The 143122-nt window shown below is 42.2% G+C and overlaps 7 protein-coding genes, 1 non-coding gene and 2 pseudogenes across 27 annotated transcripts; 7 read left to right on the forward strand and 3 right to left on the reverse strand.

The window, feature by feature from the left end:
- The first annotated feature begins 11732 nt into the window (after positions 1–11732).
- Positions 11733–20004, forward strand: LOC110500266 (serine-threonine kinase receptor-associated protein). The gene is made up of 9 exons (XM_021577541.2): positions 11733–12265; positions 12484–12619; positions 14219–14300; positions 14490–14562; positions 14648–14747; positions 15076–15213; positions 15493–15629; positions 17324–17473; positions 19259–20004. Exons 1-9 carry the CDS (start codon positions 12154–12156, stop codon positions 19324–19326), a joined length of 996 nt encoding a protein of 331 aa, XP_021433216.1. The 5' UTR covers positions 11733–12153; the 3' UTR covers positions 19327–20004.
- Positions 20005–20156: 152 nt separating this feature from the next.
- Positions 20157–42705, forward strand: LOC110500265 (lamina-associated polypeptide 2, isoforms beta/gamma). 12 transcript variants are annotated; one of them, XM_036957678.1, is made up of 14 exons: positions 20157–20424; positions 34483–34600; positions 34799–34948; positions 35349–35458; positions 36494–36619; positions 37103–37180; positions 37298–37447; positions 37722–37880; positions 39709–39804; positions 40027–40092; positions 40246–40452; positions 40739–40870; positions 41224–41327; positions 41567–42705. In XM_036957678.1, exons 5-14 carry the CDS (start codon positions 36596–36598, stop codon positions 41925–41927), a joined length of 1377 nt encoding a protein of 458 aa, XP_036813573.1. In that variant the 5' UTR covers positions 20157–20424; positions 34483–34600; positions 34799–34948; positions 35349–35458; positions 36494–36595; the 3' UTR covers positions 41928–42705. The 12 variants fall into 12 exon arrangements, with proteins under 12 accessions (XP_036813573.1, XP_021433206.2, XP_036813571.1 ...); XM_021577531.2 differs by having other exon boundaries at positions 20167–20822; XM_021577532.2 differs by having other exon boundaries at positions 20169–20822; positions 40742–40870.
- Positions 42706–49510: 6805 nt separating this feature from the next.
- On the forward strand, positions 49511–57377 carry LOC110500267 (phosphate carrier protein, mitochondrial). 3 transcript variants are annotated; one of them, XM_021577543.2, is made up of 8 exons: positions 49511–49636; positions 50044–50201; positions 51223–51347; positions 52806–52985; positions 53244–53425; positions 54076–54248; positions 54980–55090; positions 56931–57377. In XM_021577543.2, exons 2-8 carry the CDS (start codon positions 50060–50062, stop codon positions 57089–57091), a joined length of 1074 nt encoding a protein of 357 aa, XP_021433218.1. In that variant the 5' UTR covers positions 49511–49636; positions 50044–50059; the 3' UTR covers positions 57092–57377. The 3 variants fall into 3 exon arrangements, with proteins under 3 accessions (XP_021433218.1, XP_021433217.1, XP_036813574.1); XM_021577542.2 differs by lacking the exon at positions 51223–51347 and adding an exon at positions 52185–52315; XM_036957679.1 differs by lacking the exon at positions 51223–51347.
- On the forward strand, positions 53673–53905 carry LOC118943022. Its single transcript, XR_005038758.1, has one exon. It is a non-coding gene; the product is annotated as a small nucleolar RNA SNORA53 (small nucleolar RNA).
- A 2327-nt stretch (positions 57378–59704) lies between the features above and the next one.
- LOC110500268 (L-lactate dehydrogenase B chain) lies at positions 59705–74624 on the forward strand. Of its 2 annotated transcripts, none has more exons than XM_036957680.1 (8): positions 59705–59820; positions 71102–71241; positions 71484–71601; positions 71805–71978; positions 72248–72421; positions 73116–73233; positions 73623–73746; positions 73895–74624. In XM_036957680.1, the coding sequence occupies exons 2-8, from the start codon at positions 71113–71115 to the stop codon at positions 74060–74062; spliced, it is 1005 nt and encodes a 334-aa protein (XP_036813575.1). In that variant the 5' UTR covers positions 59705–59820; positions 71102–71112; the 3' UTR covers positions 74063–74624. The 2 variants fall into 2 exon arrangements, with proteins under 2 accessions (XP_036813575.1, XP_021433219.1); XM_021577544.2 differs by lacking the exon at positions 59705–59820 and adding an exon at positions 63437–63641.
- Positions 74625–83348: 8724 nt separating this feature from the next.
- Positions 83349–91853, forward strand: LOC110500270 (annotated as a pseudogene).
- A 369-nt stretch (positions 91854–92222) lies between these two features.
- On the reverse strand, positions 92223–93659 carry LOC110500269 (spexin prohormone 1-like). Its single transcript, XM_021577547.2, has 5 exons — positions 93526–93659; positions 93227–93365; positions 92898–92960; positions 92645–92731; positions 92223–92478 (listed from the first exon to the last, which is right to left on the reverse strand). Exons 1-5 carry the CDS (start codon positions 93529–93531, stop codon positions 92414–92416), a joined length of 360 nt encoding a protein of 119 aa, XP_021433222.1. The 5' UTR covers positions 93532–93659; the 3' UTR covers positions 92223–92413.
- A 4828-nt stretch (positions 93660–98487) lies between these two features.
- On the reverse strand, positions 98488–102056 carry LOC110500272 (vesicle transport protein GOT1B). Of its 2 annotated transcripts, none has more exons than XM_021577552.2 (5): positions 101870–102056; positions 101323–101414; positions 100795–100973; positions 100457–100538; positions 98488–99664 (listed from the first exon to the last, which is right to left on the reverse strand). In XM_021577552.2, exons 1-5 carry the CDS (start codon positions 101892–101894, stop codon positions 99626–99628), a joined length of 417 nt encoding a protein of 138 aa, XP_021433227.1. In that variant the 5' UTR covers positions 101895–102056; the 3' UTR covers positions 98488–99625. The 2 variants fall into 2 exon arrangements, with proteins under 2 accessions (XP_021433227.1, XP_036813580.1); XM_036957685.1 differs by lacking the exon at positions 101870–102056 and adding an exon at positions 101554–101708.
- A 71-nt stretch (positions 102057–102127) lies between these two features.
- On the forward strand, positions 102128–125197 carry LOC110500271 (ATP-dependent DNA helicase Q1). 5 transcript variants are annotated; one of them, XM_036957682.1, is made up of 15 exons: positions 102128–102454; positions 103571–103618; positions 106432–106496; positions 107013–107234; positions 114394–114573; positions 118130–118236; positions 118341–118539; positions 118808–118974; positions 119148–119229; positions 119339–119605; positions 119842–119980; positions 120107–120198; positions 120372–120588; positions 120901–121033; positions 124077–125197. In XM_036957682.1, exons 3-15 carry the CDS (start codon positions 106481–106483, stop codon positions 124749–124751), a joined length of 2496 nt encoding a protein of 831 aa, XP_036813577.1. In that variant the 5' UTR covers positions 102128–102454; positions 103571–103618; positions 106432–106480; the 3' UTR covers positions 124752–125197. The 5 variants fall into 5 exon arrangements, with proteins under 5 accessions (XP_036813577.1, XP_036813576.1, XP_036813579.1 ...); XM_021577549.2 differs by lacking the exon at positions 103571–103618 and adding an exon at positions 122046–122168 and having other exon boundaries at positions 102129–102454; positions 124077–124537; XM_036957681.1 differs by lacking the exon at positions 103571–103618.
- Positions 125198–134760: 9563 nt separating this feature from the next.
- On the reverse strand, positions 134761–135814 carry LOC110501066 (annotated as a pseudogene).
- Positions 135815–143122: the final 7308 nt, after the last annotated feature.

Below are 143122 nucleotides of genomic sequence, written 5' to 3' on the forward strand. Positions count from 1 at the left end.
ATTTTCTTCAAACAATATTGGGTTTAGGGACTCCCAGTGGTGATTTTAGCATGTCAATATTGGTGATAAATCCCAGCAAAGCCACTGCACAACACAACACTAAACAATACATGAATTGCACTATAACAGTGACCAACGGTGCACACAAACTGTTAGGGCCTACATAAAGCTGTCCCAACAGCAGAGCTTTCTTTTCAGCACCATGGAGTGAATCCTTACCACCGCTACGCCTGGCTATCAGCATTTTCTGGCAGCGAAACAGTTCATTCAGCCTCATTTACTGCCTTTTTAAAAACCATATCTGATATGGCTGACTTGTTTAAACAAATGTGTTGTCTACTGACAATTGAGATGTACAAACTATGGCATAAGAGAACGATGAGCGGATAAGAGGCAATCCGTCATTTCCAATAAGACCTTAATGAGCGAGCTAAGACGGTCGTAGTCAATATAACTATTTGTTCAGGGGAATAATTCAGAACATGGGCCGTTCTTACAGTATTCTCTCTGTACACAAGGTGAGGAACATAGGATAAATAAATGGGGCATATAAGCAGACAATGAAATCTCTTACAATATTCGATGATGACATTTCTCTAAAACAGGCCATAGGCTACATGTTCACCACCAAGTTAGAACAGTAGGCTAAATTATCAGGGGGAAAGGGACCACATTTTTAGGGTGAGGCACATTGATATCATGCATATTTTCCTGGCATATTTCATCATTTATGCAGCAGCATACAAGACATTTTTGGACTCACCATTGTGCTGTGCTCACTTGAACAGGAAGGTGGCTCTGCGGTCCTTCTCATGGGCAATTTTTTTCATTCAACTTTGTCATCAAAGTCTGGCATTCTCTGGATTTATGGTGCTTTCAAAACAACTGGGAACTAAAAAAGAAAAACGAGGTGGAATCATGATGACGTCAATGATCTTCAGGTCGTAGCTCTAGAAAGAGGCCCCAAGTTCCCTACTTGAATTCCGAGTTGTATGACCGTTCAAAACGTATAGTTCTCAGTTGTCTTGAAAGCAATGAAGTTTGAGATTTCCCAGTTTCCAGTTGTTTTGAACGCGGCAGAAGTCATGCTGAATTGACAGCATGGTCAATGTATTCAACCTTTTCTGGCCCATGGTGTTGCACGTGAATGTTTGTCCTTTTAACCTTGGAAAAGAGACCCTTAAACCCAGACTTGGACCACACACTCTCTCCACCAAATAGCAGGGGAAGAAAATAATTTATCTGCATATGACAAGGATTTGCCAGTAGATTGTCAACGTGATTCATGATGATGACTGCTTGTCTAGCTTGCTAGCTAAGATTTTGAAAGAATGATGTTGACATGATCAGTCCAATCAAGATAGATAAAACGTGATTTGACATCATTTTATCTGTGGCCAATGGCGAGCCTTCTTGGATTTGCACCTCTTATGTAAATATATGGCAGCACCCAAGGGGGCTAGAACTTCCTAGCTGTCCCTGTAGATTGTGCTGTGACGAAGTGTCCCCGTGAGTGACAGAACACTGAGCCAATCACGGCGCAACTAGAGAAGATTACCAACTCCTACGCTCTGTATTTTCCACTGCCTGCCCCTCCACCACAGAAAGCACTGAGTTAGGCTGAAACACCTGCATTTTGGAGCTGCCTTACTCAAGAAAGCAAAGAAGTTTGTATGAGGCTTTATTAACTACATTCTTTTTACATTGTTTGCAAACTGATATGTGACACGTATTAATGCCAAAATAACATGTAAAACAGGCAACAAAAAAATATATATATATAAAACTGTGCTGTGCCCTATCTTCCCTGAATGACAGGTCTCCATTGCCAGTGATATAGCTTAAAGCCACTTACAAACCATAGGCAGCCCAATTTCAAGAAGGGGATAATGATCTGATCATTGGCTGATTGCTCCCAACCCATAATAATCCCTACCCTGTTGACTACTTTGTCCATGATGAAAACAAGATATATCCATCTAGAGCCCTATTTCTACCTCTATGTCGCCACCTGAAAGACACTCAAGAAGCCCTCAATGGCAATGTCCATGCTAAAACAGTTTTTATTCATTCAGAGCATTGAACTATTAAATAACTGAAGACAAGATGGCCGACTGTTATTTTCAACGTAATATACTCACATTTGACGTCTTCATGTCATCCAGAAGCATGACAGACAGTGGATGAATATAAAATATTAAAGGGATAGTTCACCCAAATCACACACTGGTTTCCTTACCCTGTAAGCAGTCTACGGACAAGGTGCGTCCATACTTGCAAACATTTGAAAAAGTTTAAGTTTAAACTTTTTCATTCTCAAAATTCTCATCAGCTAATTAAAATCATTGATGTAGTTGCAGGTGATAAAACGTTACATGTTAGCTGTTGCCATTGCATAACCTGGAACATTTTGCCCTATGCTAACCTGACCAGGTGGCAGTGATTATTTCCTGTAACAAATTCTGCATCAGCCAATTACAAATGTTGATGTAGTTGGACATGATAAAACACTTTTCCATGAGAGCGTCCCATAACAGAAGTCAAATGGCACCATCTGATAATTAAAGATAGTAAAACACACATGAGATTTCAATTGGATGAATAGCCCACAGTGTGGCGAGCCCGACTGCTGGTAATTTTGCCGTTCGCGGCAAGTTCTAATTCATTCAAACAATCAATCAAATGTATTTATAAAGCCCTTTTTTACATCAGCAGATGTCTCAAAGTGCTGTACAGAAACCCAGCCTAAAACCCCAAACAGCAAGCAACGCAGATGTAGAAGCACAGTGGCTAGAAAAAACTCCCTAGAAAGGCAGGAACCTAGAAAGAAACCTAGAGAGGATCCAGGCTCTGTGGTGTGGCCAGTCCTCTTTTGGCTGTGCCGGGTGGAGATTATAAGAGTACATGGCCATTTATGGCCAGATTGTTCTTCAAGATGTTCAAATGTTCATAGATGAGCAGCAGGGTCAAATAATAATCACAGTGGTTGTAGAAGGTGCAATAGATCAGTAAATCAAGAGTAAATGTCAGTTGGCTTTTCATAGCCGATCATTCAGAGGTCGTGACAGCAGGTGCGGTAGAGAGAGAGAGTCGAAATAATCAAATAATTACACCAGATATAACAGACTGACCCTAGCTCCCCGGCACATACACTATTGCAGCAAAGATACTGGAGACTGAGACAAGTGGGTTGGGGGACACTGTGGCCCTGTCCGACGATACCCCCGGACAGGGCCAACCTGGCAGGATATAACCCAACCAACTTTGCCAAAGCACAGCTCCCACACCACTAGAGGGATATCAACAGACCAACGTACTACCCTGAGACAAGGCTGAGTAGAGCCTAGGATGATATCCTCCAGTGCACAAGCCCGAGGGAGTTTAAAAAAAATAGTCTGTGACTCAACCCACTCAACCCCTCCTAGAGACAGCATGGAAGAGCACTAGTAAGCCAGTGACTCAGCCTCTGTGAATCCCAGTGGAGAGAGGGGAGCCGGCCAGGCAGAGACAGCAAGGGCAGTTCGTCGCTCCAGTGCTTTGCCACTCACCTTCGCACCCTTGGGCCAGACTACAATCAATCATAGGACCTACTGAAGAGATGAGTCTTCAGTAAAGACTCAGAGTCTGCATCTCTTACATGGATAGGCAGATCATTCCATAAAAAATGAGCTCAACGGGAGAAAGCCCTGCCTCCAGCTGTTTGCTTAGAAATTCTAGGGACAATAAGGAGGCCTGCGTCTTATGACTGTAGCGTACGTGTAGGTATGTACAGCAGGACCAAATCGGAGAGATATGTAGGAGCAAGCACATGTAATGTTTTGTAGGTTAGCAGTAAAACCTTGAAATCAGCCCTAGCCTTAACAGGAAGCCTATGTAGAGAGGCTAGCACTGGAGTAATAAGAGCCAATTTTTTGGTTCTAGTCAGGAATTGAGCAGCCGAGTTAAGCACTAACTGAAGTTTATTTAGTGCATTATCCAGATAGCCGGAGAGTAGAGCATTGCAGTAGACTAATCTAGAAGTGACAAAAGCAAAAGCATTTTTGCCACATTTTTGGACAAACACTTTCAGATTTTTGCAATGTTACGAAGATGGAAAAAAGCTGTCCTTGAACTATTCTTGATATGTTCGTCCAAAGAGAGATCAGGGACCAGAGCAACGCCGAGGTCCTGAGGACCTTCAGTTTTATTTGAGACTGTACAACCGTCAATATTAATTGTCAGATTCAACAGCAGATCTCTGTTTCTTGGGACCTAGAAACTAGCATCTCTGTTTTGCCCGAGTTTAAAAGTAAAATATTTTCTGCCATCCACTTCCTTATGTCTGAAACACAGGCTTCCAGGGTAGGCAATTTTGGGGCTTCACCATGTGGTCCTAAAACGGAGCCTTGAGGAACACCAAAACGTACAATTGATTTGTCAGAGGACAAACAATCCACAGAGACAAACTGATATCTTTCCGACAGATAAGATCTAAACTAGGCCAGAACTTGTCAGTGTAGACCAATTTGGGTTTCTAATCTCTCCAAAAGAATGTGGTGATCGATAGTATCAAAAGCAGCCCTAAGCTCTAGGAGCACGAGGAGTGCAGAGCCTCGGTCTGACGTCATTAAAAGGTCATTTACCACCTTCACAAGTGCAGTCTCAGTGCTATGATAGGGTCTAAAACCAGACTGAAGCGTTTCATATACATTGTTTGTTTTCTGGAAGGCAGTGAGTTGCTGCGCAACAGATTTTTCTAAACATTCTGAGAGAATGGGAGATTCAATATAGGCTGATATTTAAATTTAAAAAATCTGGGTCAAGGTTTGGCTTTTTCAAGAGAGGCTTTATTATTGCCACTGTTAGTGTGTTTGGTACACAACCAGTGGATAAAGAGCCATTTATTATGTTCAACATAGGAGGGCCACGCACAGGAAGTAGCTCTTTCAGTAGTTTAGTTGGAATAGGGTCCAGTATGCAGCTTGACGGTTTAGAGGCCATGACTATTTTCATGAATGTGTCAAGAGATACAAAAAAAATGTAAACGTGCCAATCTCCATGTATCCTAGGTCCTGGCAGTTCTGTACAGACTCAGAACAATTGAGCTTTGGAGAGATACGCAGATTCAAAGTGGAGTCCATAATTTGCTTTCTAATGATCATGATCTTTTCATCAAAGAAGTTCATGAATTTATCACTGCTGAAGTGAAATATATCCTCTCTTGTTGAATGCTGCTTTATAGTTAGCTTTTCAACAGTATCTAATATAAATTTGGGATTGTTCTTAGCCTCGTTTTACACAGTAAATTCATCAGGCTTGAGCCATGTTCCAGTCAGGCCAATCACATCAAGATTATGATCAGTGAATAGTTCATTGACTATGACTGCTTTGGAAGTGAGGGATCTAACATTAAGTAGCCCTATTTTGAGATATCACAATCTCTTTCAATAATGACAGGAATGGAGGAGGCCTTTATTCCAGTGAGATTGCTAAGGCGAATACCACCATGTTTTGTTTTGCTCAACCTAGGTTGAGGCACAGACACTGTCTCAATGGGGATGGCTGAGCTGACTACACTGACTGTGCTAGTGGCAGACTCCACTAAACTGGCAGGTTGGCTAAAAGCGTGCTACTATACAACTACTACTATCTGTACTTACTGGTGGCACAGAGGCTGTTTCATCCTTTCCTACACTTAAAATTGCCCTTGCCTAACTATTGCATCTGAAGCTGTGCTTGCAACATGGCTATCCTCACCATAAGGTGATAGTTCTCTTGTATATTATGAGTACAGTGGCTGCAATTAGATTGCATAGTGTTAATGTTACTAAACTCAGCAAAAAGATAAACGTCCCTTTTTCAGGACCCTGTCTTTCAAAGATAATTCGTAAAAATCCAAATAACTTCACAGATCTTCATTGTAAAGGGTTTAAACACTGTTTCCCATGCTTGTTCAATGAACCATAAACAATTAATAAACATGCACCTTTGGAACGGTCATTAAGACCGTAAGTTCATACAGCTTACAGACGGTAGGCAATTAAGGTCACAATTATCAAAACTTAGGACACTAAATAGGCCTTTCTAATAAATTGCAATGTCCGTACTGTGAGATGCCTAAGACAGAGAGACAGGATGGACAGCTGATCGTCCTCGCAGTGGCAGACCACGTGTAACAACACCTGCCCAGGATCGGTACATCCGAACATCACGGGACAGGTACAGGACGCGGGACAGGTACCGGATGGCAACAACTGCCTGAGTTACACCAGGAATACACAATTCCTCCATCAGTGCTCATGCTGTCTGCAATTGGCTGTGAGAGGCTAGACTGAGGTCTTGTAGGCCTGTTGTAAGGCAGGTCCTCACCAGACATCACCGGCAACAACGTTGCCTATGGTCACAAACCCACACCGTTGCTGGACCAGACAGGACTGACAAAAAGTGCTCTTCACTGACGAGTCAGGGTTTTGTCTCACCAGGGGTGATGGTCTGGTTCACGTTTAACGTCGAAGGAATGAGCGTTACACCAAGGCCTGTACTCTGGAGCAGGATCGATTTGGAGGTGGAGGGTCCTTTGAAATGTGTTAGTGTGTTGCTAAGGAAAATTCAGCCAACTCATTGAAAATCAAGACTAATATAGCCTACATGTATCTTTCTTATAGTACTGCATCTTTCTTCAGCCTTGTAGACAATCACATTGCTGGCTAATAATCAAGTTTATCCACATTTTTTAAAAGTTACAACTTTATTCCCCCCCAAAATGTCCTCATCAATCTACACACAGTAACCCATAATGACAAAGCAAAAACAGATTTTTTAGAATTTTTGGCAAATGTATATATTTTTTTTAACTGATTAGTATTCAGACCCTTTGCTATGAGACTCAAAATTGAGCTCAGGTTCATCCTGTTTCTATGAATCATCCTTGAGATGTTTCTACAACTTGATTGGAGTCCACCTGTGGTAAATTCAATTTATTGGACATGATTTGGAAAGCACACACCTGTCTATATAATGTCCCACAGTTGACAGTGCATGTCTGAGCAAAAACCAAGCCATGAGGTCGAAGAAATTGTCCGTAGAGCGCCGAGACAGTATTGTAACGATGCACAGATCTGGGGAAAGGTGCCAAAACAATGTCTGCAGCGTTGGATGTCCCCAAGAACAAGGCCAAACTGAGCAATCGTGGGAGAAGGGCCTTGCTCAGGGAGGTGACCAAGAACCTCCTGGTCACTCTGAAAGAGCTCCAGAGTTCCTCTGTAGAGTTGGGAGAACCTTCTAGAAGGACAACCATCTCTGCAGCACTCCATCAATCAGCCCTTTATTGTAGAGTGGCCAGACGGAGGCGACTCAGTAAAAGGCACATGACAGCCCACTTGGAGTTTGCCAAAAGGCACCTAAAGGACTCTCAGACCATGAGAAACAAGATTCTCTGGTCTGATGAAACCAAGATTGAACTCTTTGGCCTGAATGCCAAGCGTCAAGTCTGGAGGAAACCTGGCACCATCCGTAAGGTAAAGCATAGTGGTGGCAGGAGACTAGTCAGGATCGAGGGAAATATGAACGGAGCAAAGTACAGAAAGATCCTTGATGAAGTGAACAGTTTTTTTCCTTCAAGAGATACTTCGGGATTTTGGTAATGAGTAATGGTAATGCCCTTTAACTGCGTGCAGTTTGAAGGAAGTTGCTAACTAGCGCAATCCTGAAGTATCCCTTTAACAACAACGCTTGACATGAGGGGGCCTCAAACCTTTTAAGTAGAAAAAGTCTAAACGTAAACTTTAAATGTTCGCAAGTATGTTCTCGGTATGTTAGTTTCCCTGGCACCATTTCCACATGGTAATGTTTTAGCATTTTTGGCACAAATCCCGTCCAAGTCATGTGACCAATATTAGCATTTTTTTACGCATCATGTCCAAATCATCCAAAACTAAATCCAATGTATTGTGAAGCTCAACAGTCACATATAGATGATTTGAACATGATGCGCAAGCAATTATAAAATCGGTCTCATGACTTGAATGGGAAAGCATGTCATACTTTGTCCATAGACTGGTTACAGGGAAGGAAACCCAATATGATATTTAGTCATTTGGGTGAATTATCCCTTTAATAGTTTTGGCTGTGAGGGATGAAAAAATTCATCGGCATCTGCAACAATTATTTGAATAATTCAATGGGTGTTTTGTGCACAAAGGTGATGATTAAAGTGTCTTATTAGAAATGTTCAAATTTGACTTCTCCATGTCTGGGAAGTGTCTTCCTGGGCCGGACAAAAGCTAAACTGCAATACCGAAAGTGTCCTCAACGCCAGCAAGACAAAGAGGCTGATCGGGAACTACAGGAAATGGAGGGGCGCACATGCCCCCATCCACATTCTTTGGAGCTACAGTGGAGAGGATCGAGAGCGTAATGTTCTTCGGTGTCCACATCACTAAGGAACGAATATGGTCCACACACACCCACACAGTTGTGAAGAGGGCACGACAGCGCCTCTTCCCCCTCAGGAGGCTGAAAAGATTTGGCATGGGCCCTCAGATCCTCAAAAGGTCCTACAGCTGCACCATTGAGAGCATCGTGACTGCCTGCATCACCGCTTGGTACAGCAACTGCAAAGCTCTACAGAGGGTGATGAGTACAGCCCAGTACATCACTGGGGCCAAGTTCCATGCAATCCTGGACCTCTATAACAGGCGATGTCAGATGAAGGCCCAAAAAATTGCCAAAGCCATATGTTCTCTCTACCAGCACATGGCAAGCGGTACCAGTGCACTGAAAACAACAGGACCATGAACAGCTTATACCCCCAAGCCACAAGACTTCTAAACAAGACTGCTAAATAGCTAATCAAATGGATACCCAGACTGCCTGCACTGACCCTTTTTGCACTAACTCTCTTGTACACACTGGACTACCCAAACACGCACACATTTCACACTCACCACATATGCTGTGGCTACTGTCTTATCTATCGTGTTGCCTAGTCACCTTACTTCTACATATATGTACATAGCTACCTCAATTAACTTGTACCCTTGCTCATCGACTCGGTACTGGTACTCCCTGTATATACCCATGTTATTTGTACTCTTATTCGCTGTGTATTTATTCCTCATGTCACTATTTAAAAAAAAAAAAAATTATAATCTTTAACACTGCATTGTTAGAAAAGGACCCGTAAGTAAGCATTTCACTGTTAGTCTACACCTGTTGTTTACGAAGCATGTGACAAATTAAATTAGATTATATTTGTCCTCTGGGTACAGTGAAAAGCAGTGGTGTAAAATGTTAGGGTGTCTGTACTTTACAATTTATATTTGACAACTTTTACTTCACTACATTCCTAAAGAAAACAATGTACTTTTTACTCCATACATTTTCCCTGACACCCAAAAGTACTGGTTACATTTTTAATGCTTAGCAGGAGAAGAAAATGGTCACACACTTATCAAGGGAACATCCCTGGTCATCCCTACAGACGGACTGACTAAACACACGCTTAGATTGTAAATGATGTCTGAGTGTTGGAGCATGCCCCTGGCTATCTGTAAATTAAAAAAACAAGAACATGATGCTGTCTGGTTTGCTTAATATAAGAAATTATTTATATTTTTGCTTTTACTTTTGATACTTAAGTATATTTAAAACCAAATACTTGAACTTTTACTCAAGTAGTATTTTACTGGGTGACTTGAATCATTTTCTATTAGGGTACAGTTGAAGTCGGAAGTTTACATACACTTAGCTTGGAGTCATTAAAACTTGTTTTTCAACCACTCCACACATTTCTTGTTAACAAATTATAGTTTTGGCAAGTCAGTTAGGAGGACATCTACTTTGTGCATGACACAAGTAATTCTTCCAACAATTGTTTACAGACAGATTATTTCACTTATAATTCAATGTATCACAATTCCAGTGGGTCAGAAGTTTACATACACTAAGTTACCTGTGCCTTTAAACCGCTTGGACAATTCCAGGAAATTATGTCATGGCTTTAGGAGCTTCTGATAGGCTAATTGACATAATTTGAGTCTATTGGATGTATTTCAAGGCCTACCTTCAAACTCTGTGCCTATTTGCTTGACATCATGGGACAACCAAAATAAATCAGCCAAGACCTCAGAAAAAAAGATTGTAGACCTCCACAAGCCTGGTTCATCCTTGAGAGCAATTTCCAAATGCCTAAAGGTAGCACATTCATCTTAACAAACAATAGTACGCAAGTATAAACACCATGGGACCATACTGCCGTCATACCGCTCAGGAAGGAGACGCGTTCTGTCTCTTAGAGAGGAACGTACTTTGATGCGAAAAGTGCAAATCAATCCCAGAACAACAGCAAAGGATATTGTGAAGATGCTGGAGAAAACCGGTACAAAAGTATCTATATCTACAGTAAAACGAGTCCTATATCGACATAATCTGAAAGGCCGCTCCGCAAGGAGGGGCCACTGCTCCAAAACCGACATTAAGAAGCCAGACTACGGTTTGCAACTGCACATGGGGACAAAGATCGTACTTTTTGGAGAAATGTCCTCTGGTCTGATTAAACAAAAATAAAACTGTTTGGCCATAATGACCATCTTTATGTTTGGAGGAAAAAGGGGGAGGCTTGTAAGCCTAAGAACACCATCCCAACCGTGAAGTACAGGGGTGGCAGCATCATGTTGTGGGGGTGCTTTGCTGCAGGACTTCACAAAATTTGCACTTCACAAAATAGATGGCATCCTGAGGGAGGAAAATTATGTGGATATATTGAAGCAACATCTCAAGACATCAGTCAGGAAGTTAAAGCTTGGTCGAAAATAGGTCTTCCAAATGGACAATGACCCCAAGCATACTTCCAAAGTTGTGGCAAAATGGCTTAAGGACAACAAAGTCAAGGTATTGGAGTGCCATCACAAAGCTCTGACCTCAATCTCATAGAACATTTGTGGGCAGAACTGAAAAAGCATGTGTGAGCAAGGAGGCCTACAAACCCAACTCAGTTACACCAGCTCTGTCAGGAGGAATGGGACAAAATTGACCCAATGTATTGTGGAAGGCTACCTGAAACGTTTGACCCAAGTTAAACAATTTAAAGGCAATGCTACCAAATACTAATTGAGTGTATGTAAACTTCTGACCCACTGTGAATGTGATGAAAGAAATAAAAGCTGAAATAAATAATTCTCTCTACTATTATTCTAACAGTTCACATTCTTAAAATAAAGTGGCCCTAAAACAGGGAATTTGTACTAGGATTAAATGTCAGGAATTGTGAAAAACAGTTTAGATGTATTTGGCTAAGGTGTATGTGAACTTCAGACATCAACTGTATCTTTACTTTTATTCAAGTTTAACGATTGGGTATTTTCTCCATCATTGGTGAAAAGTGTGCTTCTAGACCAGAACCCTGGTGGCCTTAATCCAGAGCCCTCTTTCTACATCTGTTTCATGTACCATCTGTGTGTGACAAAACCATCTAAAACAAGCCTTAATGTTATTTTCAACACCATAAAGCTCTAAGACCTTTCTTTGCACAAATTGTACCCCTCACACGCCTGATGCTCTAGATTTCCACAGGTCCCCCCCGAAAGTTCTGTAAATTGTACAATATTATAATATTCAATGTAGCACATTAAAAGTCTTGATGATAGATTATTTCATTGTACCACCAATGATTCTTAGTCTTGACCATTAATTTAGATCTGGGACTTTTATTTAGAAAAGACTATAGCTTTCATGATACCGGAAGTATTTCTATATTTACAATGTTTTTTAAATACCTAAGGTCGCTAACTGCACGTTGCTAGTTAGTTGCAATATTGTAGCTATTAGCGCGCTATTTCCTAGCTGGGAGAGAAGCCCTTTGCCTTCACAGAAACATCAATATCTTCGCTTAATTCCTTCTCTCTTTTTTCATAACATTTAGTTAACGGTGTTTGCGTTATCTTCAAACTATCTAGAATCGTTGGCTAGCTAATGTTTGTCAAGCTAACTTTGGTACCATTGGAAGCTAACGTTAGGCTATTCAGCACTAGCCAGAGTTTTAGCAATCTCATTCCATACATTAGCTAGCCAGTTGCAAGCTGGCATTTATATTCACTAACTAGCTCCATACTTTTGGCGATTTTATTTAGCATTTTGTATTGTTTACTAGCTCGTCTGTCTGAAACAAAGGTGAGCATGGCAATGAGACAGACACCACTCACCTGCTCTGGCCACACAAGACCTGTGGTGGATCTAGCCTTCAGTGGCATCACCCCATACGGGTATTTTCTCATCAGTGCCTGCAAGGGTAAGATTAGATAACCATAGATCATTGTTTAGAAAATATTGAATGTATAGTAGAGGTTAACAAAGTTATATTACCTAATTTTCTCAGGTGGGGGTCTGAATAGAGAGGGGAATTTAATAATGTATTTAGGAAATTATCATCGACTTTTTCACTTATGTATGTGCTACAGTTGGAGGTACTGTAGTTGTCTAACCACTTATGATTGTTCCTTCTTGTAGATGGCAAACCCATGTTGCGCCAGGGAGACACAGGGGACTGGATCGGAACGTTCCTGGGTCACAAGGGTGCTGTCTGGGGGGCCACTCTGAATAATGAAGCCACCAAGGCAGCCACTGCTGCTGCAGATTTTACTGCGTATGTATTTAGGCCTACAACATAGCCTGGCTATGATCATGTTATGACAACAATGTAGAGAGCAATGGTAATTGTGTCTTTTATGTAGGCTCTAAAGGAGACTATTCCTTTATCATGACTTTCAGTTCCATTACACATAAGAGTCATTTGACGAAGGCGTTTTGTTAAAAGCAACATGCTCAATCTGAACATTAACACGCGTCGCTTGCGGTACGGTTTTGGAAGAATAAGGACCTTATCTTTCATATCAACGAGAAATAATTTTCAAAATACAAAAGGTTAAATTGATACACCTTGATAGGGTTAGTGTTGCTACACGGCCATATCTCCATGTTACAGCACTTGCTTATGGGAAACCGATGGAGGACAAGCAGCGACCACCTTTACTAATTGTCTATCTAGCATTCTCACAATCACGGCCGGTTGTGATACAGCCTGAAATCAAACCAGGGTCTGTAGTGACGCCTCTATCACTAAGATGTAGTGTCTTAGACCGCTGTGCCACTCGGGAGCCCATGCCTTTGATGTCTAGCAAACAGGTTTAGCTTACCTTGTCAGACAGACCCAAAGTCAATTCTAGACAACATCGTTCGGGAACCAATAAAACAAGCACCTTCCCGTTGATGGGATGTGGTTGCAGCCTGGAGCAAAACAATATACCATTATTGTGTTTTTGTTTGAGCTGGTAGCTTACAAAGCTAACTGGCTTTTTGTCAGACTGGCATCACGTAATTTTGCGACTAATGTTGTCGTTCCATATCTCTGAAAGTGAGTGATTTGTTGGCAACTGACTTATTTTGAGCACATAGGCTTCATAAATCATAAAGGCAATGTTAACTGACTGATATTATCTCATAGAACAAAACATATAAGATCTCCTAAGCCTGTGTTAAACTCGGACCTTATTTTCGGCGTATATCCCAAAACACCATTATTTCCCCCATTTAATTTCCCCCGTAGGAATGGTGAACAAACCATAGGTAGAAAATGCCAACAAATTTCTGATTTTTAGGACTACAAGCTGGCGGGCTCTATAAGAGTTGGCTACGGCACATACAGTATAGAACCAGGCTATAACCATTTACTGTACTTCCGAACAGAATGAGTGGAAAGTCTTCAATTATTAATATTGTTCAATGAGAGATCTCCAAAGACTTCTGACATTAGCTTATTACTCTCCTAGCCTGGGTGCTAGTCTGTCTGCTTTAGCCAACTCCTTTGTCATTTCAACAACAGAGTTCGTGAAAGCAAAAGAATGTCTGGCAAGTGGTAATTAGGCTACTATATTATTTTTCTTGGCTGATGTAGACTGTTGGGTAGGAGCGTTGGGTCAGTAACTGAAAGGTTGCTGGATTGAATCCCCGAGCTGACAAGGTAATACAAATCTGTTGCTCTGCCCCTGAGCAAGGCAGTTAACCAACTGTTCCCTGGGTCGCCAATGACATGGATGTTAAGGCAGCCCCCCGCACCTCTCTTGATTCAGAAGGGTTGGGTTAAATACGGAAGACACATTTCAGTTGAATGCATTCAGTTGTACAACTGACTAGGTATCCCCCTTTCCCTTTTTATACTGATGATGACTATCTCTTTGCTCTTCAGGAAGGTGTGGGATGCCGTGACTGGAGATGAGGTGCTCACGCTGGCACACAAGCACATTGTCAAGTCAGTCAATTTTACTCAGGTACTACAGTTACTTGGAATTGATATGGGTTTTACTGAATGTGTCAAATGTATGAGATTGAGGACTTAAATTCTCCCTGTCATGACAGTGTAAACCTGTTTACATGTCTCGCGTATCTTTTTTGTTCTGGGGACTTTCATATATTGGATATTTCAGTCAACTTCTTCCGCCTCCATTTCTCTCTGACAGGATAGCAGTTGTCTGTTAACAGGAGGGAATGATAAGATAATACGCATCTACGACCTCAACAAACCGGAAGCAGGTTTGTACCAATGCAAGGCCTTGTTTAATTGTTTGTGTCAACGTTTGGTTGTGTTGAGATATGTATTGTGTTTTGTTTCCCTCAGAACCACAAGAGATTACAGGGCACACGTCTGCCATAAAGAAAGCCCTGTGGTGTAACAACGACACACAGATCCTCTCTGCCGCTGATGACAAAACCGTACGGTCAGTGCTCTTTGATCTACCTGGTTCTACATTTGTCATGGATATTATCATGATGCCAAAAGGATGATAGGATGACCACACACCTTATATATACTATCGGGAACATTTGGAAGCATTTGCAGTCATTTTTCCTTGCGGCAAAAAGTCTCTGCCCACTACGAACACAAGAGGGCAGTGTGTGATTATCACATTGAAAAGTCATAAACATACTATGGTCATAAGTCTGGCCATCACTCTGATTTTTGCTGTCATTTCTTGATGACTTTTCAATCAACCGAGTACTGTATCTATTGATCTAAAATATGTATTTCTATATTCCCTTGTGTAGACTGTGGGACAGGAATTCCACTGAGGTTGTGAAGCAGCTCTCCTTCGACATGTCAGTCAGCAGCATGGAGTACATCCCTGACGGAGAGGTTTTGGTCATCACCTATGGAAAGACCATCGCGTTCTACAATGCCCTCAGGTACAATACACAAAACCCAGGCATTGCCCTCAGGCATAGCTCGAGGTAGGCGTTGTCACTAACCACACATCTAGGATAAGATTTTCCCACCCCCAAACCTAGCCTAAACCATTAGGGGACTGATAAAATATCTGACCCTGAATCATAGGTTAGGGACTACTTCTACCTACTCCTCAGGGGCAGTCATAGTATACAGTATATGACATCTATTATAGTTTGATTTCTCTCATATTTGATTGTAATTGCTAGTGCTAAAGCTGTGTGTGTGTTTCTCCCTAGCCTTGACATGATCAAGACTGTGGATGCCCCTGCCTCCATTCACTCTGCCTCGCTGCATCCAGATAAGGACTTCTTTGTTGCCGGGGGAGATGACTTCAAGCTCTACAAATTTGACTACGGCACCAAGGAGGAGTTGGGTAAAGCAGCAGCTTAAACTACAATTAAAAAAAAAATCCCACCAATTTACAGTGCATTTGGCAAGTATTCAGACCCCTGGACTTTTCCCATATTTTGTAACGTTACAGCCTTATTCTAAAATTGATTAAATAGATTTTTCCCCTCATCAATCTACACACCATACCCCATAATGACAAAACAGAAACAGGTTTTAGTATTAAAAAAAAACATTTAAAAAACGGAAATAATACATTTACATAAGTATACCCTTTACTCAGTACTTTGCTGAAGCACCTTTGGCAGTGATTACAGCCTCGAGTCTTCTTGGGTATGACGCTACATGCTTGGCACACCTGTATTTGGGGAGTTTTTCTGATTCTTCTCTGCAGATCCTCTCAAGCTCTGTCAGGTTGGATGGGGAGCAATCGCTGCACAGCTATTTTCATGTCTCTCCAGAGATTTTCGATCGGGTTCAAGTCCGGGCTCTGGCTGGGCCACTCGAGGACATTGAGACTTGACCCAAAGCCACGCCTGCATTGTATTGGCTGTGTGCTTAGGGTTGTTGTCCTGTTGTATGGTGAACCTTCGGCTCAGTCTGAGATCCTGAGTGCTCTGGAGCAGGTTTTTTGTTCAAGGATCTCTCTGTACTTTGCTCCGTTCAACTTTCCCTCGATTCTGACTAGTCTCCCAGTCCCTGCCGCTGAGAAACATCCCCACAGCATGATGCTGCCACCACCATGCTTCACCGTAGGGATGGTGCCAAGTTTTCTCCAGGCGTGATTCTTGGCATTCAGGCCAAAGAGTTCAATCTTGGCTTCATCAGACCAGAGAATCCTGTTTCTCATGGTCTGAGAGTCCTTTAGGTGCCTTTTTGCAAACCCCAAGTGGGCTGTCATGTGCCTTTTACTGAGGAGTGGCTTCCGTCTGGCCACTCTACCATAAAGGGCTAATTGGTGGAGGGCTGGAGAGATGGTTGTCATCCTGGAAGGTTCTTCCATCTCCACAGAGGACCTCTGAAGCTCTGTCAGAGTGACCATCGGGTTCTTGGTCACATCCCTGACCAAGGCCAGCTCTATGAAGAGTCTTGGTGGTTCCAAACTTCTTCCATTTAAGAATGGAGGCCAATGTATTCTTTGGGACTTTCAATGCTGCAGAATCTATAGGTAATTCCTTCAACATCATGGCTTGGTTTTTGCTCTGACATGCACTGTCAACTGTGGGATCTTATATAAACAGGTGTGTATATTTTCAAACCATGTCCAATCATTTGAATTTACCACAGGTGGACTCCAAGTTGTATAAACATCTCATGGATGATCAATGGAGACAGGATGTACCTGAGCTCAATTTCGAGTGTCATAGCAAAGTTTTTTTTATTTTTATAAATTTGCAAAATGTTCTAAAAAACTGTTTTTGCTTTGTCATCATGGGGTATTGTGTGTAGATTGATGAGAAAAAAAATACGTCATCCATTTTCGAATAAGGCTGTAACGTAACAAAATGTGGAAAAAGTCAAGGGGTCTGAATACTTTCCGAATTACCTGTATATAAGAGAATGCTCACTAAATCCTAACCAACTCACTGACATCGACCGCATACTGTTGGGACAGGAGTGGCTCCCTCACATGTATGGTTTTATAACCTGTGTGTGGACATGTTTAGGGTTAGGGTCATGTTTAACACTGCTGTGGCTCTCTTTCCGCTCCTCCTGTAGAGTCATACAAGGGCCACTTTGGACCAGTCCACTGCGTGCGGTTCAGTCCAGACGGGGAGCTGTATGCCAGTGGCTCTGAGGATGGTACGCTCCGGCTGTGGCAGACTGCGGTCGGCAAAACCTATGGCCTGTGGAAGTGTGTCCTTCCTGGTGAGTTTTCATGCTTAATGCCAAATAATTAATAGGGGTTCCTAGGAGCTTTATCTGAAATGACTGGGTAGATATAAGCAATATGGCATGGTATTGGCAAGGTGATGACCGGTGCCTGGTTTCCTCCAGATGTGATGCTTGGCATTCAGGCCAAAGAGTTCAATCTTGGTTTCATCAGTCCAGAGAATCTTGTTTCTCATGTTCTGAGAGTCCTTTAGGTGCCTTTTGACCAACTCCAAGTGGGCTGTCATGTGCCTTTTACTGAGGAGTGGCTTCCGTCTGGCCACTCTACCATAAAGGGCTGATTGGAGGAGTGCTGCAGAGATGGTTGTCCTTCTGGTAGGTTCTCTCATCTCCACAGAGGACCTCTGGAGCTCTGTCAGAGTGACCATCGGGTTCTTGGTAACATCCCTGACCAAGGCCCTTCTCCCCCGATTGCTCGATTTGGCAGGGTCTTGGTGGTTCCAAACTTCTTCCGTTTAAGAATAATGGAGGCCACGATGTTCTTGGGGAGCTTCAATGCTGCAGGAATGTTTTGGTACCCTTCCCCAGATCTGTGCCTCGACACAATCCTGTCTTGGATCTCTACAGATAATCCTACAGACCTCATTGCTTGGTTTTTGCTCTTAAATGCACTGTCAACTGTGGGATCTTAAATAGACAGGTGTGTGTGCCTTTCCAAATCATTTCCAATCACTTGAATTTACCACAGGTGGTCTCCAAGTTGTAGAAACAGCTCAAGGATGATCAATGGAAACAGGATGCAGCTCAATTTCGAATCTCATAGCAAAGGGTCTGAATACTTATGTAAATAAGGTATTTCTGCCTCCTGAGTGGCACAGTGGTCTAATGCACTGCATCGCAGTGCTAGCTGTGCCACTAGAGATTCTTGGTTTGAGTCCAGTCTCAGTCGCAGCCGGCCGCAACCGGGAAACCAATGGGGAGGCGCACAATTGTCCCAGCATCGTCCGGGTAAGGGGAGGGTTTGGCCGGCAGGCATGTCCTTGTCCCATCGCGCACTAGCTACTCCTGTGGCAGGTCGGGCGCAGTGCACGCTGACACGGTCGCCGGGTCCTCTGACACATATGTACGGCTGGCTTCCGGGTTAAGTGGGCATTGTGTCAAGAAGCAGTGCGGCTTGCTTGGGTTGTGTTTCGGAGGACACATGGCTCTTGACCTTTGCCTCTCCCGAGTCCGTACGGGAGTTGCAGCGATGACACAAGACTGTAACTACCAATTGGATACCACTAAATTGGGGAGAAAAAGGGGTAAAAGTAACAACTGAAAAACCATATATATATATATATATATATATATATATATATTTTTTTTAAATACATTTTCTAAAGACCTGTTTTTGATTTGTTATTATGGGGTATTGTGTGTAGATTGAGGGGGGGGGGGTGAATTATTTAATACATTTTAGAATAAGTCTGTACGCAGGGGTGGGAAACTCAAGTCCTCAAAGGCCTGATTGGTGTCACACCTTTTCTCCATCCTTAGCAAACACAGCTGAATAATCAAATTGCGTTCTAAACTGAAGATCATGATTAGGTGATTATGGAGTCAGGTGTGTTAGCTGGTGCACAATTGTGACACCAATCAGGCCCTCGAGGACTGGAATTGCCCACCCTTGCACGTAACAAAGTGTGGAAAAAGTCAATGGGTCTGAATATTTCCGAATGCACTGTATCTTATCGGAAGGGGTGCTGACTTCGTTAAGACGCTTAAAACCGAAATGCAATCAACCATGCAAATGTCATTGAGTGTTATTTTCCTCAACAGAGGAGCTGGTGTCCGAGAACTCTGACACAATATACTGCACTCCTGCTGCTCCTGAGATCAAGGCCTGAGACAGGGGGGAGATGAAAGAAAGGAGAGCAGAAGGAGGTGAGGAGAAGAGCAGGGTGTTCCAGTCTCTTCAGAACACCAAGCCCCAGCAAGGACCTGAGCCCCTCCTCTTCACCAGGAACTGATCTGGAGTTGAGCTCTCGATTTACACACCTGTTCAGGCAGACCCAACACACACATGTACACACACAAAATGGGTTCTAGTGGTAATTAGAAGAACACACACAGAGATTGGGCTCCAGAGGAAAGTAGTAGACCTGTGAGCATCAGGCTCATCGCTGCCTGCTTTCTCTCTGCTCAGCTCAATCTGTCCCCCCTGATCTGTTTGTATGTTCAACACTGTGACCCCATGAGCAATTTTTGTTTTAAATGTATTGACTTCAGGGGCAATTTGGTTCTCTGGATTTTTTTCTTTCATTTTACAATATGGGAATACACACAGTTACATGGGGAGGGAAACTGATGCTATCTTTGAGAAATTATGTTAATTTTCTCAATGAAATGATCTTATTCAGTAAAAGTGGTGTATTGTCCATAGGTGTACCCTAAACTAGTATATGGGGTAATGTTCTCTAACAGGCCAGAGAGTAAAATTACTTAAGTTGTTTGCTTTGTATTTTTGTCCTTGGTTGCAACTTTGCAGTTATGTAATTAAATAAAGAGATACATACATCCATTCATTTTTTTTATGCACAAACAAAGCTTTTTGTGGCAGCAAGACAAGTTCTTATATCAATTAAAGGGTAGTGCTTTGCAGTGCATTGTCAAATGGTTTGACTCACATACGTTTAAAATGTAAATAGAGGGAAAATAGAAATATAAATGCATTTCGGTAGCTCATGAACGCCTAAACTGAGCACGTACTCTCTACCAATGGCAAAGCCCGATGTTACTGCTCTTGTCCAATAGTGTCCGCTTTCACAGGGCAGTGGGTCCATTCTCACCGCGTTTGTTCCTTCAATGTTGGCAGAGGGCCGGTGTCCTAGCAGATATTGGTATAATAGCCCAAGCACCTCAAAGGGTGAGGTTTGTCTTGTTTAGCGCGTCCACTTCTTAATTCTACTGTCAAGGAGAGTTCTACAAAAGAGGAACCAACACGAGTAAGCGAAGGTGCTAAGATTGTAACTGGAAGCTTGAAGTATCAAGTTTGTGTACACGGGTAATTTTGCAGATTTAATCCAACAAGAGGCGCTAGTTAGCTAACATAGCCAGCTAAATACTTCATTTTGTTGTTACCGAAACGGAGTTGCTTTTCATAGCGAGCAACATGCCGGAATATCTGGAGGACCCGTCTGTTCTCACCAAAGATAAACTCAAGAGCGAGCTTTTGGCCAACAATGTTGCTCTCCCAACCGGGGACCAGCGAAAGGACGTTTATGTGCGTCTGTATCTGAAAAACTTGACCGTGCAGAACAACAAGATCCTATCTACAGACGCCTTCTCCAGCGACGAGGAGTTGCTTGTCCCGGTAGTGTCAAACAAAAGTCGCTCGGGCAGGGTGAGTTGTAAGATTTCTTTCCCGCGCGCGAATATAGTAATTGTAACAATGTTTCCAGTGTGAATGTTACAAGTAAATGTAGGAAAGATGTTACTGTTTTTGAAAGGGTGTTTTAATCTCCCTTTTTTTTAAAAACCGATGTGATTTGGTATTCTAGGTCATTTCATTTTATTTAATTGTTTTACATGCATAAAATTAAAATATCGTTATTTTCAATTACAGCGTGTTCCATCACGTTTAAATATAAAAAACGAACACATTTTAGCTGTATTGTATTACAAATCAGTTTAAAGTTTCCCGCTTAAAATATCTGCCACTGCTGAATGCACCCTTATGGAAACCCGTTCTCGCCACTCGTGTTTTGTGTGGAAATATCCGTACTACTTAAAATGTCGAGATATGTAAGTAAACATGTCCATACTAAACAGAAATTGAGATATGTAAATCAAGGTTCGAGATACTAACTCGAAATTTAGATAGTAGAACATTAGAGTTCCTTCAGAAAGTATTCACACCCCTTGATTTAAGTCTCCCAAGAGTTTTGCACACCTGGATTGTACAAAATTTGCATTATTTTTATTATTTTTTGCATTATTGCATTATTTTTTTAATTCTTTAAGCTCTTTCAAGTTGGATGTTGATCATTGCTAGACAGCATTTTCAAGTCTTGCCATTAGATTTTAAAGTAAAAACTGTATTTCTGCTACTCAATGTCATATTTGGCCTCAAGGTGAAATTCCTGAGTGGTTTCCTTCCTCTGGCAACTGAGTTAGGAAAGATGCCTGTATCGTTGTGGTGACTGTGTGTATTGATACACCATCCAAATTTGAATGAATAAATTCATGCTCAAATGTCTGCTTTTATTTTTACCCATCTATCAATAGGTGACTTTTTTGTGAAGCGTTGAAAAACTTCCTTGGTCTTTTTGGTTGGATCTGTGTTTGAAATTGACTACTCGTCTGAGGAAACTTACAGATAATTGCATGTGTGGGGTGCAGAGAGGTAGTCATAAACTTTTTTTTAAACACTATTATTGAACAGGCCATGTACTTATTAAGTGCTTTTACTCCTGAACTTAAGTTTTGCCATAACAAAGGGGTTTAATACTTAATGACTCAAGACATTTCAGCTTTTCATTTTTTATTAATTTGTTAAAAATGTCTAAACAACGTCACTTTGACAGTATGGGTATTGTGCGGAGACCAGTGACACATCTCAATTTAATCAGTTTTAAATTCAGGCTCTAACACAACAATGTGGGAAAAGGCAAGGGCTGTGAGAACTTTCTGAAGACATTGTACCTGTCAATGTAATGTAGGACTAGATTGGCAGTTCTTAAAAACTCAACTCTACAGTGTGTTGTCAAGTATCAAGGAAACAGCTGTCACCTTCATGTGGAACAGTCTGGGTGTTTTTCCTAATCCACCAAGCCCCCCTTTCTTCTTTGGGGAAGTTGTGGGGCGACTTTAATGAACTGATATTTGTGAAGCATTTGTGAAAAACCGCTGTTCTTAGACTCTTACGGTTCGTGTACTGTATAGTAGGCCTACAAAATTGGAATGCGTTGTATGCGTGCTTTAAAGAAAAATGTATTCAGGTGCGTACACCTTGTTGCCCTGCATCAGTTGTGAATGACTGAATGAAAAGAACAGCTTGCTGTCACACAACTTCTGCAGTTCACACTAGTCTTTGTACATTGAGGTAAGGTTACGGTCACCTCACCTGTATTTGCTCAGTTTTAGGGGGGGAACCATTGACATTTGTTGAGAGGTGTGGACAGTGAGAATATCAATCACTTGTCTCCTGCCCACAAAAACACAAACTATATGATTCAGATTGTTTAATAGTCACATGTACAGGGTTGCAGGTGTGATTGCAGGGTACAGTGAAAATCTTAGGCTTTGAGCTCCAACATGCAGGACTAGTGAAGTAAAATAAATACAATTGTAATAGAAATAGCACTATAGACGTAACTGGCAGTAATGAATGAATGAGTAAATAAATGTCCATTGGGGTGGAGGCAGAGTAAAGAATGTTGAGGGGGTGGAGTGACCATGCGGTTAAACCATTTAATCTTCTCGGAGTTGTGTATGCAAAAGAATTTGAAGTTATTAAATGTCTCCATGTGGCCCTGTTGATGAGGATGGGTCCTTATCCAGCCTGGTTCCTGCTGAAGTCCACAATCGGCTCCTTTGTTTTGCTAACATTGAGGGAGAGGTTGTTTACCTGGCACCACGCCATCAGAGTGCCTACATCCTCCCTGTACGCTGTGTTGGTGATCAGGCCTACTACTGACATGTCTTGATGGAGTTGGAACTGTGTGAGGCCATGCAGTCATGGGTATACAGATAATACAGGAGGGGACTGAGGATGCACCCTTGTGGGGCCCCTGTATTGAGGATCGGTGTCGAGGAGATAATGTTGCCTACCTTCACCACTTGGGGGCGGCCCATCAGGAAGTCCAGGACCCAGTTGCATAGGGAGGAGTTCAGCCCCAGGGCTGTGTATTGAGCTTATAAGGCACAATCCACGGGAAGCTAGAAGTTCAATCAAATTATATTTTTACTTACTGTCCCGGTGGGCAGGGCGGTTGTTCATTATGAAGAGTGGAATTGGAGACTAAAGACAACAGACCCACGTTTGCAAAGTCTGTTTAATAATACTTTATTTTAGGAATGTCTTATTCTCCCTGTCATAATGACCAACCATCCTGCCACATGGCACAGTAAGTTGAAATTAAATTTAACTTCCCTCTGACTGTTTTTGTGCAACCCAATAAGCTAGGAAGCAACAATGGTGTATGCAAGTACACATGCGTTGCTAAAAGCAGCTAGTGTCACAAGTGGTGGAATCCACAGACGGGATGGAGCTGGACCGGAGAAGTTTTGTTTATGTTAGGGGAAACGTCTAGGTATGCAGAGAAGAGGAAAGGAACTTCAAGGAGTTTTGAGTGTGCTGGAAATGGCATTATAGAAGAGGTAATGGAATTGAAGGAAATCGAGGTTCCTGGTGTGGAGGATAGGGCTATTTTCCTATTGTGTTTCTCTATTGAGGAAATACTTTCTATGGAAGTCTGCACGCATTCCCTTATCACTGAACATATGTTTGGTTAACTGTGTGTGTGTAGGCTAGTACTTTTTCATTAGATTTAAATGCTATCGTAGCAGTGCTCTTCCTGGTGTTTTCATATAGTCACCTGACTCCCAAGCATGTCGGTCAGTGATTTACAGCTTACCATAAAGCAGTTGAGGTAGTCATCCACTGGCACACTCAGAACTTTACACACATTTTCACTCATAATAGCTATCAAAATAAACCTTTTGGGATAAAAGTGAAGAAAAACTGTTTTCCCACCAAAGGTTTAGTTCAACTAAGGTTGAATGGTTTATTGTCATTTGAAGTGAATTGTTTCACATGCAGCGGTCATCATAAGGACCACGGATATGAAAACCATCCATAACAGTGGTTAGTCATGTGCACATCATGATTCACAACCAAGCAGTTTGTTATAGTTTACCCCTAAAGCCACATAACATAGTCAGTTTCAATATTACTTCGCCAAGCCATGATTTCTGTCTGAATAGAAACAACTTAGTCAGACTGAGAGCATTATGGAAATCTAGGCGATCATGCGACTGGACTATGTTAAACCATATTGTTCTGCAATGCATTGACGCAATCTTCATTCCATGTAATTGAATCTTCTAGTGTACAAACCTTCTGCAAGCACAGGGATTGTCTGGGCCTTGGGGCTAGCCATGACCTCAGTGCCTTGATATCACTTTTAAAATGTGTGGTCAGAAAGCGGAAGATAAGTGCTGGAACAAACTGGAAGTCGGGTATTTTATTTTTCCCATTTCTTCCTTGGAATTCTGTGATTATATAATGTGCTCAGCTGGGCTGAGATCCAGCTCCAACTTTACTGAGGCCTACAGTAAGGAGTCTAGTATAAGCTAGTGGGAGACTGATAGCTGCTAAATCCCCCTGTGTGTCTGTCTGGGATTCTTTCCCTCTCTCTTTACTACTCCCACCAAGGGTTGCACATTTTGTGGAATATTCAGAGGTGGAAACTTAATGTGGGAATTAATGGAAATATATGCAAATTAATATTGATACCATTTAAATGTTTTTGTTGCATTGCATATATTTACCATATATGGAGACATAAACCTTTTACCTCATCATAAGTAGACATAATTAAAATGATTAAATCCTTCAAAAAAAAGAATGTAGTAATGAATTGAACTTTAATTAAATGAGTTGACTCTTCACATGGGATGATTTCACTGAACAACAACAGAAAGGGAATGTTGAATGATCCATTGCATCTCCCAGAAATATTTTCAACATACATCTGTAAAATTATAGTCTAGAAACTAAGGCTTTGGTTGTCTTCTCACTGGACCTCCTCAATGTCCACCTCTTGAACATCAGACTCTGAGGCCTCATCTTCACTGTCACTTTCCAACGCTGTTGAGGATGGCTTGTTGTCAGGCTCAAAAAGCCTCAAATTTGCCCAGACGGCCACCAATTTTTCAACCCTTGTATTGGTCAGCCTGTTGTGTGCTTTGGTGTGTGTGTTCCCAAACAAGGACCAGTTGCGCTCTGAGGCAACTGATTTTGGAGGGGGATGGAGCCAACAGGGTATAGAGCCTCAGATCCACAAAGTCCCTTCCACCAGATTGGTGATGAGATATGTTGGCACAACTGCCATATTGCATCTCTATCCCAAAGCCCTTGCTTGGAAGTGTACTTCGCCAGACTGCCAAGAACCTTGCCCATGGTAGTGATGACACCATAGACCTTGTTGATCTCATACTTGGGGTCCAACATGGATGCTGCGGCATGTACGGGCTTCAGGCAGAAGTCTTCACACCTTTTGATGCATTTCAAAACGGCAGTTTCCTCTGCATGGCGCAACAATGAAGTGGGCAGGGCAGTATGGATTTCTTATCTTACATCTGCAAGCAGAGTCTGAACATCAGACAGGATGGTATTGTCTCCCTCAATCCGTGCAATGGCTACTGCTATAGGTTTCAGGCGGCTTACCACACTCTCCCAAAATACATAATGGAGAAGGATCCTCTTGATGGGGCTGTCCATATCGGCAGACAGTGATATGGCCATTTCTTGGAGAGACTCCTTCCCCTCCACCCCAACGGGTGTTGCTGGGCAGCTTCAAAGTGGTGCTCTTATTCTTCTCACTTTGCTTGGTGAGGTAGATTGCTGCTATAACTCTGACGCTTCACATACTTAACCATTTCCTTGGCTCTCTGGTAGAGCGTATCCATTGTTTTCAGTGCCATGATGTCCTTTAGGAGCAAATTCAATGCATGAGCAACACAGCCAATGGGTATGATGTGAGGGTAGGACTCCCCCACTTTAGACCAAGCAGCCATCATGTTCACAGCATTGTCTATCACCTTCTGTGGTCCAAGGTCATTGCCTTCAGCTCATCTGCAATGTACAGACTGGTGTGTCTGTTGTCCCTTGTCTGTGCTCTTGTAGAATACTGGTTGAGGGGTGGAGATTATGTAGTTTATTATCATTATCATCCAGCAAATGAGTAGAGAAAGCATGTCAGTTGGAGTGGTGTATGCTGAGCAAAGAACATTCAGAAATCCCTTCCCATACACATTTCCTGTGAGCATCAGAGGTGAACCAGTTGTATACACAGCTCAAGTAAGACATTCCTCAGCATTTCTCTGACTACGTTCCTCCATTGAGTCCAGGAGGACCATAAGCTGTTGCTACCGATAAGGTGTCTGATTCATAATTTTCACCTCGAATAGAAGTAGAGGGACTTTTTGTCAGAGGGTGCTTGTTGTAAATGCTGAGGGAACTTTATGCACTTGTCCAGATGATTCTGCATTCTTGGTGCATTCTTCATGTGATTTGGCACAGTATTTGCAAATGTACACAGCTTCTTCTATTTTAGCTGCAGTGAAATGTCTCCACACATCAAATGGTGCCCGTGGCATTTTCCAGTAAAGATACAATTCAATGTACAGATAAATTAAGCAGTTAGATTAAACACCTTCTTTGTAAGATAAATGTAAAAAATATAAATATATATTTTCACTGTTATTTAACCAGGTAGGCTAGTTGAGAACAAGTGCTCATTTACAACTGCGACCTGGCCAAGATAAAGCAAAGCGGTTCGACACACAACAACAGTTACACATGAAATGAGCAATCATACAGTCAATAGCACAATAGAGAAAAAAAGTATATATACAGTGTGTGCAAATGAGGTAAGGCAATCAATGGGCCATAGTGGCGAAATAATAATTAGAATTTAGCAATTAAACACTGGAGTGATAGATGTGCAGAAGATGAATGTGCAAGTAGAGACTCGGGTGCAAAGGAGCAAAACAATAAATAACAGTATGGGGGTGAGGTAGTTGGATGGGCTATTTACAGGTGCAGTGATCTGTGAGCTGCTCAGACAGCTGGTGCTTAAAGTTAGTGAGGGAGATATGGATCTCCAGCTTCAGTGATTTTTGCAATTCGTTCCAGCGGAGAACTGGAAGGAAAGGCGGCCAAAAGAGGAATTGACTTTGGGGGTGACCAGTGAAATATACCTGCTGGAGCGCGTGCTACAGGTGGGTGCTGCTATGGTGACCAGTGAGCTGAGATAAGGCGGGGCGTTACCTAGCAAAGACTTATAGATGACCTGGAGCCAGTGGGTTCGGCGACGAATATGAAGCGAGGGCCAGCCAATGAGAGCGTACAGGTCGCAGTGGTGGGTAGTATATGGGGCTTTGGTGACAACGGATGGCACTGTGATAGACTAGATCCAATTTGCTGAGTAGCGTGTTGGAAGCTATTTTGTAAATGACATCGCCAAAGTCTAGGATCGGTAGGATAGTCAGTTTTACGAGGGTATGTTTGGCAGCGTGAGCGAAGGATGCTTTGTTGCAAAATAGGAAGCCGATTCTAGATTTAATTTTGGATTGGAAATGCTTAATGTGAGTCTGGAAGGAGAGTTTACAGTCTAATCAGACACCTAGAATATGTGGACAACTACAAATACCTAAGTCAGAATCGTCCAGAGTAGTGATGCTGGGCGGGCGGGCAGGTGCAGGCAGTGATCTGTTGAATAGTATGCATTTAGTTGCATTTAAGAGCAGTTGGAGGCCACGGAAGGAGAATTGTATGGTATTGAAGCTTGCCTGGAGGGTTGTTAACACAGTGTCCAAAGAAGTTCCAGAAGTATACAGAATGGTGTCGTCTGCGTAGAGGTGGATCAGAGAATCACCAGCAGCAAGAGCGACATCCTAGGTGTATACAGAGAAAAGAGTTGGCCCGAGAATTGAACCCTGTGGCACCCCCATAGACTGCCAGAGGTCCGGACAACAGGCTGGTGAACCAGCCAAGGCAGTCATTTGAGAAACCAAGGCTGTCAAGTCTTCCAATAAGAATGCGGTGATTGACAAAGTTGAAATCCTTGGCCAGGTCGATGAATACAGCTGTGCACAGTATTGTCTCTTGTCAATGGCGGTTATGATATCGTTTAGGACTTTGAGCGTGGCTGAGGTGCACCCATGACCAGCTTGGAAACCAGATTGCATAGCGGAGAAGGTACGGTGGGATTCGGTTATCGGTGATCTGTTTGGTAACTTGGCTTTCAAAGACCTTAGAAAGGCAGGGTAGGATAGATATAGCAGTTTGGGTCTAGAGCGTCTTCCCCTTTGAAGAGGGGGATGACCGCGGCAGCTTTCAAATCTTTGGGATGTCAAACGATACGAGAGGTTGAACAGGCTAATAGGGGTTGCAACAATTTTGTCTGATAATTTAGAAAGAGATGGTCCAGATTGTCTAGCCCTGCTGATTTGTAGGGGTCAGATTTTGCAGCTCTTTCAGCACATCAGCTATTTGGGTGAAGGAGAAATGGGGGAGGCTTGAGCAAGTTGCTGTGGCGGGTGCAGGGCTGGTGACCAGGGTCGGGGTGGCCAGGTGGGAAGCATGGCCGGTCATAGAAAAATGCTTATTGAAGTTATCAATTATTGTGGATTTATCGGTGGTGACAGTGTTTCCTAACCTCAGTGCAGTGTGCAGCTGGGAGCAGTTGCTCTTATTCTCCATGGACTTTACAGTGAAACATGTATGGAAACAGGCAAATTAACACTCCTCAGTTAGCAGGCTCATGCAAGCTAAAACCCACATGGTAGCAACAACTAACTAGCAGAAATTAACAAATTAGAAATGATTTGAACACACTTTGCTGTAGGCTACTATTTACTAGTTAAAAACATGTATGTCATATAAAATATTCACCCCACCCAGTATTGTAATCAAAATATACCAGAAAGCATGTAGTCCATGGCTCAGTGTAGTAGTGTGGGCTCAATAGCATCTCATTTGTGTGCAAGATCTTGCGAATCAGCTGCACATGTGATTGAAGAATGCACTGTGTATGCAGAGGGTTGCAATTCCATTTAATTGGGGATAGTTTAACCAAAATATGCCACAAGACCTAGAGTTGCCTTGTGCATCTCACAAAAGGTTCTCTGTTATAAGCTAATGTTTTTTGATGAATTTTAAGCCAAATTCCCAGGCTTAAAATGTCTTCAAAAATCAGGAAATCTACTGAAAGGTTTCCAACCCTTTGCAACCCTACTCCCACCCCATCAAATGTTCCTTGGCAGAGTTCAAATGGAATATGGCAAAAACCATAGGAATAGAGTTATAGAACTTCCTGATTCCTGTCACTTTTTTTTTGCTTGCATCATTATAAGTCAGTCAGCCAGAGTATTCCCAACTCTTACCACCTCTGCCATGCTCAGTTTAATGTGTAAGGAATTTGATTTGCTATCGGCTGGCAGTGCCAATTTTAGAGTTGTAATCCTGGTGGGGCAAACAAAACATGGGATGCATGCCTGCAAAGCCACTACACATAAACATAGCTGATATAGCAGATTTGTTCAAACAAATCTGGTTTCTACTTACAATTGAGATGTACAATCTACAACTGTTGACTGACAGTAACTGAAAGTACAATCAGTCCAATCAAAGCTACTGTAGAGAAGGTGAGTTGATGTCATGTCATTCTATCTGTGGCTAATGACCTTGAGTCTTCTTGGATGGGCACTTCTAATATAACTCTATGACAGCACCCAAGGGGTTTACCCTGCAACGCTCCACATTTTCTGCTGGCTTGCCCCACCACCACATAAAGTGCGGAGCTAGGCTGAAACGCCTGCATTTTGGAGCTGCCTTATTCAAGAAGAAAAAAATATACCATGTTTGTATGCGGCTTTATTAACTCAATGATATACAGTACTGGTCAAAAGTTTTAGAACACCTAAAATACTTTTTTCTACATAGTAGAATAATAGTGAAGATATCAAAACTATGAAATAACACATGGAATCTGGCATGTAGTAACCAATAAAGTGTAAAGCAAATCAAAATGTATTTAATGTTCGAGATTCTTCAAATAGCCACCCTTTGCCTTGACGACTTTGCACACGCTTGGCATTCTCTCAACCAGCTTCATGAGGTAGTCACCTGGAATGCATTTCAATTAACAGGTGTGCCTTAAGTTAATTTGTGGAATTTCTTAATGCGTTTGAGACAATCAAGTTGCGTTGTGACCAAGGTACAGAAGATGGCCCTATTTGGTAAAAGACCAAGTCCATATTATGGTAAGAACAGCTCAAATAAACAATGTGAAATGATAGTCCATTACTTTAAGACATAGTCAGTCAATAAGGAACATTTCAAGGACTTTCACAAAAAGTGCAGTCACGATAACTGGCACTCATGAGGACTGCCACAGGAATGGAAGACCCAGAGTTACCTCTGCTGCAGAGGATAAGTTCATTAGACTTCCCAGCCTCAGAATGTGCAGCCCAGATAAATGCTTCAGTGTTCAAGTAACACACATCTCAACATCAACTGTTCAGAGGAGACTGCGTGAATCAATCCTTCCTGATCAAATTGCTGCAATGAAACCACTACTAAAAGACACCGATAAGAAGAATAGACTTGCTTGGGTCAAGAAACACGAGCAATGGACATTAGATCGGTGGAAATTTGTCCTTTTGGTCTGGAGTCCAAATTTGAGATTTTTGGTTCCATCCGCTGTGTCTTCGAGACCTGGTGTGGGTGAATGGATGATCTCTGAATGTTAATTTCCCACTGTGAAGCGATACGCCATCCCATCTGGTTTGGGCTTAGTGGGAATATCATTCGTTTTTCAACAGGACAATGGCCTAACACACATCCAGGCTGTGTAAGGTCTATTTGACCAAGAAGGAGAGTGATAGAGTGCTGCATCAGATGACCTTGCCTCCACAATCCCCCGACTTCAACCCAATTGAGATGGTTTGGGATGAGGCAGACCGCAGTGTGAAGGGAAAGCACCCAACAAGTACGCCGCATATGTGGGAACTCCTTCAACACTGTTGGAAAACCATTCCAGGTGAAGCTGGTTGAGAGAATGCCAAGCGTGTGCTACGCTGTCAAGGCAAAGGGTGGCTATTTGGAAAATCTCATAACATTTTGGGTTATTTCATGATTCCTTTTGTGTTATTTCATAGTTTTTGTGTTCACACTGTAGAAAATAGTACAAATAAATTGAAACCCTTGAATGAGTAGCTGTTCTAAAACTTTTGACCGGTAGTGTATATGAAATATTCGTTCAAATCGACGCATGGCTTTTATTCCAGCTGTTAAGGAATATGAATCAGTAATGTATGCACAGAAAGTGATATGGTTGTTTTAGCTCTGTGGAAGAGGTGTCCTGGGGCTGGGCTAGGCAGTCCAATATGGTCGTGCACCCTAGGCCAAGGTGGAAAATACCCCCTTGCTGTGAACTACAATTGACTGCCGGTTGGCCGCTATACCTTGCCTGACTACTCAAACTGAATTCTTCCACTGCTCATTAGCTGTGTACTTCAGTCTGACACTGCCGTCATTGAAGTCGTTTGTGGTGACATCAAAATGAGAAGTGTTGTACAAAACGACGTAATCAGTGATCGGATCATCTCTAACCAATCAGAGTATCAAAGCTAATGGCGAATTTTGGAAACCGCCGCTTTACCTGCGTGTGTTCTGTGTCTGGCCCAACCCATCAGTTTCTGGGACTAAACAGAATGGCGTGAATGTTTGTCCTTTCTAGAAAAATACTTGTCGGCAGAGTGGAGAGATTCTCTAAAGGCCCCCCTTTCGACAAAAATTCTCTGCAGCCTGGTTGCAGGGGGTTGAAGCTGAGCTACGAACTACGAATCAGGTTTGAGGAGTTAACCTTGGTAAACTGGTACCACGAAAGTGGCTCACCTTTTTAGCCAGGTACATTTCTACAGCAACAACTCCTTCAGAACTAACCTGCTCCAGGGCAGGCTAACTCCATTTTATCCTGAAAGCAATGTCTGCACCACAAGTTGAGGACCAATGAAATCGGATACCCTTCCTCTAGCAAAGTTTGTCTCATCATCCCCTTCATTTGAGGACAAATTCAATATTTTATGAATTATACTGAACAGAAATATAAATGCCTCATGCAACAATGTCAACGGTTTCACTGAGTTACAGTTCATATAACGAAGTCAGTCAATTTAAATAAAATCATTAGTCCCTAATCTATGGATTTCACATGACTGGGCAGGGGTGCAGCCTTGGAGGGGCATAGGCCCACCCACTTGGCAGCCAGACCCAAACAATCAGAATTAGTTTTCCTTGACAAAAGGACTTTATTACTGAGAGCATTACTCCTCAGCACCAGACCCACCCCTCAGACGATCCTGCATGGGAGGAAACCGGATGTGGCGGTCCTGAGCTAGCGTGGTTAAACGTGGTCTGCGGTTGTGATGCCTGTTGGACGTAAATGCCAAATTCTCTAAAACGACACTGGAGGCAGCTTATGGTAGAGAAATGAACATTCAATTCTCTGGCAACAGCTCTGGTGGACCTTCCTGCAGTCAGCATGCCAATTGCAAGCTTCCTCAACTTGAGACATCTGTGGCATTGTGTTGTGTGACACAACTGCACATTTTAAAGTGGCCGTTTATTGTCCCCAGCACAACGTGCACCTTAGTAATGGTCATGCTGTTTAATCAGCTTCGAATCTTGGCAAAGGAGATGCTCAGTAACAGGGATGTAAACAAATTTGTGCACAAAATTTGAGCGAATAAGCTCTTTTTTTTGCTCATTTGAGGTACAAACACTTTACATGTTGCGTTTAATATTTATGTTCAGTGTCAAAAAAAAATCTTAAAAGAAAAATGTCTCGCATTACACATTCAGTAATGACAGTATTTGCTTTTCAAACTGTATATTTTCTCGCAATTGTATTTAGACATTTGCGAAAGGCAAACTGGCAGTCACAATCAACCATTGACATATATATATATATATATATATATATATATATATATATATATATATGGCAGTTCCCATTCATGTCAAGACTAGCAGCCATTGCTAGTGTACCCATGAGTTTAAGTCAAAACCCTTCTATGGATTATATGTCTATGCCCACAACGCAACAAGCTATTCCATAGAAGGAAAAGGGTGCTTGTGCATTGATAAGCACACCAAAGATGGCATTAACGATAAGTAATTAAATGCTTCGTAGTATACCGCTCTGTTTGATCTCTGGTTGTTTGCTTACCGCCTTTTGATGGTTGAGTCGTTCAGCCAGCGTGTAGCATGAACAACGCAATGTGTGGAGTATTGTTGTGTAGGTTACCTCTGAATGTTTAGACGAGGAAATCCCTTCATCCTCAGGACAAGGGCGGACACACTACATTGGTAGAGGCAATTGTATGTGTAATGTACACTGAGTGTACAAAACATTTTAAGAACACCTTCCCAATATTGAGTTGTTTTCTGAACAGCCTGAATTTGTTGGCATGGACCCGACAAGGTGTCAAACATTCCACAGCGTTGCTGGCCCATGTTGCCTCCAATTTTTTCCCACAGTTGTCTGGATGTCCTTTCGGTGGTGGACTGTTTCTTGACACAAACTGTTGAGCTTGAAAAACCCAGCAGCGTTGCAGTTCTTTACACAAACCGGTGCGCATGGCACCTACCACCAAACCCTGTTCAAAGGCACTCAAATCTTTAGTCTGTCCTTCGTTGACCTTTCTCCTCCCATTCATCCACTGATTTTGAAGTGACATCAATAAGGGATCATATCGTTCACCTTATCTTGCTGTCATGGAAAGAGCAGGTGTCCTTAATGTTTTGAACATTGTGTATATGATCCATGACTTGCATTAGGCAAACATCTTTCTGATTCATCTGAACGAGGACTTGTTTATTTACGAGTGGTGTTTATCAATCTCGCGGTGGTTTAGGTCAGGAGATGGCGTAAAACTAGCTCTGCTGATAATTAGTGTGTGATTAGAAACCTTTTTACGGGGTTTAACATCTGGTGTTGCTTGCAAAAGCAGCGCAGGGAGCTCTCGCTCTCTCTCTCTCGCTACAAAGAGGTTATCTGTGGATTTCAAATGTTAAACCCTGTAATGTTCAGTAGCAGAAAGGGGATTGCAGCAGAAATTGAAGTGCATTTAAAATAACTCAGAAATATAATTAATATAATGGGCATTCCCATTCAAGTCATGGTTCTGTGATTGGTGGTAGGCTAATTCTGTGACTATAGATCTCAACACTTTACACCAATCTGACCTCTGTGATCCCTCTTTCACAGAAAGCCACGAGGAAAACAGACAAGCCTCGGCCAGAGGACCTGGATGTGACTGAGCTGACCAGTGAGGGCCTGAAGGATGAGTTGCTCAAGTATGGAATCAACGTAGGACCCATCGTGGGTGAGTCAGTCCGTAAGAGTTGGGAATTAAGAGTTGTATTGAATTTATTTTAATAATGGACATTATTGTTGCAATCTTCATTTATTAATAAAGTTGTGTTGAATTCATTTGAATAATGTCTGAACTTTTGGCAGCCTCCACCCATAAGAGGGATTCATAAAGTTCTATTGAATTTATTTGAATGTCTTGTCATGGCAGCCTCAACCCGTAAGCTGTATGAGAGAAGGCTCCAGAAGCTATTGGACCAGGGTCCTCCTGAGACCGTGGCTTTACCGGTGGTCATCACTCAGGTCGACAGCAACCACAACGGCAACTCTGACTCAGACCGCTACAGCGACAAAGAAGAAGGTAAGAAATGGAACACTCAGTCGTCCTCTTTATTAGGGCGGCAGGGTAGCCTAGTGGTTAGAGCGTTGGACTAGTAACCGAAAGGTTGCAAGTTCGAATCCCTGAGCTGACAAGGTACAAATCTGTCGTTCTGCCCCTGAACAGGAAGTTAATCCACTGTTCCTAGGCCGTCATTGAAAATAAGAATTTGTTCTTAACTGACTTGCCTAGTTAAATAAAGGCAAAATAAGTTTATTACAGATTCAAATCAGATTCATCTTGGCAGTTTACACGTTAGATATTTTTTTTCCGGAGATACCTACTCTAAATTGGCCCTCTGGGATAATACGAATCATGGATTGATTGGTTGGTCAATAGACTGACTGACAGAGCACGACATTGCTGGACATTTTGTGTTTAGAGGTGACTACAGAACCAGAGCCTGTCCCAGTCCCCGTGGTGGAGAGACCTGTCAGAAGCAGAGGGAAGACCCCAGTCACCACCAGGACCCGCAGCAGCCAGCACAACCGGGTAAGTCCCTCTTTTTTAAATTTTAATATCTTTATTTAATCAGTGGACACAAGCATATCCTCACCCTAGGTAAACCTCATGGTTTGCATTCCTTCAAATCTCACAGTACAGAATGTGTTAAAATCTGAGTTAAATAGCATGCATATCTCAAGTTGTGATTTGGCCCCAAATGTTACACATTTGGCAATGATGAGTAGTCCCATTAGAGGCTATAGGATGTGCAGCGGCACAGCTGGGGTCGATTAAACCGGTCTCTAATAAATAATTTGAGAGAGAGGAAGTGTGTCCTTTATGAGTTGCCTATAGGGGTGTGAATCACGTGTGTGTGGAAAACAAAGCACCAAATGTCTTTCTGAAGGACCCTCTCTGTGTGTCTGTCTGCTGGGAGTTAGTGCAGCAGGCTTTGATTTCAGGACTGGCCACATGACTTGAATTAGCTTGTTTGTTTTTTTTCTTTGCCACTGGGTGCCTCTAGTCCACTATTATCGCTCGATCTGTCCCTGTTTCATTCTTTCCTCGCAAGAACATACTTAAAGTCCCTGCTTATTATTTGTACTTTTCTTTGCAAATCCTTTTCTTTAAGGTTCTTAAAAAATATATTTTTAAGCCGCTTTAATTTTCTCCTCTTTTCCTGATACTTTGGGAGGTGTTGGTGACATCTTGTCTCAAATCCTGAACGTCCCAGATGGTAACCTATTCAACTGAAGCTGCCGGTCTCATGTGGATATTGTAACCACATTAAAGGGATAGTTTGAGATTTATCTACTACCTCAAGTTAGCTGTTCCTGTACGTTTCCAGTCATGGGCTAACTCTAGTTAGCGTTGTCTCGCACCTCTTAACTTCCTTCATACTGGAAGTATAGACATCAGAATGGTATCCCAGAGTTCATCTGACTCTGGGGAAGTCGATGGGCTTCATTGGCAAAATCTCGAACTGTCCCTTTTAAAAGCAACTTTACTCACTGAAGTTGGCTTTGTAAGGTGTGTTCACGAAGAGGTGGAAGGCCGGGTGTTCTGAGACATTTGTGTGTTTAGATCTATGCTCCGGAGGAGGATGATGATGATGATCTTGAGGAAGAGCATCCTGTGTTGAACATAAAGAGACCATTGAGGAGATCATCTCATAGAGTCGACCAGATGGTCCCTGCAAGCGATGATATTGTAATATACACTGAGCCTATCCATCTCCTTGGGTTTGTGGTGCAATGGAGAAGTGTTTAACTTGATAATTAATCACCTTTTTTTGTGGATAGTGTTAGTCATGTTATATATTTAAGGTTTATTTGGAATTGTAAGCATTTGCAGCTAAAAGCTGAATTGCAGCATACAAAGGCCTAAATAAGTAAAAATTAGATGTTGTAAACAATTAGTTAAGAAGCATTAAGCTGTCTCACAAAGGCATAGGCTGTCATTCACTGGGTTCTCTACATCCACTATTAAATATTATATGTTTGGATTTATTTGGGAAGCTACTTTTGTGTGGGTGGGTGTGTCCTCCCTTTCACCACATCACCTGGTGCCACTGTCTTCCTCAGATATAGTGAACAATGAACACTAACACAGGTGGAAGGTCTCGCCTTAAGCCTAGGTGCATGATTACCTCAATTATTACGCAGCTTCCTCATTCTCCTCGTCCTGCTCCAGGATGTCTCTGAGCTATCAGCTGGTGAGGGAGTTCTTCACCCTCCAAGAGAGGCAAAGACCAAGGCACCTCTGCTTCTGGTGGGTTTGTGATCAATAGACATGGGTTTTTTGTCATGTCCTGAGTAAACTTTCCACTGATTCATTAGTCAGTCTTCCCTCTAATTTCCTTTCGCCTCTCTCCATGTCATGTTCCAGGAAGTCCTTAAGGAACCTAAGCCTATATTGGCAGAGAAGCCAAGCTCTACTCCCTTACTGCATGGCCTAGCCCATGCCCAGTCCACTAGGACTATCCATCAGGTTGTCCTAACAGCCAGGGCTGAGTCTCCATCACCCAGACTGACTCAGGTACCTGTGAGGTTCACTGTGGTTACTTGTCACTCACTGTCACTATGAATGGTTGTTGTGTTCATGGCTCGGATTGATATTGGAAGTTGTTTAATGGGTGTACATAGCTAATGTTCACATAGTCACTGTGGTGTCTCTTAGTCATAGTAAGATATGTGGGACTGTGCCATTTTGCATAGTTTTTTCTTAATGTTGAAGAGTCACTCACCCACCCACCTGACATTTTGGCTATTTAGTCTAGTACTCTAAAGTCTCTACTGTGTCTTACCATCAGTCTGTCCCTGACCAAGCCTTCCCCCTGAATGTGAATGCTGCTGCGCTCTGGTTCCCCAAAGCCAAACCCAGCGGGCCCCCAGTCAAGAACCCCAGCCACGGTGTCCCTGAGGGCCACAAACTCCCGGTGTCTAGAGAGCCCTCACTCCCTGGCAGACCTGTAGGAGGGTGCTTTCCTTGCCCTTTTCACTTATTCACTCACTGGGAGATAGAAATAGCCTTTTGGTCAATCACTGGACACTAAAAGTGATTTGTTCCATTTTAATGTATACATTTGTGTGTGAGCATACTTTCCTAACTTTGTTGGTTTTGATGTGCTTCTCACCTGTGCAACTTAACGTTAACAATGGAGACACAAGATGATGTAATCCTATATTCGAGAGAGCCAGCTTCTTCAGAATTGGGACGTCGGTCCCAAGATGGAATGGGTTCAAGTGAGGTGTGGCATTAGATTGAGTTTGAGGCTGTAACACTGCAGGTCAAAATACATTTAAAAGATATGTCAAACAAAAAGTGAATGATAAAAAATGTGGATCGAAACAATAATAATAATATATATACACATTTACAACTGTAGCAATGATAAATGACCGCTGGGTGGTGGGGGCAGGGGGAGAGTCCGTTTGGGAATGTCCATAGGGACCACAGGGTCGCCTGAGTGGTACAGTTGTCTAAGGCACTGCATCTCAAGTGAATTGAACTGTAATAATATATATAATATAATATAATAATATATATATTTATTTATTTACGCTGTAACAATTGTAAATGTCCATTGGGGGTGGGTGGTGGCAGGGTAATGTTTGTCTGGGGGGTTTAGGAAGCGGAGATTTTATCTTCTTGACCTTCCTGCCACACCTGGTATTTATTGTAGGTGTCCTGGTGGGCTGGCAGACGGCGGAAGTAGGGGGTCCAATCAAAAACACATTTTTGCCAATAGGTAAATGAATGTTAATTGTGTAGATACTATAGTCCAAACCTAATTTCTCTATCATAATCCGTTCAAATGGTCTTGCTGTTTTAACCTTTGTAAAATGGCCCAAATTAGGGTGACTAAATCAATGGAGGTCAGACAAAAAGGGGCGGCAACATGGAAAATAGCATCTTCTCGAATCCGGAGGACATAAAACAATATAGAGGTAAGATGTTTATCGATTTTGAGACGGGACAGAAGATTTCTCACAAAAACAAGCATGTCTCTGTGAAATGCATTTTAATTTTAATTGTTTTTTTACATTTTATTTAGCCCGTTCATGCTAATTTAGCTTTTTGCGATTTGCAGACTACCACCACAACATGTACAATCCTCAAATGTTCCTGCGAGAAAGCGGCACCGCTCTGTCAAGAGTTCGGTGCTTATCGGATGTATTAGGTTACGAAATCCAACTTTTTAGATATAATGTTAGACCCCACGGAATGATTCAGAACATGTATAATCTTATTTGTCTTGGTAAAATGAATTTAATAAAATAAGGGAAATGAAAGTTCATCACCAAACCGTGTTTTCGCCCACTCTGGGCAGAATTGGTGGACAACCTAGAGGAAGCCAAATGAGATGTGGCAATAGAGACAGCGGAAACGTGGGGGGACTGGTGGTAAAGGAACTATGGAAGGCTCACTGCTCCCTTCTATAGTTCTAGCTAGTCTCTAGTCTCGCTATTAAACTGGTAGAGCTACATGTCAATGTTTCGTTCCAATGGGCATACCTTGACGCCAGCCTGATTTACTGAGCATGGTTGGATGATTTGATCGATTTCGGGATGGGTTCGAAATAATGACATACCATGTGTAAATGGCGAGTGCAGCACAAAGCCAAACATCTCGACTGTTTCAACGCAGTGGACAAGTTTGACCTCTGGTGTAAGAAGAACTTCCTGGGAAAAAATGCTGCCACCAAGATCAAAGACCTTTTCATCCACTTCGAAAATCAATTCTCGTTTGTTTCTTGTGTGTTTATCTATTCCGAAAGCCATTCTCTTGTATTCTAGCTGTGTTGTGAGGAGGATGGTGGTCTTCCTCTCACTCTGACTACGAAAGCTCCCAGTCGTGAGCTAAACACCCTACTCAATACAGCTCTTTTAGAGGTTTGTGACATCTCTCACGTGCTATAGTACTTGGGACATCACTCTGTATTGAGTGTTTTTATCTGATTTTTGGATCTGTTCACAATTTGCTCAATGTTCTGATCACTGGCTATTTGTTTTGGTCTCACTCTCTTGCCATCAGTCTCTCTCCTGGGTCTGTATGGATTTCAACCAACCTCTTCTATAACTGATATTTCTAATCCATATCTGTGGTCATCACAGGATCCTGCACCAAGTATCCATGCTCCAGTAGGACAGAGCATAAGACCCCTGAAACAATTGCCTCTGGTGTGTATATGAACTTAATCACACTGTCCTCATAGGATACACACTACTGTAATATTGCTCACTGGATTTTAAATGCACCTGTGTAAGTGATGGCCAGACTCTTCTAGTATAAGATACTGATCCAGTGTGTTACTTACCCTATCCCTGTTAAAGGGGGTACCACAGAAAGTCCGCCCACTCCAAGTAGCCAACCCTTCCCCACTACCTCGTTTGTCTGGAAATGACCCCAATGCCTCCTTCACCGTCAGGCCTGTAAGCTACGTCTCACACACCCCCTCATCTCCATCGCTGAAAGAACAACTGGAATCCCTATCATCGCTCTCTGCCAAGTTTGACATGCTGTCCAATCGCTTTACTCGGGTATACAGTTTAAAGTATATTATCCAATAGTTGTCCTCAAGAGTTCTGGTCTCCTCACAATGGTTTGTTGTGGTGGCACCTGGAATTTGGAACTTAATTGTGTTGTTGAGGAGTGAAAGTGATCACACTGTTTTTCCTTAGACACGGTAGAGTTGTAAACATATGGGTGATGATTATGAATGGGGCTACTGTAGTGTGTGTGTGGTGTACAGCTGTGTGAAAGATGTGAGGGGAGGGAAAGAAGACTCTCGCTCTTACTAACACGCGCTCACCTCTCTTTGACCAGCAGGATCAGCGTAAGTCTAAAAATGACCTCGAACCTAAGTGGAAACAGCAGAAAAACACCCCCTTCCTGTCCTCTGTGACCCCAGTGAGGGGGCAGGACAGTGTCTCCTCGAGTATCTCTAAGGAGCCATGGGTACGAAAGTAATTCATTGCTATGCCTTATGCATGTATTACCTAGGGTCTGTGCTGGTTTGTTTGTCAAGGTGGTATTATTCACAAGACAAGGTAATGATGTTTGTCACAAGCCTTGGGTTTACCGGTGGTTTGGTCACATGGGGCATAGGACTGCAACAGGGCCATCTAGTGGTCTTTAGGAGTACGCCCTCTAGCCTATCCCAAAAAGAATACCCCTCTAGCCCTTATGTGAAGGTGGTGGTTTTGGCATTGACTTGGTAACACGCAAATAGAACAATGTCTCATCCTCACTCTAATCGCTCCGTGTTGGCCTCAACGTCTAAGGAATGTGTACTAAAATGTGTGTTGCAGGTGGAGAAGATAGCAGCTGGTGAGCAGACACCCAACAGGGTGGATGAGAAGGATATCCTGAAGGAGATGTTCCCCTACGAGACCAACACTCCAACAGGAATCAAGTAAGACTGCTTCACAGGAATGACAAGACTGTGGTCTTGACTGCCTTATTCTATTGGCATACATAAACTTCTTTAATACATCCTTGCTATATCTGGCAGACTCCCACCCAGTCTTGTCATTCCTGTAAAGCAGTGTCCTGTAACTAATTTAAGCGTTTGATTGTTATACTTGCCTGATGGCAACTCATGTGTGGAATGTCACAATGAATCTCAACTTTCTTCCTCTCTCGTCCTTCTAGCGCCACCTGTCGACGTCCCATCCGAGGGGCAGCCGGCAGGCCCCTAAAGTCTGGTGACCTGTGGACAGATGAGACCCTCCTGCGCTCTTCTCACTCTTCCTACACAGAGAGCCGCACCGCTACCGTCCACAGAGTCCCCACCCTGCCCCCCTCTACCAGGCTGTTAACGTCAGTGGCACCCCCTGCTGGAAAGGCCATAGCGCCACCCCATGGCCTGCCTGTCTGGCTGAAGCTGCTGCTCCTCGGCATTGTAGCTGGCTTCATATTCTTCATCTACCAGACCATGGAGACCAACGCTATGGCCCCCTTCGGAGGGTCCTCAGATTCCACGCAGACCAGTGGTCGTGAGGTCCGCAAGTGAAGCCTGGAAGACAGTGCTCTGGCAGTATAATGTTACTGCCACCACTTTCATCGTTCCTAGCTTCCTTGGCATTCTTGTTTTTGTTTTTTTCCCCTGTTTCCATCACTCATAATTGGTTAAATGGTCTGGTACGGGAGCCTAATTTGTATCGACGCCTGCTGAAGACGACAATGTCCAAAATGATATATTGAACATTGAAGATGACCACCACCTTCTCATTCTAAAATGACAATACTGTCTTCTGTTTGTTTCAGTCCGTCCTTTCCCCATCTGTGAGGCTGAGAGAAAGCCAGTCGCACCAATGATCTCCAGATAACGTACATACACCGAAACAGTGGCTTCCAAATGATGTGAACTTGCCTTATATGGTCTATGTTTTAGTTTTACATCTCTGCATGGTGTAATCGTATGATTGCATTTGCCGGAGTCTGTGAAAGAGAATTGCCTGTGTCTGTGTTTAACACGGTTTGCTTTTGTAATGCTGTCACCATAATCCAATGCAGTTAGATGTAATCTAATGCAGTTATTAGCAAAAAAAAAACAGTCAGGCAAAGACTGAAGGAATTTCAACCAATTGTATTCAGTTATTTCTTGATCGAACCATGTATACAGCGGGTATGTGTGTGTGAGACTGGGATTCTTAAAACTCATGCACACATATAGCTCGGTCTCTTTTTTTTATTTTTTTATTGTCTGTGGAGCCTAATTAGTCATGTATGATGTATTCATTGTAATAAATAATGTAATATCCTCTCAATAAAACTATAATATGTAAGGATAATGTCTATTGAGGATTTAAACTTTTTTTTTTTTTTTTACTAAACTTGAAACAATAATAGTAATAATGTGATTTTAAAGCACCATACAAAAAACCCAAGGACACTGTACAGCGAAGAGTAAAAACAAATTGAATATTAGCTGTGAGCAGCAATGAACAGGGTTCACAGCATGACAAAGGAAACCAGATCGGTTGGATTATAAAGCAAGCACTCTGTTTCTACATGAGACTCTTTATGTGCAATAAGGGAAAGGGTGGGATACCAGTCAGTTGTACAACTGAATGCCTTCAAATGAAATGTCTCTTCCGCATTTAACCCAACCTCTCTGAATCAGTGAAGGCATTACCAAGTTTATCTCTGAATACCACAAGAATGACGCAAGTTTAGTCTAGCGCTGTAGGATGGTTATCTTTGAGTGCAGCAGGTAATCATTCTTAATCATTAATAATGTATTGAGTTTATTTGCCAATTCTGGGGTCAATTTGACTAATGGTTTATGTTAAGGTAAGTAAAAAAAATTCAGCGTTTAGTGTAAGTATTTGTTTGTGTAAATGATTTAAGTCTGTTGGTACACTCCACATTAGTGTTACAAAATGCATCAATACACTCTCAGCTGTAACACTTTGACTGCGCAACCGGTAGGACTTCCAGTTTCTAAATTACCAAAATGCAATATCCACTTTTCATTATGTTCAGACCACATTCTAGGGCAACAATATGTGATTATACAGATATACTAATAATGATATTTCACATTGTGTGTCTGCATAATTGAAATCTAACATTAATTTGCATTAGACCAAGCCCACTGGATCAGTAGTTATTACTCTAGTATCCTATGGCGTCACTAGTGCCACCAATTGGTCTGGTGCAGCCATCTGGGGTTGCAGTGACTTTATATTCGCATCGCTTCTAAGGGATGTATACATGGAGGTTAACATACCATATTTCATTGCCCCAGTTCTTCTATCCCTGATGTGATATGCCATCTAGTGCTGTAGCCTGACCGACTCTGAATGCAGCAACTAATTAGACTGACCCAATGAGTCTAAATACAAAATCGGAGTGAATCTGACGTGTGGTTCATGAGGAAAAGATGATTGCAGATTTTGAGCATTAGCGTTACATATGCACAGAATGATTAGTTTCCTTGTTTTTTTTTTTTTTTAGATATTAATACCAAATTCGGTGTGGGTCATCTCATTTTTGGGACGTCCATGATAACGATGACAAGTTTCAGATTAAGTGATTTGACGGGTTTAAATGGACACGTAAAATCTGTGATTTGTCAACTGCCACCTTTTTACCAATCCTTTAGCTTTTCTCAAACCATTTACCATGGGCTTACGTTCCAAATTTGGTGCCATTTGGTCCCATGGTTCATAAGACACATAGGAGCAAGAATGTTTTGCATGTTAGCATATCTGCTGGTATAGTGTGGCCATCTTTAAATGCATCAATGTTATTTATCTCAAACTGTTTAGGGACTATTGTGATGAGTCGGAAGACCACATTTGGAGTGAATCTGCCTTTTAGTCCCTGAGAAGATTTTGTTTGGTTATTTAAAGTCTCACATAGTCACAGTTAATTATTAGATTCCTTTTTTATAATATATCAATGCCAAATGTAACATGGTTCATCATGGTAATGTCTTTGATGACCCTAAAAAGTTTCAAGTTGATAGGCCATTGTGGAGTGGATTTAAATGGACATAAGTCTGATTTCCTGATTTTATCAATTGCCATCTCTGAAGTGGGCCTACATACCGAATTTGGTGTTATTTGGACTGGAATTTTGTGTTATATGGTTCAAAGGTTTTCAAAAAAAATCCAAGATGGAGGAAAATATATCCTGACGGACCTTATGGGTCTTTGAGGTAAATTTGTTCAGTATGAAGAAAACGCCTACATACAAAGTTTCAAGTCTCTAGGTCAAACGGGGCGGCGGATATGAGGGCTTAAGTGAGACTGCTAATTTGAAATTATAATATAAATAAAAACGACTTATTTTAAGCTAGGGCTAAACTCTGGTGGTGCCAGAATAACAACCTATCCCTCAACGTAACCAAGACTAAGGAGATGATTGTGGACCACAGGAAAAGGAGGACAGAGCACCCCTCCATTCTCATCGACGGGGCTGTAGTGGAGCAGGTTGAGAGCTTCAAGTTCCTTGGTGTCCACATCACCAACAAACTAGAATGGTCCAAACACACCAAGACAGTCATGAAGAGGGCACGACAAAGACAATTCTCCCTCAGGAAACTAAAAGGATTTGGCATGGGTCCTGAGATCCTCAAAAGGTTCTACAGCTGCAACATCGAGACTGGTTGCATCACTGCCTACAGAGTGTAGTGCGTACGGCCCAGTACATCACTGGGGCTAAGCTGCCTGCCATTCAGGACCTCTACAGGAAGGTCTGTAGACCAGGACCTCTACAGGAAGAGGAAGGCCCTAAAAATGGTCAAAGACTCCAGCCACCCCAGTCATAGACACTTCTCTCTACTACCACATGGCAAGCGGTACCAGAGTGCCAAGTCTAAGACAAAAAGGCTTCTAACCAGTTTTTACCCCCAAGCCATACGACTCCTGAACAGGTAATCAAATGGCTACCCGGACTATTTGCATTGTGTGCCCCCCCAACCCCTCTTTTACGCTGCTGTTACTCTGTTTATCATATATGCATAGTCACTTTAACCACATCTACATGTACATACGACCTCAATCAGCCTGACTAACCGTTGTCTATATGTAGCCTCACTACTTTTATAGCCTCGCTACTGTATGTAGCCTCGCTACTGTTTTTATCAGTCTTTTTGCTGTTTTTGTTTATTTACTTACCAATTGTTCACTTAATACCTTTTTTGCAATTCTGAGGGGAAAGCCAGACTGAACAGGTGGAATTTTTGTCTGCTTTTGAAGGTGGTGATGGAGTCAGAGTTGTGGGTGGCTTGAGGGAAGAGAGTTCCAGAATTTGGGTGCAGCGGTACTGAATGCCCGGTCCCCCATTATTGTTTTAGGGATGGTGAGTAGTCCTGAGTCAGGGGAGCGGAGACAGCGGGAAGGCGTGTGTGTATGGAGGAGGTTGGAGAGGTATGAGGGGCCAGGCTATGTAGGGCCTTGTAGGTGAGGACTAAGATCTTGTAGGTAATGCAGAATTTGACTGGGAGCCAGTGATGCAAAGTGGGGGTAATGTGTTCTGAGGGTCTGGTGTGTGAGAGGACCCTGGCAGCGGAGCTCTGGACGTACTAGAGCCGCAGTAGTCCAGACTAGTGGTCTTCACGGGTCCACCCAAACCTGAAATTCTCACTTTTTCCTTGGGTCCAGGTCGGGTCCTGTTTGATTGTCATCAGGTCTGGGGTCCTCTACACTACATAATCCTCTACAGTGCATTCGGAAAGTATTCAGACCCCTTGACTTTTTCCACATTTTGTTACGTTACAGCCTTATTGTAAAATGTATTAAATTAATGTTTCTCATCATCAATCTACCCCATAATGACAAAGCAAAAACAGAAATACCTTATTTACAAATGTATTCGGACCCTTTAATATGAGACTTAAAATTGAGCTCAGTGGCATCCTGTTTACATTGATCATCCTTGAGATGTTTCTACAACTTGATTGGAGTCCACCTGTGGTAAATTCAATGTATTGGACATGATTTGGAAAGGCACACACCTGTCTATATAAGGTCCCACAGTTGACAGTGCATGTCAGAGCAAAAACCAAGCCGTGAGGTCGAAGGAACTGTCCGTAGAGCTCCGAGACAGGATTGTGTCGGGACACAGGTCTGGGGAAGGGTACAACAAAAATTTCTGCAGCATTGAAGGTTCCCAAGAACATAGTGACCACCATTATTCTTAAATGGAAGCAGTTTGAAACCACCAAGACTCTTCCAGAAGCTGGCCACCCGGCCAAACTGAGCAATCATGGGCGAAGGGCCTTGGTCAGGGAGATGACCAAGAACCCGATGGTCACTCTGACAGAGCTCCAGAGTGTATATGGGAGAACCTTCCAGAAGGACAACCATCTCTGCAGCACTCCTCCAATCTGGCTTTTAAGGTAGAGTGGCCAGACAGATGCCACTCCTCAGTAAAAGGCACATGATAGACCGCTTGGAGTTTGCCAAAAGGCACCTAAAGGACTCTCAGACCATGAGAAACAAGATTCTCTGGTCTGATGAAACCAAGATTGATCTCTTTGGCCTGAATGCCAAGCATCACGTCTGGAGGAAACGTGGCACCATCTGTAAGGTGAAGCATGGTGGTGGCAGCATCATGCTGTGGGAATGTTGTTCATCGGCGGCAGGGACTGGGAAACTAGTCAGGATCAAGGGACGGATGAACGGAGCCAACTACAGAGAGATCCTTGATGAAAACCTGCTCCAGGGCGCTCATGACCTCAGACTGGGGCAAAGGTTCCTGTTCCAACAGGACAATGACCATAAGTACACAGCCGAGACAATGTAAGAGTGGCTTCGGGACAAGTCTCTGAATGTCCTTGAATGGCCCAGCGATAGCCCGGACTTGAACCCGACCGAACATCTCTGGAGAGACTTGAAAATAGCTGTGCAGCGACGCTCTCCATCCAACCTGACAGAGCTTGAGAGGATCTGCAGAGAAGAATGGGAGAAACTCCCCAAATACAGGTGTGCCAAGCTTGTAGCGTCGTACCCAAGATAACTTGAGGCTGTAATCGCTGCCAAAGGTGCTTCAACAAAGTATTGAGTAAATGGTCAGAATACTTATGTAAATGTGATATTTCCATTTTTGTTTTTTTTACATTTGCATAAATGCCTTAACTTGTTTTTGCTTTGTCATTATGGGGTATTGTGTGTAGATTGATTAGGGGGGGGGACTATTTGATCCATTTTAGAATAAGGCTATAATGTTTTTTTTGTGTTTAAAGTCAAAGGGTCTGAGAACTTTCTGAATACACTGTATGTCACCACAGCTCTGCATAGGCTGTAAGATATGTATTTTACACCAATAAGATTAATTCATTTATAAAGGTCTGTTTGTCGTCGGGTTCGGTTTGTTTTTTCTCGGGTCCGTTCAGGTCCGGGTCCCCCTTTAAAAAAATGATCAGGTCCATTTGGGTCCAACGTTTTGGTCAAGACATGATGTAACAAGTGCTGGTGGAAGAAGGCAGATTTGGTGATGTATTTTATGTGGGGCTCAAAGGAGAGAGTGGGACCCAAGTTTCTAACCGCAGATGGAAGAGCCCTCGATGGACATTATGAAGTCTCCTACTTTCTTGAGGAGAGCTTTGGGAGCCACCAGAATTATCTGTTTTATTACTGTTGAGTTTGAGTAGATTGGATATCATCCAGTTCTCATATCTGTTATATTTGATCAGAGACGGGGAGAGAGATGAAAGGTGGGTTTGGTGTGGATGTAAATCTGGGGGTTATCCGCATAGCAGTGGATGTTGAGACCATAGCGGCGGATGATCTGGCTCAGGGGAAGCATGTAGATAATAAAAGTCAGAGGTTCGAGGACGGAGCCCTGAGGCACTCCTTGGACCAGCCTTTCCAAAATAGCTACAGTATTTTTCTTACAGCAGTACCTTCTAGCTGCAGAGGGGGAGCTGAGCCTGCCCTTACAAAAAAAGATTGACGTTTTGAAACTGCAGTCGACTGGTATTTTGGACGGAGTAATTGCAGAATAACTGCAGTTACACTGCAAAATTACTGGGGTAAAAAACACTGTTCTTTTGGATGCAGTATTTGCAACATATTGCCGTTATAATGCACTCTAACTGCAGTTATACTTCAGTGTACTGCAGTTATACTGCACTCTGACAGCAGTCTTTTTTTTGTAAGGGTGTCAATGAAAAAATACAGGCTCAACTGAATACCCTCTACTTAGCCCAGAGTAGAAATCAGGAATAGTTTCACCTATTGCACTCATACTCACCCTGATGCTAATTTTAACCCAGACACCAACACACAGTCAACCAGAAGCAGGATTGAGCTGACTGACCATTGCCAAAGGATTGTTAAATATAGATTGTAGTAGAGGCATGAAGGCATTTTCTGTGGTTTCTGCTCTCTGATTTGATATTTATTAAACTGGTCCAATCATTCAGAGGTCCACTTGATAAGAGCTTCGCATGCTACTCGGGAACAAGGACATTCTGACATTTCTGACTTAACTGGTTGAACGTGGCAACTACAACCATAGCAAATTGGAAATGTCAGAGTTTCCTAGTTCTGACTAGCACGTGAATGCCGCAAAAGTCAAGACTGCCCTGACACTGATGACCTGCAGGGATGAAGCCTGCCCTGCACTACATGCCTAGATTAATACAATGGACAAGAATAGACTGCCAAGGCATCGTAATCTACTTACTCAGACCTCTCTCTCTTTCTCTCTTTATTGCTCTCTCTCTCTGTATCGCTCTCTCTCTCTGCCCCCTCTCCCTCTCTCGCTCCCTCTCAAATCAATTCAAAGGACTTTATTGGCCTGGGAAACATGTTTACATCACCTCACTCCCTGTCTTTACCTGGCACACACAGCACTCCATCATGTATCAACTAAATTGGCAGGAATACAAATGTAAAAACCAGCAAAAATCATTTTAACCGTTTCTGAACACAAGAAAGCAATAAGCACAGCAAATGTGTTTAGTCTTCCATGTGGTTGGTGGCACTGCCACTTCTAAAACTCAATTTAAAGAGAATTCTAGCATTGTATTTCTATGATAGCACTGAAGGCCTAGGAAAGTCCTATTTCGTGATTGGACTCCGCATTTTGATTGATCGAACTGTCATTGCATATATCGTCCCTGATAGGACGAGACGCAGAAGGACTATCCCACTTTTTCCCGTGACGTAGGACGAAGGACAAAATGATTTATCGCGAGGTCGTTCGGCCCCTGTGACCGCCGGTTGAAGTACAGTGGAGGCTCCATTTTAAGACACGGAAAGAGTGAGTGCAGTACTACGAAATATCTAAAATAACAATCCGATTTCACAATGTTAGAGTAGAATAGATTCTGAAGGCTTGTCTTTACTGTAATGCTTTGTTTAGGACGTTTAGAATGTTTTATGTTGCTAGCTTGTCTTGCGCAACCGTTCCACCTTGGGAAAGCTAGCTAATCGGCTAGTAGTGAGCAAGCTAACGTACTTCAGCTAACTATAGGAATAGCTAGTTTACACCAACAATAACATGATCTAATACTGTTTGCCTTCCCATTCAATGTTGTCTGGATGTCAAATTATAACTACACCCCCTTCCTAGCCTGTTGTCAGTGTAAGCAGAGCTGTTTTACTGTTGGTCGTGTTTCTATAGCAAGGTAGTGATCTAGCCTGCTAACATTCGCTTTCATTCTACAGACCGGTTTTGGACACCATGTATCCGAACACACTAACGCAGTTGTCCCGGGCTAATCCCTTCAACGCCCCGCTATTCTCCCTCCAAGAAATCGAGGAGCCCAAACAGAGCCTCCCCGCAAATGGACAGAGCCGCAACCTCGCTGCCGCAGCAATTGCTGGTAAACCAAGGTTCTGCATGCTAACAAGTAACGTTACGGTTAGCAAGTAACGTTAGCTAGCTAGCGAGCAATTACGCAGTCAACTGAATCAACGATGAGACGAGATACCGATTTTTATTCAACATGTGTATTTTAATATATACGACTTGTGTGCTCGTCAAACGTTCACAGCTATTTAGCCACTGTTATTACATGTGTAATGTCAAAGACAGGCCTTGTCTATGGAGGACACGGAAGGGCAGATGTAAACTCTGAAATATGCCGCAGGTATTTGAACTGAATTCATGACCCCCAATCGCTGTTCAAAACTAAGGTGAGAGGCCACTGTCTCACGTGCAAAGTAGAAGTTAAGCCAATGTCTGTATTGCTTTCTAGCACACCAACCAGCTAATGATATGCGTCTGACCCCTAAACGGGGGCATTGGTTCTCAATTCGGATAAGTTTGACAAGTTTTGTCAAGATTTAGGATCACTTGAAATGCTATCCTTTTTGTAACGTAAAGCATGGCCTTCAACAACCCCTGTTATATTCTGACCATTGCAATAGTATTGCTGTTTTTCATTGTTGCCTTAAAATTTTCAATTGAATATTTTTGTTTGTTTTTACGGCTTAGCCGGCCAAGTTCTAAAGGTGACATTAGCAATTATTGAACCACCATATGTTTGTCAGGCTTTTGGTTAGTTTTAGAGCTTGCTGACCAGTGTCCTTTATTATAGCCTAAATACTGTGTGCTGGTTGGTTGATTAGTTATATAGCTAGTCTGCTCTGCTGTTACAGCGCCTGTTGCACAACAGTCTTCCCTCGCAGGGAGTAAATATTCTATGTGTGCATGGCTCTTTGCACCTGTGATATAGGCCTATGCAGACTACATAGGACAGGACACACACAATTAAGTTCCACTTGAATTTTGCCTTTAGCCTAGTGAAGATGCAGTTTGCTCTTACTTATTACCACTTTTCTAATGAACAACATCAACACTTAAGTCCCCATTTTGAAAGTATTGCCTGACTCTTTCTTCAGAGGGAGACAGCTGTGAGTTCGGCTCACGGAAGTATTTACTCCTCTGTGGGTTTGGTGGCATCATCAGCTGTGGCACCACACACGCAGCCCTAGTGCCCCTCGATCTGGTCAAATGCAGAATGCAGGTCTGTCTATCCCTGTGGCCTGGAGCCACTTAAAACCCAACACGCTGTGTTGTTTTTGTTGTCTGAAATGCAATTTGCATGGGAGAATGGATGTATCAAGCAGCCCGGTTTTGTGCAGTTGTGGTGGAATCTTTGTCATTGTTGTTCCTCACGTTTTATCCCACTTGATCACCTGATTTTTGTTTTCGAATAACCTACATCGCATGGTAAGTGTGTGATTCATAATCACCAGTGTTTTTGATTAATGAACCTCCCTGCCTGCTACATTCCCCTTCCCAATCCAAAGCTAAAGGACTTGTAGGTCACTGAGGTCAGGAGTGACGATGGGAAAATTTGTTCAGGATGTTCACCTTGCTGTTTATAACATGATCAAAGTGCAGCTATTTGCTAGAATGTGGCCTATAGCTTTATAAGTAGGTTCAAAGGCCCAAGTAATTTACACCTCAATGGAACTATTCCCAGCTTTAAATTGACTAAAGTACAAAAGATTCATATATTTATGTAAGCTATATGTATTATTTTAACTAACTATGCAGCTGATGCTTCAACACTCTTTTTATTTTTTTATTTTTTAGTAAACGTTCAAATTCAGGACGTAAACTGATTCAAATTCAAAAATGTTATCATAGACGAGTATTGAGATACATTGGAATGTCAGTTTACTTCCTGAATTTAAAAGGAATTGACCTAAATCCTGATTCACAAGTGTTTGAAATTTGATCTGGCTCATTCCCTGGTGTGTTCTAATGTAATGGTGGCATGTTTGTTGGTGATTATTGTCCTGTGTTGCATGTGTCGTGATTGCGTGTTGGGCACGTATTGTGTTTTTTGCTGCAGACTCTGCAGATGTGAGCTGTGAGTTTGGCTCAACAAAATACTATGCCCTGTGTGGGTTTGGGGGTATCCTGAGCTGCGGCCTCACACACACAGCTGTTGTACCCCTCGACCTTGTCAAGTGCCGCATCCAGGTTTGTGGTACCCCCTGTAGCTGTCTGCTGTGTGAAGGCCTCCGTAGCTCCTGTAAGGAAAGGTGCCCAATCCCAAATCTACCCCTACGACTTTAGTTTCAACTTTATTGTCCCAGAGGGATTGTTCAACAATTGTGGCTTTAAAATTAATCGAGACTTTGCAGTCCCAATGTACCCTTAATTCCTAAGCACTTGAATAAATGAGGGAAAAAATTGGGTGAAAAACTTGATTTGGGATTGGGCGGAAGATTGCTGTAGATTAGCAGACATCAGATAAATCACTAGCTATAAGTAGTAGTGTTCATCTGGATAAACCCCTAGTTCACAACCTGAAACCTAGCGAGTGTGTTTTTTTTATTTTTTTTTTTATTATTTTTTTATGAACATGGCCCAGAAACCTTAGATAAAATTACCTAGATTTCAGCTCATAGGGCTCTAGTCCCATTGTTCCTTTGACTCTCTGCTAATCAAAAAAATGTTTCTTCCTTAGGTGGACCCTGACAAGTACAAGAGCATTGGCAAAGGCTTCTCCCTCACATTGAAGGAGGATGGAGCCCGAGGGCTGGCAAAGGGCTGGGCCCCTACCTTCATCGGCTACTCCATGCAGGGTCTCTGCAAGTTTGGCTTCTATGAGATGTTCAAGATCTTCTACAGTGACATGCTTGGAGAGGTCAGTCAGGGGTAGGAACCAATGTGGGGAGAAACCAACACTGTTGGATTCCAGTGTTTACAGTATTTTAAAGGAACAGTTCACCCACCAAAAATAATTAATTGCATGCTAATTACCAGACGCTTTTATGCAATTACAGTACAGTGAGCACTTACATTTTTAGTATTTATATGTAATCCCTGTGGGACTTTTAACATGGCATTGGTTTTGCTAGCCCACACAGGACCACAACTGACTTCGCCCCCTCTCATCTAACAGGAGAACACCTACCTGTGGAGGACATCCCTGTACCTGGCTGCGTCTGCCAGTGCAGAGTTCTTTGCTGACATTGCCCTGGCCCCCATGGAGGCTTGCAAAGTGCGTATCCAGACCTGCCCCGGCTACGCCAACAACCTCAGACAGTGTGCTCCCAAGATGTTTGCAGAGGAGGGAGTATGGGCGTGAGTAGATATTGTGTTTGCGATGTTATTAGGTTTTTGTATTTGTTTTGGTGGCTGTGTAACCTGTAAAGGTATTCCATCCTTCTCAGGGACAGCTATGAGGTGTATGCTTTTGTTCCTACACTAGGTGAACAAACCTGCTTCAACTTGTGGCCTTTATTAGATTGTGTGTTTCATGGCTGGTATGAAACATAAACCTGCAAAAGTAATTCTTGCTCCCAATAGCTGATTTGAGAGGTTACCACCAAACACGCTCCTTAGATCCACCTCTGGAGGGCACTCCTGTGCTGATGCTGTTGTCTGAGTGCTGCAGCTCCAGCCTGGAGGCCCTCAGCAGCTTTTTGGCTGTACAGTTGGAGGTGCTTGAGTCATTGGCGTGTGAGAGCAGTCTACCTGCCTCCCAGCACCCCTGCTGCACTGGCAACCCTCAGTTCCACTGACGGGACCCTACCAGTAGAGCTATGCTGGGGGATGGACAATCCCATAGGCCCTAATGGTATTTTCCAGGTTTGCGCCTTGATAGTTTAACGTAGTTTGTTCTCATCTCCGTTTCCACTATTGTGTGGGGAAAATTGACTGTTGAAAGTCGGTGCCTTGTTAGTGACCACCATATTGACGAGAACTCTGATCTGTATGTACGGAACTTTCAGGTTCTACAAGGGTGTGGTTCCCCTGTGGATGCGGCAGATCCCCTACACCATGATGAAGTTTGCCTGCTTTGAGAGGACCGTGGAGCTGCTCTACAAACACGTGGTGCCCAAACCACGTGCTGACTGCACCAAGTCCGAACAGCTGATCGTCACCTTCACGGCCGGCTACATCGGTGAGTAGTAGTACCACAGGAAATAGGATGAAGGTGGGTCTAGGAGCTCACCTTGAGTCATGTTTGTGTTGTCCTCGTAATAACTAAGGTACATATTAACGTTTTGCTATGGTGTGCACTAATGAATACGACCCAGGTCTCTCTGGGTAAGTAGTTGCCATTGGTCACAGATCTAGGATCATGTTACGCTTCCACAATTTGGTTAGGATTTGGATTTGTCACGTGCGCCGAATACAACAGGTGTTGACCTTAGTGAAATGCTTACCTACAAACCCTAACCAACAATGTAGTTTTAAAAATAATAAGAAATAAAAGGTAACAAATACTTAGAGCAGCAGTAAAATAACAATGCCCCCACACTTTCACTCTACCGGTACCCCCTGTATATAGCCTCGCTATTGTTATTTTACTGCTGCTCTTTAAGTATTTGTTACTTTTTATTTCTTATTCTTCTTTTTTAAGCGTAATATGATCCTAGATCTGTGACCAATGGCAACTACTTACCCAGAGAGACCTGGGTCGTATTCATTAGTGCACACCATAGCAAAATGTTGTGCAACGGAAAATGAAAACAAGTGTTACTTATTGGACATGTACAGGTAGTTGTCCCTCCCTGTTTCAATCAGTTTTCTTCCATTTGGTGACGGACAAAGACGACCCTGGCTTCTGTTTGATGGTATATAGTGGTCCTATATCGCAGTGTGTGCTGATGATTTGTCTGTCCCCTGCAGCTGGTGTGTTCTGTGCCATCGTGTCCCACCCAGCGGACTCAGTGGTGTCTGTACTGAACAAGGAGAGTGGCAGCACCGCCGTCCAAGTGCTCAAGAAGCTGGGACCTAAAGGTGAGTGGACAACCGTAGGGCTTGTCTCATTTAGGAAACACATCCTTCCTCAAAGTTGTCACCGATGTGATTTGGTACCTCGGGGTACTTTATCCAATCAAACCCTCTCAGGTTACTGGGCGAGAATAGGTGGGTCTAAATAAATATTTAATGGCCCAATTCTAACAACACGCTCCATAGATCCATATCTGGAGGGTGCTCCTGTGTGCTGGTGCTGTTCAAATCAAATGTATTTATATAGCCCTTCGTACATCAGCTGTTATCTGAAAGTGCTGTACAGAAACCCAGCCTAAAACCCCAAACAGCAAGCAATGCAGGTGTTGAAGCACGTTGGCTAGGAAAAACTCCCTAGAAAGGCCAAAACCTAGGAAGAATCCTAGAGGAACCAGGCTATTTGGGGTGGCCAGTCCTCTTCTGGCTGTCCCGGGTGGAGATTATAACAGAACATGGCCAAGATGTTCAAATGTTCATAAATGACCAGCATGGTCAAATAATAGGTCTGAGACAGGTAGCACGTCCGGTGAACAGGTCAGGATTCCATAGCCGCAGGCAGGACAGTTGAAACTGGAGCAGCAGCACGGCCAGGTGGACTGGGGACAGCAAGGAGTCATCATGTCCGGTAGTCCTGAGGCATGGTCCTAGGGCTCAGGTCCTCCGAGAGAAAGAGAGAATTAGAGAAAGCATACTTAAAGTCACACAGGACACCGGATAAGACAGGAGAAGTACTCAATATATAATAAACTACTGCAGCATAAATACTGGAGGCTGAGACGGGTGGGGTCAGGAGACCCTGTGGCCCCATCCGATGATACCCCCGGACAGGGCCAAACAGGAAGGATATAACCCCACCCACTTTGCCAAAGCACAGCCCCCACACCACTAGAGGGATATCTTCAACCACCAACTTACCATCCTGAGACAAGGCCGAGTATAGCCCACAAAGATCTTCGCCACGGCACAACCCAAGGGGGGGCGCCAACCCAGACAGGAAGATCACATCAGTGACTCAACCCGCTCAGGTGACGCACCCCTCCTAGGGACGGCATGAAAGAGAACCAGTAAGCCAGTGACTCAGCCCCTGTAATAGGGTAAGAGGCAGAGAATCCCAGTGGAAAGAGGGGAACCGGCCAGACAGAGAAAGCCAGGGCGGTTCGTTGCTCCAGAGCCTTTCCGTTCACCTTCATACTCCTGGGCCAGACTACACTCAGTCATATGACCCACTGAAGAGATGAGTCTTCAGAAAATACTTAAAGGTTGAGACCGAGTTTGCGTCTCTCACATGGGTAGGCAGACCATTCCATAAAAATTGAGCTCTATAGGAGAAGACCCTGCCTCCGGCTGTTTGCTTAGAAATTCTAGGGACGATTAGGAGGCCTGCATCTTGTGACCGTAGCGTACGTGTAGGTATGTACGGCAGGACCAAATCAGAGAGATAGGTAGGAGCAAGCCCATGTAATGATCTGTAGGTTAGCAGTAAAACCTTAATCAGCCCTTGACTTGACAGGAAGCTGTGGTCTCTCTTGAGTGCTGCAGCTCCAGCCTGGAGGCCCTCAGCAGCTTTCTGGCTGTACAATTGGAGGTGCTTGAGTCATTGGTGTGTGAGAGCAGTCTACCTGTCCCCCAACCAGGCTGGGGGTGGCTAACACTTGTTTTAGTCCCTTTGGATAGAGTCCTGTAACATTCCATGTACAGTCCTTCTACTGAATATGGCCTTTTTAAATATTGCATGTATGACTGCCTAACATTGAGTGTTTGGCCCACTCAAAGAAACTAAAAAGCAGATGTAATTTATTTATACACTTCTAGCAAACACCTCCCTTCCATTCTCTCCCCCTTTAAGGTGTTTGGAAGGGCCTGGTTGCCCGTATCATCATGATCGGTACTCTGACCGCTCTGCAGTGGTTCATCTACGACTCCGTGAAGGTCTACTTCCGCCTGCCCCGTCCCCCTCCCCCCGAGATGCCAGAGTCCCTCAAGAAGAAGCTGGGGCTCACTGAGTAAAAAAAACAACATCTCCAGGACCCCCTCTCGACTCACCTCACCCCCCTGGCTGCAGCACACAGCTCTGTTTTCTATATTTATGTTCCTAAAGCAGCTCCTCTTCTCCAGGGCTGTTCCTCCCATGTATATTTAAGAGAAAGAGAGACTGGAAGGGAGGGATCCATGTTTGTCCCCCCTCTGCACTGAGGTACAGGAGAATATACGTACTGTAGAAACATAGTCTGGTTTTATCATGTCATTAGTAATGTGGAAATGATAAAAAATTAAAATGTTTCCCTCTAAAACATGTTCAGTTTTAATTTCTTGAAGTTTTCCACTGAAAATAATTTTGGTATTGGGTTTAAGTGGTATATTGGTATGCTATACATTTTAAGCTGCCTCCCTTCCAGCATTGGGGATCGCCCTGTCGATTTCTATGGTCACAAGCACTGTTTGACAAACTGTACACACCACTCTTGTTGCTCATGGGAATTTTGCTGGTTTAAAGCTTCCTTAAAATTCTACACATTTTGTCATAGGGTGTAAAGAAAATGTTGCCGTTTTAAAGAATTTTCATGCAATTATATACATTTTGCCATGTCCATGTGATTTGAGTAACTAAAAAATTACAACTATCTGTGGGCAAAAACAAACAGCTGACATGGTCTTGTTGATCTGGGCATTTCTGACAAGTTATAAATAGCTTTCTACGGTATGCAATGAATTACACTTACAAGAGGAAATGATGCTGCACTAACCAATGGAGAAATTGCACCTTGTGCATTCCTATACAACTTTCAGGAGTTCCTTTCAAAAAATATATTATAAAAAATGTAACCATGTAAATCTCTTTAGGACAAGGGGACGTATCAGTATATTTGCCTGTATTTACCCCCCCCCAAAAAAAATGAGATGCTAATGTGGCTATCATAAAGTACTACAAATGCCACGATGATCTGGACGAAATTGCCGAATCACGGAAAAGGTAAGAATCTCTGGATGTGCTATGTTAGCTAGGCTCGACATTTATTCTCTACATTTTTTAAATTAACAATTCTGAGTACTGTCTGGTGCAAGTTCTAAATTGACACAACTGTTGGCAAAAGTGTCATCTAGAGATGACTTGCAGGAATTTGTAGTCTTGCATGATGTCTACTTTGATGCTGATTAGGATTTTGGGATCAGAGTAAAGAAAGCTGAACAGATTGCTAAAAGTCACATTGTCCAGGAGAGATTTACATGGTTATGAAAACCTCACTCCAGGGTAAGCCTACATGAAACACAGCCCTTATATTGAGTGTTTCTAAAAATCCCATTGGGGGAAAAATGATTGGTGGAAAAACAATTGGAACCATTTCCCTGTTTTACTGCTAGGTTTTGTGGATATGACACCCTCTGTGGAGCTCTATACCCATAGAAATGAGTGCAGGATTTGTTTCTGTTCTCTAAAACACTAGAGGGAGCTATATACCATGTACAGCCTGTGTCAGAACAGATGACCAGAATATTGATTGCATTTGTATTACTTTGATATACAAAAAAAAATATTTAGTGATGCTCATTTCTGATGACTGTCCCTGGATAGAGGATGACCCCATTTATTAAAAATGCATCCTGTCAGAACATCAAAATTGCCTCTGCGTCATTCTGCTTTGTGAAATGGAAGCGTGAGCATTGATAGTATGTGATTTGGATGCAGGGCTAGGAGGCGAGCAGAACTACTTGAGGCTCGCGGGTATCTAATGGACTAGTATATCAAGCATGCGTCCCATCAACAGCCTCCCAATGTTAATCGGACCGCATTGTGTTCAGTAACCATGTCATTATAATCCATTTGGCTGCTTTTAATAATGGGTTTTTCACATTTCCGTTCCCTGAAAGCGGAAGACAGAATGGAAGCGATGATTCCAGGAAATGAGATGTGTTCGTGAAACCTGGAGCTCAGGTCTGCGGAATGTTGAGATTGAGGGGGGGTCATGGGAAATGGATTCCCATTTCTTTGTGGCCCCTTGGTGACCATTGAGTGCTTTCAAATAGTAATGACTCAGACGTACTCTGCTGCTACTGCTGTTAGAAAAAAAAGTGATTATTTTAAAAAGGGGGGATGTTGGTGAGCATGGAATATATTCCCCCAAATGTGTAAAATTCTGAAATTGCTTTACAGATGTTGATATCATGGTATGATTAATTCAGTCAGTAATTTAGTAATTTCTTAACTATTACTTGTGGTGTTATGTAGCCTAATGCATCATATGTATACACTTTTCCTTTAATCAATTAGTACTTGTAATGTACTTCCCAGGACTAACTACCACCTCAAGCAAGTTAACATTCCAGAGATGCTCAGTACCGCTATAGATAACTATCCTTATAAGTTGTATTCGTCATATGTACCGGATACACAATAAAAAAATTAAATATAAGAACAAAGTAATGGCTCAGTAAAATAGAATAAACACAACATTTCCTCAAGTTAACATCGTCCTGGGGTGTAAACTCTAAAAGGATAGCTGCTGAGGGGACAAGCTCGGTTTGCTATTTTTACCCTGGTCCCTAATATATCTATGTGGACTACTGAGGTGACGACAGCTGCAGCCCATCAGTGGCAGTTCTCCCAATAATCCCCAGAGAGACAGGCCTGCCAATGTTTTTCCACTTCTATCTTCAATGTTATTTTAGTATTACAACTGAAGACCCAATGCGGAACTGAAGACTACTATGGTTGAGAGAAGTCCTGAAAAGCTTCAAAGGTATAGTACTATGGAAACACAAGATATTGGAAATGATGATATCGGAACTATTTTATATCAGGCACTTATTGCAGTCTCTTCATTGTTTGATTGCACCACAGTGGATTGCACCCACAGTGGATTGCACCCACAGCACAGGAAACAGTTAATATGAATATCCTTCCTCCTCTGTGTGTGCGCATGTGTGAATGTTTGTGCTGTCATGCAGAAGTGTGTGTGTGTCTACTCCATTGTGTCTCTGCCCTTGTGCTGGTCTTGGAGAGGTCACTGAAACAGTAGCCAGTGTTCCTGTGTCACGAGCTGGGCCGAGTTAGGGGGTGGGCTGCGCCTGAGTCTTGTGTATCCGAAATGGTACCCCTATAACTTATGTAGTGAACAACCTCCGGCCAACCTCATGGGCCTCTGTCATGTGTAGTATAAAGCAGTAGCTAACTTACTATGTAGGGAACGTGAGGTAAAACACATGCATCATGTGACTAGTGTTTCTCATTGATCATGGCACTTGGTGATATAGTTGTGTGAAACACATTCAGGGATTGTGGCCAAGAGAGGTAAATTATCCAATGTGTGAATGCAAAATAATTGTCCTTCATTACATTGAGAACATCTATATTTACCATACACAGTCAGACTAAGGGAAATCTAATCTGGTTACGGTGCCCATCTTTTGTGTTTTGAAGGTTAAGTTTTGACTCATGTGTCCTTTAATAGAAGGAACAATGGCTATCATTGGGCAGATTGGATTATACTGATCCCTGGGGCACCGGTCTATGGCCCGTTACGTGAACAGGCAAAAGCGGTGAAGGAGGAGCGCCCTTCTCAAATCTAACAGTAATCTGAGCTGCTCGGTCATGTTGTCAACAACGCAGCATGGTGCATCGTCCAGAAGCATTCATCTATTTTCTGTAAAATATGTTAGACTTCTCAAACTAGTTTTCATTGGGAAGGCAGATAAAGCATTTTTAACATACAGAGGTTGGCCTTTTCTGTCATATTACCCGCTCCCATCAAATTCATTACACATATTTTAGGGGATAAATTGAAATAGAATCTCAAGTGCTTCACATTACAACCAGATTTGCTACCGCTCATGACCTTGTTAATGGTTGGACTGGATTGTGTGTCATTGTGTCCTGTAGTCACATGTACCCACCGTGTGTGTGATGATAAGGACATCTGACAGGGAGAGAGGGAGTGAGAGAGAAGAGGTGGGAGAGAGGGAGATGTAAAGATAGAGACAAGGGAGGTGGGAGGGGGACAAAAAAAAGACAGACAGAGAGAGAGGAATAGAGGGAGGGAGAGAGCTTGCTGCACCACACTAAACGCCCCCTGCTTGCATGTTCACCAAACAATGCCATTGCTGCAGCTGACTGGATGTCCTTAACAGGATCAGTGTCCTCACACCCCATTGGCTGAGAATATAGGAGTGACTTAAACCCCATTGGGTGCTGCGGCTTCATGTGTGAGATTCATAGGATTGCAGCAACATCAGGAGAGGGAGGGAGAATAGCCATCTAATACAGTATGTGATACATGAGTTTACCCCTCTATTAAATTAATCTGTTGGAGAACAGTGGAATAGATATAGCAGAGTGGAATGGAACACCGTGAAATGGAACACCAAAACCTTAGGCTAGTACAGTAGAAATGTAGTAGTTTTACCATAGGTCTATGTTAACCTCTACGGGATCGGTGCCCCCCCCCCCGCGAGACGGTTGTGCTAAAGTACGGTTGTGCTAACGTGCTAATGTTGTAAGTAAAAAGAACATTTCCCAGGACATAGACGTCTTATATGGGCAGAAAGCTTAAATTCTTGTTAATCTAACTGCACTGTCCAATTTACAGTAGCTATTACAGTGAAAGAAATACCATGTTATTGTTTGAGAAGACTGCACAACAACAAAAAGTTTTATCACGGCAACTGGTTTGATACATTCACTTCTGAAGGTAAATAATGTACTTACATTCAGTAATCTTGCTCTGATTTGTCATCCTGAGGGTCCCAGAGATAAAATGTAGCATAGTTTTGTTTGATAAAATAAATGTCTATATTCAAATGTAGGAACTGGGTTCTACAGTTTGAATCCCTGCTGTGTCTGCCCCCTCTAGATGTGTGAAGGTTAGTGTCTATCCTGTAGGGAAGCTAATTATCCATAATTTATGACATCCCTGGGAGTATGTAAACTACATTTTTTGGATTACCATATCATTTTTGTATGTTCTCTATAGTTATGTACTTGAAAATATATGAACTGATCAATTCGGCACATTTGGGCAGACTTGATACAACATTTTGAACAGTAATGCAATGGTTCATTGGATCAGTCTAAAACTTTTTACACACAATGCTACCATCTAGTGGCCAAAATCTAAATTGCACCTATACTCCTAAGTGATATAATGGCCTTTCTCTTGCATTTCAAAGATGATGGAAAAAATATAAAATAGAAAACGCATGTTTTTTTCTTTGTATTATCTTTTCCCAGATCTAATGTGTTATATTATCCTACATTCATTTCACATTTCCACAAACTTCAAAGTATTTCCTTTCAATTGGTATCAAGAATATGCATGTCCTTGCTAAAGGTCCTGAGCTACAGGCAGTTAGATTTGGGTATGTCATTTTAGGCAAAAATTGAAAAAAGGGTCCGATCCTTAAACGTCATCATAAAAATGCACAACATGATTTAAATAAATGTTTTCCTCCACCTACATAATCCCTCCAAAAACTGGGAACACTAAAACATGACAAAGGGGAGGACAAACAATGTGAGCACTGAGCCAAAGTAAACATCCTAGCGGCAGGGCGTTGTCTGTACAGGAAACAGGCAGTGTCTATCGTCTGTCCACTGTCTGGTTTTATTGACATCATCACCCCTCTCTCTCCAGTTGACCGAGTGACTATTGGACCTGTTGCAGTAGTTACAATAAGAGACCCTTAGACCCTTGCAATATTACATCATCGTACTATACCCTTTACACATCACACTGCGAGGGAATGACAAAGGTTGACTGTATGTTACTGTAAAAAAAAGTTTGTAACCTGGCGGCCTTAACATTTTTAAGTACAATTTGGATTTCGTGTTGAGTTAACCCAATCTAAAGTTACTTCAACCTAGTTAAGTAAGTGGAACTGACAAGTTGGATTTAATAACTTGTTGAGTGAACTTGATACTTTTAGTCAAATCAATGTGCTTCAACTGATGTTTTTAGTTGTCTAACAAAGCTATTCAAGTTGTTTTGACAAATTACCAAGTGGAGAGGACAAGTATTTGATAGTCAGAAAAACATAACTTTTAGTTGTTTTAATTTACTAATGTTTGTAACCTGGCTGCCTTCAAATGTCAAGTTGTGTCAACTTCCTATATAGTTGAAACAACTACTTAGAAGTGACTAAATCTTTCGAATTATTTAATAGAGATTTCAGAAAAGAACGTTACGCTCTCATCTGTCTCTTGCTCAGATGTGAGTTTTTTCACCAGCATAGTCTACACGTCCTCTCTCCTCATCCTTGCCTTCTCAAAACCCATTGGATGAAAAAGCCAGAGGTGCCGCTCCTCTGACCTTCTCCTCCAATGGGTTTTGAGGAGGCGAGGAGAGAGGACGCGAGGAGGATACAATTGATATTCTTTCCGTGTCAAACTCAGCCAGTGGTGAAGCCCTACTTTGCATCCTCCTCTTTGGCTAAAAACCCGTTAAACCCCGAACTCCATAAGTGAAGTCATCACGTCCTCTCACTACCTGACTGTCGACGCTGCTTCAATTGCCTGCCTCTTAGGACCAAAAAGGGATATAACCGATCTTTAAAATATATGCAAAAGGTATGTATGTAGCTACCGCCGGTGTTTGCTTTGACTTTGAGTGAATTGCTATCATAGTTTTCGATTATGTGTCATGTGACGCACGACTGACTCATCACTTCGGTGTATGCTCAAAAATGCACGTAGGCCTACACACACTTTTTGGATACGTTTTGTAGCTTGCAACCTGGTTGCAATAGCCTGAATAATGTTCTTGATATTCCTACATGGTTTGGTATTTGACATTTAGAATAGACGATGTAGGCTACGCGAAGCCTAATGCGTGCTGTGTAGCGTGCTGTGTTTTAGCGAGGTGGCTTAGCTCCCTTTAATAGCGGTTGTCGTTAAAGGGGTGGATGTCGCTAATTTGACAGGAAACTTACTTTTTCCTCGTTGAGCTTCGTGAGCGACTCCGTCTTGAACGTGACAAAGTTCTTGTATTACGGAATGTCATTTGAAGACGTGGTTAATGATTGACTGACGACATGAATATTGGTTTGAACTGTGCAGATTGTTAATGGACTGTGACAACCTCCACCTCGTTTGTCTAATGTTATAGATGTTCTGCCACCTTGCAGCCGACCAGTGTAAAACACAAAAAAGCATCCGGCCATTAAAGACGATAGGACTATTGCCTCAATGTGATTACAAAAGGGTATTAAACATTGGCCTACAAGGATATAGCTACGGTTGTTTTAGGGAATTATAATTTACCTATTGTGATATCAGTTATTGCATGTCCGACATCTTGAAGCTTCAATATTTTTAACATGATCAAGCCTATTAATATTAATAGGCCTCTGTAGGGCGAGTCCACGACAGCAAGGCCCAAACATATATATTTTTGGTATCTCAGACTGGTCAGGCAATTCTCACGTAAAAACTTAATTGGGAGGAAGAATGTTTGATATTCTTTTTACATTTGTATCATAAACCACTTGAGAAGATCATGAGGCCAATTTAGGCCATTTTTCCCCCCCATACATGCCTCTTGAAAGACCCTATGATACAGACATCTTGGTGTCATTATACATTTACATTTGAGTAATTTAGCAGACACTTATCCAGAGCAACTAAGTCAGTAATGACTGCTTACATTTTTCCGTAGCTACACGCGCACCATGCTCTACCAACTGAGCCACACGGAACCCATTATGGTTCTTAGTGTGCTCTAAAATGTGGATGTCTAGATTCTGAAATACATTTTGTCACATTATCTCAAGTACCCTTCTTGATTTTGTTCATATTGTTTAAAACGATGTACTGTACAAGTACATGACATTTCCAGAGTGGGTGCTCTTCAACTTTTAAGTAATGATAAATGTTATGAGCACCACCAACACTGGGAATGGGCAAATTGATTTAAAGGGAACTCCCTCTGCTTGTGATTTGCTGAATGTGCACTCCTAAAAGAGGTCTGGGATTGTTTAAAGGAGAAGTTTACTCTATTTGAACCAAATCCTTATTTTTGATGTAAGTGGCATGTTATAGACTTTTGTTGTTGCTATTTCACTGTTTTTTAAAAACTTACCCCAACAGCGATATCCTTCCTCATGCTTGTTCAGCAGTAGTTGTAGGGGCACAGAAAACATGAACAAAGGCTCCAAAAACACCCCAATACGTCCTTTAAAAAACATCAACAAACTATCGCCTTGTTCACTGGCTAGTTGGAACTAGGAAACAAAAAAATGTCTGACTTACTAACTGGTTGAACCTGGCACATGATAACTACAACCAGTTGTGCAGAACGATTAATTTCTTGGCGCACCCATCCCATTACCGGGATCATTTTCGTCAACATCCGCTGAATTGCAGAGGGCCAAATTCAAATGAAATTACAAAAAAAGATTACATTTTCATGAAATCACAAGTGCAATATAGCAAAACACAGCTTAGCTTGTTGTTAATCCACCTGGCGTGTCAGATTTTAAAAAAAAAGCTTTACAGCAAAAGCTATCCAAGCATTTATGTTAGGACATCTCTCTCAGCAGACAAAACATTACAAACAGCTAGCAGCAAAGTAGATTGGTCACAAAAGTCAGAAAAGCAATCAAATGAATCGCTTACATTTGATGATCTTCGGATGTTTGCACTCACGAGACTCCCAGTTACACAATAAATGTTACTTTTGTTCTATGAAGATTATTTTTTATATCCAAAATACCTCCATTTGGTTGGCACGTTTTGTTCAGAAATCCACAGGCTCGAGTGGTCACGACGGGGCAGACGAAAATTCCAAATAGTATCCGTAAAGTTTGTAGAAACATATCAAATGTTTATAACCAATCCTCAGGTTGTTTTTACAATAAATAATCGATAATATTTCAACCCGGACTGTAGCTATTTCAATAGGAGAGAGAGAGAAAATGTCTGCTCCAAGCTATTGCACATGCAAAACTCTGCTGGTACCCAGCCATCCACTGACGCGATGTGATCGTTCTCGCTAATTTTTCAGAATAAAAGCCTGAAACTATGTCTAAAGACTGTTCACACCATGTGGAAGCCATAGAGAAAGGAATATGGTTGATATACATATAAATGGAGGGAAGGTATGCAATGGAACAGGGAGATTCGTTTCTCTTAGGCACTTCCTTGTTGGATTTTCCTCAGGTTTTCGCCTGCAATATCAGTTCTGTTATACTCACAGACAAAATTTTGACAGTTTTGGAAACTTCAGTGTTTTCTATCCTAATCTGACAATTATATGCATATTCTAGATTCTGGGCCTGAGAAATAGGCAGTTTCATTTGGGTATGTTTTTCATCCAAACATAAAAATACTGCCCCGTACACTCAACAGGTTAACTAATATTTTTGTTAGTTTTTAAACAACTAATTGAAGTGGTTCAATTTGAATTCCATGTAGTTTTTCTGTGAGCTCAATGTGCATATTGCACAGTTTCTCTAGAGATAAATCAGATCCAGTGTGAACTGTGCGACGTAGTAGGGAGTTGTAGTTTCCAACAAGGCCAATATTCTACATAGTTTAATGCAGAAAATTTAAATAGCATTTAAAAAATAAATAAAAAAATGTTTACATTACATACAATTTACAATAACATCAAATTGATCAGAAATACAGTGCAGACATTGTTAATGTTGTAAATGACTATTGTAGCTGGAACATTTTTTATTTTTTAAATGGAATATCTACATAGGCGTACAGAGGTCCATTATCAGCAACCATCACTCCTGTGTTCCAATGGCACGTTGTTTTAGCTAATCCAAGTTTATCATTTTAAAAGGCCAATTGATCATTAGAAAACCCTTTTGCAATATGTTAGCACAGCTGGAAACTGTTCTGAGTTAAAGAAGCAGTAAAACTGGCCTTTAGACTAGTTGAGTATCTGGAGCGTCAGCATTTGTGGCTTCCATTACAGGCACAAAATGGCCAGAAACAAAAACCTTTCTTCTGAAACTCGTCAGTCTATTCTTGTTCTGAGAAATGAAGGCTATTCCATCTCATACAACGCTGTGTACTACTCCCTTCACAGAACAGCCCTTCTGGCTCTAACAGAATAGAAAGACGTCGACAGTGAAGAGGCGACTCCGGGTTGCAGGAATGTGTTCTGTGTTCTTTTGCCCATCTTAATCTTTTATTTTTATTGGCCAGTCTGAGATATGGCTTTTTCTTTGCAACTTTGCCCATCTCAGACTGGCCAATAAAAATAAAATATTAAGATGGGCAAAAGAACAGACACTGGACCTCTGCCTAGAAGGCCAGCATCCTGGAGTCGCCTCTATTTAAAATCGTTTAACCATTTTTTAACTAGGCAAGTCAGTTAAGAACAAATTGTTATTTACAATGACAACCTAGGAACAGTGGGTTAACTGCCTTGATCAGGGGCAGAATGATAGATTTTTTAAAAACTTGTCAGCTTGGGGATTTGATCTAGCAACCTTTCGCTTACTGGCCCAACGCTCTAACCACTAGGCTACCTGTCGCCCCAGGTAAAAGCCTCTTCACGGTTGACTTTGAGACTGGTGTTTTATGAATACTATTTAATGAAGCTGCCAGTTGAGGACTTGAGGTGTCTGTTTCTCAAACTAGACACTCTAATCTACTTGTCCTCTTGCTCAGTTGTGCACCCGGGCCCCCCATTCCTCTTTCTATTCTGGTTAGAGCCAGTATGCGCTGTTCTGTGAAGGGAGTAGTACACAATCAGTTTCCTTGGCAGTTTCTCACATGGAAATAGCCATAATTTCTCAGAACAAGAATAGACTGACGAGTTTCAGAAGAAAGGTCTTTGTTTCTGGCCTTTTTGAGCCTTTTTGAACCCACAAATGCTGATGCTCCAGATTCTCAACTAGTCTAAAGGCCAGTTGTATTGATTATTTTATCAGAACAACAGTTTTCAGCTGTGCTAACATAGTTGCAATAGTTTTTTTTTTAAAGTTTATTTTTATTTTTATTTTTTACCCCTTTTTCTCCCCAATTTCATGGTATCCAATTGTTTTAGTAGCTACTATCTTGTCTCATCGCTACAACTCCCGTACGGGCTCGGGAGAGACGAAGGTTGAAAGTCATGCATCCTCCGATACACAACCCAACCAAGCCGCACTGCTTCTTAACACAGCGCGCATCCAACCCGGAAGCCAGCCGCACCAATGTGTCGGAGAAAACACTGTGCACCTGGCAACCTTGGTTAGTGCGCACTGCACCCGGCCCGCCACTGGAGTCGCTGGTGCGCGATGAGACAAGGACATCCCTACCGGCCAAGCCCTCCCTAACCCGGACAACGCTAGGCCAATTGTTCATCGCCCCACGGACCTCCCGGTCGCGGCCGGTTACCTGGGCGCAAACCCAGAGTCTCTGATGGCACAGCTGGCGCTGCAGTACAGCGCCCTTAACCACTGTGTCACCCGGGAGGCCCGCAATAGGTTTTTCTAATGATCAATTAGCCTTTTTAAAATGATAAACTTAGATTATCTAAAACAACGTGCCATTGGAACACTGGAGTGATGTTTGCTATGCCGTTAATCCATCTCTGCTACTTTTAGTTATGATCCAATTTGTAAATATTACCAACAAAGTGAATGTGAAAATGGATTCAAAATGGTTGCCCTCTGCTGGTGACTTGCAGGATGTGCGACGATGCGAGCAAAAGGAGGTCTGCGATTGCCTACTATGCCAATTTCTCTGTATACAATGGGTCTTAACTTTAAAACTAGCAGAGATCCCACTCCGGAACTTTGATATACCGGTAGAGTATATATTATGTTCAAAAATATATTACAACTTTTGCCAAATATGTTTATTAATGTCAAAAGTGTTATTGAAATAAACATACTACTAATTACAGAGTAAGAGAGAAGGCTTTGTAGTATCTGTAGGTACTACATTTTGCTTTGTCACACCTACAGATGGAACATTATGGAGTCTTAAAATGTCACAGATTTTGCAGATTCAATTAATTACATATTAAAGCATAATTGAGAAATATGTCATATATATATATATAATATATATATATATATATATATATAGTTCTCCTTGTGAAGAATCACCCTAAAATATCCTTCCTTTTACAGAAGATTAAAATATATTAAGACATTTATCACTGTTTTAATATTTGAGAATCGCAATAACATTACTATTACCAATCACATCCGGCTGTGTTAGAACAGGTGTCTTCAGCTGAAATTCTATTCAGGTCAAATTGTAACAACACTGTTGCATGACCTTTGTCACTGTTCTGTCTCTGGACTCTAGTATCCTTTTTAGCTTCTGATGGAGGATTAAAGCCACTGTTGGTAAACAACACAAATCAAAAGTTATTCGTCATATGCTTTGTAAACAACCGGTGTAGAGTAAAAGGGAAATGCTTACTTAGTCTACACCTGTTGTTTAACACGCATGTGACAAATTAACTTTTGAATTGTTTGCCAACTGTTGTAACTGCCTCTCGCTTGGACATGCAATAGTCTAGATATTTGCGATTTATGTCTGCGATTACACCTCAGCAGCAGATGGAGGGGGCAGTGGGTTTTGTGGATTATGATTTTGAGTCGGGCCTATAGATGAGGATTAGGGTGACCTCAAAGGTGCGTGTTTATCGGACCCTTTTTTTGGGGGGGGGGGGTTACTGTGTATTCTCTGGTCCAGGAGAACCTCAAGGGGACCTCCTGGTTGGATAAGGACAAAGTAGCTAAATCTGGGCCTGTGGAAGTAGGATGTCTCCCTGCTGCCTTTGATCTGTGGTAGGCCTTGCATTGGCCTGCTCTGCTTTATCCTAGCCTGGCATGATCACTACTTGGTGGTGCCTGTATCTGGCGGCAAGGAACCTTGCCAGACAAAGCAAGTATCCTGTTTGATCAATATTGTTAGTTTGATAACCAGGCAATGTCCGGTCATTGTGATTGCCTTAGGAAATCACCCTGGCCTAGCTGTTGCTTTATATTGTTCCGTATGTCTAGCCAGAATATTCTAGTAAAATGACGAAAGGACATAATTATTGTCCTTGGGATTTGATGGTTAACTTATTACTCGTGTGTTTCCTTGGTAGGGACTGCTCAGTAAGGAAGGTTGTAATGGTAGGATGTCCAGGCTTTTGATTCCAAAGATCCTCTCCTATAAGTGTTTGAAGCTGTATTCTACTGTTGGTCTGCGGTTGGTTGCCTGCCAAAGCAGCAGGACTGAAGTTGACCAATGGTTTGAAGCAATGCCAGTTTACTAGTCTTAAATTGGGCTACAGTATATCAAGCAATATTCACTAACTGCACTGTAGTAGCTATGGAAAACAATCGGAGGACATTTTAGAAACGTGACCTTAAACCCACTATACACTATGCAAAATGGTTTCCAAATGGTTACGAAATGCGTGTCTAAACAAGACCTTTGGCCCCTGGCCTCAAACACTAGGGACAGGCCTAGTTTAGGATACTGTTTAGTGTAGGCTATTTCAATTACTTTCAAGGACATTTTGTAGCAAGTATTTGGATATGTTTTCTTTGAAAATAGGCTACAAGTAGTTGAATATTCAGAATGCATTTTCAAATATTGAAATACTTCATGCGTTTGAACCCAGGTCTGTTTGGTCCTAGGTGTATTTGAAATAATGTATTAGGAAGTTAGTAGTTTAGGCTATATATCAGAAGTTTATTTGAAAATACTTTCAAAAGTAGCTGATTTTGACAATACATTTTAAAAAATAACTTAAATATGCATTTATTTGAACCCACGTTTGACTAGGATATTGGTTTTGACTCCGTCTGGAGTAAATCAATTAAATACAGCGGTGTTTGTTTGATTGGCTTAAGAAATGCATTCCTTGGGCTAGATTCCCAGACAGATTAAGCCTATGACTGGACTAAAAGAGCGTGCTCAATGTTGAGGCAAGAGCATGATTACCTCACACAAATTTCACACACTTTAATCTTGGACCAGGTTTCTCTTTGAATATGTATTTTCTCTCAAGTACACTCACCTTAATTAACTAGACTAAAGGCTAAACTCTCTCCTTCCTTCTCTCCCTCCTCCAGCGTTGTGAATCATGTCGTCTGTGATGCAGAAGTTGATCACCCCCATGGCCAGCGGCCCTGCTGAGCCCCCCAGGAACAAAGTGACCGTGGTTGGGGTGGGCATGGTGGGCATGGCCTGTGCCGTCAGCATCCTCCTCAGGGTAAGATGTCGTACTGTTACTTTACAACTGCATTACTACCCTTACTATTGTGTTTATTAGTACTTTACCTCTGAATTACTACTACTATTCTGACACCAACAAATAGTTACCACTCAGTTATTACGTGGGCTGGTTGTAGTTGTGGATTTTACCATATCATTTCTAAGTAAATACCAGGTATTCGTGGCCAAACTATCCTTCTGGCCCTTCTTTCCACCCCTACCACCTCCTCCTTCCTGTAGGACTTGGCTGATGAGCTGGCTCTGGTTGACGTGATGGAGGATAAGCTGAAGGGAGAGATGATGGACCTGCAGCACGGCAGCCTCTTCCTAAAGACATCTAAGATAGTCGCCGACAAAGGTAAGAGAATCCCCCTTGTGTGTGTGCCACTGGAGTGGTTCAGAGCAATGAATGTATTTTGCCATTGAAAATGTAATGCAGCTTGTTTTGAAACCAGTTTAAGGTTGATTGCATTTCATTGATTGCCATTTAGATGTTTTTTCCCCCCTGCTAAATGGGAAAAGTCTACGTAATTCAATTGCTCTTTCCCAATCTCTGTCCAGACTATGCCGTGACTGCAAACTCCCGCATCGTGGTTGTGACCGCTGGCGTGCGTCAGCAGGAGGGAGAGAGCAGGCTCAACCTGGTCCAGAGGAACGTCAACATCTTCAAACACATCATCCCCCAGATCGTCAAACACTCCCCCAACTGCACCCTTATCGTGGTGTCCAACCCAGGTACACACACACTGACAATTTTAATCTTGGACACAAGGTAAATTGTTTCCATCATTATCCCATAGATTGCATTGGCCAACCCAGTTCCAACATTCCACCCTTACCAACTGCTACAGTATCACACCACTCCACAATTCAAGATAAGAGGGCACTGTGACAACAGTGGGTGGCAGGGATGGGCAGTCAGTCATTAATGTTGTCAAGGGTGTGTGTGTGTGTGTGTGTTTGACCATATCCCTAACTCTATCCCTGTGTCTCCCTACCCCTAGTGGATGTGCTGACCTATGTGACATGGAAGTTGAGTGGCCTGCCCAAACACCGTGTCATCGGCAGCGGCACCAACCTGGACTCCGCCCGCTTCCGTTTTCTGATGGCTGAGCGCCTGGGCATCCATGCCACCAGCTTCAACGGATGGGTGCTGGGAGAACACGGCGATACCAGCGGTGGGTAGGGATGATGGTGATTGGTCCTGGTAGAGCACGGCGATACCAGCGGTGGGTAGGGATGATGGTGATTGGTCCTGGTAGAGCACGGCGATACCAGCGGTGGGTAGGGATGATGGTGATTGGTCCTGCTAGAGCACGGCGATACCAGCGGTGGGTAGAGATGATGGTGATTGGTCCTGGTAGAGCACGGCGATACCAGCGGTGGGTAGGGATGATGGTGATTGGTCCTGGTAGAGCACGGCGATACCAGCGGTGGGTAGGGATGATGGTGATTGGTCCTGCTAGAGCACGGCAATACCAGCGGTGGGTAGGGATGATGGTGATTGGTCCTGGTAGAGCACGGCGATACCAGCGGTGGGTAGGGATGATGGTGATTGGTCCTGGTAGAGCACGGAGACACCAGCGGTGGGTAGGGATGATGATGATGTCAGTGGAGTGCATACTTTAGTGGGAATCTGAGCGCATGTGTGAACTTCTTGTCACACCTAGTAAGCCACACCCATTTGGCAGCTTTAACAGCTTTTAAAACAAAAGTACTTGTTTTGGCATTGTTACATCACTCTGCACATCCACATCCATCTCTGTCAGAAATAATGAGTGAGTTGACTCTGCGTGTGTTTAAAAAAAAAAAACAAGAAGGAAATCCTGATTATTTTCTGGGTAAAATAATAAATATCTCTGTATGTGTTAGTCCCTGTGTGGAGCGGTGTCAGCGTAGCTGGAGTCAACCTGCAGAAGCTGAACCCAGAGTTTGGCCTTGACGGAGACAAGGAGGACTGGAAGGCCACCCATAAGGAAGTGGTTGACAGGTAAATACCCCAGACCTATCCCCAGCTCCATCCAGAGTCTAAATATGTACCTCTGACTCACCTAGCACTCGTAGTACAGCTAGAGTTTCCACCGTACTGCTCACCACCTTCTGATTCATTCATATCTACTGGAGCTGTCAAGGTGTAAGGGCTAAAATAAGGATGAGATCAGGCTGGGCTAATTTTTGGTATCATTAATATAACGAGTTCTACTGACATTGTATACTAGAATAAGTATCAAAGCCCGCCCTCACATTTTTATTTTGCATTAACCTTTTATTTGAGTTAACGTTCATGCAGGTTCACCTGATGAGAGTTTTACCTGTTCAAGATGTCAACAGTTGGACGTAGATGCTGACTGACAGTGATTGTTTTGTGTGCTCCTCCAGTGCCTATGAGGTGATCAAGCTGAAGGGGTATACCAACTGGGCCATCGGCCTGAGTGTGGCTGATCTCACTGAGAGCATCATCAAGAACATGAGCAGGATCCACCCTGTCTCCACCATGGTCAAGGTGACGGGAGAACACACACACATGCGTGCAGACACATGCACAGTTACACATTATGTGCATGTAAACACACACACAAAGAGCGAGAGAGTGAAGCTAACACACACATTTCTTTGTGATGATGACTGACAGCTGTGTTTTGATTCCCCAGGACATGTATGGTATTGGCGAGGAGGTGTTCCTGTCCCTGCCATGCGTGCTGAACAGCAACGGAGTGGGCAGCGTGATCAACATGACCCTGACCGACGCTGAGGTGGGCCAGCTGAAGAAAAGTGCAGACACACTCTGGGGCATCCAGAAGGACCTCAAGGACGTCTAGAGACGCACAGCTACCCTTTCTCCCTCCGTTCCCGATGCAGGCAATCCCAGACCTAGTTCCACCCGTCCTCCGATCTACTGTGTCCATCTCCCTTTCATCTTAATCTACTGGTATACATTCTGCCTTTCACCTCCCCCCCTTTCCTTTTGTAGGATGAGGTTACTGTGTTGTTTCCGTGCTAGGTGCTGTGTGAACCAGTATGACTATGTACCCTCATTGGATTCATGTGTTGCAGCTGTTGTACTACGATCAAAAAGTGTTGGCTTTATCCTCCATTTGCACTTTCTTGAAGCACTGTTCTGTTCACTTCCTGTCGGGAGCGCAGGAACAAAGACCCTATAACTGGGTCTCCTCCTGTCGGGGAGCAGTGGTGTTGGTTATTGTGCGAGATGTTCAGTCTGACATTGATTGCCAGAAAGAAACAAAGGGAGGGGCAGAGGTGGAATCAATCGAAACGGCCTACTTTAGTAGTTTTTATTTTATTTTTTACATACTGTAACACCCATGTTTGTGTAATGAATGACAACAACCAATGAGTAACTCAATAAATACTTTAACCTTATGACGCATGTTATTGTGTCCAATGACATAAATGTTCCTCAATAAACTAGGCTACACAATGCCTTCCTGCTGTTAGATATTGCTACTAAGTAATTTGACATTTAAAAAAAATGAGTGACGTGTAGAAGGAAATCCAGATCCCTTGTCATACTTTTATTCACATAAACCATCAAATTAATTTGGACAATACTGACATTTTCAGTAAAGAACATGCCGTACTGTTGGCTACTTAACATCACTTTTCTTCCCCAGCCAACAAATTAAGGCCCTGTCCACTGTTTAGTGGTTGCTGAAATGAGTCTAGCTGATTCAAGACAATTCCACTCCATTACCAAAAGTATGTGGACACCCCTTCAAATTAGTGGCTTTGGCTATATCAGCCACACCTGTCAAAAAAAGCTGTCTGTCCTCGGTTGCAATACTCACTACTGAGTTCCAAACTGCCTCTGGAGGCAACGTCAGCACAATAACTGTTCGTCGGGAGCTTAATGAAATGGGTTTCCATGGCCGAGCAGCAAGCCTAAGAGCCCATGCTCAATGCCAAGTGTCGGCTGGAGTGATGTAAAGCTCGCCGCCATTGGACTCTGGAGCAGTGCAAATGTGTTTTCTGGAGTGATGAATCACGCTTCACCATCTGGCAGTCCGAAGGACAAATCTGGGCATGACGGATGCCAGGAGAACGCTACCTGCCCGACTGCATAATGCCAACTAAAGTTTGGTGGTGGAAAAATAATGGTCTGGGATGGTTTTCATGGTTTGGGCTAGGCCCCTTAGTTCCGGTGAAGGGAAATCTTAATGCTACAGCATTCTAGACAATTCTGTGCTTCCAACTTTGTGGGGCAACAGTTTTAGGAAGGCCTTTCCTTCTTTCAGCATGACAATGCCTCCGTGCACAAAGTGAGGTCCATACAGAAATTATTTGTTGAGATCAGTGTGGAAGAACTTTACTGGCTTGCACAGAGCCCTGACCTCAACTCCATAGGACACCTTTGGGATGAATTGGAATGACGACTGCGATCCAGGCCTAATCGCCCAACATCAGTGCCTGACCTCACTAATGCTCTTGTGGCTGAATGGAAGCAATTCCCTGCAGCAATGTTCCAACATCTAGTGAGTGGAAAGCCTTCCCAGAAGAGTGGAGGCTGGTATAGCAGCAAAGGAGGGACCAAATACATATTAATGCCCATGATTTTGGAATGAGATGTTCGACGAGCAGGTATCCACATACTTTTGGTCATGTAGTGTGCTTTTAGCGATTGAGTGTATTTTCCTTATTGTGATTACAAGGTGTAATAATTACATCACACAAGACATGTACAAAAATTGTATTCAGCAGACTTGTATTTCCCAAACCCACCTTATAAGTAGACAATATGACACAAACTCTTTACCTCATGAGTGAATGGTTATAAGGATGCTGCTATAACTGCTATAGCAAAAGCAATTGACCATCTCCATTGTTTAAACATTGGTTCCTTCTTGTGAAGGAACCAATTTAGGCAGGAATTTCTAGTTCTCTGAAGTAGAGTAGAATAGGCAACAGTTTGCTTGTACTGGATCTTATGAGGTTGGCCTTGGATGGGTTAAATTTGTCGCGCTTTCCAAATCGGAGACCAAACGGGTTGAAGTTGAATTTGCTGGTCCGAGTTAAGCGATGTTTGCAGATAATTTGTTGCTGGTCTTCATCACCTTCTTTCAAAAGGTAACAAAGGTTCGCATCGTCAGGTAAATTCGGACTGATGACCTTACTTCTCATCACAACAGAGTGCCCCTCTTGTGCCTTAGCAGGTGTATGTCCTGAGAAAAGAGAGAGCATCACATTTTATTTTATTAATTTTGGATATTAAAAAGTTTGTCTCAGGACATTATGAGAAGAAAATGAACCTATAAGAAATCAAAAAGTCATTAGAATATATCAAAGCAAGAAATTACCTGGAATATCCGTCCACCCAAATCTTGGAGTTGGAGTCCCCCATGTTCCATACTGGCGAATTATCGCACAAACCAGGAAAAATGCCAGCATTCTCATTCTGTCAAAATCCAAGTGATCACACTTCGCATCCAACCAATGCAGCAAGAAACAATGTGTGGTCATCTACACTAAGCTGTCTTTCTTTGATGCATGACGTGTATTCTCTGCCTTTTATATTTCCGTCTGTATGCACCGGATTGTTAGGAGCGAGATGACAGCGGATGAGTCGCGTTCGTGGCGCTGTCCACTGTTTAGTGGTGCTGAAATGAATAATTCATTACCTTCTAGGAAATGTTGACAATCCGTGCCAAGGGATGACTTTTCTCTGAAAATTTGACTGTCAGGTGTGGTCATTGTTGAATTGATGCTGTTTGCTAGAGTGCATGAGAGGTTTGAGGGATATGGGAAGATTTTGGGCAGCAGACACTAGCCAAATATCAATTATGCGTTTGCTTGACATCCATATGAATTACTTCACCCATGATTGATTCTTGTAATGTTGGGCCATCAGAAGTGGATGCATTCTATTTGACCAACATTCAACCCCATGCTTAAAACACAACTCATTCAGGACGCATGGGGGTGCCAAGTGTTTGCATAGCCAACACAACATATGGGGACTATTTCTGGGAATGAAACCCAGATTATTTAATGACAAATTATGCCATATACCACCAATATGCCTACCTATAGGCTAAACCACCTATAGGCTAGGCAATATTGAGAAATAGGACTATGGGGGTGCCAAGCAAAAATTAAAGCAGGAAGCACCAGTGATTCGGTCTATAAAAAAGTGGTCAGATGAAGCAGATGCTAAACTACAGGACTGTTTTGCTAGCACAGATTGGAATATATTCCGGGATTCTTCCGATGGCATTGAGGAGTATACCACATCAGTCACTGGCTTTATCAATAAATGCATTTAGGACGTTGTCCTCACAGTGACTGTACGTACATACCCCAACCTGAAGCCATGGATTACAGGCAACATTCACACTGAGCTAAAGGGTAGAGCTGCCACTTTCAAGGAGAGGGACTCTAACCTGGAAGCTTATAATAAATCCCGCTATGCCTTCTGACGAACCATCAAACAGGCAAAGCGTACTCCGACGCTCGTCGGATGTAGCAGGTCTTGCAAACTATTACAGACTACAAAAGGGAAGCACAGCCGAGAGCTGCCCAGTGACACGAGCCTACCAGACGAGCTAAATCACTTTTATGCTCACTTTGAGGCAAGTAAACACTGAAACATGCATGAGAGCATCAGATGTTCCAGGCGACTGTATGAACAAGCTCACCGCAGCCGATGTGAGTAAGACCTTTAAACAGGTCAACATTCACAAGGCCGCTGGGCCAGATGGTTTACCAGGACATGTACTCCGAGCATGCGCTGCCAACTGGCAAGTGTCTTCACTGACATTTTCAACCTTTCCCTGTCTGAGTTTCAAGCAGACCACCATAGTCCCTGTTCCCAAGAACACTAAGGTAACCTGCCTAAATGACGACCGACCCGAAGCACTAAAGTCTGTAGCCATGAAATGCTTTGAAAAGCTGATCATTGCTCACACCAGTATCCCAGAAACCCTAGACCCACTCCAATTTGCATACCGCACCAACAGATCCACAGATCATGCAATCTCTATTACATGCCACACTGCCTTTCCCATCTGGACAAAAGGAACACCTATGTGAGAATGCTATTCATTGACTACAGCCCACAGTTCAACACCATAGTGCCCTCAAAGCTCATCACTAAGCTAAGGACCTTGGGACTAAACACCTCCCTCTGCAACTATACTATATCCTGGACTTCCTGATGGGCTGCCCCCAAGTGGTAAGGGTAGGTAACAACACATCCGCCACGCTGATCCTCCACACAGGGATCCCTCAGGGGTGCGTGCTCAGTCCCCTCCTGTACTCCCTGTTCCCTCATGACTGCACGGCCAGGTACGACTCCAACACTATCGTTAAGTTTGCTGATGACACAAAAGCCTGATCATCGACAACGATGAGACAGTCTATAGGGAGGAGGTCAGAGACCTGACCGTGTGGTGCAAGGACAACAACCTCTCCCTCAATGTGATCAAGACAAAGGAGATGATTGTGGACAACAGGAAAGGAGGACCGAGCACGCCCCCATTCTCATCGACGGGGCTGTAGTGGAGAAGGTTGAGAGCTTCAAGTTCCTTGGTGTCCACATCACCAACAAACTAACATGGTCCAAGCACACCAAGACAGTAGTGAAGAGGGCACGACAAAAGCTATTCCCCCTCAGGAGACTGAAAAGATTTGGCATGGGTCCTCAGATCCTCAAAAGAATTTACAGCTGCACCATCGAGAGCATGGTTGCATCACTGCCTGGTATGGCAGCTGCTCGGCCTCCGACCGCAAGGCACTACAGAGGGTAGTGTGTACGGCCCAGTACATCACCGGGGCCAAGCTTCCATCCTGGACCTCTATACCAGGCGTTGTCAGAGGAAGGCCCTAAAAATTGTCAAAGACTGTTCTCTCTGCTACCGCACAGCAAGCGGTACCGGAGCGCCAAGTCTAGGTCCAAGAGGCTTCTAAACAGCTTCTACACCCAAACCATAAGACTCCTGAACAGCTAATCAAATGGCTACCCAGACTATTTGCATTTCCCCCCCTTACGCTGCTGCTACTCTCTGTTATTATCTTTGCATAGCCACTTTAATTACTCTACCTACATGTAGAATTATCTCAATTACCTCAACACCGGTGCCCCCCGCACATTAACACTGTACTGGTACCGCCCTTGATTATCAACAACGACGAGATGGCCTACAGGGAGGAGGTGAGGGCCCTCGGAATGTGGTGTCAGGAAAATAACCTCACACTCAATGTCAACAAAACAAAGGAGATGATTGTGGACTTCAGGAAACAGCAGAGGGAGCACCCCCCTATCCACATCGATGGGACAGTAGTGGAGAGGGTAGTAAGTTTTAAGTTCCTCAGCGTACACATCACGGACAAACTGAATTGGTCCACCCACACAGACAGCGTCGTGAAGAAGGCGCAGCAGCGCCTCTTCAACCTCAGGACGCTGAAGAAATTTGGCTTGTCACCAAAAGCACTCACAAACTTCTACAGATGCACAATCGAGAGCATCCTGTCGGGCTGTATCACCGCCTGGTACGGCAACTGCTCCGCCCACAACCATAAGGCTCTCCAGAGGGTAGTGAGATCTGCACAACGCATCACCGGGGGCAAACTACCTGCCCTCCAGGACACCTACACCACCCGATGTCACAGGAAGGCGATAAAGATCATCAAGGACAACAACCACCCGAGCCACTGCCTGTTTACCCCGCTATCATCCAGAAGGCGAGGTCAGTACAGGTGCATCAAAGCAGGGACCGAAAGACTGAAAAACAGCTTCTATCTCAAGGCCATCAGACTGTTAAACAGCCACCACTAACATTGAGTGGCTGCTGCCAACACACTGACTCAACTCCAGCCACTTTAATAATGGAAATTGATGTAAAATATATCACTAGCCACTTTAAACAATGCTACTTAATATAATGTTTACATACCCTACATTACTCATCTCATATGTACATATATATATACTGTACTCTATCTCATCTACTGCATCTTTATGTAATACATGTATCACTAGCCACTTTAAACTATGCCACTTTGTTTACATACCCTACATTACTCATCTCATATGTATACGTATATACTGTACTCGATACCATCTACTGCATCTTGCCTATACCATTCTGTACCATCGCTCATTCATATATCTGTATGTACATATTCTTTATCCCTTTACACTTGTGTGTATAAGGTAGTAGTCTTGGAATTGTTAGGTTAGATTACTCGTTGGTTATTACTGCATTGTCGGAACTAGAAGCACAAGCATTTCGCTACACTCGCATTAACATCTGCTAACCATGTGTGTGTGACAAATACATTTGATTTGATTTGATTTGTACATGGCCCCACTATTGTTATTTACTGCTGCTCTTTTATTATTTGTTATTGTTTGGGATTTTCGTAAAACCGCATTGTTGGTTAAGGGCTTGTAAGTAAGCATTTCACTGTAAGGTCAAAGACCTGTTTGATTTGATTTGATTTGATGTTGGTTCGCTTGAAAAGGCTACATGGACTGAACATGGATTAAGAGCGAGGTCAGGTTTCAATGTGTTGATACACTGCCCAGCCCTAACACTTGGCTGCCACTGAACGAGGAGAAGCAAAGTTCAAGCAAACATTGCGTCACATAATTATGCGTGATCAGCAGCAGAAAGTAACTGTAGTCTACCTGGGTTTTGTTTTTGTCGCAATGACAGTTTTTTTCCCTAACATAAACTATTGTTTCAAAACAAAAGTGTAATTTGTGTCATTATTTAGGCTTTTGTAATTAATGTCGAGGTCCCTTAATTGCAGACATATGATATGCATGATAATAAAACTCCAGGAGTCCTAATATAGTCTACATTGCTTGAAAAAGGAACCGTAGCCCTATAAATAGTAGGGTCAAATTCATAATATAAATAATAAACATTAGCATTTTTATGTAAAAAATACAATATGAATGAGTATTTTTTTTATATCATGAATTTGGCGTACTGTTTAAGGCTAGGGAAAACACAAAATAATGACTGTAAAACTTTGATTTATAAAGGATGTAGGATCTTCATTTGATCACTCTTTTGTTGCTGAGAATTGTCCTGCACAGTAGGAAATGCAAACCTGTGGTGTATTTGAGTTTTAAAAATGCTTTTAAAGTTTGTTATTTCCAGTAACCAAAAACATATCAACCCCCATAAAAATTGGCTCAACCCCCATAAAAATTGGCTCAACCCCCATAAACTGGCTCAAATTAAGATCCTATATCTGTATATTTTCCACCTTTGCTCACTATTGGCTTTGTCAAAACATTACTCTTGATGTCTGTGTGTGTGGACTTCAGTCCCGTGCATGCAGCCAGGGAATGTTGACTTTCTGTTCAAAGACGAGGGTCAGATTCAATCACAAAAAGTAGGCTGCCTGGACAGTGGACTTCTTGGAGTGACGAAATGGGACCATGGGATGTGTGTTGAGTCCAACTGAACTCCAGTGGCATATTTGGATGTGAGAAGATCCAATACTTATTTTCCACCATAATTTGCAAATAAATTCATTAAAAATCCTACAATGTGATTTTCAGGATTTTTTTCCCTCATTTTGTCTGTAATAGTTAAGGTGTACATATGATGAAAATTACAGGTCTCTCTCATCTTTTTAAGTGGGAGAACTTGCACAATTGGTGGCTGACTAAATACTTTTTTGCCCCACTGTAGCATCATTCTTGTTGTTTTATTGTGTTAATTTTACATTTTTTTACTTTCGTTAATTTAGTAAATGTTTTCTTAACTCTATTTTTTTTCAACTGCATTGTTGGTTAAGTGCTTGTAAGTACGCATTTCGCAGTATGGTCTACATCTTTTGTATTTGGTGCATGTGACAAATACAGTTTTAATGTAACTACATTTTGCAATAGCTTGGTGGTAGTTGAACTGAATTCAAATCTTGGTAGTGTTTTTTTTTTCATGTAGCGATTTAGCTAACTACTGGAGCTACACACTACTTTTATTTGCAAAAAGGAAATAAAATAGGGGTGTTTATGTATTTAATAGGCTAAATGACACATTCTGTTAACATATGACCCCAAAGTGATCTGTTCTTGCAATTTGTAGTCTGTGACATTTCAGACATAGACATGATAATGTTTCACAAAGTAGTTTGGACGTAGTGAAAGGCTTTTTCAAAGTTAATTTAGTTAAGTAAAGTATATGGTTCTTTGTCTAGCTTAAATTCTTCCAGAGTGAAGTAATTGGTAGCTTGGTAAACTATATTTTAAGAGTAACTTCCCCAACACTGCTTATCATGTATATGTATTTGGCATCAGGGAAACGTCTTATGCACCTATCATGTTGTGCAAACGTAATACAGGGGTTTCTGATTGTTGATGGTCCTCTTCACAAATATTTGACTGTAACTTATCTTTTATGCAGCATTTTCAAGTTTCAAGTTTGTTATTTATATCATGGTCTTTGTTTTTGTTAATTCCAGACTATTAATTGTGCAAAATACACAATATCATGCAGAACTATATCTTAATATGTGGACACACCCCTTATGTGTGTCATAACAAGTCACAAGTTAGAAAGTTTGTGGGATCCACACAGTGATCCAGACCAAGGCCAAGATAACAGTGGATGAATGGGGGGAGAACTTATTCATGATGGGTTCGTTTTACGAACACAATTTCAAGACCCAGGTGGAGCAGTGTGAGACCCCAAAACCCAGCCATCAAGAAAGCTATGTGGGCCTTTATTGACAACGGCTGCCTGGTACTCTACTACAGATGTATTATATTATCTTATTTTCTATTCTATTCTATAGGTGGGACATGCAAGTGGAGAATACACAATCCTGTAGTAGTACTTTCTGTCCAGAAGAGGGCAGACATACACTTCTACAGAAGTAGGCCGACACTGTTAACGCCAATGGAGTTAGTTAGAGATGATGAATCCCCAAGTTGGCAGACAAAACACCATCTCCAGGATCAGAGACAAACAAATACATCAGCAGCTTCAGAAACTATTATTTAGTGGTATTTCAGCTTTGCCCCATGTGTTTGATACTGTGATTGTGGGACTCGTGTTGGTTGGTACTGTCTTCTAGAACCACATATATCTTTCCCTTATGTTGGGATTGTGCTGTATGTTTTAGGTTGACTTTGGGCGCTGGCTGATCGAGGGCAGTCCCTATGTGGTCCTATTTGACACGGGGTCAGCAGCCTGGAACCTGGACCGATGGAAGGGGGATCTGTGGGACACCTGGGGTTATCGGTATGCCCGCCCATGACAGTGAGGCAAACGTTTTTGGATCCATGGTTGCCTGGTTCTTTAAGAGGTAATTTGTCAGCTTGTTAAGGATGCTGTGAAAAATACTCTGAAAGAGGTTTAAAGATTGCTGTATGGGTTTATTTTTGAAGTCACGGATATCTGCTCGATGTGAATACTTTAATGTCAGATACCTTTAAAAATAAATGATACAGTAGCCTACTTCTTTTTACTCAAAACATATTCACCCTCTTGGGTAATATGAGATGATAGAGCTAATCATCAGTAATTCGTTGCTTTCATTCCTAGTTAACCGACCAGCTTGGAGACTCGCCCAATGTCCTCGACCATTTCCACGAGTGACAGGCAGGGGGAGGACTTATTCTCTGTCGCTTGCGGAAGATTCCCTTGGCAACCATCTTCACAACCCATGCCACTCTGTTGGGACAATACCTCTGTGCCGGAAATGTGGACTTCTACAACAAATTGGACAAGGTAAAGAGGCCACACACGCACACACACAAACCTATAAACGTTTGTTATTTAAATTCCTCACAAATGTTTTCAGCTTTAACAATGTTGGGGTAATAATACATTAAGCGTTGTTTGAGTTAGTTTGAGTTTTGTTTTTTCCAGTATCTCTCCAGTGCGTCAGTGAGCTATAGGTCTGTGGCTTTGTTATTCAAATGCCTCAGAAAATGTTTTGCTCGTCACAGAGTCAGGTGTTTTTGTTAGATTTAGAGTTTCTCCCAGTGTCTCCCCTGTGTGTCAGTGAGCTATGGGTCTGTGTTGTGTTTGCGCTGGTTGTATGGTACTGTAATTGGCCCTCAGGCTAAGTGTAAAAAGGTCATTGTGGACCTAAAGGTCATTCACTGAGCAGGCTGGGTAATTGACAGCAGCTTCTCATTATGGGGAGGAACAGGAAGCCTCCTCCTCGCTGGCAGACAGGTTACTCAAGGGAGATCCTACTTCAAACATTTGTCAAACTCAAAATGAACCCCATAGCCCCAATAATAGTTAGTGTAGAACATTTGAAAGAGTTTTAATCACAGGTTTCATTCAGTATTTAACTGATATTTACTTAGAATGTACATGACAATTGGTAAATACACAATAGTTATCTCTTAATAATGACATATTACTGACTCTTGTGTTGATTTCTGATGTGCCCCTGTCAGCTCAACATAGACGAGGAGGCTGGTGAGGGGCAGGTCTACCATCGCTACTGTCTGGAGAGAGCTGCTGTCCACAGATATGGTGATGCCGAACGGATTGAACATCAAGAAGTTCTCAGCCATGCACGAGTTCCCAGAACTTTCACTCCACCAACCAGGGTCCGATTCAGGAATATATCAGGGGACACTTCTATGGGTAATAATTAAGTCCTTATTATGTTTTCAAGTTTGTTATCCAATATACTGCTAACTACAGTACCAGTCAAAAGTTTAGACACACCTACTCATTCAAGGGTTTTTCTTTATTTCTACTTTTTTCTACATTGTAGAATAAAAGTGAAGACATCAAAACTATGGAATAACACATATGGAATCATGTAGTAACCAAAAAAGTGTTAAACATATCAAAATATATATTTTATTCAATGCTATTTTAAAGTGGCCACCCTTTGCCTTGATGATAGCTTGCACACTCTTGGCATTTTCTCAACCAGCTTCACCTGTAATGCTTTTCCAGCAGTCTTGAAGGAGTTCCCACATATGCTGAGCACTTGTTGGCTGCTTTTCCTTCACTCTGCCATCAACTAAGTAATGATGGACTGTCATTTCTCTTTGCTTATTTGAGTTGTTCTTGCCATAATATGGACTTGGTCTTTTAGCAAATAGGGCTGTCTTCTGTATACCACCCCTACCTTGTCACAACCCAACTGATTGGCTCAAACGCATTAAGATGGAAAGAAATTCCACAAATTAACGTTTAACACCTGTTAATTGAAATGCATTCCGAATGACTACCTCATGAAGCTGGCTGAGAGAATGCCAAGAGTGTGCAAAGCTGTCATCAAGGCAAATGCTGGCTACTTTGTAGAATCTCAAATATAAAATAATATTTTGATTTGTTTAACACTTTTTTGGTTACTACATGATCCCATATGTGTTCTGTCATAGTTTTGATGTCTGCACTATTATTCTGCAAAGTAGAAAATAGTCAAAATAATGGGCCTCTAATCCATACTGCACTTCTACTGGTCTCTCTCAAAACAAAATTACAGTTTAATCCTTACTTCTTCATCTCATTTATGCTTTTTTCCTTCTCTCCCAGGTGCACAAGAATGACGTCACAGTGGTGGTTTTCTTCATCATGCCAGCCAAGACCAACAACTTTAACGTGGAGATGCTGAAGGGACAGGCGGTATGCAAACAGCTCTGGTACGTCTCTGCAACCCACAATGGTACACCTCATGGAGTTCTGCAAAATGTCTGCAATGTTGGCACCAATCATTGAATAAGAATAACATTTGAATTTGAATTCTTCTTAGAATTTTGCCTTGGAACTCGAGTTGCCAACATGGTTCCTATTAACATGTTCAATCTCAAACAGTTTGCTCATTATCTACTGTATGTATCTCTCTCTGACAGGGACACTGTGAAAGATACTGTACGTTTGGCAAGAGGCTTTACGAGGCTTTGTTAAAGTAAGTTAATTAAAAACAATTTAAAAAATATAGTCTCTCTTCCACCAGTGTATTCGCCAGACCTGTACTGTATGTCATATCAGTGTAACACCCCTCTATTTGACAACCCTACCATTTAGCCAGGAAATCCTTAGCAGGCTTTTGTTATGACTGAACTAAGGCTGCACTTCAAATCAAATCAAATCAAATGTTATTTGTCACATGCGCCGAATGCAACGAGTGTAGACCTTACCCTGAAACGCTTACTTTACAAGCCCTTAACCAACAGTGCAGTTCAAGAAGAGTTAAGAAAATATTTACCAAAGAAATTAAAATAAAAAATAATAAAAAGTAACACAATAAAATAACAATAACTACCAATAGTCTATATACAGGGGTGCCAGTCAGTGAGAAGGGGTACAGCTTAGTTGAGGTAATTTGTACATGTAGGTAGGGGTGAAGTAACTATACATAGATAATAAACAGCTAGTAGCAGCAGTGTATAAAACAAATGGTTGGGGGGGGGGTCAATTCATAGGGATGGTGTGCGACCTTTGGGTCTTCCACGTTACCAAAGTGTGGAACGAGCTTCCGTGTTAATGAAGGGCTTGTCAATGCGGGTTCTAATGTGATTACTTGAGTGTTGCTTTTCTGACCTGCTGATGACCTCATGATGTCTTCAGAGGAGACATCCCTGTATTGGACACCATCCTGGACCGAGACGACTTCACCGTCACGAAGAGAGCCATCTCTGCCACACAGGTAGGAGTTGAAGAGACAGATCATGTATGAAATATACTGCGGTAAAGGTTATAGAATAGAATAGTTGTAAGAAGTGCATTATACACAGTAATAAAGCCATTAAGTGTTAGGTTGTTGAGAATGCTGACAGTCACCAAATTGTAGATTGGGTCAGGTCTACACTATGATTAAAAGACTGGCGTATAGACATTTGTATGATGAACATCAAATAAAACAGAGTTGGGGTGTGAGACCAGAGTGGTAGAAAGACAGAGAAAACTGGACAACAAGGTAATAAAGTGATGTATCGTCCAGAGAATCCCCACACGTTGTACCCTGCTGTTTCCTGAATGGAGTAACTAAATATTGACGCGGTAGAATGGGCCGATAGGATCAATGTGAGCTATGACCCTGTAAGGTGATCAATTCAGAATGGGACTGGGGGACACCTGGTGCTAAAACCATGAATGAATGGACCCTGCAGTTATACAGCCCAGCGTGAATCATTGAACCTCCATAACACCAGGCCATGGGCCAATAGATTGGATGGTGTTGCAGTGTTTAATAGCAAAGTGCCAATAACCATGGCGTTGTCACATAGATTTATTCATGTCACACGTGTTCAGGCGTTAAAAGGATGACACAGGTGTTTGATTGGTGGACAGATGGTGGCCGTTGCTGTTTCCGTTGGCCCTGAGATGGACCAGTGCAGAATTACTTGTCTGTCTGCACTTTTGCTGCATTCACACAGTGGTTAGGGTGACAAATGGCTTTGCATGTCTGCTAAGTTCTTACGCCTCAGAGCTGACGTGAGATGTAGCAGCCTGTTCACTTGTGACATGTTTTTCACATTACTGTCTCTTCAGCAACTCTTTTACAAGCAAATTAATATCTTCTGGGAGAAAGGCTTGTGTTTCTTTTGAGGGTAATCCCAAGAGAAGAGAATAATTAAATATCATTAGGCCAATGGATAGATATTCTTCTTCAGATCCATATTCCTGATGTCTACCCGTAAAGGTTATTAGTCATGGATCAGTGACTTATAGATGTTGATACGCGCCGTGTTTACTGCTCAAGGCACGTGCACACTGATGACGCAGTCACAGCACATGCACTTGCATGCACGTACACACACACACACACACACACACACACACACACACACACACACACACACACACACACACACACACACACACACACACACACACACACACACACACACACACACACACACACACACACACACACACACACACACTGTACTCTGTCTGTCTCTCTCTCTCTGCAGAGACACACCCTTCCTCCAGTGACCACTCACAGCGTGCGGGATGACACCTCTGACCCCATCCTGGCCAACGTGAGACGCATCGGCCTCCTCAGCGCTCGCACTGACCGAGTCAAGGTCTGCAGGATGTTCGTTCGATGTCCGTGTTTGTTTTATGATAATGTTTTGCCTCGTTTATTGTGTTAAACCAGTTGAAGAATTGTCTGGAGAAGGTCTGGCAGCCGAGACATTGACAATATAGAAAGTATCATAAAGGCTCATGCGTGCTTATGATAAGCAATACCTGTTGCTTTTATGTAAGGTACTATCAAAGTGTTTTTTTTTCTTCCATTAGAGCAGTGGTTCCCAAACTGTTGGTCGGGATGACATTGGTATGGAAAAACGCTTTCATTGTAAACTTAAAAGACTAAAATCAAATAGAAAGTATGTGGAAAAGATAATTGACTTACACATTTTTCTAAAATAACTTATAATTGTTGAGAATTTACAATCAATTAAATAAAAGCTAGACAATTAGGCCCCCATTGACTTTGTTATAATGTTTGAGCATTGAACAAACCATTAGCCATGGCAAACTGTATAGAATTTCAGGAAATTGGCTTTAAAACGGCAACATTTTCTTTTAGCTCCATGGCAGGGTGTGTGGAATTGCAAGAGATCAGCTTTGAAATTTCCTCTCCGCTGCCACGAGAATATGTTTGACTTATTCTTTAGTCTGTGTATGTCTTTTCACCGCACAACACTTATGGTGGGTTGCAGCTCAAAAGACTGTTCAATTGGTGGGTCACGAACCAAAAAGTTAGGGAACCCCTGCATTAGAGTATACAGTATATGCCATTTAGCAGACACTTTTATCCTTAGTTACTTACAGTCATGCGTGCATAGATTTGACATATGTTTGGTCCTGGAAATCGAACCCACTATCCTAGTGTTGCCAGCGCCATGCTCTACTAACTGAGCTACAGAGGACCCTTGGAGCATACAGTATAGCCAGTGTAGTGTTGATCTATATTTTATTCTAAATGGTACTAACAGACATGTTTCCTGATAGTATCAGATAGTGTTCCACCCAGAGTTCCTGTCCCCCACCAGTCTCCAGCTTCCTATGGACAATGGGGAGTTTGTATGAGGCTGTCGCCTGGGGGTCTTCCCTTCTTACTACGAGCTCTGGGGATACACACCAGGTGACCTGTCACACTTACACAGCCTGCAAACATAAACTCCATCACTTTGGTTTTCTCTGGCTAATGTTTATGTCTGTGTTTTTGTGTATTCCTTCATGTGTGTGGAGTGTTGTATGATGTGTGGGTGCACTATTATGTTGTAGTTGTTATTGTTCCCCAGCTGAGCGTACTGTGATGGGGGATACCCAGTGTGACCACCAACCTGTCTGGCTTCGGCTGCTTTTTGGAGGAACATGCGGTATGTACAGAACATGCGTACACACACCTCTTCAGTTTCATAACCAAATCAGTGCATAGTTTGATTGACCTCTTATGGAAGAGCTCTGATATATTTGGGGAGTTCCCCGAAAACCCAGAAGAACGGAGTGACTCTCTTTTTATAGCCCCTACTTCAAGTCAGCAGTTTAGAATAGAATAAATACTCTGTTTATAATAGAATGGAATACATTATTCCTGCGTCTCACTGGTACCGTACCTGTCCCGCTCCTCTCAGGAATCTACATAGTGGACCGGGAGTTTAGTAAATGACAAGACATCCTTTGGTATTTGTCCAATCTGTTACTACTGTTTTCTGAGCACTTCCTTTTTTACATTTACATTTTTATTTTATTTGATTTATTTCACCTTTATTTAACCAGGTAGGCTAGTTGAGAACAAGTTCTCATTTGCAACTGCGACCTGGCTAAGATAAAGCATAGCAGTGTGAACAGACAACAACACAGAGTTACACATGGAGTAAACAATAAACAATAAGCAAGTCAATAACAGTAGAAAAAAAAAAGAATCTATATACATTGTGTGCAAAAGGCATGAGGAGGTAGGCAAGAAATAGGCCATAGGAGTGAATAATTACAATTTAGCAGATTAACACTGGAGTGATAAATGATCAGATGAACATGTGCAGGTAGAGATACTGGTGTGCAAAAGAGCAGAAAAGTAAATGAAATATAAACAGTATGGGGATGAGGTAGGTAAATTGGGTGGGCTATATACCGATGGACTATGTACAGTTGCAGCGATCGGTTAGTTGCTCAGATAGCAGATGTTTAAAGTTGGTGAGGGAGATAAAAGTCTCCAACTTCAGAGATTTTTGAAATTCGTTCCAGTCGCAGGCAGCAGAGAACTGGAAGGAAAAGCGGCCAAATGAGGTTTTGGCTTTAGGGATGATCAGTGAGATACACCTGCTGGAGCGCGTGCTACGGGTAGGTGTTGCCATCGTGACCAGTGAACTGAGATAAGGCGGAGCTTTACCTAGCATATACTTGTAGATGACCTGGAGCCAGTGGGTCTGGCGGCGAACATGTAGCGAGGGCCAGCCGACTAGAGCATACAGGTCGCAGTGGTGGGTGGTATAAGGTGCTTTAGTAACAAAACGGATGGCACTGTGATAAACTGCATCCAGTTTGCTGAGTAGAGTATTGGAAGCTATTTTGTAGATGACATCGCCGAAGTCGAGGATCGGTAGGATAGTCAGTTTTACTAGGGTAAGTTTGGCGGTGTGAGTGAAGGAGGCTTTGTTGCGAAATAGAAAGCCGACTCTAGATTTGATTTTGGATTAGAGATGTTTGATATGAGTCTGGAAGGAGAGTTTGCAGTCTAGCCAGACACCTAGGTACTTATAGATGTCCACATATTCTAGGTCGGAACCATCCAGGGTGGTGATGCTAGTCGGGCGTGCGGGTGCAGGCAGCGAACGGTTGAAAAGCATGCATTTGGTTTTACTAGCGTTTAAGAGCAGTTGGAGGCCACGGAAGGAGTGTTGTATGGCATTGAAGCTCGTTTGGAGGTTTGATAGCACAGTGTCCAAAGAAGGGCCAGAAGTATACAGAATGGTGTCGTCTGCGTAGAGGTGGATCAGGGAATCGCCCGCAGCAAGAGCAACATCATTGATATATACAGAGAAAAGAGTCGGCCCGAGAATTGAACTCTGTGGTACCTCCATAGAGACTGCCAGAGGACCAGACAACGTGCCCTCCGATTTGACACACTGAACTCTGTCTGTAAAGTAGTTGGTGAACCAGGCAAGGCAGTCATTAGAAAAATCGAGGCTACTGAGTCTGTCGATAAGAATATGGTGATTGACAGAGTCGAAAGCCTTGGCCAGGTCGATGAAGACGGCTGCACAGTACTGTATTTTATCGATGGCGGTTATGATATCGTTTAGTACCTTGAGCGTGGCTGAGGTGCACCCGTGACCGGCTCGGAAACCGCATTGCACAGCGGAGAAGGTTCCTTCTTGAGTAAAACAACCTCTCCCTGTTTCTCTCTCTCTCTGCTCATGTGTTCACGGTTTGTATGTTGCATGTATTGTACAGGTGCAGTTGCGCTGTGGTTTGTCCAGAGACATGAATCATTTGTCTCTCTCTCTCTCTTTCTCTCTCTCTCTCTCTCTCTGTGCCCCCCTCCCCCTCGGCGTCAGTGCACTCTAACCCCCACCACAGTGATGAGGAGGATGATGATGAAGAGCCATATGATGAAGATGAGGAGGCAGAGCGGGACAGGTAGAACATCAAAGCCCCCTTCACTCTGGGTGTCACCCCCGAGGGCAAGAAGACACACCCAGGAGAGACTGCCAACCGAGAGATCTCTCGCTACTACCCTGGGATGGCCAACCCTGGTCCTTGAGAGCTGCAGTATGTGCAGGTTTTTGTTCCAGCCCAGAACGTACAATATTGGATCTGTTGTAAGGACACTGAGCCTTAAACAGCTGTTACACATACCACCTTTGCATATTTTCTAAGAGAAAATAGCTATTCTTTTGATGATCAAGTCCCCTCACACCCATAGGAAATGAGACATGAATCGTTTAATCAATAATTATATATCAGGAATTGCATTGAGAGGTCTCTCTCTCTATAGCCTGGGATGGCCAACCCTAGTCCTGAGTACATTACTTCTATGATCAGATACCCTTAGACAAATGTTGCTATGAATTCAAAATAATTTTATTAAACATTTTCTTTAAATAATACATTCAAACATTTTCAGTGTAGCCGTACTTAAGAGTCCAGTGTTTTTCTCACGTTGCATTAAATAGTCTACATCCAACAACAAGAGATTAACAGATGCAATAGATTAGAATGTTGTCAACAATAATAAATACATGATAAAATGCATCAGAAGTACTCTCTTTTCCATGCCGGCAAGTCTTGAAAGTACAGCTGTTCAGGATTTTCTTCTCCTGAAACGAAAAAAGATAAGTGCAATTAACTTTATGGCAATTTCAAACCTATAGCTTGGATGTAGTTAAGGGAACCCGATGCCTGAATTAGCGCTTATTGAGGTGCGCTTCCTGGCTTGGATGTGTCCTTAACCCTTACCGTAGGCTGCAATATGACCCAACTCACCATCCTCCCTGGCTTGCTGCAGGAAATTGAGCAGGACTGTGGCTGCCTGGTTCACACTGAGTTTCTCTGTGTTTTGACTCCGAGTCTCTGAAAAGAGGATGCCATACAGAGTAATGACAGGTAAAAGATGATGGTAAAATCTCAAATCACCTTATTCCCCATACAGTGCACTACTTTACAGAGCCATACAGGAGCAGAGCCATACAAAGTAAGAATATGTGCATACTGCCAAATTCAAGTGTATTGTATTTACCTAAATGTAATGTGTCATATACGTCTCCCTCTTTCCTGTCCTCGCTGATAAACCGCCGTCCCTCTGTAATAACATACAGAGTTATGAAATACAATATATTTTAGTTGCATTCATAAATAAACATACATAATTAGGAAATAATAGGACAACTTCAGATTTAAATGATGTTAATCCCTTTACATTAAAGATCATTATAGCCACAAAAACAGCTTATAAATGCATAGTATTTCCAATTATTCTCTGTGGAGGACATAAATGCAGAAACACATTTGAAAGGTATGTCAAAGGAATGCAAAGTATGATTAGGCTAATATAGGTAGAAGACATACGGGTGCCCTTGAGGTACAGCATTGCCTGAGGTGACCAATTTCTCCTCTGGAAACTGCCCTTCGGTGCGCTCCACGAATGGGAGACGAGCGTTACCAGAAGTAAAAGAGCAAGTGCATAAGCTGTAATAGTCCTCACACCCTGAAACAGTCAAAAGTAGAGTTATGCCATATGAACAAGCAGACAATGTAAAACAAACATGCGTTCAAAATGAATGACAAGGTAATCATTTGCATGTGCCATGCTCATCTCCATTCATAAAAACGCAAAAGATCAAAATGTACCTCAACAGGCAACTTACCTTCATTGCGACGGAGGATATTAGATCCCTGTAATGCCAGTAGAGATCCGTTTCAAGTGGAAAAGGGCAGAAGTTGTGTGCCTTGGCAAATGTTACCCCTGTATTTATATTGGACTGGTGAGGGAGACCTCGTAGCCCACAGCGCAACGCGTTATGGATGTCAACAGCAATAGGTCATGTCAATTTGATGAAAGAGAGGTGGACTCCAAGCGCAGAGAGGGAATGCAGAGAGGAACCAATCAAATCAATCACTCACATTTTAATGTACACAATACACATTTTATGTATACAATTAGCTGCCAAAGGCAATCATAGATCTACAGTGCCTTCATAGTATTCACACCCCTTGAATTTTTACACATTTATTGTGTTACAAAAGTGGGATTACAATGGATTTAATTGTCATTTTTTGTTAATGATCTACACAAAATACCCTGTAAAGGCAAAGTTGAAAACAATTCAAAAGGTTGTTAAAAAGTCATGAAAAATTAAACAGTAATACAGTATATCTCCATTACGTAGTTATTCGACCCACCGAGTCAATACGTGTTAGTAATTACAGCTGTGAGTCTTTCTGGGTCTCTAAAAGCTTTCAATACCTGGATTGTACAATATTTGCATGTTAACATCTAAATTCTTCAAGCTCTGTCAAGTTGGTTGTTGATCTTTGTTAGACAGCCATTTTCAAGTCTTGCCATACATTTTCAAGACGATTTAAGTCAAAACTGTAGGAACATTAGATGTCGTCTTGGTAAGCAACTCCAGTGTATATTTGGCCTTGTGTTTTAGGTTATTTTCCTGCTGAAAGGTGAATTTGTCTCACAGTGTCTGTTGGAAAGCAGACTGAACCAGGTTTTCCTTTAGGATTTTGCTGGTGTTTAGCTATATTACATATATTTTTGTCCTAAAAAAATCCCTAGTCCTTGCCGATGACAAGCATACCCACAACATTCAGCCACCACCGTGCTTGAAAATGTGAATAGTGGTACTCAGTGAGTTAGGAAGGACGCCTTAATCTTTGAAGTGATTGGGTATATTGATACACCATTCAAAGTGTAATGAATAACTTCACCATGCTCAAAGGGATATTCAATGTCTGCTTTTATGAGAAAAGAAATTCCATCTACCAATAGGTGCCCTTCTTAGAGAAACCTTCCTGGTCTTTGTGGTTGAATATGTGTTTTAAATTGCCTTGATGACAGCTTTGCACATGCTTGGCATTCTCTCAACCAGCTTCATGAAGTAGTCACCTGGAATGCATTTCAATTAACAGGTGTCCCTTGTTAAAAGATCATTTGTGGAATTTCTTTCCTTCTTAATGTGTTTGAGCCAATCAGTTGTGTTGTGACAAGGTAGGGGTGGTATACAGAAGAAGATAGCCATTGTGACGTAGAAGTCCATCACTGGCCGCGGGCAGCATTTGGTACTTTAACGCACGCACACATTCATCACTCCTCCCTGCTCCATTATCAGATAAGTTAACAATGTGGGTCGACACACAATCTATCTTAGTACATACATTTCACACTTAATTCAGCAACTTAAGGGATAAAGAAATAATGTGGTCATATCTAATATAAGCAATATTTATTATACTTATCAATGTTATGGATGAGCGTGTTTGTTTGTTTGTTTGTTTGTTTGTTCTGTTCCTCTCTCTCCATCTCTGTAGCTTCCGGGTATGCTGGATAAGGACCCGAGCTAAGGGAATGGGATGACTTTGTAGTGCCTGTCCCGAATGGCTCATTAATGTAAATGGGCATATTGAAAGACACTATATCAGTAGTGATGTAATTTTGTAAATGTTATATTGGGATATTATTTCATAAAAAACGTGTTGCAATGTATATACTTTAGTATGCTTAGTGAATGGAAAATGTAGGTTTTAATAGGTAATTGCTTAATTAATTAGTGTTAATTGTTCTGAGGGGAGGGGCTAGTCCTTCAAAAGGAGCCTCTCTTTCAGTTCATGAAGAGGCATTTTGGATTGAGCTGTGGATGGGGGCAGCATTTTTTTTTTTTTTTTTTTTAGCTGTCCCATAAGGTATACGTTTGATGGAAGTACAGTTGTTTTTGTTCTGGAATCACCATGTAAATGAACACCCTTGCACAGAAGAACTTTTGCACCTCCGCCATCTTTTTATTTTGATAGAGGTTAGGTTTTCCAGTTTAGCCTTCTGGCCCACTCTACGTGACAGCCCTATTTGGTAAAAGACGAAGTCCATATTATGGAAAGCGCTATGATGAAACCACAGGAAAGGAAGACCCAGAGTTACCTCTGCTGCAGAGGATAAGTTCGTTAGAGTTAACTGCACCTCAGATTGCAACCCAAATAAATGATTCATGGAGTTCAACTAACAGACACATCTCAACATCGACTGTTCATGCCTTCATGGTCAAATTGCTGCGAAGAAACCACTACTAAAGGACACCACTAAGAAGAAGAGACTTGCTTGGGCCAATGAACACGCACAATGGACATTAGACCGGTGAAAATCTGTCCTTTGGTTTGATGAGTCAAAATTTGAAATTTTTGGTTCCAACCGCCATGTCTTTGTGAGATTTTTGGTTCCCACTGTGAATCATGGAAGAGGAGGTGTGGGGGTGCTTTGTTGGTTACACTCTGTGATTTATTTAGAATTGAAGGCACACTTAACCAGCATGGTTACAACAACATTCTGCAGCGATACGCCATCCCATCTGGTTTGCGCTTAGTAGGACTATCATTTGTTTTTTCAACAGTAGAATGACCCAAAACACACCTCCAGGCTGTGTAAGGGCTATTTGACCAAGAAGGACAGTGATGGAGTGCTGCATCAGATGACCTGGCCTCCACAATAACCCAACCTCAACCCAAGTGAGATGGTTTGGGATGAGTTTGACTGCAGAGGGAAGGAAATGCAGCCAACAAGTGCTCAGCATATGTGGGAACTCCTTCAAAACTGTTGGAAAAGCTGGTGGCTAATTGAAGTGTGGCTAATTTGAAGAATCTCAAATATAAAATATAATATATAAAATAAGTTAACACTTTTTTGGTTACTACATGATTCCATATGTGTTATTTAATCGTTTTGATTTCTTCACTATTATTCTACAATGTAGAATATTAAAAATAAAGAAAAACCCTTGAATGAGTAGGTGTGTCCTAACTTTTGACTGGTACTGTAATTCAACTTTGACATTATGGGGTATTGTATGTAGTCCAGTGACAAAAAAAACATCTAAATTTAATAACTTTTAAATTCAGGCTGTAACACAACATTTGGAAAAAGTCAAGGGGTGTGACTATTTTCTAAAGGCACTGTTTAAGGTCATATTTTATCAAAATTAAAGAAAGAAGCCATTTCATGCAAAATGCTGAGACACTATCAGTATTCTTACTGTTGTAAAAAATGAAAGTAATTGCTTTGGAAATATTGATATGTTTACTTCTTGTGCAGTGAAGCGGTTCATGGATAGATGCCTGGTCGTTTTTATGAATGAACAGCTGACAGTCTCCCAATGAATGTAGGAGTGTTTGATTGGGATAGACTCAGGGAAGCTGGAGGTGATGGGTTCCCTGGGATTCTCATTGACATTACCATCAATTGTTATATCTAGCCTAATGCTGGTAAACAATCCAAAACTAAACTAAACAATTGCAGAAAAGTTTAGCAGTAGGCCTAGCATATGCCTACAGTGAAATGTGTATTGAGACAAAGAATACATTCTTCCAAAAGTTATTCATACATTAAAAATGAACAAAATGATAGTAGGACCATCTGGACCTGTGATAGTTAAATACAACAGTACAAAGAAAAGCTCTACAATCTTACAACTTGTGTGGATAAATGTTGGGATAAATAGGCCTGCCATTATAATGTGTTCCATTTTCATTTTTTGGGGTCCCGAATGGCGCTGTGGCCTAAAGGCACTGCATCTCAATGCTAGAGGCATCACAACAGACACTCCTGGTTCGAATCCAGGCCATGATTGGGAGTCCCATAGGGCGGCGCACAATTGGCCCACTGTCGTCCAGGTCTGCCCGGTGTTGGCCGTTATTGAAAAATAAGAATTGGTTCATAACGGACTTGCCAAGTTAAGTAAAGGTTAAATAAAAAAGTCCATTCATGTGAGTAGTGATGTCATGTTTTTGACCCTGTGAGACTATTACCATAGTGTATACAAGTGCCTTGTTTGGCCTATGCCATTGTGTAGATTGATGAGGGAAAAAAACTATTTAATACATTTTAGAATTATACTGTAGCGTAACAAAATGTGAAAAAAGTCAAGGGGTTTTTAGAACAAAAATATGAATACAAAATGCAACAATTTTACTGAGTTACAAGTCATATAAGGAAATCAGCCAATTGAAATAAATAAATTAGGCCCTAATCTATGGATTTCACATGACTGGGCCCACCCACTGGGGAGCCAGCCCCAGTCAATCAGAATGAGTTTTTCCCCACAAAAGGGCTTTATTGGAGACAGAAATACTCAGTTTCATCAGGTTCAGGTGGCTGGTCTCAGATGATCCCGCAGGTGAAGAAGCCGGACGGGGAGGTCCTAGGCTGGCGTGGTCGGAGTAGAGTTTGGGTTGGTCTGCGGTTGTGAGGCCGGTTGGACGTACTGCCAAATTCATTAAAACGACTTTGGCGGCTTATGGTAGGGAAATTCAATTATCTGGCAACAGCTCTGGTGGACATTCCTGCAGTCAGCATACCAATTGCACACTCCCTCAAAACTTGAGACATCTGTGATATTGTGTTGTGTGACAAAACTGCACATTTTAAAGTGGTCTTTTATTGTCCCCAGCACAAGGTGCACCTGTGTAATGATCATGCTGTTTAATTAGTTTCTTGATATGCGACATCGGTCAGGTGGGTGGATTATCTTGGCAAATTATAAATATTGACTAACAGGGATGTAAACAAATGTGTGCACATAATTTGAGAGAATTAAGATTTGTGCTCGTATGGAACATTTCTGTGATCTTTTATTTCAGCTCATGAAACATGGGACCAACACTTAAGATGTTGCATTTATGTTTTTGTTCAGTATATTTGCAATTTGTCACAATCAAAACACAATGAATGACAGACAACGGCACAAGGCAAGTTCTTTTAAAAGTGTAATTACAAAAGTGTCAGACAAAACATTGTCAAACCATTGTCATTTCACATGTAACCATTCCATTCAGTTCCTCCATTCCTATAGTTTAGATTGATACAATTCCAACTCAAATGTTGCTCTTTAAAAAAATCTAAACAAAATCTACAGAAGTTCTCATCCAGTCATACACAGAAATTACAGAAAAATAAGGGGAAAATATGCAACTGCCAGATCTGGTACTCATAACAGGTGTGAGAGAAAAGGAAAGTATTTTCTTCCACAGGACTCAAGTTGTAGTCCAGAAAGCACAGGCACCATAAGTAAGACCAGGAGTCTTTCCAATACCTGACCAGGAAACCACCTATAACTATGGCTTCGAGCTTTCCTTGGTCCTATTGTCAGGAAACCCTAACATGGTCTAAGATCTGTTTGTGCCATCTTGCTAACCCCTAGTTAATTTTTGGCAAGACAGCACAGCATTAGGAAAACCCCCTGGCCACATCTACATTGTAATAATAGGACTAGCTCTCCTCCTCCACACCTCTTCTGAGATTGTCCAGAGGCTATCTTCAGAGGCGATGACAGGGTGAGTTTGTCTGTACATTCAATAGTAGAGTAAGAGAGCCAAAATGCTTCTCTTCAGTCCATTAGAGGGACTCTCCTCCTCGTGGGGAGTTCTCCAGTAGAGGAGAGCAGCATTCAACAACGACATGTAAAACATTCTGGGGTAGCCATTGTAACCAACTCCAGATTCATTAGTAACTGTCGCCCGTAGCAACCAGGACTGGTACCCTTGAATGGTACGGACCTTAAAACTGCAGAATCAAGATACAAAAAAGCAGACAGTTTTCCCTTTAAATGGGAAGAGGTCTTCATATACAAAGTCTCATGAAAATGACCTAACTGTTGGAAGTAAGCAATTGACCAATGGGGGTTAAGTGGCTTTATGAGAACTACTGTATCATAAATATAATAGAGATTTATTTTCTTCATAAACAAAAAGTCACTGTTATACCATGGTGTTGCTCTCTCCCACTTTGTCCACAAACTGAAAGAGAGAGAGAAAATAAACAAATATAAGTCAACAGTCTACCGTCCCATTTGCAAAGTAGAGCAAAATAGATGACATATACAAGCTTCACTAAAACGTTTAGTGCATAGTTGTACACGGGAAATGAAATGTTTGCTTGACGTGACTGAGTAGACTATACAAAACAGTGTGAAGGATAAATGCTGTTGCTGGTGTCCTAGTATAAATTACTTCCAATACCAATGGTTCCCTACTCTGGTCAGCCATAAGGCAACATTACAATATAACATACATTATAAACAGATGTGGATCATGCTCACATGCAAGGGAAAATCTGCAGTGACTGACCAAGACTGCGGATTGTCCTCAGAGTTAATTACGAAGGCTTTAAAGAGAGAGACACATTCTCCTCAAAACAAGTGACTCCACAAACATACACCTCTGAACACACACACACACACACACACACACACACACACACACACACACACACACACACACACAAACACACAAACACACGCTCTTATATGAGAAGATTGAGTGACACTGTATGAGACCCTACAGCCTTCCAGAACCACTGTCAGAAACAAAGTGGACCCTGTGTTGTCTTTAGTGCAACTACCTCAGCCCACACAGCACCCACTGCATTGTAGCTCCTGTTCCCATACTCTTACTCACCCAGTGGTGTAGTGGAGGGTAAACGCAAGTAAACACAGTTTACCCACCGGGAAAAAATACATTGAAACTATAGGAGCGTTACTTTTTCGCCACGACCGGCGATCAGAATTTACCCAACATCACTGTACTCACCCCACTGATGAATGGGAGGTTTAGCAGGGAGCCCAGGATGGGTATCCTTCTGATGAAGCCTACTGCCACTGGGAAGAAACCCCTGGAGAAGATAAAGAGAAAGACAGAGAGAGGGGGCAGAGAAAGAGAGTTAGTTGATAACAGCAAGCACATGATGATGGACTACGGCTCTTTACACACAGCAAGCCCTTGCATTAAATGGGGGCTGCACTCAACAGGGGGTGGGGGCGAGACACAGTTGACAGGATAAAACAAAGTTTGGCTTGATTCCCTCCAGACTAGATCTTATTCTAAAGATAAGCTTAACAAACTGAGCCTGGTGCCTGTACTGTACCCACCTGAATAAAAGGAAGAAGCCATAGACCTCCAGGACCACTCCCACAATGGGCCAGCCTATAAGAACGATCAACACTCCACCCAGGAAGAAGCTGGTGGCCTTCATCTTGTGTTTCTGGAAGAAGAAGCGGAACGTCCTCTCCAGACCGATCACAAATGACAGGCCAGCCACAAACAAGATCTAAAGAGAGAGATAGAAGGGACAGGGAACGGACAATGTCAATGTTTGTTGACAATGACAGAGTACTTCACAATTACTACTCTATAAGGTGGTGATTGTTCTCAGTTGAGAGAGAGAGAGAGAGAGAGAGAGAGAGAGGCACACACTGATAGAGGGTGAACTGTTAACCCTCATGCAAGGAGCTCTGACTGCAGCTGTGTGTTTCTCAGTGTCACTCAGAGATAATGGAATTGCAGATCACACCAACATCCAATAAATATAGCAATACATAAGCCTCGTGTATGTAGCTGCAGAAGGTAGGCAAACATCCTGAATATGAACTGGAGATGGTGATGATGAAATCACTCACATTTCCTATTGCAAGGAGGGCTTTGTCAAAAAACAGGATCATTCCAAAGAAGAGGAAAAACACACCGAAGCCTGTAAGTCCCATTCCGATCTCTGCAAGAAAGAGGAATCACATTATTTCAAGTATCCAAGCACACTAACGTTAATACGTTTCAAATCACAGGAGGATGCTGGGGGGAGGACGGCTCATTATAATGGCCGGAACACAGCGAATGGATGGCATCCAACATACCATTCCACGAGCCTGTCCTCCCCAATTAGGTGCCACCAACCTCATGTGGTTTCAATTTACGTCCTCGCTCCCTTGCCAGCCATCTGGCTCAGAATGAATGTCATTAATTCGCTAGCTAACGTTAGCTGTCAATGGTCACTCTATCTAGCAAAACATACTATTTAGCTAGCTAGCTATTTCTATTTCACATAAAATAATAGCCTAGCTTAATTTAGCTAGTAATGTAGCTGAGAGAGGCTAGCTTGCTAACGTTAGCTAGAGCTGGAACAAGTTGGCCAGCAGCAACAGCCGTTAGATAAAATAGAAATCGCCTTACTCTGTGAGTCCGTTAGAGAGATCATTTTGTCAATGAATCAACAGCTTGTAAAATTTACAAGTTGACACTGTTAATTGTACTGTACTAAAATACAAGTTCAAGTACTATTACAACAGCTGCCACTGTAGCACTAGCCACGTCTTCCGGAAACACGCCTTCTTGGTTACGTTAGAAAGATTATTCTTCCGGACAAAACCAGGGGGGCATTCAACATTCTTAAAGGTTCTATCAAAACGTTGGTGAAAAGATTAAGGAGAGCACTTCTCTGCTGAATATAACTAGGTAGTTGTTGGAAGATATCTGCCCTGCCTACATACACTTGTCCATTTTCCGGATGGAAAATGTTTTCTAGGTTCTATTGTATTGTAAAATAAAGGTTAAATAAAATAAAACATTGATTCAGCATGGATTGCAGTTGGTTTGTTGAATGTACCCCATACGTGGAGATAGTGAAAGCAACCGCAATTTGATTGGTCTCCACAACATTATTTTTTTCACCGGCGGGAGCTGTCAAGCAACCATCACGAAAAAAGCAAGCAAATGAACAGTGCAAACTCAAGAAGTGGGGAGAGTGAATGGTCAACGGTGAGTGTTGCTTTGCGTTGCTTTGTCATATCAATTCTACTTTCCATAATTTCGTTACATATGTAGCTGTCAAAAAGTTGAAGTATAATTTGCTAGCTGGTCGGCTAGGTTGGCTAACATTAACGTTAGCTGTTTGGAGCAGGTGGCTGATTCCCGATGGAGGCTTGTTATCGTACTGCTAGGGTGGTTGATTATTGGTAATCTATTAGCTATCTAACTATCATTGGCTAGCTAGCTATCTAATGTGACGAAGACAATTATAAGACAAAGAGTAAAGCCACATGGAGGAAGAGGACGGGTGGGGGCTTTCCCGGTTCACACACATGTCCGTTTACTCTACACAATTCATGTTTACATTCCGGCCTGCTTGTCAAAGCTCAAGGAAACAGCTTGTTCATGTATGGATAGATTATACGTATATTCTATGCATGGTATATCAGACCATATACCACGGGTATGACAAAACATTTAGTTTTACTACTCTAATTACATTGGTAACTAGTTTATAGTAGCAATACGGCTCCTGGGGGGTTTGTGATATATGGCCAATATACCAGGGCTACTCCACGTTGCGTCGTGACGTGGTAAGAACATACCTTAGTCATGCTTAAGAACAGCCTTTAGCCGTGGTATATTAGCCATATACCACACCTTTTCGGGCCTAATTGCTTAAATGAAGCACAGTATATTTGCACGCTAGAATTCAATGGCAATAGTTCATTATTACATGTTCTATGTTTGAGCTGCTTTTGAAAGCAATAGTCGAATTGAAAACATTATTATTGGCATTGTTGAATTCGATTTTCATAATGGAAAGCTAGGACTGATGGCTTGGTTAGCTAAACTAGCAGGTCTGTTTGTTTGGTAACCATAGCAACTACTGTAGCTATCTAGTAAGTTTGCTAGCTGCTTCAGTGAATGTTGAACACATTTCTAGAGGCAAATGTGTTAAATTATAGCCATGTTATAAAAGGGATATTCAACCCGGGACTCGTTATACTTTCTGAAGGCACTGTAAATAACATGTAAAGCATTGCTTACAATCTGTATCCCTTAACATTGCATATGTAAGGGATAATCAACGAGGGTCTGTCTATGCGTTCTCTGTCCCTTCAGAAAGGATTAACACCCCTGGACTTTTTCCACATTTTGTTGTGTTACAAGGTGAGATTAAAATGGATTTTAATTGTCATTTTCTGTCAAATATCTACACAAAATACTGTAATATCTACTGTAGGGTCTTCTAAAGACCCCAAACATTCATTATGTTGTTATTCATTTGCTTACGTGCCATTGTACTTATGCTTACTGTATAGCTGAATATTGAGGCCTTTGTCTGTGTCTAGCTCTCTGCCAAAACTCGCATCCCCGCGTTGGTGAGAAAAGGGACTGAGGGTGATAGCCAGGCAGAGACAGCGTCTGTTTTTCTTTGAAACAAGGGCAGATTTGCATACTGCAGAGACAGGATCTTAGACACCTTGTGTTAAGAATAACTTGTTATTTTACCTGCACATGCAGGGTTTGACATAGGAGATCATACCATAAGGTGTGATCTCGGGTATATAATATTTATTTTGTTTGGGGCAGAACTCAGGAGAGACATCAGTTGTATGTCTGATGTTTGATCTTTGACTTCTGTCTACAGCGGTATTTTAATTAAAATTGTTATGATTTATAAGTGCACATTTTGAGTGTTCCTTATTTGTAAATAACGGAGCCCAGAAAAGTGGAACCAACACTACACAAAAAAAATCTAACATTTGTAATCACCTTTGGCAGCAATTACAGCGGTCTTTCTCGGTAAGTCTCCAGCTTGTACACCTGTATTGTACAATATTTGCACATTTATTATTTTTTACATTTCTTCAAGCCCTGTCAAGTTGATTGTTGATCATTGGTAGACAGCCTTTTTGCAGCCTTGCCATAGATTTGCAAGCCATTTTGTCAAAATGGTAACTAGGCCACTCAGGAACATTCAATGTTGTCTTAGTAAGCAACTTCAGTGTATATTTGGCCTTGTGTTTTAAGTTATTGTCCCGATGAAAGGTGAATTTGTCTCCCAATGTCAGTTGGAAAGCAGACTGAACCAGGCTTTCCTTTAGGATTCTGCCTGTGCTTAGCTCTATTCTGTTTCTTTTATCTTTAAAAACTCCCTAGTCCTTGCCGATGACATGCATACCCATAACATTCAGCCAACACCATGCTTGAAAATATGGAGTTCTACTCAAGATGTGGTGTGTTGGATTTGCCCCAAACATAACACTTTGTATTCAGGACATAAAGTTAATTTCTTTGCCACATTCTATGCAATTTTACTTTAGTGCCTTATTGCAAACAGGATGCATGTTTTGGAATATATTTTATTCTGTACAAGCTTCCTTCTTTTCACTCTGACATTTAGGTCAGTGTTGTGGATTAACTACAGTGATGTTGATCCAACCTCAGTTTTCTCATATCAAAACCATTAAACTCTGTAACTGTTTTAAAGTCACCATTGGCCTCATGTAGGACTGGGCGATATGGCCTAAAAATCATATCTCCATTTTTTTCATTCTAACTTATGGGCGATTCTCGTTTAAAAAAAATAAAAAATAAAAAGTTTTCTCTAAGGGTTGTTGTACTATTAAAGGTCAAATACACAGCATTTCAAACAGTCAGCAATAATGGCCATGAATTCAGGGCTTGTGACATTATACCTAGGCTAAATATAAGCCTTTCCTCAACCATAAAAACCACTAATAATTGAATGAATTTATCAAAATCTTTGTATTAAAAATTTAGCCAACTTGGATCTATTTGCTAGCTAACAGAGTTGAACAGTTGTATTGTTATGAACACAACCTTCTCTCTGTCTCCAACTGTTTGAAAAGCATGTTTGTATGTCCACTTTTGTCCACTGTGTTTTATGCTTATTGCACATTTATAAATCAGACTAGACAGCTAGTATAATAACAACCTTTGGCTAAAATGATGCTAGCAGTACGTGGTACCCCAATGCCGCGTATGACAAACTGAGCAATAATTTTCCAGAATCAATGTTCATTGATACTCTCGTTTTAGTAGTCTGCTCTGCGCGCAATTTGAGCAGTTGAAAACTTTTCTAATGATAAACGTTTTAACTTCTCCTCTATTACAGTAAAATAATGTCTCAATGTGTTTTGGTTTCCATATGTCTTATTCTGCTGGACCAAACCTCAAATGCAAATAGTGAGACTGCTTGTCGGAGAGGAAGATGTGACCTCTCATCTTTGTGTAGAGGAAGAGAAGAGACGAAGCGAGAGGTTTGACTTTCGCTAAAATCTGTCAAAAAATACAGCCATTGTGTTTCTATGGGCTTATTTTGGACCTAATCTTGTCTACTGCCTCTCCACTTTTGGGACAATGACTCCCATTGTTAGGGTGGAGAAGTGTATCTCATCATTATATACAGATCTGTGGTGTAAATGGGAAGGTGCACAGAGGAACGAAGGAGATGAGACCATCTACTAATAGGTGCCCTTCTTTGAGAGGCATTGGAAAACGTCCCTGGTCTTTGGGGTTGAATCTGTTTTTGAAATTCACTCCTCGACTGCAGGGACCTTACCGATAATTGTTTGTGTGAGGTACAGAGATGATCTAGTCATTCAAAAGATCATGTTAAACACTATTATTGCACACAGTGAGTCCATGCAACTTATTATGTGACTTGATAAACACATTTTTACTTCTGAACTTATTTAGGCTTGCCATTGTAAAGAGTTTGAATACTTATTGACAAGACATTTCAGCTTTTAATTTGTAAACATTTCTAAAAATGTAATTCCACTTTGACATTATCTGGTATTGTGTGTAGGCCAGTGACACACAATCTCATTTTAATCATTTTTAAATTCAGGCTGCCTGTAACACAACAATTTAAGGGGTGGGAATTCTTTCTGAAGACACTATCTTGCTAGCTACATTGCATAACACTGACATTTCCCCCCCTTATTCAACAGAGTGATAAGTCTGCAAGGTGGTTGATTGGATTGTACATTTACCTTGGAAATGGACAGTGCCAATGGTAAGTGACTGTGATCTCACATTTCTATTCCCCTTCCTCAAAAGTATGGTACAAACCCCATAGAGAAACAGACAGAGCTGAGCTTGGATCTCATCATCCAAAGTATTGGATATGTTATTGTTTTTGAGAGTCCACAGGGACAGGTGCTACTCTATCCTCCCCCAGACGGTGTAGTGGTGACTGTAAGAGACTGATGTGTCTGACACCATTAGCGCCCTACCTGTGAAACAGGTCGTTAGTGACTTGGAGGTGTCAGCCTTGACAGTCTCCTTTTGTAGGATCGCATGACATTGGTTCCAGAGGAAAGCTAACCAGGGCAGATTGTGGCAAACTTTGAAATGGATTGATATTAGGCCCTGGCCAACAAATATTTATGGTGTTTATCTACAAGGATTTAGCACAGCATTTGAAAGAGAAGTGCGCTTGCTGTTTTCCATTTCTGATTCACGGTAAGAAATATACAAAATCTTTGTTAAATAATTGTTTTTATATTTTTGTTCATATTCTCCTCCTAAGATGTGCAGACAGAGCTGGACTCTGTGGAGGCAGAGCTGGAGGTGGTGGAGCTGCAGATAGCTGAGCTGCTGGAGAAGCAGGCTAGCCTGACCTCCAGGAGGAAACGGCTGCTCCGCAAGCTGGAGGAGGCATGTGACTCCGCCCAGCCCTCTGTATCCTCCTCAGACTCTGGATCTGGACCTGCAATGACCAAGCAGGAGCTGCTGCGCTATGAGAATGATGGTACAGTAGAGGTTACAATGTATAGGATGTGGCACATGCGTACAATATACACTGAGTGTACAAAACATTAAGAACACCTTCCTAATATTGAGTTGCACTTTTGCGCTCAGAACAGCCTCAAATTGTCAGGGCATGGACTCTTTAATGTGTCTAAAGCATTCAACAGGGATGCTGGCGAATGTTGTCAAGTTTTCGGAATGTCCTTTGGTTGGTGGACCATTCTTGATACACACGGGAAACTGTTGAGTGTGAAAAACCCAGCAGCGTTGCAGTTCTTGACACACTCAAACTGGTGTGCCTGGCATCTACTAACATTCACCCTCCTGAATGGCACACATGCAGAATCCATGCCTCAATTGGCTCTAGGTTTAACAATTCTTCTTTAATCTGTCACCTCCCCTTCATCTACACTGTTTGAAGTGGATTTAAGGGATGATAGCGTTTACCTGGATTCACCTGGTCAGTCTGTTAGGGATGCAAATGTTCTGTATATAATGAGATCTGTATATAATGACGAGATACTTGTTTTTCCCGCCCTAACAATGGGAGTCGTCCCAAGGCGGGAAGGCAGGGACAAGTTTAGGCCCAAAATAATCCCATATCAATTATGGACAGATTCTGTCGAGAGTGAAACCTCTTGCTTTCGTCGCCTCTTCCTCTCTGATACTATGCATGCGTACAAGGACCGGACATTTTTCATTAAAAGCCTAATGGAAACATGCAACAATAACAAGCCTATTGTCTTACAGTCAAAAGGCAATTTAACATGCAACTCCTGTAACGAAGCAGCTAATAAAACCACATTTTCAAACATTTGCCCAAATGCAAATAGAGGAAAACATCGTTCTAAAGTACGCACCTAATGCGAAGGAAAGTAAAACGTTAAGGTTTCAAACAATTATCTGCCTCACGCTCACATTGCAAAGTGGTGGGTGACACGCTGATAGTCAATGGTTGGCATGCTATAGCCTACAGTATGCATCCGAATGGGAGGCGCGCTTTACGAGTTGATTGAGAAATAAAAATAGCTCCATTTTAATGGTGGCCACCAAAATTAACACGCGATTGCATTTAGAATTATCTGTTGCGTAATGACTGGGCTTACAAAAGCAGGTTTCACTCCAGTAGCCTACAGTCTTTTTGAGGTGCAACTCTTTCTGACAGGTGGTAGGCTATTCTGCTCCTCAAACTAGGCTCTGTATGCTGTGCACGTGTGATAAATAAAATGCATAATGACTAACGAAAATATACATGTGGCAATTCTAATTCCACCAAATTATGCACCAGCTACTCTATCTGGGGTCCAGAAACATTAAGGCAGTTATATACAATTTAAAATATTACATTACATTTCATAACACTTTAGTCAATACATTTAGTGTGTTCCCTCAGGCCTCTACGCCACTCCTATATTTACAATACAACATCCATGTGTTTTATTGTGTGTCTGCCTGTCTCTTTACAGTCCCTGCTATTCCATAAGGTGTATTTTATCTGATTCAACTGCTTGCATCAGCATCAGCCATGGCTCTATGTAGTACTGTGCGTATGACCAAAAGTATGTGGACACCTGCTCGTCGAACATCTCATTCCAAAATCATGGGTATTGATATGGAGTTGGTTCCCCTTTTGCTGACATACCAGCCTCCACTCTTCTGGGAAGGCTTTCCACCAGATGTTTGAACATTGCTGCGGGGACTTGCTTCCATTTAGCCACGAGCATTAATGAGGGGGGGGTTCCGTTCTGTGAACTTGTGGCCTACCTCTACGTGGCTGAGCCGTTGTTGCTCCTAGACGTTTCCACTTCACAATAACAGCACTTACAGTTGACAGGGCAGAAATTTGACCAACTGATTTGTTGGAAAACTGCCATCCTATGATAATGCCACATTGAAAGTCACTGAGCTCTTCAGTAAGGCCATTCTACTGCCAATGTTTTGTTATGGAGATTGCATGGCTGTGTGCTCGATTTTATACACCTGTCAGCAACAGGTGTGGCTGACAGCCGAATCCACTAATTTGAAGGGGTGTTCACTGAATTTTAAATATTGTTAATCCTCAGTTATACTAGAGACATGAGGGGTGCATAGTCTAGGGTTTTACACCAGAAGTTAATGGTTATCTGTAGGAGGAATGTATATGGTGGATGCAATTATTAAGCTTAGAATGTACAGAGTGCAGGGAAGATGATCACGTGTTGGCAGGCACTGATAAGGGTAGAGAGCTGTGGATTTGTGAGGAAGGGGGTTGAGGTCAGGTCAGGTCACATTATGGGAGAAGGAACAGTTTATTGCCCGTATCACTTAACTTCATGCCTAGCAATAAAGACGATGTAATGTTTAGAGAGAAGGAGGAGACTTCACCTAAATTGGGTTACATATATTTTATTACTGGAGGAAATATGTTTTTGTCTTATGTACAGTTGAAGTCGGAAGTTCACATACACTTAGGTTGGAGTCATTAACTCGTTTTTCAACCACTCCACAAATTTCTTGTTAACAAACTATAGTTTTGGCAAGTCGGTTAGGACATCTACTTTGTGCATGACACAAGTGTTTTTTCCAACATTTGTTTAACAGACAGATTATTTCATGTATAATTCACTATCACAATTCCAGTGGGTCAGAAATATACATACACAAAGTTGACTGTGCCTTTTAACAGCTTGGAAAATTCCAGAAAATTATGTCATGGCTTTAGAAGCATCTGATAGGCTAATTGACATAATTTGAGTCAATTGGAGGTGTACCTGTGGATGTATTTCAAGGCCTACCTTCAAACTCAGTGCCTCTTTGCTTGACATCATGGGGGGACATCATTGACATCATGGGGAAATCAGCCAAGAAAAAATAATTGTAGACCTCCACAGTCTAGTTCACATATGTCAGAGTCAAGGCCCGCGGGCCACATCCGGCCCGCAAGAAGGTTTTTTACGGCCCCTGGGATGATCTTGATTTATTATTAGAACCGGCCCGCAGCAAGCCGGCAGCCCGCAGATCTTTTACACGCACCAATACTACATTTCCCACAATGCAAAGGTGACGCACCGAGCAGTAGGCTGCTTCATTTCAATATTTATTGGCACAGCAGTCGTCAGCATCACAGTAAAATTAACTTTCAGATACCCATCAAAAATGGCAAAACGGAAGGTGGATACTGAGAACCGGGGGTTTCAAACAAGGTGGGAGTCGGAGTATATGTTCACGAAGGTAGCTGGAAAACCTGTGTGTCTTCTGTGTGGAGAAAGTGTGGCGGTACTGAAAGAGTATAATCTGAGACGACATTATGAAACGAAACACGCGGACACACACGCGGACGCAACTGTCAAGGCCAGTTTTATTTTGGCAGAAGAGATCGCTAAATCAGCCCGGCCATTTACGGAGGGGGATTTCATCAAAAACTGCATGATTAAAGTTTGTGACGAAGTTTGCCCAGAAAAAAGGCAACTCTTTTTAAATGTGAGTCTGAGCAGAAACACCATTGCCGAGAGAGTAGACCAGTTGTCCATCAATCTAAAAGAGCAGCTTGTGAAAAAGGGAAAAGATTTTATTGCATATTCCTTGGCTGTGGATGAGAGCACCGACATTTCTGACATTGCCCAGTTGTCAATTTTCATCCGCGGAGTGGACTCCAACCTAAGCGTGACAGAGGAGTTTTTGGCTTTACGTCCTATGCATGGCACAACTACGGGGCATGATTTGTATGAAGAGGTGTCAAGATGTGTAAATGAGATGGAGCTGCCTTGGGAAAAACTCGTGGGTTTGACAACGGACGGAGCACCTGCGATGTGTGGACACAGGAGCGGACTGGTGGCGAAGATACGGGAAAAGATGCAAGAGGAAAACGCGACAGGTGAGCTGACAGCTTATCATTGTATCATACACCAGGAAGCGTTGTGCGGTAAAGCCTTGAAAATGGAGCATGTAATGAGCATCATCACGCGCACAGTTAACTTTATCAGAGCCAAAGGTTTGAATCACCGCCAGTTCAAGGCATTTCTGACGGAGTTAGAAACGGAGCATGGTGATTTGCCTTATCACACAGAGGTGCGATGGCTAAGCCAGGGAAAGGTGCTTCAAAGATGTTTCGAGCTTCGTGAGGAGATTTGTCTGTTCTTGGACAGCAAAGGGAAAGACACAACACAACTCCGAGACGAAATGTTTCTGTGTGAAATGGCTTTTCTGTGTGACATTACGAGTCATCTGAATGCAATAAACTTGCAGCTGCAGGGTCGGGATCGTGTCATCTCTGATATGTACAGTACAGTGAAGGCATTTAAAACCAAACTGACTCTGTGGGAGACGCAGATGCGGAAAGAAAATTTGAGCCACTTTCCCAGCTGCCAGACCATGAAAGAGAAGCTCTCTACCAGTGCGTTCCCGAGCACACAGTTGGCTGATAAAATAGGTATGCTTGCCGCTGACTTTCGACGCCGATTTGCTGACTTTGAAGCACAAAAAAGCAGGTTGGAACTGCTCGGTAACCCATTTGCTGTTGACGTGGAAAGCTCACCACCAAACCTCCAAATGGAGTTGATTGACCTCCAATGCAATGATGCACTGAGGGCAAAATATGCGGCAGTGGGTGCTGCGGAGTTCGCCCGTTTCCTCCCCGGCACAATGCCCCAGCTGCGCATCCAGGCTGCTCAAACGTTGTCTATGTTTGGCAGCACATACCTGTGTGAACAACTGTTTTCTTTGATGAACCTGAACAAAACATCACACAGAAGTCGACTTACTGCTGAACACCTCCACTCAATTCTGAGGATTTCTTCAGCTCAGAGCCTTACCCCGAACATTGATGAACTTGTGGAAAAGATGGGACACCACCAAGTATCACCCTCAACCTCAAACAAGTGAACATTACTGTGCAATCACATATTTAGAGTTTTTACTCAGTTCAAGTTTAAAAGTTAAAATGTAATATTTGTTTTCACTGCATGTTACTTCTCCTTAAACAAAGTGTTGTTTTTGATTAATAGATTTTTGCACTTTATTTTTTTGTATTTCAATCCAATTATATTTTAAAAATATTTCAGTTGAGTGGATGATAGAAAATTGCTATTATTGTTTTTTCTTTGAAGTAAATTTAGCCCACTTTTGCTAAAATAGAAAATATAGTCTACTGATGGTGCCTTGAATACCGGTTTCTTTCATTTAATGTTCATGTTATGGGGATATTTATATAAAGGAAATTTGTCTTTTGTGTCTGTTGAAAATTAAAGATTACTGACAGAGCCATAAGAAAATATTGCTTTATTTATCTGATCATATTGTAATATATTTGTTAGGTTTTCAGTAGGTTCAATTAGGTTCACTAGACTATATGCGTCATTTAAAATTTTTTCAATGAACATTCGAACAGTCCGGCCCTCGTCTTGTAGCTGATTTTTTTATTTGGCCCTCCGTCCATTTGACTTTGACACCCCTGGTCTAGTTCGTCCTTGGGAGCAATTTCCAAACGCCTGAAGATACCACGTTCATCTGTACAAACAATAGTACGCAAGTATAAACACCATGGGACCACGCAGCCGTCATACTGCTCAGGAAGGAGATGCGTTCTGTCTCCTGGAGATTAACTTACTTTCGTGCGAAAAGTGGAAATCAATCCCAGAACAACACAGCAAAGGACCTTGTGAAGAAGCTGGAGGAAACGGGTACAAAAGTATCTATATCCACAGTAAAACGAGTCCTATATCGACATAACTTGAAAGGCCGCTCAGCAAGGAAGAAGCCACTGCTCTAAAACCACCATTTAAAAAAGCCAGACTAGGGTCTCTGGTCTGATGAAACAAAAACAGAACTGTTAGGCCATAATGGCCATTGTTATGTTTGGAGGAAAAAGGGGGAGGCTTGCAAGCCAAAGAACACCATCCCAACCGTGAAGCATGGGGGTGGCAGCATCATGTTGTGGGGGTACTGCAGGAGGGACTGGTGCACTTTACAAAATAGATGGCATCATGATTAAGGAAAAATGTATGTGGATATATTAAAGCCACATCTCAAGACATCAGTTAAAGCTTGGTCAAAAATGTGTCTTCCAAATGGACAATAACCCCAAGCACACTTCCAAAGTTGTGGCAAAATGGCTTAAGGACAACAAAGTCAAGGTATTGGAGTGGCCATCAGAAAGCCCTGACCTCAAACCGATAGAACATTTGTGGGCAGAACTGAAAGTGTGTGCGAGCAAGGAGGCCAACAAACCTGACTTAGTTACACCAGCTTTGTCAGGAGGAATGGGTAAAAATATCACCCAACTTATTGTGGGAACCTTGTGGAAGGCTACCTGAAACGTTTGACCCAAGTTAAACAATTTTAAAGGCAATGCTACCAAATACTAATTGAGTGCATGTAAACTTCTGACACACTGGGAATGTGATGAAATAAATAAAAGCTGAAATAAATCATTCACTCTACTATTGTTCTGACATTTCACATTCTTAAAATAAAGTGGTGATCCTAACTGACCTAAGACAAGACATTTTTACTAGGATTAATTGTCAGGAATTGTGAAACTGCGTTTACATACACCGTAGCCAAAATTTTTCAAATTCCGACATCAACTGTATATATGTGTGTGTGTGTGTGTGTGTGTGTGTTTAGTTAAATGAATTAAGAAGCACAACCACACTGCTGTGTGCGTAGTATGTTCCAGACCTGGGTTCAAATACTATTTTAAAAATCTACTACTTTCACATACATTTCTAAGTAGGTATTAAGATATTTATTTTTTGATAAGACAAGTAGTTGAATATTGGTATGTATTTGACAATACTCATACATTTGACTCAAATACACTCCCATTAATTTAAATCAGGAAAATATTTTCAAATATAAGGCTATTTTGGAAATTAAAATACTTCCAATAGAAGTAGTTGATTCCGGCCACATTTCTTTGAAAATACACAACTACATAGAAAATATATATTTCAATAACAAATAATCAAAGATGTATTTTAACTCGGGTCTGATATGTTCACATCCAATAAGATGGGCAATCTTTCAAGGCGCTGAATTGAGCACACAGTTCAATTAAAGCAAAAATAAATATGTAGGTTGTGTCCGAAGTGCTATTTTATTAGGTAGGCTACAATCTTGAAGGCTGAATATATTGCTGTACTGTATTTTGACATGCTTGAATGTTTTCTTTCCAAACCTAGATTTCTCGTGGTCTACAGAGCTGCAGCAGAATCTGAAGGATGCGTTCCAGCTCTCTAAGTTTCGTCCTCTCCAGCTGAAGGCCATCAACCTTAGTATGTCTGGTAAAGACCTCTTCCTAGTGATGCCCACTGGACGAGGGAAAAGCCTCTGCTATCAGCTACCTGCAGTCTGCTCTGAGGGTAAGGGGAGAATGCACAAAGGCGCACACACACAAAATTCATACATGCATATATAGATGCAGACACACATACACCAGGTGATGTGCATATACTGAAAAGCCTAATGTTACAGTTCATTGAATGTATCGTGACTTTTTACTTTTATTTATTTAATCCACTAACTATGTTTTAATTGTTACCTTATTTTAAATTAATAATGTAGCAATTAACGCATTAGGTTTTGGGGCACCACGGAAGAAGTTGTTTACGGCGTTACCATAAGGTCTTTACCTATAACATCGATAAACAGTCATCTTGTTAATCACTACCTCATTCTGAACAATTGTAACCTTGGATCTGCAAAAACCCCAGCATTATTCACTACTACACAGTACTACACAAATTGGTTGAATAATTTATTTACTAGCTAACTAAATAATAATGCAGAATACACACACACTTACAATTGAAATCGGAAGTTTACATAGACCTTAGCCAAATACATTTAAACTCAGTTTTTCACAATCCCTGACATTTAATCCTAGTAAATATTCCCTGTTTTAGTTCAGTTAGGATCACCACTTTATTTTAAGAATGTGAAATGTCAGAATAATAGTAGAGAGAATGATCCATTTCAGCTTTTATTTCTTTCATCACATTCCCAGTGTGTCAGAAGTTTACATGCACTCAATTAGTATTTGGTAACATTGCCTGAATTTTAGCCCATTCCTCCTGACAGAGCTGGTGTAACTGAGTCAGGTTTGTAGGCCTCATTGCTCGTACACGCTTTTTCAGTTCTGCCCACAATTTCTATAGGATTGAGGTCAGGGCTTTGTGATGGCCACTCCAATACCTTGACTTTGTTGTCCTTAAGCCATTTTTCCACAACTTTGGAAGTGTGCTTGGGGTCATTGTTCATTTGATAGACCCATTTGCGACCAAGCTTTAACTTCCTGACTGATGTCTTGAGATGTTGCTTTAATATATCCACAAAAAAGAATCCTCCTCATGATGCTGCCTCCCCTGTGCTTCATGGTTGGCATGGTGTTCTTTGGCTTGCAAGCCTCCCCCTTTTTCCTCCAAACATAACGATGGTCATTATGGCCAAACATTTCTACTTTTGTTTCATCAGACCAGAGGATATTTCTCCAAAAAGCATGATATTTGTCCCCATGTACAGTTGCAAACCATAGTCTGGCTTTTTTTATGGCGGTTTTGGAGCAGTGGCTTCTTCCTTGCTGAGCGGCCTTTCAGGTTATGTCGATATAGGACTCGTTTTACTGTGGATATAGATACTTTTGTACCCGTTTCCTCCAGCTTCTTCACAAGGTCCTTTGCTGTGTTGTTCTGGGATTGATTTGCACTTTTCGCACCAAAGTAAGTTCATCTCTAGGAGACAGAACGCATCTCCTTCCTGAGCGGTATGATTGCTGTGTGGTCCCATGGTGTTTATAATTGCGTACTATTGTTTGTACAGATGAACGTGGTACCTTCAGGCGTTTGGAAAGATGAACGAGACTTGTGGAGGTCTACATTTTTTTTCTTCTGAGGTCTTGGCTGATTTCTTTTGATTTCCCATGATGTCAAGCAAAGAGGCACTGAGTTTGAAGGTAGGCGTTGAAATACATCCACAGGTACACCTCCAATTGACTCCAATGCTGTCAGATGCTTCTAAAGCCATGACATAATTTTCGATTTTCGTAACTTTAATCATATAGTTTGCTCACGAACTGCAACCTGTTTGGAGTAAGAAATCATGTATTTACGTGTGAAATGCTTTGGTTCGTTGTTTATCTCTGTCGGAACCAAGCCTTCTTGCAGAGGGTTGGTGGGCATTTCCTGTGAGCCACTTGTACATGGTCTGATTGTCCACCAGAGGTCACAATGTCCTTCTTAGTTGTCCAGTCTCCATGGAGTGTTTCCTCAGAACTTCCTCTTAGCTGTACCAGTGATTTGTCTGGGAGGGGAGTTCTCCTCTCTCCACCTCTGGGAGATAGTCAAAGTTTCAAATCACTTTTCACAGGCAGCTACAGATTGGTGTCCTGGTCTGGTAGGGGAGTTAATTTCCTTCACCTCGTGTTGTGGTTGAAAGTTTCAACCATTTCAAACATGTAGCTCTCCGCCTCACGTTTCCTGGTCTAAAGGTTGATTCCTCTTCCAAGCCTTTATGCACTCTTGGTAAAAGGGGTGTTCCGTCATGCTAACAAGCTCTCTGAACTCCCTCGAGGCTTGGCTACTTAATGTGTAAAGGATATGATTAGAAGTTGTATGACGACTCCTAAAATCACATACCGATCTTAACAAAAATACGTTCATATTTATTTTCAAATCATTTGCACAACATATTGGATGGGAACTTGACAGATGAGGTGGGTATCCTTTCCAAGTTACAGTATTTGGTCCATACAGTTTTTAATAACATCGCAAAATGAAAAACAATATGACATTAGTTTTCTACATCTCCCCACTGACCATTCCCCAAGTGTCTGTGAACAAAGTCATTCCTTTGGTTGATACTAAAGGGTAGAGAGAGACTTCTCTCCTGCTTAAATTTACAACGGGGTGTGGAGGTGTCAAACCCCCCCTTTGCGGGTGGGAGAGGGTCTGGTTATTGTCAGCCATTGCCAAGCTGATCTGACCTATTGGGATCCTCACAGGACAGTCATGACGGGTGTGCTGTGCAAACACGTACTGCAGACAGCGATCTAAAAATAAAATAAAAAAATCCTGGGAGCACTAGTGCTCCCAACTTAAAGTTAGGAGCACCAGAAAATACTTTTTTTTATTTTTTATGATTGAGATAAATTCATAGGCTGTTACTTACTTTTGAACCACATGTTGTGCCCTAGAAACTAATATGTAACACTGTAAAGACATTTGTTTATTACAAAAGTTAAAATGTTGACACGAATACCTGTCATTGGAATTACAAAGTAATTTGGGGAATGTTCGTTTTCTAAATTGTGTAAAAGCACTGTTTTCCAATTGAGATGCATTACATTTTAAAACTATACACCATCTTTAAAAACGTCAGGTTTGTGATGACATGCAGGAGATTGTCATTCAGCCATTGCTCTCCTGAAAAAGCTATCTCTTTTCCTTTCTGTTCCCCCAGATGTTTGGATATACTGGTGAAGTTACCAGGGTGTTAGCTAGCTAGCCAATGAGGTAAACAAATGGTTAACGTCACGTCCCGGTGATCCGCTATAGGAAAGTAAAAATGTTGCCCTGGTAATATGGGTCAGATCCTTTGACCTGGTTCTTCTAGAAGTAAGCCATTTTCGCTGTAGTAAATGGAGCAACAATGATGCTAACGAATCTGCGCTCCCTTTTTCTCTAGGGAATTTGGAAACAACGGTACAGCCTTTATTACAACTATTATTATAAGGGAGATTTTTTTTCCCTTAGATTTTTTTCCCCCTAGGCGCATTGTGCTCCCAAAATAAAACTCCTGGTTGCACAGCAAAATATTTGGTCACATATGCGACTAAATTGGTCTGACTTTAAAGCTCTGATCGCAGATGGTTGCAGCCATTACTCACTGCAGTGTTATTTTAACGTGTTTGTGTGCTGCCAGGTTTCACTCTGGTCGTAACTCCTCTAGTTTCTCTGATGGAGGATCAGCTCATGTACTTAAAGTCCATTGACGTTGAAGCCGTCTCTCTCAACGCATCCAGCAGTAAGGTAATAACCAACACAAACATTTTTGACATATTATTGACACTTGGCTGGTATTGATTATACCTTTTAGGACTTGTGTTTTATTAGACTTCTGCTATGTACCTCAGGAACATGCTAAAATGGTCCTAGCGGGGATGACGGACACCAAATCGCTTTTCAAGCTGCTGTATGTGACTCCAGAGAAGATAGCGAAGAGCAAGCTGCTGATGTCGAGGCTGGAGAAGGCCTACAACGCAGGAAGGCTTAGCCGTATTGCTGTGGACGAGGTGCACTGCTGCAGCCAGTGGGGACACGACTTCAGACCTGGTGAGAGACCGTACAACTGTACTGTATATGGGCTACTTACTTTTTTATTAGTCTCCTTACTTTGTTGTGGAAGGTAAAGGGCTACTCCAACAAATCACTCAATGTAGAATTCCCAAACAATAGCCAAACAAGGATATCCTCATAATTAAACAGAACACTTCAATGTATCTCTATGCATGCCAGTTAGAATGCATGCCCAATAGATTGCTTAATTCTAAGTAGTATGCTCAGGTTTGTGTGGGGCTGATAGCTACCCCTCTCCCACCAGACTACAAGCTCCTGGGGATCCTGAAGAGGCAATTCCCAAAGGTTCCATTGCTAGGGCTGACAGCCACAGCAACCAGCAGTGTTCTAAAGGACTGTCAGAAGATCCTGTGTGTCCCTGAGCCAGTCACACTCACTGCCTCCTTCAACCGCACCAACCTCTACTACGAGGTGGGCGTCATGGCAACCTTACACACCTGGCCGCCACCTGCTTGGCAAACACCTGTTGTTCTTTTGACCTTTAAAAATACACACACTTGTTTTGCTAAAGGGGATGCTTGTTAAGATTCCCGCTGTGTCTCTGCACTGAAGTATTGAGGATCTGTACTGTTTTTGTCTCGCAGGTACTTCTTAAAGACTCGAACAGTGTTGATTCAATCAGTAACATTTCAGCACTGATCAAGGAGAGATATAAGGACCAGTCAGGTACTTTGAAAGGGAAAAACAAAGAATAGTTCAACATTTAGTGTCACATTTTTGAAACATCAGCAGCTTGTTATCCAGACTTGAGGTGTTATGCTTCTGCTTTTGGCAGGGATAGTGTACGTGTTTTCCCAGAAGGATGCAGAAACGGTGTCAGCAGACCTACAGAAGAAAGGCATCAATGCATATCCATACCACGCTAACATGAATCCAGAGGACAAGTCACGGGTTCACCGCAAATGGGCCAACAACAAGATCCAGGTGGTGGTAGCTACTGTGGCGTTCGGGATGGGGATCGACAAGCCTGACGTCAGATTTGTCATCCATCACACCATCAGCAAGTCCATAGAGAACTACTATCAGGAGAGCGGACGAGCAGGTAGACGACTTTATTTGTATTTTCTTCCCCCACTCAAAAATGTGATAATTTAAGAACACCTGATCCCTTTACTCCCCCCCCCCCCCCTCTGATTTTCCAATTGCACTTTTACTTCGACCGCAGCCATGGGAGTGTCCAGTTAAAAAAAATTACAAATCCAGTTTTAAACTCTTCCTCTTAACTCCTAACTTATTTTCCCCTTATCTTTTAACATGATCCTCTCTCCGTTCCTCCAGGCAGAGACGATAAGCCGGCTGACTGCATTGTGTACTTTGGCTTCAACGACATCTTCAGGATCAGCACCATGGTTGTCATGGAGAATGTAGGACAACAGAAGCTGCTGACCATGGTCGACTACTGTCAGAACGTAGACAGGTACTGAGCTGGACCAGTCACAATGCTCTCATTGACATCACTAGATTACTTGTGACCATTTCAGTTGTGTAGATAGCTGTTTGAGGATCTCAAGGGTACAGTACCTTGTATCTCTATTGTTTTAAGGTGTCGGCGCTCAGTGATCGCTGTTCACTTTGATGAGGTTTGGGACAATGAAGGATGCAACAAGATGTGTGATGTCTGTCGCCGTGGCAATGGTAGGAGTACAATATGGTGAACATACCACTTTTCAAATCCAACATACATGGCATGCTAGGGGCATAGGGGTAGAATTGGAATTGGGCATATGAGTTACTCTCCCATCTAATCGAAAGAGCTGGCATAATTTATGTTGAGTAATCATACCTAGTATCCCTGTGTGTCCATCCAGACTATATCACGGTGGACATCACGCAGCATGCTAAAGATGTGGTCCAGATTGTGGAGCTGGCGGGCTCTCTGGACGAGAAGCTGACCCCCCTGAAGGTGACTGAGTCGTGGATGGGGAAGGGTCCGGCCAAACGCAGGAAGATGATCCAGACCACCACCTTGTCTCGCCTGGAGGTGGAGGCCATCATCACAAGCCTATTGCTGCAGGGATATCTCAGGTACTGGCTGACTTAACTTTAAACCCTTTTCCAGTTCAATATGCTTACTGCTGCAGGGCTACCTCAGGTAGGCCTATGACCTAGGGCATGTTCAGTGGGGCACATCATAGGAAAGACTTTTGCATCAAAAATGTGTTTTCATTTCAGGCAGTACCTCCCAAAAGAACATATCCTTGTCTTATACCAGGTACTGACTAAGGACAAATAGGGTTGTCGAGAGTGGAGGCTGGAGAGAATTGTGAGCAGGTCATAATCGACTTGCTTTTAGAATGTTGATCCTTGTTTACCCCCTTTTTAAAATTTTCTCCACAGTGAAGACTTCAGTTTCACTCCATACACTACCTACTTCTACCTGAAGCTGGGTCGTAAGGCCCCATTGCTGAAGAACCAGAGTCACTCCATCACCATGAAGAGGAGGAGGAGGACAGGCCTGGAAGCAAACACGGTCAGTACTACACAGCAAACGGTACAGAAATCATTCAGGAAAGCCTTTGGGTGCATCTCAATAGACTAACATGGTTCATCTGCACGGAATCGATATGATAATTGACTACCCGGTAACTTTTTTTATTTTTCTAGTCCGTGCAGACTAAGGCTAGGAAGCCACTTTTGTCTGAAATACATCATCCTGGGATGTCTTATCTTTTCTGCGTATCACATTTTATTTGTCTATTTCTCCATCTGCACTTCTGACTGAAATGTTTCAGTTAATTACCTAACGTAATTATTTCCCCGTTTTAAAGTAGTACTTCACTCAACCTATTTCTCACCGTCTCAATCCTCATCTCCGATGTCTTTGCCCCATCTTCTCTGCTCTTTCAATCTGTTTTTTGTCTTCTCTGTTTCTGCTCCGAGTACCTCTATTGTTTACTTGTCTACTTACCTGCAGGTAAGTGAACTATGTTGTCAGTTTCTTTTCCTTTCAGGCCAGCGGATGAAGACCTGGATATTTTTTCTTCGTCATTTTGATTGATTTGAATAATACAATCACCAGCTAAATCAGAGCGTTTCCCTTTTTATCAATGTTAATTATTATTTTAAATATTGAGTAGAATCATTCTTACCATCACCCTTGATTGTCATTAGCACACTTACTGTAAGCAAAACAGATTTCCCTAATCACTGTATATGTAAATCACTGTAGTTCTAATGCTGTAGGTTTTCTAAACAATGTAGTGTTGCGTAATACCAGACAGGCGCCAGTATAAGGGCTCCAAGTGCAGGACAACAGCTGTGGTTTTTGGTGTTTGCTGAGCTCTTATCTAATCCATGTTGACATTTGCGAAATGTGACCAAGGTGCTGGTAATGGTTGATAACAATCAATCCTAACACCTTGATATGGGAAGGTGCTTCTCTGCTTATGTTATCACCCACACCTAGCTTAGTTTAGGTGTGTGTGTGTGTGTGTGTGAGAGAGAGAGACAGGCAGGTTAAAGCTGTTGTTGATGACCTACAGGTAAAAGTGTCCCAGGTAAAGACCAAAGAAGGAAAGAGATCTGGTGACAATGCTACAAACTCCCCTGTCAGCAAGAAAGTCAAGAAAGACCTCTAGTGCCCTTCTGAAGATACCAAAGAAAAAGTACAGTTCCCTGATTCTCTATTCAACCCACTGCATCTATGGCATGGCACTGTCTGGACAACCATGTGTATGTCAACTAGGTTAAAAACATATGTAATGTTTGGTCCTGAATGATGTCCTTACAGAATGCGTAATTATTCCTAAAGTAATTAAATATGCATGATGTCATACAGTATCAGTAAAAAGTTTGGACACACCTACTCATTCCAGGGTTTTTTATTTTTAATATTTTCTACATTGTAGAATATTAGTGAAGACATCAAAACTATGAAATAACACATGGAATCATGTAGTAACCAAAAAAGTGTAAAATCAAAATATATTTGAGATTCTTCAAAGTAACCACCCTTTGTCTTGATGACAGCTTTGCACATGCTTGGCATTCTCTCAACCAGCTTCATGAGGTAGTCACCTGGAATGCATTTCAATTAACAGCTGTGCCTTGTCAAAAGTTCATTTGTGGAATTTCTTTCCTTAATGTGTTTGAGCCGATCAGTTGTGTTGTGATGAGGTAGGGTTGGTATACATAACATAGCCCTATTTTGTAAAAGACCAAGTCCATATTATGGCAAGACCAGCTCAAATAAGCAAAAGGAAACGACAGTCCATCATTACTGTAAGACATAAAGGTCAGTCAGTGTGGAAACTTTCTTCAAGTGCAGTTGCAAAAACAATCAAGCGCTATGATGAAACTGGCTCTCATGAGGACCGCTACTGGAAAGGAAGACCCAGAGTTACCTCTGCTGCAGAGGATAAGTTCATTAGAGTTAACTGCACCTCAGATTACAGCCCAAATAAATGTTTCAGAGTTCAAGTAACAGACACATCTCAACATCAACTGTTCAGAGGAGGCTGCGTGAATCAGGCCTTCATGGTTCAATTGCTGCAAAGGAACCACTACTAAAGGACACCAATAAGAAGAGGAGACTTGCTTGGGCCAAGAAACACGAGCAATGGACTTTAGACTGGTGGAAATCTGTCCTTTGGTCCGATGAGTCCAAATGTTTGATTTTTTGTTCCAACCGCCTTGTCTTTGAGATGCAGAGTAGGTGAACTGATGAACATCACATGTGTGGTTCCCCCTGTGAAACATGGAGGTGGTGTGGGGGTGCTTTGCTGGTTACAAGGTCAGTGATTTATTTAGAATTCAAGGGACTTAACCAGCATGGCTACTACAGCATTCTGCAGCGATACACCATCCCATCTGGTTTGCGCTAAGTAGGACTATCATTTGTTTTTCAACAGTACAATGACCAAGAAGGCTATTTGACCAAGAAGGAGAGTGATAGAGTGCTGCATCAGATGACCTGGCCTCCACAATCATCCGACCTCTACCCAATTGACATGGTTTGGGATGAGTTGGACCGTAGAGTGAAGGAAAAGAAGCCAACAAGTGCTCAGCCAATGTGGGAACTCCTTCAAGACTATTGGAAAAGCATTCCTCATGAACCTGGTTGAGAGAATGCCAAGAGCTGTCATCAAGACAAAGGGTGGCTACTTTGAAAAATATTAAATAGATGTTGATTTGTTTAACACTTTAACACGTGTGTTATTTCATAGGTTGTCTTCACTATTAATCTACAATGTAGAAAATAGTACAAATAAAGAAAAACCCTTGAATGAGTAGGTGTCTCAACTTTTGACTGGTACAGTGTTTCTGTAAACACTCAACCATTGTTACTGCTTTCATGGTTTGTGTCGTAACTCAGCCCTGTGTGTATGTCCTGTCAATGTCTACACACATGGCTGTAGATTCATTATGGAGCATGCTTTCACTAACTCATGCTATGCTACACTAACATGGTTCTGTATAACAGCATGCCCAGTCCCAAGTCAACCCATCTTCGATTTATGATTGGTTCTTCAGTTAAGTCAGGGGTCACTGACACTTCCTTTTGTCTCCCACAGGAGGACCAATTAGCTGGTGGAGCTAAAGAGGTAGTGGTGACCTCCCAGTCCCCTCCTCCCGTTGCCCCCAACGACAGCAGCACTCCCCCTCCCAGACACAACAAACTGATCAAGATGCGTAAAGAGCAGCAGAATCTGGCCAGGAAACAAGACGAGAACCATGACCAGACAGAAAGCCAGACACGGGAGGACCAGAATGACCCTGCTGCTGCCCAGCCCACTGCCATTGACGTAGATGTAGAGATCAATATTATAGAGAAAGTTAATGACAGCAAATCCCCATTACCGCATTTAAAACTCAATTCTACAACCCCTCAAAAGAAGTGGAGGAAACCCTGTATTGCTGCTCTTGCTGCAGTCCTAGCTCCCTCAGAAGCTGTGGTTACAGACTGTGAACACCAGAGGCCAGCATTGGTCAACTCTCCCTCCCAGGTCTCCATCTCTGAGGCTGCAGTGGAGGAGCTCTGTGACCTGAGGAACTACTACAGCAAACAGCTGAGGCAGATAAACGACATTTCCCATGAGTACTTGCAAAATCAGGGGTGCTCAGACCCAGGGGTGCTGGCCTGTATCAGAGAGCCACTAAAGAGCCTGCACCTCCCCCGTGGCTCAACCATCGCCCGGACGGCACGCAACCTGTGGAACCGAGTCAGCTCCAGAAGGAAACTCATATAAAGATGACCATTGACCTTCCCTGGGACAGTTGACGTTCAGATATGGACACTCCTGTATCTCTCTTTTTCAGGTTTCATGTTGCCAGACCTAGAGCCCTGGTGCAGACAAGTCTACTTTTTTTTAAACACCTGTTCTATTTTTCTGGACCGAGAGAATATCCCCATCCAAGTTAATTTGAGATTGTAATATTTTACTGTTGGATCAATACCACTTGTTAGCCTAAGATAAAGAATGAAGAGCTGGTTTTGTTTTGGATAAATTTACCACACATGAACTGAAAGGTTTGTAATCTAAACAGCCACAATGTGCACGCTCGTGAATTTGATTCGCTCTAATACGTTTTATAAAACTGCACTGCAGCTTTGAGAAGGTCCATTCACATTCACATTTGTGGAACACAGTATAATCTTTAACTATCATTAATAAACAGTGATTTGAAATTGAAATAGAAATGTTTCATGTGACCATCTTTTGGTTGTAAAGTTATTTATTTTTGCATCCTATTCTGGTATATTTTCTAATTCCTTTTGCATTCCACTAACCCCCCCCCCCCCCCCCCCCCAAAAAAAAAAAAAAACACAGTAAGAGCACTTATCAGGAAAACAATTAAATGAAAACAATAATATTGAATCTACATACGCTGTAAAAAAAAAAATTGGTGAATCTGCTTAAACAAATTTAAGGCATCAATTTACACAATATTATTGAGTAGGTGCAATTGCCTTTTGTTTTTGAATAGAACACTTCAATAAGTTATTCAAACGTACACAAAGTCCAGGGAAATAAGAATAGCTGTAATATGAATGAGATTTACTTCATTTCTGATTAGTTACTTTCAGTGATGGTGTCTTAATGTTTAACTTTGTTAATTTGCCATTTACCAGCTTTGGCATGTATTGTTAAGTGCTCAATCCACCTGCAGTAATTGGAGGTAGAACTGCAAGCATTACAATGTGCTGGATTTGCCTCTGTCATTTAGGGTGCTGATGGTGGAAATGTGTGGTCTCACCATTAAGTCAATTTGTCTGACTGTTTTGATATCTGTTCATCATGATCCATTACACCTCATGGCACAAAAAGCTGCTTAATCCTAATAAATAAATATACTTGTCTTTCTTCAAACATGTACACAACATTGTGTAAAAAAAAAAAAAGTCTACAAATGTTTAATTACCCACAATCCTCTAAAAACAGAGCCACTTGGCAAGTTGTTGCAAGAATTAAAAATATAAAAATTAAGTAAATTAAACTCTTTGGTTATCCTCAAAATATACTTACATTTCATGCAACATTGAGTTGGATTTATTCTTAACTTGTTTGGTAAAATTACTTACATTGATTTTTATTAAGGATATTTTGGTTCAATTCACCCCAGATTAATTTTTATTTTTTACAATGTACAGCAGATGAATCATCATAACCCTTGGCTTGTAAACAATGTTAACTTGTGGCTTGATATTGATACGCAGATCTGTTCTTAGCCATGCACGATTCAGTCAAGAGCCCCGTTTATACCTGGTGCTAACACACGTCCTAATATTGTCCAAATTTTTAGACGATTAAAAGAACTGATTGTGATCAGATTTTCCGGACTGTTTCCCGAGGTAGTCGGGGACGAATTGATTGGTTGGATGAAAGCTCGATGGACAGGTCAAAGGGTGGAGTGTACAGGTGAGAGTAAAATAAAGACTAGCCACCTTTCGGGAGGTTGGGTTGCGACACACAAGGTTGCCAGTTCGAATGCCAATGCAGGTTTTGTTTTCCAACCTTACCAATTACAAATCTACCTGACTGAACAGCTTTGTATAGGTAAAAAATGTGTTCTGCCCTCCCAATTGCTTGCGCAGTAGACCAGGCACTGGGATAGGGACCCGAACGTCACGTTCTAAACTTGCCAATGCCCTTTCTCAACAAAGGTATATTTATAGCCCTGGTTACACCTTGCATTAACATGTGGTTTTCGTGATCAAACACATGGATCACACACAAAAGCGGGTTGACTCATAACCCGCAATCTGCTGTTATGTCTGGGTTTAGGGTCATGAAATAGTGTGGATGATTGTGGGAGGGGGTTGCATGCAGTTTTAATAAAGAAAAAACAGTGCATAATAAAAATTCATAAATTGATAATTATTGTGCAATTCATATCTATAGGCTGCATTGCAATTTTTTAAAACATTTTTATTTCATTTTTATCTGGCATTAGTGCGTAGGCCCTAAAGCGTCGGCCTAACTGTATGCGCATCAAATGTTTTGGGGAAAAAGTTATCAATCCACTAAGGCAGAAAGGGAACTGTAAAGCGCATTCTCTATATTTGCAGTTTAGGTTCGGCTCTGGGCCTCAGAGTTTCACTATCACATATAGTCGGGCGGTTGTGGATGGGTTATTAGCAATTGATGATGGGTGCTGGTGAACAAACAGCTAACCCGCGCATCACTAGTCTACACATTTGCAGCGTCTAAACATTGTATTAAAATGTGTATCTTAAGCCTTGTTCACATTGGCAGTTTCAAGCGACTATATCTGATTTTAAACTGTTCTTTTTCTTTCAGTCTGAACAGCCAAAAAGCACATGGAATCTGATGTTTCAAACCAACTTCGTAAGTGATTTGAAATAATATCCAAATCTGATTTATTTGCTCTCAAGTGGTTTTTGGACTTATTTGGCATATTGTGTTACTTGCTCACTACAGTGTTGACAGTTTGGCAAGAATATGTGGTAGCTAACGAGCTTGTTAATTGTTTACAAACAAATTAGTGAATGTGCTAGAAAGCTAAATGGCTACCTAGCTAGCTAGCGTCTGTTCTTCCACTATAATTTTGAACATTCAAAGCAACTGGGAAATGTCCATGGTAGGCATTGTTGTCAGTTTAGCTTGCTACAGTACATAACTTTGAGTGATAGGAAGCAAGAGCAAGACCACCAATCAGTCTGCACCACTGCGCACACACTCGTTGTTACTATGACAACTAGCATGTTAGCAAATGACTGCTGTATGACCACATTCAATTTGGTCACTTGTAACTTGCAGTTTGGACAGTCAGTGTTCCAAAATGTATTTGAAAAATAAAACTGATTTCAGGTTTAAGGGCTGCAGTGTGAACAAGACTTTCTATCTGCTGTGTCTGCATTGTTACCAGATGACCTGGTGACCCTCCCTGTATGCAAAGGGTTTGAGAGCCATTGTTTCAAAATAATGTTTTATGTTAAAACAAATACTGACACATTGAGTCAATAGTGCCACCTGTCAATGATTTTAGAGGGACAATTTTAAATGGTTTGATAATCCAGATCTGTTTACACTATCCAGATACAATGTGTCCGCTGACGACCTCCGGAGGTGGTCAAGAAGATCAGATCACAATCAGTTTTTTGAATCGCCTACACCGATCTAAAAATGTGGGCAAGATCAGGACGTTAGCACCAGATATAAACGGGGCTAAAGCCGACATTAGTATTGATTTACGAGGAAGTTCTTGGCCCCTCAGTCAAAGTAGTCCTCTATGTTGGGGTTGAGTCTTCTCTGTACGGTGTTAGGTCCATCTGGTTGAGGATGAAGTTCTCAAAGGTCTCCTCCAGGTCAGTCTCTCCAATAAAGACTTCTCCCAACATCCTCCCTCCGATCAGCACCATCTTGACATACTCATGTCCCTTAATACAGTGCACTAACAACTCCTGGTTCAGACCCAGACCCTGGCCATTAAACTTCCCCAGCAGAACCCCAGCAGAACCACCTGGAGGAAAAACAGCACAGCAAGTGGACACACCTTTTTTAGCAAGTCAAGTGATGATGTATTACTACAGGAAATTCATCTAGTTGCAGATTTAACATGTATCAACATCTGACGCAGAAAGGCATAGCAACTTTGCCTTCACACACCTTGTAGTTTAAGAACTTTGTAATGTGAGAGAAGAGAGCCTCCCGAGTGGCGCAGTGGTCTAAGGCACTGCATCGCAGTGCTATCTGTGCCACTTGAGATTCTGAGTCCACGCTCTGTCGCAGCTGGCCGCGACCGGGAGACCCATGGGGCGGCGCACAATTGGCCTAGCGTCATCCGGGTTAGGGGAGGGTTTGGCCGGCAGGGATGTCCTTGTCCCATCGCGCACTAGCGACTCCTGTGGCGGGCCGGGTGCAAGTGCATGCTGACACGGTAGCCAGGTGTATGGTGTTTCCTCCGACACATTGGTGTGGCTGGCTTCTGGGTTAAGTGGGCATTGTGTTATGAAGCAGTGCGGCTTGGTTGGGTTGTGTTTTGGAGGACGCACAGCTCTCGACTTTCGCCTCTTCCGAGTCCGTACGGTTGTTGCAGCGATGAGACAAGACTAACTACCAATTGGATACTATGAAAGGAGAGGAGAGAGAGATGTATACAGGATATCATGTCATATCACAACTGAATTGATGACAGGATCAAATCAAATTTCATTGGTCACATGCAGATATTAATGTGAGTGTAGCAAACTGCTTGTGCTTCTAGTAGTGACAGTGGAGTAATATCTAACAATTTCACAACAACTACCTAATACACACAAATGTGTAAAGGGATGGAATAAGAATATGTACATAAATATATGGATGCCGAGCGGCATAGGCAAGATGCAATAGATGGTATAAAATACAGTATATACAGTGCCTTGCGAAAGTATTCGGCCCCTTGAACTTTGCGACATTTTGCCACATTTCAGGCTTCAAACATAAAGATATAAAACTGTATTTTTTTGTGAAGAATCAACAACAAGTGGGACACAATCATGAAGTGGAACGACATTTATTGGATATTTCAAACTTTTTTAACAAATCAAAAACTGAAAAATTGGGCGTGCAAAATTATTCAGCCCCTTTACTTTCAGTGCAGCAAACTCTCTCCAGAAGTTCAGTGAGGATCTCTGAATGATCCAATGTTGACCTAAATGACTAATGATGATAAATACAATCCACCTGTGTGTAATCAAGTCTCCGTATAAATGCACCTGCACTGTGATAGTCTCAGAGTTCCGTTAAAAGCGCAGAGAGCATCATGAAGAACAAGGAACACACCAGGCAGGTCCGAGATACTGTTGTGAAGAAGTTTAAAGCCGGATTTGGATACAAAAAGATTTCCCAAGCTTTAAAAATCCCAAGGAGCACTGTGCAAGCGATAATATTGAAATGGAAGGAGTATCAGACCACTGCAAATCTACCAAGACCTGGCCGTCCCTCTAAACTTTCAGCTCATACAAGGAGAAGACTGATCAGAGATGCAGCCAAGAGGCCCATGATCACTCTGGATGAACTGCAGAGATCTACAGCTGAGGTGGGAGACTCTGTCCATAGGACAACAATCAGTCGTATATTGCACAAATCTGGCCTTTATGGAAGAGTGGCAAGAAGAAAGCCATTTCTTAAAGATATCCATAAAAAGTGTCGTTTAAAGTTTGCCACAAGCCACCTGGGAGACACACCAAACATGTGGAAGAAGGTGCTCTGGTCAGATGAAACCAAAATTGAACTTTTTGGCAACAATGCAAAACGTTATGTTTGGCGTAAAAGCAACACAGCTCATCACACTGAACACACCATCCCCACTGTCAAACATGGTGGTGGCAGCATCATGGTTTGGGCCTGCTTTTCTTCAGCAGGGACAGGGAAGATGGTTAAAATTGATGGGAAGATGGATGGAGCCAAATACAGGACCATTCTGGAAGAAAACCTGATGGTGTCTGCAAAAGACCTGAGACTGGGACGGAGATTTGTCTTCCAACAAGACAATGATCCAAAACATAAAGCAAAATCTACAATGGAATGGTTCAAAAATAAACATATCCAGGTGTTAGAATGGCCAAGTCAAAGTCCAGACCTGAATCCAATCGAGAATCTGTGGAAAGAACTGAAAACTGCTGTTCACAAATGCTCTCCATCCAACCTCACTGAGCTCAAGCTGTTTTGCAAGGAGGAATGGGAAAAAATGTCAGTCTCTCGATGTGCAAAACTGATAGAGACATACCCCAAGCGACTTACAGCTGTAATCGCAGCAAAAGGTGGCGCTACAAAGTATTAACTTAAGGGGGCTGAATAATTTTGCACGCCCAATTTTTCAGTTTTTGATTTGTTAAAAATGTTTGAAATATCCAATAAATGTCGTTCCACTTCATGATTGTGTCCCACTTGTTGTTGATTCTTCACAAAAAAATACAGTTTTATATCTTTGTTTGAAGCCTGAAATGTGGCAAAAGGTCGCAAAGTTCTAGGGGGGCCGAATACTTTCGCAAGGCACTGTACATATGAGATGAGTAATGTAAAATATGTAAACATTATTTAAAGTGACTAGTGATATGAGTCTGTATGTAGGCAGCAGCCTCTCTGAGTTCGTGAAGGCTGTTTATCAGTCTGATGGCCTTGAGATAGAAGCTGTCTTTGTCTCTCGGTTCCAGCTTTGATGCACCTGTACTGACCTCATCTCCTGGATGGTAAGCGGGGTGAACAGGCAGTGGCTCGGGTGGCTGTTTGTCCTTGATCTTTTTGGCCTTCCTGTGACATCGGGTGCTGTAGGTGTCCTGTAGGGCAGGTAGTTTGCCCCCGGTAATGCGTTGTGCAGACCTTACCACCCTCTGGAGAACATTGCGGTTGAGGGCGGCGCAGTTGCCGTACCAGGCGGTGATACAGCCCGACGGGATGCTCTCAATTGTGCATCTATAAAAGTCTGAGTGTTTTAGGTAACAAGCCAAATTTCTACAGCCTCCTGAGGTTGAAGAGGCGCTGTTGCGCCTTCTTCACCACACTGTGTGGGTGGACCATTTCAGTTTGCCCCTGATGTGTATACAGAGGAACTTAACTTTCCACCTTTTCCACTACTGTCCCGTCAACCTGGATAGGGGGGTGCTCCCTCTGCTGTTTCCTGAAGTCCAAGATCATCTCCTATGTTTTGTTGATTGAGTGAAAGGTTGTTTTCCTGACAACACACTCCAAGTGCCCTCACCTCCTCCCTGTAGACTGTCTCATCGTTGTTGGTAATCAAGCCCACTACTGTTGTGTCGTCTGCAAACTTGATGATTGAGTTGGAGGTGTGCATGGCCACGCAGTCATGGGTGAACAGGGAGTACAGGAGGGGGCTGAGCATCCACCCATGTGGGGCCCCAGTATTGAGGGTCAGTAAAGTGGAGATGTTGTTTCATACCTTCACCACCTGGGGTTGGCCCGTCAGAAAGTCCAGGACCCAATTGCACAGGGCAGGGTTGAGCCCCAGGGCCTCGAGCTAAATGATGAGCTTGGATGGTACCATGGTGTTGAATGCTGAGCTGTAGTCAATAAACAGCATTCTTACATAGCTATTCCTCTTGTCCAGATGGGATAGGGCAGTGTGTAGTGTGGTGGCGATTGCATCGTCTGTGGACCTGTTGGGGCGGTATGCAAACTGAAGTGGGTCTTGGGTGGCAGGTAAGGTGGAGGTGATATGATCCTTGACTAGTCTCTCAAAGCACTTCATGATGACAGAAGTGAGTGTTATGGGGCAATAGTCATTTAGTTCAGTTATCTTTGCCTTCTTGGGTACAGGAACAATGGTGGCCATCTTGAAGCATGTGGGGACAGCAGACTGGGATAGGGAGCGATTGAATATGTCCAGCCAGCTGGTCTGCGCATGCTCTGAGGACGCGGCTCGGGATGCTGTCTGGGCCAGCAGCCTTGCGAGGGTTATCACATTTAAATGTTTTACTCACGTCAACCACGGAGAAGGAGAGGGGGGCCCGCAGTTCTTGGTAGCGGGCCGCGTTGGTGGCACTGTATTATCCTCAAAAAAAGTGTTTAGTTTGTCTGTAAGCAAGACATCGGTGACCGTGACATGGACGTTTTTTTTTGTAGTCCGTAATTGCCTGTAGACCCTGCCACATACGTCTCATGTCTGAGCCACTGTATTGCGACTCCACTTTGTCCCTATACCGACATTTTGCTTGTTTGATTGCCTTGCGGAGGAAGTAAATATACTGTTTATATTTGGCCATATTCATCGTCATCTTTCCATGGTTGACTACTGTGGTTTGTGCTTTCTTTCAGTTTTGCGCAAATGCCGCCATCTATCCACGGTTTCTGGTTAGGGTAGGTTTTAATAGTCACAATGGGTACAACATCTCCAATGCACGCCCTTAAAAACTCACTCACCGAGTCAGCGTATAGATCGATGTCATTCTCTGAGGCTTCCTGGAACATTTCCCGGTCCGTGTGATCAAAACAATCTTGAAGCGTGGATTCCAATTGGTCTGACCAGCGTTGAATGGTTCTAGTCACGGGGTACATCCTGTTTGAGTTTCTGCCTGTAGGACGTTAGGAGTCGTGGTCGGATTTGCCGAAGGGAGGGCGGGGGAGGGCCTTGTATGCTTTGCGGTAGTTAGAGAAGCAGTGGTCCCGTGTATTGCCGGTGCGCGTGCTACAGTTAATGTGCTGATCGATTTTAGGTAGCCTTGTTCTCAAATTAGCTTTGTTAAAATCCCCAGCTACAATAAATGGAGCCTCAGGATATATGGTTTCCAGGATAGTTCACCACAAAATCCAAAGGCCTCATACCCAAAGAAATAGTCAGACGCAGCAGAACGTCATTAGAAGAGATACAGTGTGGTTTGTGTACCTGCTGCCAGAGGTGGCTTGGCTCCCAGCCTGCTGTACATACGTTTCCAGCAGAGTAAATGTCTGGTTCTGTGATCATGTGATCGTCCACTCTCCGCCCAGAGTCCTCAGCCAATGCAAACTGAACAGAATATGTATAGACAAATATTGGTAAATATTGCTTCTGTGTAGAAGTGGCATGAGTTGTCATGAAGTAATGGATTATATGAAACATCTAGCATCTGTTTTACTTATGTTGTTTCCATGGAGAAAAGGTTTGGTGTTTGGCACAACTCCTGTGGCACTGATGATGAAGTCACAGCCAAACGTCTTCCGATTGGTCAGCTGAGCGTACACTGGCCAAGAGCCTATAATTGGGGAAAACAGCACAGTGGATGAAAAGCTAAAATAAAAGATCCCGGAAATGTTCCCTATGCACAAAAAGCTTATTTCTCTCAAATTTTTGGCACAAATTTGTTTACATCCCTGTTAGTGAGATTTTCTCCTTTGCCAAGATAATCCATCCACCTGACAGGTGTGGCATATCAAAAAGCTGATTAAACAGCATGATCATTACCCAGGTGCACCTTGTGCTGGGGACAAAACACCACTCTAAAATGTGCCGTTTTGTCACACAACACAATGCCACAGATGTCTTAAGTTTTGACTGCAAAAATGTCTACCAGAACTGTTACCAGAGAATTGAATTTGTAAGTACATCTATATGGCGTTGTGTGGTCGAGCGGTTTGCTAATGTCAACGTTGTGAACAGAGTGCCCCAAACTATGGACAGCGAACACAATTGCATTTTATCGATTGCAATTTGAATGTATAGATACCGTGACGGGATCCTTGTCAAGCCATTCATCTGCCGCCATCACCTCATGTTTCAGCATGATAATGCATGGCCCCATGTCGCAAGGATCTGTACACAATTCCTGGAAGCTGAAAATGTCCCAGTTCTTCCAATGCCTGCATACTCATCAGACCTGTCACCCATTGAGCATGTTTGGGATTCTCTTGATCGTCTTGTACGACAGCGTGTTCCAGTTCCCGCCAATATCCAACAACTTCGCACAGCCATTGAAGAGGAGTGGGACATAACATTCCACAGGCCACAATCAATAGCCTGATCAACTCTATGCGAAGGACGTGGTTCTGATCCACACCCCTACCTTTTTTTAAAGGTATCTGTGACCAAAATATGCATATCTGTAATCATATGTGAAATCAACAGACTAGGGCCTAATGATTTTATTTAAATTTACTGATTTTTCTTATATCACCTGTAACTCAGTAAAATCTTTGAAATTGTTGCATTCATATTGTTATTCAGTATAATTGACTATCTGATTCATGGAAATGAACACATTTTCAGCACATCATATTCAGTCACTTATTTCCATCTCTTTCACACTGGTATGTTCCACTGTCATAGGTTCCACTCACCAGTGTCTGCTGTCTGTGAGGCAAGTGGTGACAGCAGGAAGTCCTGGTGAGTGTAGATCTGTTTCACCTCAGACTGGTACTCCACTGACACCCTGTGAGACACCTGGCCACAGCAAGAGTTAAAACAACTTAGGTTACTATGAATTACTACTCCAGGCTGACCTTTCTTTCCTCGTTCCAGACAAATTCCCACCTCTGGATGGATACATTTCAACCAATCTTATCTTTTTATAACAGATTTATAAACCATCTATAAACAAACTAATAGAATTGCTTTACTAAAACCAAATAATAATAGTATTCTATAATTGTGAACACAAAGATGCACATTTACCTCCTCTGCTCCTCTCAGACTGATGTCTTCATGCCAGTATGGTCCCAGGGCACTGCCTGGCTCTTCCAACCCTCTACTCTGGCCTTGTCTGTTGCCACTTACAGCAAGGCCCTGTGTAGCCGCAGGCCCCTCTATGGTGTAGTGAGCACTCTTACACGTAGCAGCTCTCTCTGGTTTGTCTGTGTCCAGGGGGGGATGAGGAACTGGTCGGCTCCCGCGTCAAAGAAGGTGTTTCCTATGGCCTTGTCTTTCACTGCCCAGATCACCTCACAACCTCCCACCTCATACCTGAACACAAAATATACAGTACATTTAACTATAATATATACACATTTGAGATTTTAGAACAAGACCAATTCAGACAAAATAATGGCAGAATGTCGATATACTCACATTAGGCAATCCCTCCGTTTCCAATGACTACAATTCGCTTGGCTTTGGATAACCGCTTCTAAAACTCCTGCCAGTACAAAATACATCATGAGTACTAGATTAACTGAAGTGAATGGATGCTAAACAAGAACATCTGTACTAGGAAGCCATTGTCAAGTACCTGGGCACAGTTTGTGCCTCGTATCCCCAGCACATAGGGGTTATCCTGGGTAAGGAGTTTGGGTCTGCCCCCACTACAGATACACAGCTTCTCATAGTGGATCTCCAGACCATTCACTGTGTGCAGAGTTTGAGAGAAGGAACATCCCATTATGCTTCAATTTTAATAGCACATACTGTACATTATTGTATGCATGCTCTGTATGACAACAGGTGACATAGTAATTAATGAAAAGACATCCACAAGGTGGTAGTGTTGGATAGGGATTTATGCTTGGGACATAATGGTACACTATATATAGACATACAGTGGGGCAAAAAAGTATTTAGTCAGCCACCAATATTGTGCAAGTTCTCCCACTTAAACAAATGAGAGAGGCCTGTAATTTTCATCATAGGTACACTTCAACTGTGACAGACAAAATGAGAAGAAAAAAAATCCAGAAAATCACATTGTAGGATTTTTTATGAATTTATTTGCAAATTATTGTGGAAAATAAGTATTTGGTCACCTACAAACAAGGAAGATTTCTGGCTCTCACATACCTGTAACTTCTTCTTTAAGAGGCTCCTCTGTCCTCCACTCGTTACCTGTATTGTTATCAGTATAAAAGACACCTGTCCACACTCCACTATGGCCAAGACCAAAGAGCTGTCAAAGGACACCAGAAACAAAATTGTAGACCTGCACCAGGCTGGGAAGACTGAATCTGCAATAGGTAAGCAGCTTGGTTTGACAAAATCAACTGTGGGAGCAATTATTAGGAAATGGAAAACATACAAGACCACTGATAATCTCCCTCGATCTGGGGCTTCACGCCAGATCTCACCCCGTGGGGTCAAAATGATCACAAGAACGGTGAGCAAAAATCCCAGAAACACACGGGGGGACCTAGTGAATGACCTGCAGAAAGCTGGGACCAAGGTAACAAAGCCTACCATCAGAAAGTGCATTGAAGTTGAAACGTGGCTGGGTGTATCAGCATGACAATGATCCCAAACACACCGCCCGGACAACGAAGGAGTGGCTTCGTAAGAAGCATTTCAAGGTCCCGGAGTGGCCTAGCCAGTCTCCAGATCTCAACCCCATAGAAAATCTTTGGAGGGAGTTGAAAGTCCGTGTTGCCCAGCAACAGCCCCAAAACATCACTGCTCTAGAGGAGATCTGCTTGGAGGAATGGGCCAAAATACCAGCAACAGTGTGTGAAAACCTTGTGAAGACTTACAGAAAACGTTTGACCTCTGTCATTGCCAACAAAGGGTATATAACAAAGTATTGAGAAACTTTTGTTATTGACCAAATACTTATTTTCCACAATAATTTGCAAATACATTCATAAAAAAATCCTACAATGTGATTTTCTGGATTTTTTTCTTCTCATTTTGTCTGTCATAGTTGAAGTGTACCTATGATGAAAATTACAGGCCTCTCATCTTTTTAAGTGGGAGAACTTGCACAATTGGTGGCTGACCTAAATACTTTTTTGCCCCACTGTAAGTATGTGGACATCCCTTCAAATTAGTGGATTTGGCTATTTCAGCCACACCCATTGCTGACAGGTTTTTTTAAATCGAGCAAACAGCCATGTAATCTCCATAGACAAACATTGGCAGTAGAATGGCTTTACTGAAGAGCTCAGTGACTTTCAATGTGGCAATGTCGTAGAATGCCACCTTTCCAACAAGTCAGTTAGTGCCCCGGTCAACTGTAAGTGCCGGAATTGTGAAGTGGAAATGTCTAGGAGCAACAAAGGCTCAGCCACGAAGTGGTAGGCCACACAAGCTCAGAGAACGCGACCATGGAGTGCTGAAGCACGTAAAAATCATCTGTTCCAACACTGCACCAAACTGCCTCTGGAAGTAACATCAGCAGAAAAACTGTTCGTCGGGACCTTCAGGAAATGGTTTTCATGGCCGAGCAACCGCACACAAGCCTAAAATTACAATGTGCAATGTCAACCGCCGGCTGGAGTGGTGTAAAGTTCGCCGCCATTGGACTCTGGAGCAGTGGAAACGCGCTCTCTGGAGTGATGAATCACGCTTCACCATCTGGCAGTCCGACGGACAAATATGGGTTTGGCGGATGCCAGGAGAAACGCTACCTGCCCAAATGCATAGTGCCAACTGTAAAGTTTGGTGGAGGAGCAATAATGGTCTGTTGCTGTGTTTCATGGTTCGGCCTAGGCCCCTTAGTTCCAGTGAAGGTAAATCTTAACGCTACAACATACAATGACATTCTAGACGATTCTTCGCTTCCAACTTTGTGGCAACAGTTTCGGGAGGTCCTTTCCTGTTTCAGCATGACAATGTGGTCCAAGAGGCTATGTTGAAAGGGCGTTCAATCGGAGGGACTGAAATTGAAACCGTCAGGGTGGTGGTAATGTTGGTTTGTGTGCTTGACAGATTGCCCCGACACTCTCCCTATATTGATGGAGGGAAACTAGGGCATTCCTTATCACTGTTTCTACAATGTTTTCTTTTCCAAAGTCGTTTTTCTCATTCTGAAGGTTTTATTTCTGTCTGGATGCCTCCACTCTCTATTTGTTAACCGGTGTGGCATGCTGGTGGCATCACTGTTTGGCTAAAGGAGAGAGAGCGCCATTGATTGTCCCAATAAAAAGGCCACAGCAATTTTGTGTTTTGAAAAAAATAAACATATAGTCTGAATATCATGAAAAATATTCCGTAGTAAAACATGCATGCTTTTGCTAGTAGAGAGGGTTTTTTTCAATTTGCAAAGGAGAAAATACATATTCTGTCCATTACGATCCGGGAATATACAGGTTTCTCTCTGCATAATAAAATGTACTTTTGACCCAGCCGCTTGCCATAAGTTTGGTCACCAACAAGGAAGTATATTGCGTTGAAAATTCAGAGCAACAAACTAGTGAATTTAATGCATTTAAACACTGTATAGGTTATTTTACATAAAACAATTTGGATGCATACAGCGCAGTCCAGTAGAAACTGGTACACTGAAATGGACTATTATGGGTTAAGGACATTGCGTGAGAACTTTTGTCAAATGCAGGAATGCATGCTAGTTTGATGGGTGAAACAGTGATTGGTGAAAATACACTCCCCTCCCTGGCCAGGTATCTAAAACGTTGGAGGAGTTTGATGTAGAGGAGAGGCCCTCCAGTGTTCTTGAGAAAAAGTGCCCTAACCTGAGAGTCATCCAGTCTGCAGTGAAGGCCCTTCATGCACAACAACATTGTAAACACACACAGGCTGAAATGCATTAGATTAGGCTAATACTGTACATGGTATATTTATAATAATGTATACAGTTATATTATAGTTGTCTATATTAATATAACCTTTCAATTAATGTACACTACATGACCAAAAATATGTGGACACCTGGTCGTCGAACATCTTATTCCAAAATCCTGGGCATAAATATGGAGTTGGTCCCCCTTTGCTGCTATAACAGCCTCCACTCTTCTGGGAAGGCTTTCCACTAGATGTTGGAACATTGCTGAAGGGACTTGCTTCCATTCAGCCACAAGAGCATTAGTGAGTTGAGGTCAGGGCTCTGTGCAGGCCAGTTAAGTTCTTCCAGACCGGACCATTTCTGTATGGACCTCGCTTTGTAGGGGGCTATGTGAAAACCCAGGTGTTAAATGCCATTGAGAAAATGTAACGTTAAAAGGCATAATTGACATACATTTTATTTTGTGAATGCAGCCATGAACATATTTTAGTCATGTAGCAGACACTCTTATCCAGAGCATCTTACAGTCGTGAGTGCATACATTTTCATACTTTTTTCCCAATACTGGTTCCCCGTGGGAATCAAAATCCACTACCCTGGCATTGCAAGCACCATGCTCTACCAACTGATCCACAGTGGACCTGTATTACCAAAATAATGCAAACTAAATGCTGAAAGTAGTAGCCTAGTTATTCATGCATGCAAACAAAAATATAGAATTTTGGCTTAGAATACTGGCAAAAATGCAAATGAATGAATGCGAACAGAACAAAACAGTGGTCCCAAATATGCCTAGTAAGCAAAATATCAGATCAATAAAGGCATGGTGCAATCTATATTTAGGCTAGTTACATTAACAGTATATAAACGTAGTAGACAACGGGTGAATGGATATCCAAATAACCAAAACATAGCCTACCACAGTGAGATGCAGCTATGCACAACTGTCTTGCCAAAAAAATATGCCTATAGGCCCGCTTCAAACATGGAAAATCATACTGCTCATGAGTACAGCAACACGTTGTGATATGGCACAATATAGTGAGCTCCAAAAGTACTGGGACAGTGACACATTGTTTGTTTATGAACCGTTTAGAAATTACAGCACTTTTTTGTAGGCTACTGTGCATAGTCCCCCAATTTTATAGGACAAAAAGTATTGGGACAAATTCACTTATACAGTGCATTCGGAAAGTATTCAGACCCCTTCACTTTTTCCACATTTTGTCACGTTACAGCCTTATTCTAAAAATGATTCAATAGTTTTTTCCCTCACCAATCTACACACATTACCCCACAATGACAAAGCAAAATCAGGTTTTTGTGAATGTTTGCTAATTATTATAAATAAAACTGAAATAACATTTACATAATTATTCAGACCCTTTACTCAGTACTTTGCTGATGCACCTTTGGCAATGACTACAGCCTCGAGTCTTCTTGGGTATGACACTACACGCTTGGCACACATGTATTTGGGGAGTTTCTCCCATTCTTCTCTGCAGATCCTCTCCAGCTCTGTCAGGTTGGATGGGGAGCGTCGCTGTTCAAGTCCAGCCTCTGGCTGGGCCACTCGAGGACATTAAGACACTTATCCCGAAGCCACTCCTGCATTGCCTTGGCTGTGTGCTTAGGATTGTTGTCCTGTTGTTGTTGATGAAGAGGCAAACCCCTCTACCCTCGATTTCCTCGACTCCACTGTCCTGTCTGCACAGTGAATGGAAAATCCATCAAATTGAACAGCCATGGAGGGTATCTTATCCGAAAGACATGTTTCAGAAAATCAGAGAATGTGGCAGTGTCGAGAGTCCTGTTGATAGCAAATCTGCAATCGGAGATCATCCATCTTAATTTCAAGTGACTGGCCAGTAGAATGGAGGGAAGAGGTGGCCGGTTGTCCCTTTGCCTTAATCTCACTGGGATCCCCCCCTCTCTTGCCTTTGTAAATCTGCTTTTCCTCTTGGACTGCTCAAAAATTGGGTCGGAATTATAGAAAGAGCAGATGAGTCGAAGTTGAAGCTGGAATAGCTGGAAACTATGAAATAACACACATATAATCATGTAATAACCAAAAAAGTGTTAAACAAATCAAAATAGATTTTATATTTGATATACTTCAGAGTAGCCACCCTTTGCCTTGATGACAACTTTGCACACTCTTGGCATTCTCTCAACCAGCTTCATGAGGTAGTCACCTGGAATGAATTCCAATTAACAAGTGTGCCTTGTTAAAGGTTAATTTGTGAAATTTCTTTCCTTCTTAATGCGTTTTGAGCTGATCAGTTGTGCTGTGACCAGGTAGGGGTGGTATACAGAAGATTATGGCAGGAACAGCTCAAATAAGCAAAGAGAAACGACAGTCCATCATTACTTTAAGACATGAAGGTCAGTCAATCTGGAAAATTTCAAGAACTTTGAAAGTTCCTTCAAGTACATGAAATGTTTTTCTTGGCCCTGGAAACAATTACAGAGTTCAGACAGAAAGAAAGATCTCACCAGATTTCATCACCAATCAGACGTCATACTCTTATGAGTGTGCCCATGTGTCAATTAGTGATACTAATCAGAGTTAAACAGACTTACATTTCTACATCCAGTAGAATGGAGTAGAATCGACTTAATGTGCCGAGCATGTTAATTACCCTATGACAAGGGACCATAACCTCTGACCCCCCTGATATGGAATTGTGTAGACATTCACGTCAATGTGAGAGATATAAAACAGTGTGTGAGATATAATAGCCAGCCAGATATCCATGACTGCTGTTACATGTTTGATTAAGGGCTAATGTCAGAGTCTGGGGTGTTGTTTAAATGCTGGGATTATTAAAAGAGAAGTGATCTGACATTAGATGGGAAAACACATTTCCATTAGCTGCCTGGTATAATTATGCTGTGGGAGTATAATACAGGTGAAGGGTGAAGTGCTACTGATGTGACATTATAATGAACGGGCCTCTCCTCTCTGCTCCATCCAAACTATTTTTAGAACACAGTTATGTAGCATTAGTAAAGATATGATCAATAAACTTGGAATATATAGTTCCTGTTCTGTTTGTAAATGCTCTGGTAGGTTATAATAGCTCTATCCAGCGAATAGCTCTATCCAGCATCTATAAATAGCTCTATTCAGCATATCTGACTGCTTCCCCCAGAATATCCAGAAAAGCGAAGGTTCCAAATGCTGAGCCTAAAACATTGTATAGAAGATCATAAACAAGGTTTTCCTATGTTGAATGTAAATAAGATTTGGTAACCTGATGTGCCTAATGAGGAGCATCCCGGCACTGCATTTGATGCATTTATGGAATTGTTACTTTCAGTTATCAATAAGCATGCACCTATTAGGAAACTGTCTGTTAAAACTGTTAAGGCCCCCTGGATTGATAAGGAATTGAAAAACTGTATGGTTGAGAGAAATCAAGCAAAGGGAGTGGCGAATACGTCTGGCTGCACATCTGATTGGAAGACATATTGTCAATTGAGAAATTACGGGACTAAACTGAACATTTTATTATAAAATTAAGATAAATTATATAAAATATGACAGAAAAAAGCTTCGGAGTACTTTAAATGAAATTATGGGCAGAAAGACTAATTCAACTTCATCTTTCATTGCATCTGAGGGCTCATTCATCATAAAACCTTTTGATATTGCCACATTTATTTAGAACTATTTCATTGGCAAAGTTGGCAAATTTAGGCATGAAATGTCAACAACAAACTGTGACCATCATTTTCATGCATAAAATACCTAATAATGAAAGAAAAGCATTGTAATTTAGACTTTTATAAAGTTAGTGTGGGAGAGGTGGAAAAGTAATTGCTGTCAATCAATAATGAGAAACCACCTGGTAATGACAACCTAGATGGAAAGCTACTGAGGAAGATAGCGGACTGTATTGCCACATCTTTATTCTGAGCCTGGAGAAAAGTTTGTCCACAGACCTTTAGGGAAGCTACAGTCATTCCGGTACCCAAAAATGTGTAAAGCTCCCTTTGCTGGCTTTAACAGCCGACCAATCAACTTGCTGCCAGTTCTTAGCAAACTCATTGAAAAGATTGTGTTTGACCAGATACAATGCTATCTCTGTGAACAATTTAACAACTGACTTTCAGCATGCTTATAGGGAAGGACACTCAACATGTACTGCACTGACACAAATGACTGATGATTGGCTGAAAGATATCGCTAATAAGATACTGACTGTCATTTGTTCTTCTTTTTTTTACATGATCTGC

Source organism: Oncorhynchus mykiss, chromosome 21, assembly GCF_013265735.2.
Source record: "Oncorhynchus mykiss isolate Arlee chromosome 21, USDA_OmykA_1.1, whole genome shotgun sequence".
NCBI lineage: Eukaryota > Metazoa > Chordata > Actinopteri > Salmoniformes > Salmonidae > Oncorhynchus > Oncorhynchus mykiss.

Coding starts and splice junctions, on each gene's coding strand:
- LOC110500266 (XM_021577541.2), top strand. CDS start 12,154: ATGGCAATGAGACAGACACCACTCACCTGCTCTGGCCACACAAGACCT. Junction 12,266..12,483: donor TCTCATCAGTGCCTGCAAGG/GTAAGATTAGAT, acceptor TCCTTCTTGTAG/ATGGCAAACCCATGTTGCGC. Junction 12,620..14,218: donor GCTGCTGCAGATTTTACTGC/GTATGTATTTAG, acceptor TTTGCTCTTCAG/GAAGGTGTGGGATGCCGTGA.
- LOC110500265 (XM_021577531.2), top strand. CDS start 20,592: ATGCCGGAATATCTGGAGGACCCGTCTGTTCTCACCAAAGATAAACTC. Junction 37,448..37,721: donor CATCACCCAGACTGACTCAG/GTACCTGTGAGG, acceptor TCTTACCATCAG/TCTGTCCCTGACCAAGCCTT. Junction 37,881..39,708: donor CCTCACTCCCTGGCAGACCT/GTAGGAGGGTGC, acceptor CTTGTATTCTAG/CTGTGTTGTGAGGAGGATGG.
- LOC110500267 (XM_021577542.2), top strand. CDS start 50,060: ATGTATCCGAACACACTAACGCAGTTGTCCCGGGCTAATCCCTTCAAC. Junction 50,202..52,184: donor CGCTGCCGCAGCAATTGCTG/GTAAACCAAGGT, acceptor TTTTTGCTGCAG/ACTCTGCAGATGTGAGCTGT. Junction 55,091..56,930: donor CAAGAAGCTGGGACCTAAAG/GTGAGTGGACAA, acceptor TCCCCCTTTAAG/GTGTTTGGAAGGGCCTGGTT.
- LOC110500268 (XM_036957680.1), top strand. CDS start 71,113: ATGTCGTCTGTGATGCAGAAGTTGATCACCCCCATGGCCAGCGGCCCT. Junction 71,979..72,247: donor TATCGTGGTGTCCAACCCAG/GTACACACACAC, acceptor CCCTACCCCTAG/TGGATGTGCTGACCTATGTG. Junction 73,234..73,622: donor CATAAGGAAGTGGTTGACAG/GTAAATACCCCA, acceptor GTGCTCCTCCAG/TGCCTATGAGGTGATCAAGC.
- LOC110500269 (XM_021577547.2), bottom strand. Junction 92,961..93,226: donor GCTGTACCTCAAGGGCACCC/GTATGTCTTCTA, acceptor ATGTTATTACAG/AGGGACGGCGGTTTATCAGC. Junction 92,479..92,644: donor GCAGCAAGCCAGGGAGGATG/GTGAGTTGGGTC, acceptor TTTTCGTTTCAG/GAGAAGAAAATCCTGAACAG.
- LOC110500272 (XM_021577552.2), bottom strand. CDS start 101,894: ATGATCTCTCTAACGGACTCACAGA. Junction 101,415..101,869: donor CTCTCTAACGGACTCACAGA/GTAAGGCGATTT, acceptor TCTTTCTTGCAG/AGATCGGAATGGGACTTACA. Junction 99,665..100,456: donor ACCTCCCATTCATCAGTGGG/GTGAGTACAGTG, acceptor TCTCTCTTTCAG/TTTGTGGACAAAGTGGGAGA.
- LOC110500271 (XM_036957682.1), top strand. Junction 107,235..114,393: donor GCTGCGCTATGAGAATGATG/GTACAGTAGAGG, acceptor TTCCAAACCTAG/ATTTCTCGTGGTCTACAGAG. Junction 120,199..120,371: donor TGTCTGTCGCCGTGGCAATG/GTAGGAGTACAA, acceptor GTGTCCATCCAG/ACTATATCACGGTGGACATC.